Source organism: Tursiops truncatus, chromosome 6 (genome assembly GCF_011762595.2).
Source record: "Tursiops truncatus isolate mTurTru1 chromosome 6, mTurTru1.mat.Y, whole genome shotgun sequence".
NCBI lineage: Eukaryota > Metazoa > Chordata > Mammalia > Artiodactyla > Delphinidae > Tursiops > Tursiops truncatus.
This window is the reverse complement of record NC_047039.1, coordinates 27524483-27657019: the sequence shown is the minus strand read 5'-3', so window position 1 is coordinate 27657019 and position 132537 is coordinate 27524483. Positions and strand designations below refer to the sequence as shown.

At 39.9% G+C, this 132537-nt stretch overlaps 1 long non-coding RNA gene across 1 annotated transcript; it reads left to right on the top strand.

Annotated features, from left to right (window-relative positions):
- Positions 1 to 20491: 20491 nt before the first annotated feature.
- Positions 20492 to 101430, top strand: LOC141278952 (uncharacterized). Its single transcript, XR_012332441.1, has 4 exons — positions 20492 to 20592; positions 54771 to 54830; positions 99713 to 99764; positions 101279 to 101430. It is a non-coding gene; the product is annotated as an uncharacterized lncRNA (long non-coding RNA).
- The last annotated feature ends 31107 nt before the right edge of the window (positions 101431 to 132537 follow it).

Sequence of the window (132537 nt, the reverse complement as noted above, 5' to 3'; positions counted from 1 at the left end):
TTTGGAGTCTGTTGAGTGTCAGGGATATATAGATTTGTTCTTTTATCAAATTTGGGAAGTTTCTGGATATTATTTCTTGAAATTTTCTCTCTCCCCTTTCCGTCTGCAATTCCCATTATGTGTATGTAAGTAAACCTGATGGTGTCACACAGGTTTTTCAAGCTAATCTTTTCTTTCTGTTCCTCACAATGGGTAACCTCAGTTGAAATATTTCCAAGTGTACAGATTTAATTTTACCTGTTTAAATATGCTGTTGAACCCCTTTAATGAATTTTTCCCTTCAGTTATTGTACTTTGCAGCTCCAAGATTCCTATATGGTTCCCTTCTATAATTTCTCTTTATTGATAATCTCTATTGGTTCAAACATTGTTGACATATTTGTTGACCTAGTTCCTTTCGTTCCATGTCCATGGTTTTCTTTAGCTCTTTATGCATATTTAAGATAGTTGATTTAAAGTCTTTGTGCTGGGGCTTCCTCATGGATACTTGGTAGGCAGGCAGTTTAAAATGCCACAGTACTCTCCTGCCACAAACTAAGGAGCTTCTTTCTTCACCAAATCTTCCAGTTTTGACTAGATTCCAAAGTTGTATAAAAGTTAATTCTGACAGTTTCTGGCAGCCCATTAGTTGCTTTTGAGCAGGTACGATCATGGATTTCCCTTACTCTGTCATTTTTCATATCACAAAGTTTTTTTTTAAATTGTATGATTCCATTTATATGAAATATCCACAACAGTTAAAACCACAGAGACACAAGAGGGTTAGTGGTTGTCAGTATCTGGGAAGAGGAGCAAATAGGGAGTGATTGCTTAATGATAAAAATGCTGGAACTAGATAGAGGTGATGGTTGCACAACACTGTGAATGTACTAAATGCCATTGAATTGTACATATTAAAATGGCTAACTGGGCTTCCCTGGTGGTGCAGTGGTTGAGAGTCCACCTGCTGATGCAGGGGACATGGGTTCGTGCCCCGGTCCAGGAAGATCCCACATGCCGTGAAGCGGCTGGGCCCGTGAGCCATGGCCGCTGAGCCTGCACATCCGGAGCCTCTGCTCCGCAACGGGAGAGGCCACAACAGTGAGAGGCCTGCATAACGCAAACAAAAACAAAAACAAACAAAACAAAAAAAACGGCTAACTTTATGTTATGTGAATTTCACATCAACAAAAAATTTTAAAGTCACTTTTGAGGAGATGTGTTTCCAAGGGCACTTTCCACATCCTAGTAGATGGCCCAGACTAATACTTTCAACAAATTGGAAAGAGATTATTCACAGGGCTCTCATGATCTTACATACACTGAATATCATCAGAATCTTCCTCATGTTCCTTACACTTCCTGGTGTCAACACTCTGATGTGGAGTCAGGCTCCATATGGGCTTAGCACATTGAAGTTTCCTACATGTCACTTGTATCTATGGCCTTTCTCCCTCTATCAGTCTTCTTGACATTGAACAAATCCAGAGTTTCACATTCACTGTATTTAAGGGTTCTCTCCACCCCTGTGAATTTTTACTTGTGTACTCTCTGATGCTTGTGAATTTTGACTAAAGGTTTTTCCACACTCATAACATTTGTGGGGTGCTATGGACTAAACTGTGTCCTCTCAAAATTCATGTTGACCCTTTATTCTCAATGTGTCTATATGTGGAGATATGGCATGCAAGGGATAAGGTTAAATGAGGTCAGAAAGGTAGGGCCCTGATAGGGTTGGTACTTTATAAGAAGAGACCAGAGCTTACTCTCTTTCTGATGCTGCTGTGTGAGCACACAGCAAGAAGGCAGCAGTATGAAAGCCAGGAAGAGAGCCCTCACCAGGAACCAAATCAGCCAGTACCCTAATTTTAACTTCCCAGCTTTGAAAACTGTGAGAAATAAATTTCTGTTGTTTAAGTCACCAGTCGATGGTATTTTGTTATGGCAGCCCTAGCAGACTAATACAGATTTTGGTACTGACAGTGGGGTGCTGCCGTAACAAATTCCTAAAACTGTGGACATGGCTTTGAAACTGTATGATGGGTAGAGATTGGAAGAATTTTGTGGTGCATGCTAGAAAAATCTGAGATTGACATGAAGGGACTGTTGGTAGAAATACAGACATTAAAGGTGATTTTTATGAGGGCTCAGAAAGAGAAGAGCTGAAAAGAAAAGTTCCACCTTCTTAGAGAATACATAAATAATCATGAAAAAAATGACGGCAGAAATATAGATGTTAAAGGACATTTGGTGATGTCTCAGATGGAAATGAGGAACAGGTTACTGGAAACTGGAGGAAAGGTGATCCTTGCTATAAAGTGGCAAAGAACTCGAGTGAACTGTGTTCTAGTGTTCTGTGGAAGGTTGAACTTGTGAGTAATGAGACTGGATATTTAACCGAGATTTCAAAGCAGTGTTAAAGGAGTGGCTTGGTTCCTCCTGACTACTTATGGTAAAATGTAGAAGAAGAGAGATGAAGTGAAGAAGGAATTGTTAAGTAAAAATGAACCCATACTGAAGATTGGAAAATTCTTAACTTATCTACATTGTAAAAAAAAGAGAGAGAAAACTTGTTCTGAGGAGAACACTGAGGGCATGTCTGAACAATTTGATAAGGTAATTAGTATGGGTGTGAACCATGAATTTAATCAGCCATCTCAGCAGAAGCCAGGAAGAGATGGACGTATACCCACAAAAACACTGCAGCTGGCACTAAAGTAGGCACAGAAAATGGGATGAAACAGGAAGAGTGTGAATCTGCCTTATCCTTCAAGGAAAGAGAGGCTATTCGTAAGTTGTCAGGGCTGCTAATCCCACCACAGGCCCAGGGGGCAAGGCTGCCACTCCTTGCTTACAGCAGGGCCCTCTCAGAAAGCCACAGAGGCAGGGTCACCCCTCTGGGCCAAAGGGGTACTGCCAATCCAGTGGGCCTGGAGAGTAGAACATCAAACCAGAGGGTTATTCTCCAGCCTTAGGATCTAATACAATTTACCTTGCTAGGTTTGGACTTATTTAGAATCCTTCACCCTATCTTCCTTCTGATTTCTCCCTTTTAGAATGGGAATGTGTATCCTACTCCTGTCCATCATTTTATTTTGCAAGTACATAACTTGCCTGGTTTCACAGGTTCACAACTGGAGAGGAATTTTACCTTAGGGAAATGGTACCTTTACTCATGTCTCACCTGTATCTGATTTAGATATTTAGATGAGACTTTGGGCTTTAAAGTTGATACTGGTATGAGTTAAGATCTGGGGGGCTGTTAAGATGAAATACTGTATGTTCATGTCAGAAGGACATGAATTTTGAAGGGCCGGGTGTGGAATGCCATAGAGTGAATGGTGTCCCACAAAATTGTGTTGAAGCCTTAACCCCAATTTGGTTGTATTTAGAGATGGGGCCTCTAAGGAAGTATTGAGGCTAAGTGAGGTCATAAGGGTGGGGCCCTGATCCAATAGGAATGGTGCCTCATAAAAGGAAGAGATACCAGAACTCTGTCTCTGCCATATGAACACACAGGAAGAAGCCAGCCACCTACAAGCCAGGAATAATCCTCACCAGGAACTGAATTGGCTGCACCTGGATCTTACATTTTCCAGCCCCCAGAACTGTGATAAAATAAAATTTCTGTTGTTTAGGTCACCTAGTGTGTGATACTCTTTTATGGCAGCCCTAGCAGTGTAATACAGAGAGTTTCTCTCCAGTATAAACTTCCTGATGCTGAATAAGATTTGCAATTTGACAAAAGGCTTTCCCACACTTATCACATCCATAGAGTTTCTCACCAGTGGGGATTCTGTGGTGGTAATGATGGTAGAAGCTCTGGCTGAAGCACTCCCTATAGTACTACATTTGTATGGCTTTTTTCCCATGCTGTAACTTCTTTGGTGCTGGCCAAGTTGTGAGTTCAAACAGAAGCCCCTCCCACATTTATCACATCTGTAGGGCTTCTCTCTGAAGTAGATTCTTTGGTGTTGGGTTAGATATAAGCTATAGATAAAGGATTTCCCACACACCTTACACTCATAGGGCTTCTCCCTATGAGTTTGTAAGTTTGCCTATGTGGAACAAGGTATGAGTTCTAACTAAAGGCTATCTATCTCACACTTAACAGATTTTTAAGTTTCTCTCCCAAATGGATGCTCTGGTGCTGAAAGAGATTTGAGATGGATTTAAATCCTTTCTTTTCCTACACTGTTACATCCATAGGGTTTCTCTCCAGTGTGAAATCTCTTAACGCTGAAGATTAGAATTTTGACTGAAGCTTTTCAAATATTCAGTATACTTGTAATGTTTCTCTCCAGTATGAATCCTCTGATAGTAAGTTTTGAGCTTTCAATGAAGCATTTACTTCCATTATCACACACATAGGGTTTCTCAACAAAATGAATTTTCTGATGTTGCCCGAGTTCATAATTGAATCTGAAGCCTCTGCCATAAATGACACAATTGTGGGTTCTTCTTCCTGAAGTATCACTCTCCGTGTAGGAAAGTCTGAGTTTAGACTGACGTTGCTCCTACACTCATCAAATCCCTTGGTTCTTGTTCCTGAAGAATTTGGGGAGGCATGGTCACTTGCTAGAAATACAAGAGAATTCCTCAGGGAGGGTCTTGAAGGAATCTAACCTGAGCCAATGTTACAAGCTTTCCCCAAACCAGGCTCCCAAGGACCATGCCTCAAGACCATCCCCAGTACCAAGAAGGAACCATTATCTGAGATTTCTTCTCTCACAAAATAAGATGGTTTATCTCCATCTTTATTGCAGAATTGCCTGTTTTGATTTAGGTTGTATACATGAATTTTCTCCTATTCAACATTAGTCCACTGAAGGCAGAGCCTATGATGTTTCTGTCCTGAAGTTCTTTCTGATTAGGCAAAGGAGATCTTGCTTTTGGGCGCAATGTGCCTGATACCAAAGTAATTCAGATAAAGTCCAGAGTGGCTCATCAGCCGATTGGCGAGCTAGCACTGTGGCCACATGTAGCTGCCTCTATCCCAGTCTAAGAAAGCAAGCAGGTGATGGCTCTGGGGTGTTCATTCCAGTCACTTTCCAACTGCTAATCCTTGTAACCTCATCAGCAAATCACAGACCATGAGCTTCCCCAACAAGGAACAGAAAGTCAAGTGAGAGAGAGAATATGGGGGCCCAATCAGCAATACTCTGTCTTCCTCTCAGTCCCTCTGGGGACACTGCATGGGTCTCCAAGTTGGATGTCAGGGGTGGGGCTAGCACAGAGACCCTAGCCCCAGAAGTGGTGGAGGGCACTGCTAAAGGGCTGGCAAGGGAGAACTACCCAGGTTAGCCTCCCACAAGCTTTGATATGTTGTATTTCCATCATCACTCTGTTCTAATTTCTCTTACAATTTCTTCTTTGATGTAAGGATTAGTAAACAGTGTGTTGTTTAATTTCCAATATTTTAAATTTATATTATTGTTGACTTCTAATACAATTCTCTTGAATCATAGAATATACTTTGTATTCTTTAAATCTTTTTAAATTTATTAAGACTTCCTTTATAGACCCCTCATGTAGTCTGTCTTGGTGAGCATACCAAATGTACTTGAAAAGAATGTGTATTCTACAGTTGTAGGGTGCAGTGTTCTATAATTATCAACCAGGATAACACAGTTGCTGGTTTTCTTCAGATCATCTATGTCTTTACTAATTTTTTACCTAGTTGTTCTATCAATTACTCAAAAGGGGGCCTTTTTCTCCCTTTAATTCTGACAATTATTTTGAAGCTTTGTTATTTTGAACAGTTATATACACACATAACTCTTATGTCCTCCTGATGAAGTGACTCCTTTATCATTCCGAAATGGTCTTCTTTCCCTCTGTCTTGAAGTTGATTTTATCTGATAGCTGATAGCGAGTGCTATGTTTTCCTTTCCTCATTGGGCATAGTTAATGTAGAGACTTTAAAGTCCTTGTCTGATAATTTCATCCACAGGGTGAATTATGGTATGTAAACTATATATCAAAAAAATTAAAATTTAAAAGATGAGTAAGATTCAGAATAGTTGAGGAAAAAGCAGAGGGCTAAGAATCAAGATGAGGCATGTAGGGAGGAAGGGAACACAGATGCCATGAGCAGGAGAGGGAGAAAGCCTATGATATAGGTAGGGTAAAACATCTGGCAGGAGGGAAAGGTAAGCTAGTGGTAGAACAGAGAGCAGAGGTGTTAGAGCATCTTGTGGATGGTTTTGAAAGCAGACAAAAGAACACAGATACTCTACTATAGAGTTGTAGCTCATATGATTTAAAACACTCATGTCTCTTCACGTGGCCATATTTTGTGGTAAGTCCAAAATTCATTTCATGAACAAAATTTCCTACAGAAATAGGTTCTCAAACATTGAGAACAGGTTAAATTTCCAATGACTGAGAAACAGTGGGATGGAATAGTGAAAATCTGTGAATATTTTTAACCTGTAGAGTCATTGATTTCAATATGAATGTTTGTGGTTTCTTCACTTTAAATGTATGACAGTGGGGTAGTCACTAGTTTTAATACACTACAATTTTATCATTAAAATCAGATGCACACAGACCAAAAATATTAATTAAATTCAAGTGATAGGAATAATTGAAATGTCTATCAATAGATAAATGAATAAACAAAATGTCTCATAGCCATACAATGGAATACTATTCAACCTTAAAGCAGAATGAAATATTACTGATTTGGGCTACAATGTGGATGAATCTTGAAAATATTACGCTAAGTGAAAGAAAACAGACACAAAAGACCACATATTATATGAGTCCAATTATTTGAAACATCCAGAACAACCAAATCTATAAAAATAGATTAGTGGTTGTAAAGAGCTGGGGGAGGGGAGAATGGGGAGTGACTCCTAATGCGTGCAGGGTTTCTTTGGGGTGGGGGTGGGTCTGAAAACATTATGGAATTAGATAGTGGTGAATGTTGCACAACTTTGTGAATATATTAAAATCTACTGAATTGTACTCTTTAAAAGGGCAAATTTTATTGGAAATGAATTATATGTCAATGAAAACTTTTCAAAATATTTAATTCCAGTGATTGGTAAACCCCTAAAAAAGCTGGAAGTCTTATAAGAATGGAGGCTGTGCTACAGGTAACACTGTAAACCATCAAAGGCTCCTGCACACAGCAGACATTCAAAAAAATTTTTTGAGATTAAATAAAAGAGTGCTAATTTCCTACTAGTTAATAGCCTCTAGGTACAACCCCCTTCTATGTCACAACTCTAATGCATATTCCAATTTCTCCTCTCAGGTAAAAGCCCTTAGGAAAAAATGCCTAAATGTCATGATGTATATATAGGTCAGAAATTTCTATATAATTCAGAACTGACACATAACAAAGTACCTGAAAATGCAATTTAAAGAACCCTAAAATATATAATTTCTATGCCTCAAATAACAAACGTAAAAACAAACAAACCCCTTTGTTCTTTTGTACTTTCAAAGTAAGTTAAGATTGGGTCCATTTATGAAACAGCTATGTTATAAGTGTCTTACATTTGCAGGTACGGAAACTTCATCTTAAAAAACAAACCTACTCAGATGCTCATGCCCTGGAATCAATTTTTCATGAATGAATAAAAGAAAAAATGTATACTGAGAAATGTTGATCATAGATAGGATAAGGTTCAGGGTGTGCTAAGGATCCCACAGGAAGTGGCAGAATAGGGACAGGAAAAGTAATGTTCCATTTTGGCCAAGAATGCTTCTCTATTAACATCAGAAATGGTAAAGTGAAACACACAAAAGAAAAGCCCCCCACCCCCACCCCGGGAACATTCTGAATTGCATGCACTACATAAAACATTTTCTCTCAAAGGTATAAAAGATTTGACAACTGAGGGACATACAGCCCTCAACGATATCTGATAACATCAAAACCAATCATTTTTAACTGATACAGTAACAGACAAATATCCACTATATGAGCTCAGTATTAAGATCAAGTTCAGATCTTACAAAAAAATTCTACACTTGTCATATTTTTAGGACAGGCAAAGCAAAACTTAATTAGCCCAACTGACACTATTTTTCGTAATTGATATAATCAGCATAAGCATCCCACCTGGCATCTGTTTAGGTGGTCAGTAAATGTTAACTCCGTTTGATTACGTCATGTTCACAATATGCCTAGTCTCAGGGATTAGAAAATCTTCCCTTCGGGACATACATTCATTCGATTACCATTTATGGCAAATTCCTTCTCAGAATCCTTCAAAACCGAACTTGTTCCAGGTTCAAGTCCACACTCCTCAGCCTGGCTTTCAGGATTCTGGCTGAACTACTTCCATCCAGGCTCAGAGGGGATGAAAGCAAAGCCTTCAGGGGCAAGGCAAGTAATGAATGAATCAGGCACCTCAGCCATGGGGTTAAGGGGCACAAGGGGGTGTGACTACACCATGGAGATGCCATTTGGCTCCAGCTACTTGTCATACACACCAAGAGTGTGGACTCAGGACTTAGGTGTAATCTTCCAGTTTTTAAGCGTGGAAAACCCAAATATAAAGCATGGGGTCAGCAAACTAAATCTACCCACGAATCACCAGCAGACAGCAGATCAGCATCCTCACCTCTAAACAGAGAAAAATGATGTGACGAAAGGCCACTGACTGCTCCAAGCTTCCCATATGATGAGGGACAGTCTGCAGGTCACCTGCTCTCTGAGACGTGCTAGGCTTCCAGCCACATTCCCACAAGAATGCATTCCCTCAGCTCTTCAACTTGCCAAATCTGTCAGGGGCAGCTCAGGCAGCTTCTTCCTTGAAAGCCTTCCTTCACTTTTTTAGGCCTTGGGAGTCACTGGGCACATAAGCATGATTGTGTTTTAACTGTGTTGATAACACTTCACTACTTGATGAATGCATAGGTCATGAATGGAGCAGAGGAGTCTGAGAAAAGGCTCCAGGTAAGATGAACCACACCTCCAAGATCAGGGCTAGGTACCAACAAGGCAGCTCCAAGACAAGAAAAGGCAATGGGTCCATCCTGCAAGAGCTAGGAAGAAATTTCAGGACTCACCTCATCCCTGGTTGTCAGGAGCCCTGGGGCCATATTCTTGGTCTGCTGAGTGCTCTTCCTAGACAAGAGTCAAGTTGCAGAGGCAGAGCTGGGGAAAGAGAAGAGAAGTGAGGGGGTGCTTGGGAGAAGTACCCTTCTATCCAGCCTCCAAGTTCAGCATAGGCAAGAAGGAGGTAAGGAAGGCAGGTTGCAGAGGGCATCAGAGCCATCCATTCTTAACCAGTGTCCTGTAAGTAAGGCTCCCAGAGCTGGGCCAGCAGCAGGTTTAGTCCCAATCTCCAGTTGGGAAATGAAGTCCACAGCCCCAGCAGCTGGATGAGACTCTATTAAGTCACTGTGTGGACTCTATTAAGAGGAAAGGGCCTCATAGTGCCCAGAGATGAGCATTCACATTGAGAAATAAAGTGACCTATCATAGTGAAAATAGAAGCTCCCCATCCACATCAGCCCTGAGGCCAAAGGACAAGGCCTAGGAAATTCAAAACAGAAAGACCACTACAGCTCAGGACAGAATGTAGATTTGGGGGACAGGGAGACTTGAAGCATGGTAGAAGCCATAACCTGGCTGCACCTTCCCCTTCACATATATACCTAAGATTTGAAATGTGACTTGAAATTTAAGAATGGGCAGTCATAAAATACCTTAGGTCTTCAACAAGTCAATTTCATGACAAATTTTTTTTTTTTTTTTTTTTTTTTTTGCGGTATGTGGGCCTCTCACTGTTGTGGCCTCTCCCGTTGTGGAGCACAGGCTCCGGACGTGCAGGCTCAGTGGCCATGGCCCACAGGCCCAGCCGCTCCACGGCATGTGGGATCTTCCCAGACCGGGGCACGAACCCGTGTCCCCTGCATCGGCAGGCGGACTCTCAACCACTGCACCACCAGGGAAGCCCCCATGACAAAATTTTTAAGAGGAGAGATTGTCCTTAATGCAAATCCACTTAAGAGATAAACCATTCTTCAGATGTCATCTATTAGCCTTGACTGACTAGTCTGCACAAATGAACTGAAGAACATTTTGGGGACTATGAAGGCCAATTCAAATGAACTGGGTATTAGATGATGTTAGATAATTATTGTGAATATTGTTAGGTAGGATCATGATATTCTGGATATAGAGAAAAACAAGTCACAATTAGAAATGATGCTGAAGTACTGAGGGTGAACTGACATAATTTGCAATTTTTAAAAAATATGAAGGTTTCAACAAGTTAATAGCATAAAAAGAGGGAGGTCTTATGGAATAAAAGGAAGACTTAAGTGACACAGCAATCAAATACAATGTGTGGACCTTGTTATAGGAACACTGATAAGATATTAGATGACATTAAAAAATCATTATTAATTTTGTTAGGATTAGGCTAAAAATGGGCTGTGCTGATACTCTCTGCAAATAATTGTGGCTATATAATAAAAAGTGCAAAATCTACAACTAACATCGTATTTAATGCTGAGAAACTAGATGCTATCCACTAAGATCAAAAACAAGGCAAGAATGTCACCTTTCACCACTCCTATTCAACACCATGCTGGAATTCCAAGCTAATGTAAGACGATAAGAAAGGGAAATAAAAGGTATACTGATTGGGAAGGAAGAAATAAAACTGTCTTTGTCCGCAGATGACCTGATTGTCTATGCAGAAAATCCCAAAGAATCAACAAGAAATTTCGAGAGCAAGTGATATATCAAAGCTGCAGGATACAAGGTAAAAATCAGCTGCTTTCCTATACCAGCCATGAACAGATGGATTTTGAAATCAACAACATTAGCAACCAGAAAAATGAAATACTTAGGTATAAATCTTTTTAAATTTTTCATATAAGATCTATATGAGGAAAACTACAAAACTCTGCTGAAAAAAAATCAAAGATCTAATAAAATGGATAGTCCATATTATGGATAGGGAGACCTGATATTGTTAAGATGTCAGTTCTTCCCAACTTGATCTATACATTCAATCCATTAAAATCCCAGCAAGTTACTTTGAAGATATCAACAAGCTGGTTCTAAAGTTTATACAGAAAGGCAAGGGCCCAGAAGAGCCAACACAATACTGAAGAACAACAAAGTCAGAAGACTGACGTGACCAGATTTTGCAACTTACTATAAAGCTACAGGAATTAAGAAAGTGTGGTATTGGCAAAAAATAAATTTAAAAAATAGACAAATGGATCAATGGAACAGAATAGAGAGCATAGAAATAGACTCACATAAATAAAGTCAACTGAGCAAGGAAAATTTAATGGAGAAAGGACTATCTTTTCAATAAATGGCAGTACTGGAACAATTGAACATCCACATACACAGACCTTATACCTTCCACAAAAATTAACTCAAAATGGATAGTAGGGACTTCCCTCGTGGAGCAGTGGTTAAGAATCCTCCTGCCAATGCAGGAGACACAGGTTTGAGCCCTGGTCTAGGAAGATCCCACATGCTGCGGAGCAACTAAGCCCGTGCACCACAACTACTGAGTCTGCGCTCCAGAGCCTGCAAGCCACAACTACTGAGCCTGCGTGCCACAACTACTGAAGCCTGTGTGCCTAGAGCCTGTGCTCCAGAACAAGAGAAGCCACTACCATAAGAAGCCTGCATACTGCAACGAAGACCCAACACAGCCATTAATTAATTAATTAATTGATTGATTTTTTAAAAATGGATAGCAGAGCTAAAGGTAAAATATGAAACTATAAAACTCCTAGAAAATAACATGGGAGAAAATTTAGGTGACCAGGGACTTGGCAGTGTCTCTTCAGATATAACACCAAAAATACAACCAATGAAAGAAAAATATTGATAAGGTGGATTCTGTTAGGATTAAAAGACTTCTGTTCCGCAAAAGATACTGGCAAGAAAATAAAAAGTCAAGTCATAGACTGGAAAAAATACATGAAGGAAAAAAATGACAGAGTGGAAAAGAAAACAATCATAATCACAGTTAAAAAAAACTTGATACACCTCTCAGTAAATGAAAAAGCAAACTAACAGTAAAGAAGAAAAACAGAAGGTTTAAAAAATACTATCAGGCAGTATTGATCAAATTGACATTTATAGAATGCTAAACCCTGCAAGTGTAAAAGGGGCACAAAGAATATTAACCAAGGAAAATGAAATTCCAAGGCATATAAAACAAGTCACCAATTTCAAAGGACTGAAACTTAAAAAGAGTATGTTCTTTGCCCAAGATGGAATTAAAGTAGGAATCAGTAAAGCAACGCTGGTCTAAAGGAGATACGGATGAAAGAAAAAATTCCATGGGACATTTAGAAATACTTTTAACTGCATGATTCTAATAAACAGAACATATCGAAACATATGACAACTAACCAAATTTGTGATATAGATCTATTACAGGTGTATTGTGTCCCCTATGAAATTCATATGTGAATTCATAACCTCCAGTGCCTTAGAATGTGATTGTATTTTTAGATAGGTCTTCAAAGAGGTAATTAGGTTAAAATGGCATTATTAGGGTGGGCCCTAATCCAATATAACTGGTGTCCTTATAAGAGGAAATTTGAACACAGACAGGTCCAGAGGGAAGCCCATGTAAACAGGGAGAAGACAGCCAGCTACAAGCCAAAGAAGGGCCTCAGAAGAAACCAACACTGCCAACACCTTGATCTTTAACTTCTAGCCTCCAGAATTGAGAGAAAATCAATCTCTGTCGTTTAAGCCACCCAGTCTGTGGTGCATTATTATGGCAATTCTAGCAATAAACACAGCAGCTAAGGCAGTTCTTAAAGGGAAACTTATAGCTTTAAATGAATACACCAGAAAAGTTTTAATTTAAAGAAACAACTCCAGCTCCCACCTTAAGACGCTAGGAAATGAAAAGGAAAAAAAAAATAGAAAATAATAAAGAGGAAAAAATATCAATGAAATATAAATGAAACTCCAAAGAAAATTAAAAAGCCAAAGGTTGATTATTTGCAAATATTAAAATTGCTAAACCCCAGGCCTGAAACTATAAAACTCCTAGAAGGAAACATAAGGGAGAAGCTTCATGACATTGGAATAGGCAATAATTTCTTGGATATAACACGAAAAGCACAAGCAACAAAAGCAAAAATAAACAAATGAGACTACATTAAACTTAAAAACTTCTGTGCAGCAAGGGGAACAAACAACAAAGTGAAAAGGCAATTTATGGAATGAGAGAAAATCGATGCAAACCATGTATCAGATAAAGGGTTAATATCCCAAATATATAAAGAACTCCAGCTCACTAACAAAAAACATATATCCAGATTAAAAAGTGGACTAAGGACTTAAATAAACAGCATATGGCCAACAGCATATGAAAAGACACTAAGCATTACAAATTATCAGGGAAATACAAATCAATACCACAATGAGATAGCACCTCTACCCATTAAAATGGCCATTATTTAAAAAAACAACACACACACACAGACAAAATAACAAGTTTTGGCAAGGATGTGGAGAAACTGAAACCCTAGTGCACTGTATAGACACTGTGGAAGACACTATGAAGGTTCTTTGACTTGAATGGAATTGAATAAGAAATCAGTAACAATAAATTATCTTAAAAAATCCCAAATAGCTGGAAATTAATTAGAGATTGGGCAGAAAAAAACTGGACTATCAAACATAGAAAACTCTCTTGATGATTTCCATTCTAAAGGAGAACACAGAGATGAAGTAATAACTGAAGGAGGAAATGATAAGCCTTCTCTGCTCAAAACCCTGCAGTGGGTCCCAATGACCACACAAAAAGGTCCACACCTATTATCTTGGCACCCACGGTCTACCCCAATAATAGCCTAACCCTCTTTTCTACTTGAGTTTCCATCAGTCCTCCTACAAACCTTTCCAGGCAGAAAGGACAAACCCTCATATCCTCACAGTTGGGTGCCAATCAGTGACCCATGAGGAGCAGACAAGGTGCCCGTCCCTCAAAGCACCATCTCAAAACCAGTGGGACAAACAGGATATACCATGCAAGCCCTGGAGTCCTCACGTATAAGGTGCTCTGGGGCTAAAGGGAACAATAGGAGTAATTCTGCCAGAGAACATTCAGAAATCTTTGCACTGGAGAAACATCTGAGCTACTTAGATAACAAGAGTGAATTTGTGAAGCATAAAGGCATGAAGGAAGAGATTGGTTCAAGATGGCAGAGTAGAAGGACATGCTCTTGCTCCCTCTTGTGAGAGCACTGGAATCACAACTAACTGCTGAACAATCATTGACAGGAAGACACTGGGACTCACCAAAAAAGATACCCCACATCCAAAGACAAGGAGAAGCCACAATGAGACGGTAGGAGAGGCGCAATCACAAAAAAATCAAATCCCATAACTGCTGGGTGGGTAACTCACAAACTGGAGAACACTTATGCCACAGAAGTCCACCCACTGGAGTGAAGGTTCTGAGCCCCAAGTCAGGTTTCCCAAGCTGGGGGTCCAGCAACGGGAGGAGGAATTCCTAGAGAATCAGACTTTGAAGGCTAGCGGGATTTGATTGCAGGACTTCGACAAGGCTGGGGGAAACAGAAACTCCACTCTTACAGGGCACACACAAAGCAGTGTGCTCATTGGGACCCAGGGGAAGGAGCAGTGACCCCATAGGAGAATGAACCAGACCTACCTGCTAGTGTTAGAGGGCCTCCTGCAGAGGCAGGCAGTGGCTGTGTCTCACCATGAGGACAAGGACACTGGCAGCAGAAGTTCTCGGAAGTACTGCTTGGCATGAGCCCTCCCAGAGTCCGCCCTTAGCCCCACCAAAGAGCCCAGGTAGGCTCCAGTGTTGGGTTGACTCAGGCCAAACAACCAACAGGGAGGGAACCCAGACCCACCCATCAGCAGACAAGTGGATTAAAGTTTTACTGAGCTCTACCCACCAGAGCAACAGCCAGCTCTACCCACCACCAGTCCCTCCCATCAGGAAACCTTCACAAGCCTCTTAGATAGCCTCATCCACCAGAGGGCAGACAGCAGAAGCAAGAAGAACTACAATCCTGCAGCCTGTGGAACAAAAACCATATTCACAGAAAGACAGACAAGATGAAAAGGCAGAGGGCTATGTACCAGATGAAGGAACAAGATAAAACCCCAGAAAAACAACTGAATGAAGTGGAGATAGGCAACCATCCAGAAAAAGAATTCAGAATAATGAGAGTGAAGATTTAATTAATATTTATAGGACATTCCATCCAAAAACTGCAGATTACACTTCTTCTCAAGTGCACACGAAACATTCTCCAGGACAGATCACATCTTGGGTCACAAATCACACCTCAGTAAATTTAAGAAAACTGAAATCATATCAAGTATCTTTTCTGACCACAACACTAAGAGATTAGAAATCAATTACAGGGAAAAAAACGTAAAAAACACAAATACATGGAGGCTAAACAATACGTTACAAAATAACCAAGATATCACTGAAGAAATCAAAGAGGAAATCAAAAAATACCTATAGACAAATGACAATGAAAACACGACGATCCAAAACCTATGGGATGTAGCAAAAGCAGTTCTAAGAGGTAAGTTTTTAGTGATACAAGCCTACCTCAAGAAACAAGAAAAATCTCAACAAACGTTCTAAACTTACACCTAAAGGAACTAGAGAAAGAACAAACAAAATCCAAAGTTAGTAGAAGGAAAGAAATCATAAAGGTCAGAGCAGAAATAAATAGAAACAAAGAAAACAATAGCAAAGATCAATAAAACTAAAAGCTGGTTCTTTGAGAAGAGAAACAAAATTGATAAACCATTGGCCAGACTCTTCAAGAAAAAGAGGGAGAGGACTCAAATCAATAAAATTAGAAAAGAAAAAGGAGAAGTTACAACAGATACCACAGAAATACAAAGCATCCTAAGAGACTACTACAAGCAACTCTCTGCCAGTGAAATAGACAACCCGGAAGAAATGGACAAATTCTTAAAAAAGCACAACCTTCCAAGACTGAACCAGGAAGAATTAGAAAATATGAACAGACCAATCACAAGTAATGAAATTGAAACTGTCATTAAAAATCTTCCAACAAACAAAATGCAGGACCAGATGGCTTCACAGGTGAATTCTATCAAACATTTAGAGAAGAGCTAACACCCATCCTTCTCAAACTCTTCCAAAAAAATTGCAGAGGAAGGAACATTCCCAAACTCATCCTATGAGGCCACCATCACCCTGACACCAAAAAGAGACAAAGACACTACAAAAAAAGAAAATTACAGACCAATATCACTGATGAATATAGATGCAAAAATCCTCAACAAAATACTAGCAAACAGAATCCAACAACACATTAAAAGGATCATACACCATGATCAAGTGGGATTTATCCCAGGGATGCAAGGATTCTTCAATATATGCAAATCAATCAATGTGATACACCATATTAACAAATTGAAGAAGAAAAACCGTATGATTATCTCAATAGATTCAGAAAAAGCTTATGACAAAATTCAACACCCATTTATGATAAAAACTCTCCAGAAAGTGGGCATAGAGGGAACCTACCTCAACATAATAAAGCCCATATATGACAAACCCACAGCAAACCATTTTTCACCATTCTCAATGGTGAAAAACTGAAAGCATTTCTTCTAATATCAGGAACAAGACAAGGATGTCCACTGTCACCACTATTATTCAACATAGTTTTGGAAGTCCTAGCCACGGCAATCAGAGAAGAAAAGGAAATAAAAGGAATACAAATTGGAAAAGAAGGAGTAAAACTGTCACTGTTTGCAGATGACATGATACTATACATAGAGAATCCTCAAGATGCTACCAGAAAACTACTAGAGCTAATCAATGAATTTGGTAAAGTTGCAGGATACAAAATTAATGCACAGAAATCTCTTGCATTCCTATACACTAATGATGAAAAATCTTAAAGAGAAATTAAGGAAACACTCTCATTTGCCACTGCAACAAAAAGAATGAAATACCTAGGAATAAACCTACCTAGGGAGACAAAAGACCTGTATGCAGAAAACTATAAGACACTGATGAAAGAAAATAAAGACGATACAAACACATGGAGAGATATACCATGTTCTTGGATTGGAAGAATCAATATTGTGAAAATGACTCTACTACCCAAAGCAATCTACAGAATCAATGCAATCCCTATCAAATTACCAATGGCATTTTTTACAGAACTGGAACAAAAAATATTAAAATTTGTATGGAGACACAAAAGACCCCGAATAGCCAAAGCAGTCTTGAGGGAAAAAAAACAGAACTGGAGGAATCAGACTCCCTGACTTCAGACTATACTACAAAGCTACAGTCATCAAGACAATATGGTACTGGCACAAAAACAGAAATACAGATCAATGGAACAGGATAGAAAGCCCAGAGATAAACTCATGCACCTATGGCCAACTGATCTATGAAAAAGGAGGCAAGGATATACAATGGAGAAAAGACAGTCTCTTCAATAAGTGGTGCTGGGAAAACTGGACAGCTACATGTAAAAGAATGAAATTAGGACACTCCCTAACACCATACACAAAAATAAACTCAAAATGGATTAAAGACCTAAATGTAAGACCGGACACTATAAAACTCTTAGAGGAAAACATAGGAAGAACACTCTTTGACATAAATCACAGCAAGATATTTTTTGACCCACCTCCTAGAGTAATGGAAATAAAAACAAAAATAAGCAAATGGGACCTAATGAAACTTAAAAGCTTTTTCAAAGCAAAAGAAACTACAAACAAGATGAAAAGACAACCCTCAGAATGGGAAAAAGTACTTGCAAATGAATCAACGGACAAAGGATTAATCTCCAAAACATATAAACAGCTCATGCAGCTCAATATTAAAAAAACAAATAACCCAATCCAAAAATGGGCAGAAGACCTAAATAGACATTTCTCCAAGGAAGACATACAGATGGCCAAGAAGCACATGAAAAGCTGCTCAACATCACTTATTAGAGAAATGCAAATCAAAACTATAGTGAGGTATCACCTCACACCAGTTAGAATGGGCATCATCAGAAAATCTACAAATAGCAAATGCTGGAGAGGGTGTGGAGAAAAGGGAGCCCTCCTGCACTGTTGGCGGGAATGTAAACTGATACAGCCACTATGGAGAACAGTATGGAGGTTCCTTAAAAAACTAAAAATAGAATTACCATATGACCCAGCAATCTCACTACTGGGCATATACCCAGAGAAAACCATAATTCAAAAAGACACACGCACCACAATGTTCATTGCAGCACTATTTACGATAGCCAGGTCATGGAAGCAACCTATGTGCCCATCGACAGACGAATGGATAAAGAATATGCAGTACATATATACAATGGAATATTACTCAGCCATAAAAAGGAATGAAATTGGGTCATTTGTAGAGACGTGGATGGATCTAGAGACTGTCATACAGAGTGAAGTAAGTCAGAAAGAGAAAAACAAATATCGTATAGTAACACATATATGTGGAACCTAGAAAAATGGTACAGATGAACCAGTTAGCAGGGCAGAAATTGAGACACAGATGTAGAGAACAAACGTATGGACACCAAGGGGGGAAAGTGGTGGGGGTGGTGGTGGTAGTGGTATGAATTGGGAGATTGGGATTGACATATATACACTAATATGTTTAAAATTGATAACTACTAAGAACCTGTTATATAAAAAAATAAATAAAATAAAATTCAAAAATAAAGGCATGAAGGAATACAACTGCATGGAATAGAATATATTCCCATATGACTGTAAGACAGAGTCCAATCAGTGTGAAGAGTAAAGGATAATTCTGGAAAGGTGGGTTGGGGGGGCAATTCAGAATTGATAATCATCACCACAACTCACTTTTCCCTGAGCACTCACTGTGCGCCAGGCACCCTAACCACTTCAGAAGCACAGGCGCACTTCCACCTCACAACAACCCTGACATTGCTATCAACCCCATTTTACAGATAAGGAAAAAGGAGGCACATAGAACAGAAGCAATATCCAAGGTCACAGAGTCAATAGGTGGTGGAGGCTAAGAGTCCAGCTTCAGAGCCCAAAGGGCGGGTCCTTTTTTAACAGACAAACTAGAACATGGGGAAAGACAAATTATGCTGAGCTAACACAAAGGTGAGGGGAGAGGAGAAAGGGAAGAATTGACAGGATTTAACAGCTCATCAGATTAGTGAGAAAATCTGTGAAACACAAGGAGGCAAGAAGAACGCTGAGGTCAAGGAGCAAGTGCCCAGAGGTGGACTCCTGCTATTAACAAAGATCAGCAAGGCAAGAGTGGGTATAAAGAAAGGGGAAGGGGGGATTCAGAAGACAGAATTCCAGATATTTCCCTGTTCATGCCTCTTAACTGGGTTAAGAGAGTAGGATTTAAACTGTAGAAAGGCATTTTGAGACAAATGGGGTAAATGAACACAGGCTGAATATTAGATGACATTAAGGAATTATGGTTAATTTTGTTGGGTGTGCCATTTGGTATAAAGGTTATTTTCTATAAAGTCCTTATTCAAAAACGATGCACACTGAAGTATTTACAGGTAAAATACCTGGGATTTGCTGCAAAATACTACAACAGAGAAAACTAAAAGAAAGAGAAGAGCAGAATGTTAACAACTGCTGAAGCTGAGTGAGAGGTACAAAGATGCTCTATCAGTATTCTCACTACTTTTGGCTGCATTTGTAAAATTTTCATAATAAACTTTAAGTGTAATAACTCCATCTCCTTCTATACCCCCAAAAAAGGAAAGGAGAAAAAACTTTATGGGGGTGGGGGTAGGGGTGGGTGGTATGTGGACTTCAAACACTGGTCTGATTCCAGCCTTCTGCTGGTGTCATTAATGTCACCATTACTGTTAGGGGCTGAGACCAATGATCAGGAGAAAATGAACATATATTTTATCTTTATCAGCATTAGATGTATGAGACAAACGTGAAAAATAGAGCAGCTCCTTTTAAATTTTCATTAAAACTTTGAAAGTTTTAATAGCTCCAAAGTAAAAGTTACTTAATCCTCTACTACACCATTTCCCTCTCTAGAAAATGAGAATTCAACTACCTAATGTGCAAGGTGACTGAGAAAATAAAATATGGCAGTGAATAGAAAGCACACTGCCAACACAGGTCTACTGCTAACAAAACAGTACTTTTCACCATCGTTGTTTTGGCAGCACTCTAAGGCCCTGAGAATACAACAGTGTGAATGTATATGGAGAGAAACAATGCAGGACAATGCAGGAGCAACTCCGGAGAAGATAGAAAGCCCTGAATGAGGGCACAGGAATGTGCCCCTTCAAGAACAAGCCTGGCTTCCTGGGAGACCACCTGCAGCTGTGCCACAAAGGGATTATGACTTTGGCATAGGATATCAAGGACACACCCTCCATTATGACCAAAGACAAGAACACAACAAGGAAGTGGTACCCATCTGAGGCAGGGCTGCCAGGCCCCTAGGAGTTCCCTCCTCCCTAACGGGCAGTCCCCTCTGGATGTGAGGGAGCAGAGTGCTCCAGGGCAAACCTGGTACAACAGAAGTGGTTCTGGCCTCAGGATTCTCTCCCAGCACAGAGAGCAGGCTGGAAACCCCCAAGCCTGCAGATGGCTTCACTAAAGTAAGGTATCAGAACCAGGTATGGAAGGGAAGGACAATACGCGGGACAGAATCAGGGTATGGGTTTTAGAATACGCCTTCTCTCATGTCATGCTGATGTCCAGCATGACATTAATCTTCTATGTGCCTATGGAGGTTATTGAACCCTATTGAAATGAACGTCATATTAGCATGTACCAGACACCCGTTTTCCCCTTTCCACACTCCCAACAGCCCCAGGAGGTTCAGTACCTTGCTTAAAGTGACTATGAGAAAGAGGCAGACCTGGATTTGAACTCTCTCTATGGAGGGCGGGGCTCCCACAGCAGGCCTGGGATAGGCCCCGAGGGAAAGGCAATGCCCAAAGAGATGCACACCTGAGGTTGCAGATTTGGAAGAGAAAGATAGGGCTCTCATTCGTAAGTGGTGAATCTGAGCGATGAATTCCCTTGACCTCACGGCTACTTCTGTGTATATTTACAACGTTTTCATAATGCAAAATTTAAAATAAAACTTAAGTCTGGACGTCTTACCACCCACTCCTCTCTTCCATCCCCAGTAATTCAGGGAGTCAGCCACCAGCCCCCTGGGGGTTGAGGAAAGTTCCCTGCCCCGTGGGCTGCACTCCACTTGCTCCACCCCAAGCTCCTGGAACAGCCCCAGCGCCGCAGGAGCCAGACAACTTCTGGAGTCGTAGATCTGGGCACAAGGACGCCCCACACAAACCCGGGGATGTCTGACTCCCACCAGGCCCTTCCAACTCCCCCAGGAGCCTGCGGGCCCCGATGCCGCTGACCCAAGTCGTCCTCCCCACCCCAATCAAGGCAAGTCTGGGTGTTTGCCCAGGCCAGTCCTTCCCCCAAAATCCGGGACATCGAGGCCAAGCGGCGCCTCCATCACCATGGTTGGCACCACCCAGCCGCGCTCCCCAATTAAGACCCAGGAAGGATGCCCGAGCCGCGCGCCCCAGCAGTGGAGACGTCTGCTCCGGGCGAGGGGTACTTATGTCCTCCAAATCACCTGCACCAGTCCAGACCCCTCCGGGACAGGACGCTGGCTCCCCAGCACCGCCGGACAGCACGAGACCCGAGACCCAGCCCACAACCCCTACTAGGCGGACTGCGTCCGACCCCGTCCGGAAAACAATCAAACCTCAAGGAACCCGCGGACAGGGCAGACCAACCCCGCCTGCCCTCGCCAAGGTTTCCCAACCCTCTATCCCCGGGACTCAGCGGCCATGGTCGGGCTTGCTCACCATGAGCTTTAAAAGATGGTCACAATGTCCAGAAATACAACAGCGCGAAGCGGAAGTGCGATACCCACAATACCTCTGGGAGGGACTACAATACCCAAAATGCTCAGAGGGCTCCGAAGCTCAAGATCGTACTCGCCAGATCACCGGTGGCCGCGGGACTACATTACCCACAATGCGCCGGGGGCGCGGGCACATTTCCCCACTGGACCCAGTTGTTGAGCTCCAGTACGCCTCCCTTCTGCTCCGCTGGAACCCGCGCTCAAGAAACGTAATTACAGCCACCTGGGCTCTGGGAGAAATTGTGGAAAATTAGATAAGTAAAGTCTAGTAAAGTGACTTTCAGGTGCATTAGAAGGGTGGTTCAGGTGAGCACTAAAATCTTTCCTTTTTAACTTGTGGGGTCCTCTTAGTTTTTAGTCACCTGGGTGTGTACTTGTCCTCCATACTGCAGATTCACCCTAGTGTTTTTATATTTAAATAACAGCGCGTAATGAATGAACTTCTAAAATATGCCAAAGGTCCTGGCATTTTTCTTTCTCTTTTATTTTGCGGTACGCGGGTCTCTCACTGTTGTGGCCTCTCCCGTTGCGGAGCACAGGCTCCAGACGCACAGGCCCAGCGGCCGTGGCTCACTGGGCCCAGCCGCTCCGCGGCACGTGGGATCTTCCCGGAGCGGGGCACGAACCCGTGTCCCCTGCATCGGCAGGCGGACTCTCAACCACTGCGCCACCAGGGAAACCCTATTTTTCTTTTTCAAAGAGGAAAAATTCTGAAGTTTATTAAAAATAATAACAATCAGAAGAAAAAATGAGGAAAAACTAAGCATGAAGACATTTAAAGCTACAGTAACTAAAATTAAAATTATTTTACTAATACAAAAATCGCTGATTAGATGTAACAGAATAGGAAGCTTAGAAACATTTCAAAGTATTAATAAACAGGGCTTCCCTGGTGGTGCAGTGGTTAAGAATCTGTCTGCCAATGCAGGGGACACAGGTTCAAACCCTGGTCTGGGAAGATCCTACATGCCACAGAGCAACTAAACCTGTGTGCCACAACTACTGAACCTGTGCTCTAGGGCCCGTGTGCCACAACTACTGAGCCCACGTGCCACAGCTACTGAAGCCCGTGTGCCTAGAGCCCATTCTCCACCACAATGAGAAGCCCATGCACAGCAGAGTATCTCCCGCTTGCCACAACTAGAGAAAGCCTGCGTGCAGCAACGAAGACCCAACGCAGCCAAAATAAAAAATAATAATTTATATTAAAAACGTATTAATAAGCAGACATACTCTTTTTCTAGGAATTTGATGAAAGTGTTTTCAAATTACTTCCTATTTACTCAAAATGAAGTAATGAGAACCAGATTTAACCTCTTGCCTAAATCAACTTTAAAAAAACAAAATATATGAAATGACAGGTTTGAAGACATCGGACATAAGACAATGAAGAGCAATGAACCCTGAGAAAGATGTAAGAAACCAGATGAGACTTTGAACATCACTAGATGGAGAGAAATTTCAGGCCACAGGACAGAGAAGGGAAATCCAAGTGGAGGGTCCTCTTCCTCAAGTGTCAGTTGAGTGCCAACCAATGTGCACATGTGCAACCCCCCAAGAAAGAAACTGAAAAAGATTAGAGAGAAATACCGTGAGCTCACATAGGGCCAGGAATAGTGCCTGCTCCTGCCAGACAGTGGAAATCTTCATAATTCACATGGTGTGGAGTAAAGAATTCTCACAAGAATTTTGCCTCAATGACAGGGGCAAAATTAGGCCTAAATGCCTGATTGAGAGAATCTTTATGTTAAATTTAGGGGAGAAGTGTGTCAAATATGTTTCAGAAATCTTAAAAGTCACTTCCATTTTTATATGAATCGTGTATGCAGAAATATACATATTATATAAAAACATTTTGAACAAACTAGGTTCAAGATTTCCCATAAAATGAGCAGTAAATTTAATAAAATTCACTTAAAATAGCATTTGCATATATTTCAACACCACAAAGTAATTCTAATATATATCTGGATGACTATATTGATGATATTATCAAAAAATGGTGATAAATAATAAAACCCAGTTTGCTCTATTATTAGCATTTTAATATAAAACTATAATAATCAGTGTGACAGTAATGCAAGTCAGCTGAAAGGAACTAAAGGGAAAGTCAATACAATGGAAGGGAGAGAGGGAGGAAAATTGAGAAAGATGGAAAACTTCAGTTTGGAAAGTGAGAAAAAATAGTTATTTGGGGAAATTAAGCTAGCTCACAAAACAAATATAAAAAGAGAAATCAGAGATCTAACATGAAATATAAGTGATTTTGAAAACCATCTTGTGGTACGGAAGGTCTCTGCATGCATTACACTGAAGCAGAGACCATCAAGAAAAGAATGCCTCAAGAGAACAGTGTCAGGACAAGTATGCTCATGCTCATTGGTGGATATCTCTCTCATCTGTCTGGGTTGAAATCCAGCTGAAGTGACTGAGTCTGCTATTGAGAGAGAAAAGGGACATTTCTATAAACATTATTGGTGGCTTAAGCTTTGAAACCACAGAAGAAAGCTTGAGGGACTACTATGAGCCATGGGGAAAACTTACAGACGCTAGTAATGAGAGATCCTGCAAGCAAAACTCAAAAGAGTATTTGGTTTTGTAACTTTTCCATCCATAGATAAGGTTGATGCTGCCATGGCTGCAAAATCTCTTTCAATTGATGGAAGAATGATTGAGCCAAAATGTGCCAGAGAGGAATCTGGACAACCTGGCACTCATGTAACTGAAAAGCTGTTTGTTGGTGGAACTAAAGAAGATACCAAAGAACATCAGCTTAGAGATTACTGCAAGGACTATGGAAAAGCTGATGTCATTTGAGATGATTACTGATAGGCAGTGTGGAAAGAAAGGAGGCATTGACAGTCTGGAAAGAAAAGAAGCATTGGGTTTATTACTTTTTTTTTTTTCTGCGCTGTGCAGCACATGGGATCCCTCATCAGGGATTGAACCCACATCCCCCGCTTTGAAAGGGCAAAGCCTTAACCACTTGACCACAAGGGAAGTTCTGGGTTTACTACTTTTGATAACCATGATCATGTGGATTAAACTGTACTGCAGTAATACCATACCATCGGTGGTCAGAAGTAAGAAAGGCTTTATCTAGACAAGAAACACAGGAAGTCCAAAGTTCTAGGAGTGGCAGAGGAGACTTTGAGGGATTCGTGCAGAGGCAGTGAATTTTGGGACCAGGATCATGAGGCAAGTGTAGAGTAGGATCTGATGGATATGGAAGAGGACATGGATTTGGGGATAGCTATAATGGGTATGGAGGAAGATCTGGAGGTGGCAATTTTAGAGGTAGCACAGGTTATGAAGAAGGAAGATGAAGATATACTAGTGGAGAACCTGGATCTGGCAGCCGGAGGCGAGTAGTGGGGAGGCTACAGAGGTGATTATGACAACTATGCAGGAAAAATTTATGGAAGTAGAAATTAGAATGTTTTTAGAAATTATAATTAGCAACCTTATATCTATGGTCCAGTGAAGACTGGAAATTTTGATGGCAGTAGGAACATAAGAGAAACTTACGGTGGAGGAAACTATGGTCCAAGAGGCAGTGGCACAGTAAGGGATATGAGGCAGGAACCAACACTCAACTTCTTCCCATTTGCCCTGGGCTTTACTGTGTAACTTGGAGAGGACAAGAGCCCAGAAGTAACAACAGGTTCAGGTTATCAAAATAAGAATGTTTAGAACACTTATTATCTCACACATGCATAAATATAGAATGATATGGTAGAAGACACTACAGCAGATACGGGGAGCTGTTTGTGGATGGACTGGATTATTTAATAGCATTACCTTACTATAAAGGAAGGACTGTAAAAAAATGCCTTTGAGATAGTTTCTTTTTGTTTCTTTTAAACATTTATGGGAGTATAATTGTTTTACAATGTTGGGTTAGTTTCTGGTGTATAAAAAAGTGAATCAGCTGTATGTGTGTGTGTGTATATATATATATATATATATATATATATCTCCCCATATCCCCTCCCTCTTGCGCCTCCCTCCCACCCTCCCTATCCCACCCCTCTAGGGGATAACAAAGCACTAGGCTGGACTCCCTGTGCTGTGCAACAGCTTCCCACTAGCTAGCTGTTTTACATTTGGTAGTGTATCTATATCAGTGCTACTCTCTCATTTTGTCCCAGCGTACCCTTCCCACCCTGTGTCCTCAAGTCCATTATCTATGTCTGTGTTATTATTCTGGTTCTGGCTGTAAATTCATTCAAGCGATTTTTTTTTTCTGGACTCCATATATATGTGTTAGCATACAATATTTGTTTTTCTCTTTTTGGCATGCTTCACTCTGTATGACAGACTCTACGTCCATCCACCTCTCACAAATAACTCAATTTCCTATCTTTTTTATACCTGAGTAATATTCCATTGTGTATATGTGCCACATCTTCTTTATGCATTCATCTGTCGGTGGACACTTAGGTTGCTTCCATGTCCTGGCTATTCTAAATAGTGCTGCAATGAACATTGTGGTACATGTCTCTTTTTGAATTACAGTTTTCTCAGGGTATGTGCCCGGTAGTGGGATTGCTGGGTCATAAGGTAGTTCTGTTTTTAGCTTTTTTTTTTTTAACATCTTTATTGGGGTATAATTGCTTTACAGTATTGTGTTAGTTTCTGCTTTATAACAAAGTGAATCAGTTATACATATACATATGTTCCCATATCTCTTACCTCTTGCGTCTCCCTCCCTCCACCCTCCCTATCCCACCCCTCTAGGTGGTCACAAAGCACCGAGCTAATCTCCCTGTGCTATGTGGCTGCTTCCCACTAGCTACCTATTTTACGTTTGATAGTGTATATATGTCCAGGCCACTCTCTCGCTTTGTCACAGCTTACCCTTCCCCCTCCCCATATCCTCAAGTCCATTCTCTAGTAAGTCTGTGTCTTTATTCCTGTCTTACCCCTAGGTTCTTCATGACATTTTTTCCCCTAAATTCCATATATATGTGTTAGCATATGGTATTTGTCTTTCTCTTTCTGACATACTTCACTCTGTATGACACACTCTAGGTCCATCACCTCATTACAAATAGCTCAATTTCGTTTCTTTTTATGGCTGAGTAATATTCCATTGTATATATGAGCCACATCTTCTTTATCCATTCATCCGATGATGGATACTTAGGTTGTTTCCATCTCCGGACAATTGTAAATAGACCTGCAATGAACATTTTGGTACATGACTATATTTGAATTATGGTTTTCTCAGGTTATATGCCCAGTAGTGGGATTGCTGGGTCATATGGTAGTTCTATTTGTAGTTTTTTAAGGAACCTCCATACTGTTCTGCATAGTGGCTGTACCAATTCACATTCCCACCAGCAGTGCAAGAGTGTTCCCTTTTCACCACACCCTTTCCAGCATTTATTGTTACTAGATTTTTTTGATGATGGCCATTCTGACTGGTGGGAGATGATGTTGAGCATTCTTTCACGTGTTTGTTGGCAGTCTGTATATCTTCTTTGGAGAAATGTCTATTTAGGTCTTCTGCACAATTAAGGATTGGGTTCTTTATTTTTTTGTTATTGAGCTGCATGAGCTGCTTATAAAATATGGAAATTAATCCTCTGTCAGTAGCTTCATTTGCAAATATTTCTCCCATTCTGAGGGTTGTCTTTTGGTCTTTTTTATGGTTTCCTTTGCTGTGCAAGAGCTTTTAAGTTTCATTAAGTCCCATTTGTTTGTTTTTATTTCCGTTTCTCTAGGAGGTGGGTCAAAAAAGATCTTGCTGTGATTTATATCATAGTGTGTTCTGCCTATGTTTTCCTCTAAGAGTTTGATAGTTTCTGGCCTTACATTTAGGTCTTTAATCCATTTTGAGCTTATTTTTTGGTATGGTGTTAGGGAGTGATCTAATCTTATACTTTCACATGTACCTGTCCAGTTCTCCCAGCACCACTTATTGAAGAGGCTGTCCTTTTTCCACTGTACGTTCCTGCCTCCTTTATCAAAGATAAGATGACCATATGTGCGTGGGTTTATCTCTGTGCTTTCTATACTGTTCCATTGATCTATCTTTCTGTTTCTCTGCGAGTACCATACTGTCTTGATTAGTGTAGCTTTGTAGTATAGTCTGAAGTCAGGGAGCCTGATTCCTCCAGCTACGTTTTTCATTCTCAAGATTGATTTGGTTATTTGGGGTCTTTGTGTTTCCATAAAAATTGTGAAATTTTTTGTTCTAGTTCTGTGAAAAATGCCAGTGGTAGTTTGATAGGGATTGCATTGAATCTGTAGATTGCTTTGGGTAGTAGAGTCGTTTTCACAATGTTGATTCTTCCAATCCAAGAACATGGTATATCTCTCCATCTATTTCTATCATCTTTAATTTCTTTCATCAGTGTCTTATAATTCTCTGCATACAGGTCTTTTGTCTCCTTAGGTAGGTTTATTCCTAGATATTTTATTCATTTTGTTGCAATGGTAAATGGGAATGTTTCCTTGATTTCACTTTCAGATTTTTCATCACTAGTGTATAGGAATGTCAGAGATTTCTGTGCATTAATTTTGTATCCTGCTACTTTACCAAATTCATTGATTAGCTCTAGTAGTTTTCTGGTAGCATCTTTAGGATTCTCTATGTATAGTATCATGTCATCTGCAAACAGTGACAGCTTTACTTCTTCTTTTCCGATTTGGATTCCTTTTATTTCCTTTTCTTCTCTGATTGCTGTGGCTAACAATTCCAAAACTGTGTTGAATAAGAGTGGTCAGAGTGGGCAACCTTGTCTTGTTCCTGATCTTGTTGGAAATGGTTTCAGTTTTTCACCATTGATGCCGATGTTGGCTGTGGGTTTGTCATATATGGCCTTTATTATGTTGAGGAAAATTGCCTCTAGCCCTACTTTCTGCAGGGTTTTTATCATAAATAGGTGTTGAATTTTGTCGAAAGCTTTCTCTGCATCTATTGAGATGATCATATGGTTTTTCTCCTTCAATTATGTTAATATGGTATATCACATTGATTGATTTATGTATATTGAAGAATCCTTGCATTCCTGGAATAAACCCCACTTGATCATGGTGTATGATCCTTTTACTCTGCTGTTGGATTCTGTTTGCTAGTATTTTGTTGAGGATTTTTGCATCTATGTTCATCAGTGATATTGGCCTGTACTTTTCTTTCTTTGTGACATCCTTGTCTGGTTTTGGTATCAAGGTGATGATGGCCTCGTAAAATGAGTTTGGGAGTGTTCCTCCCTCTGCTATATTTTGGAAGAGTTTGAGAAGGATAGGTGTTAGCTCTTCTCTAAATGTTTGATAGAATTCGCCTGTGAAGCCATCTGGTCCTGGGCTTCTGTTTGTTGGATGATTTTTAATCACAGTTTCAATTTCAGTGCTTGTAATTGGTCTGTTCGTATTTTCTATTTCTTCCTGATTCAGTCTTGGCAGTTTGTACATATCTAAGAATTTGTCCATTTCTTCCAGGTTGTCCATTTTACTGGCACAGAGTTGCTTGTAGTAATCTCTCATAATCTTTTGTATTTCTGCAGTGTCAGTTGTTACTTCTCCTTTTTCATTTCTAATTCTATTGATTTGAATCTTCTCCCTTTTTTTCTTGATGAGTCTGGCTAATGGTTTATCAATTTTGTTTATCTTCTCAAAGAACCAGCTTTTATTTTTATTGATTGGTGCTATTGTTTCCTTTATTTCTTTTTTGCTTATTTCTGATCTGATCATTATTATTTCTTTCCTTCTGCCAACTTTGGTTTTTTTTTTTTTCTTTCTCTAATTGCTTTAGGTGCAAGGTTAGGTTGTTTTTTTGAGATGTTTCCTGTTTCTTATGGTAGGATTGTATTGCTATAAACTTCCCTCTTAGAACTGCTTTTGCTGCATCCCATAGGTTTTGGCTCATCGTGTCTCCATTGTCATTTGTTTCTAGGTATTTTTTTATTTCCTCTTTGATTTCTTCACTGATCACTTGGTTATTAAGTAGTGTATTTTTTAGCTTCCATGTGTTTGTATTTTTTACAGATTTTTTCCTGTAATTGATATCTAGTCTCATAGTGTTGTGGTTGGAAAAGATACTTTATACCATTTCAATTTTCTTAAATTTACCAAGGCTTGATTTGTGACCCAAGATATGATCTATCCTGGAGAATGTTCCATGAGCACTTGAGAAAAATGTGTATTCTGTTGTTTTTGCATGGAATGTCCTATACATTTCAATTAAGTCCATCTTGTTTAATGTATCATTTGAAGCTTGTGTTTCCTTATTTACTTTCATTTTGGATGATCTGTCCATTGGTGAAAGTGGCTTGTTAATGTCCCATACTATGATTGTGTTACTCTAGATTTCCCCTTTTATGGTTGTTAGTATTTGCCTTATGTACTGAGTTGCTCATATGTTGGGTGCACAAATATTTACAATTGTTATATCTTCTTCTTGGATAGATCACTTGATCATTCTGTAGTGTCCTTCTTTGTTTTGTAATTGTCTTTATTTTAAAGTCTATTTTGTCTGAAATGAGAATTGCTACTCCTGGTTTCTTTTGATTTCCATTTGCATGGAATATCTTTTTCCATCCCCTCACTTTCAGTCTGTATGTCCCTAGGTCTGAAGTGGGTCTGTTGTAGACAGCATATATACGGGTCTTGTTTTTGTATCCATTCAGCCAATCTGTGTCTTTTTGTGGGAGCCTTTAATGCATTTACATTTAAGGTAGTTATCCATATGTATGTTCCTATTCCCATTTTTTAATTGTTTGGGGTTTATTATTGTAGGTATTTTCCTTCTCTTTTGTTTCTTGCCTAGAGAAGTTCCTTTAGCAGTTTTTGTAAAGCTGGTTTGGTGGTGCTGAACTTTCTCAGGCTTTGCTTGTCTGTGAAGGTTTTAATTTCTCCATCAAATCTGAATGAGATCCTTGCTGGGTAGAGTAATCTTGGTTGTAGGTTTTTCTCCTTCATCACTTTAAATATGTCCTTCCACTCCTTTCTGGCTTGCAGTTTCTGCTGAAGGATCAGATGTTAACCTTATGGGGATTCCTTTGTGTGTTATTTGTTGTTTTTCCTTTGCTGCTTTTAATATGTTTTCTTTGTATTTAATTTTCATTAGTTGACTTATATGTGTGTTGGCATGTTTCTCCTTGGATGTATCCTGTATGGGACTCTCTGTGCTTCCTGCACTTGATTAACTTTCCTTTCCCATATTAGGGAAGTTTTCAACTATAATCTCTTAAAATATTGTCTCAGTCCCTTTTTCTTTTCTCTTCCTCTTCTAGGACCCCTATAATTCGAATGTCAGTCTTTTTAATGTTGTCCCAGAGGTCTCTGAGACTGTCCTCAGTTCTTTTCATTCTTTTTTCTTTATTCTGCTCTGTAGTAGTTATTTCCACTATTTTATCTTCCAGGTCACTTATCTGTTCTTCAGCCTCAGTTATTCTGCTACTGATCCCTTCTAGAGTATTTTTAATTTCATTTATTGTGTTGTTCATCGTTGCTTGTTTCCTCTTTAGTTCTTCTAGGTCCTTGTTAAATGTTTTTTGTATTTTCTCTACTCTGTTTCTAAGATTTTGGATCATCTTTCCTATCATTCTGAATTCTTTTTCAGGTAGACTGCCTATTTCCTCTTCATTTGTTAGGTCTGGTGTGTTTTTACCTTGCTCCGGCATCTGCTGTGTGTTTTTCTGTCTTCTCATTTTGCTTATCTTACTGTGTTTGTGGTCTCCTTTTAACAGGCTGCAGGTTCGTCGTTCCCATTGTTTTTGGTGTCTGTCCCCAGTGGCTAAGGTTGGTTCAGTGGGTTGTGTAGGCTTCATGGTGGAGGGGACTAATGCCTGTGTTCCGGTGGAGGAGGCTGGATCTTGTCTTCTGGTGGGCAAGTCCACGTCTGGTGGTGTGTTTTGGTGTGTCTGTGGACTTACTATGATTTTAGGCAACCTCTCTACTAATGGATGGGGCTGTGTTCCCATCTTGCTAGTTGTTTGGCATAGGGTGTCCAGCACTGTAGCATGCTGGTCATTGAGTGAATCTGGGTGTTGGTGTTGAGATGGAGATCTCTTGCGGATTTTCACCATTTGATATTACGTGGAGATCGGAGGTCTCTTTGGACCAGTGACCTGAAGTTGGCTCTCCCACCTCAGAGGCACAGCACTGACTCCTGGCTGTAGCACCAAGAGCCTTTCATCCACACAGCTCAGAATAAAAGGGAGAAAAAATAGAAAGAGTGAAAGAGGATAAAATGAAATAAAATAAAGTAAGATAAAATAAAGTTTTTAAAATAAAAATAATTTTTAAGAAGAAATTTTTTAAAAAAGTAAAAAAAAAAAAACATGGACTGAATCCTCGGAGAAATGGTGAAAGCAAAGCTATACAGACAAAATCTCACACAGAAGCATACACATACAGACTCACAAAAAGAGGAAAAAATATATTTATCTTGCTCCCAATGTCCACCTCGTCAATTTGGGATGATTCGTTGTCTATTCAGGTATTCTGCAGATGCATGGTACATCAAGTTGATTGTGGAGATTTAATCCCCTGCTTCTGAGGCTGCTGGAAGGGATTTCCCTTTCCCTTCTTTGCACAGCTCCTGGGGTTCACCTTTGGATTTGGCCCCACCTCTGTGTGTAGGTCACCTGAGGGCGTCTGTTCTTCGCTCAGAGAGGACAGGGGTAAAGAAGCAGCTGATTCGGGGGCTCTGGCTCTCTCAGGCCTGGGGGAAGGAGGGGTACGGATGTGGGGCGAGCCTGTGGCGGCAGAGGCCGGTGTGATGTTGCAGCACCCTGAGGCACACCTTGCATTCTCCCAAGGAAGTTGTCCCTGGATTACGGGACCCTGGCAGTGGCGAGCTGCACAGGCTCCCATTAGGGGAGGTGAGGATAGTGACCTGTGCTTGCACACAGGCTTCTTGGTAGTGGCAGCAGCTGGCTTAGCGTCTCATGCCCATCTTTGGGGTCCACGCTGATAGCCGCGGGTCGCGCCCATTTCTGGAGCTACTTTAAGCAGCGCTCTTAGTCCCCTCTCCTCACGCACCAGAAAACAAAGAGGGAAGAAAAATTCTCTTGTCTCTTCGGCAGGTCCAGACTTTTCCCCAGACTCCCTGCCAGCTAGCTGTGGTGCGCTAACCCCTTCAGGCTGTGTTCACACCACCAACCCCAGTCCTCTCCCTGTGCTCCAACCAAAGCCCGAGCCTCAGCTTCCAGCCCCTGCCCACCCCGGTGGGTGAGCAGACAACCTCTCGGGCTGGTGAGTGCAGGTCGGCACCGATCCTCCGTGCAGTAATCTCTTCATTTGCCCTCTACACCCCTGTTGCTGTGCTGTCCTCCGCAGCTCCGAAACATCCCCCCTCTGCCACCCACAGTCTCTGCCCGCGAAAGTGCTTCCTAGTGTGTGGAAACCTTTCCTCCTTCACAGCTCCCACCCACTGGTGCAGGTCCCGTCCCTATTCTTTTGTCTCTGTTTTTTCTTTTTTATTTTGCCCTACCCAGGTACGTGAGGAGTTTCTTGCCTTTTGGGAGGTCTGAGGTCTTCTGCCAGAGTTCAGTGGATGTTCTATAGGAGCAGTTCCACGTGTAGATGTATTTCTGATGTATCTTTGGGAAGGAAGGTGATCTCCGCGTCTCATTCTTCTGCCATCTTCCTCTCTTGTTATAGTCTTTATTTTAAAGTCTATTTTGTCTGTTATGAGTATTGCTACTCCAACTTTCTTTTGATTTCCATTTGCATGGAATATGTTTTTCCATCCTGTCACTTTCAGTCTGTATGTGTCCATAGGTCTGAAGTGGGTCTCTTGTAGACAGCATATATACAAGTCTTGTTTTTGTATCCATTCAGCCAGTCTGTGTCTTTTGATTGGAGCATTTAATCCATTTACATTTAAAGTAATTATCAATATGTATGTTCTATTACCATTTTCTTAATTGTTTTGGCTTTGTTTTTGTACGTCTTTTCCTTCTCTTGTGTTTCTTGCTTAGAGAAGTTCCTTTAGCATTTGTTGTAAAGCTGGTTTGTTGGTGCTGAATTCTCTTAACGTTTGCTTGTCTGTAAATATTTTAACTTCTCCATCAAATCTGAATGAGATCCTTGCTGGGTAGAGTAATTTTGGCTGTAGGTTTTTCCCTTTCATGACTTTGAATACGGCCTGCCACTCCCTCTGGCTTGCAGTTTCTGCTGATAGGTCAGCTGTTAACCTTATGGGGATTCCCTTGTATGTTGTTTGTTGCTTTTCCCTTGCAGCTTGTAATATTTTTTCTTTGTGTTTAAGTTTTGATAGTTTGATTAATATGTGTCTTGGCGTGTTTCTCCTTTTATTTATCCTGTATGGGACTCTCTGTGCTTCCTGGACTTGATTAACTTTCGTTTCCCATATTAGGAAAGTTTTCAACTATAACCTCTTCAAATAATTCCTCAGTCCCTTCCTTTTTCTCTTCTTCTTCCGGGACCCCTATAATTCAAATGTTGGTGCATTTAATATTGTCCCTGACATCTCTGAGGCTGTCCTCAATTCTTTTCATTCTTTTTCCTTTATTCTGCTCTGTGGCAGTTATTTTCACTATTTTACCTTCCAGGTCACTTATCCATTCTTCTGCCTCAGTTATTCTGCTATTGATTCCTTCTAGAGAATTTTTAATTTCATTTATTCTGTTCATCATTGTTTGTTTGCTCTTTAGTTCTTCTACATTCTTATTAAACATTTCTTATAGTTTTCTTCATTCTACTTCCGTGATTTTGGATCATGTTTACTATCATTACTGTGAATTCTTTTTCAGGTAGACTGCTTATTTCTTCTTCATTTGTTTGGTCTGGTGGGTTTTTACCTTTCTCCTTCATCTGCTGCATATTTCTCTGTCTTCTCATTTTGTTTGACTTGCTGTGTTTGGTTCCCCTTTTCACAGGCTGTAAGTTTATAGTTCCCTTTTTTTTTTTTTTGGTGTCTACCCCAGTGAGTGAGGTTTGTTCATTGGCTTGTGTAGGCTTCCTGGTGGAGGGGACTGGTGCCTGTGCTCTGTTGTGTTGGGCTGAATCTTGTCCTTCTGGTGGTTAAGGCTGCGTCTGGTGGTGTGTTTTGGGGTGTCTGTGAACTTAGTATGACTTCCAGCAGCCTCTCTGATAATAGGTGAAGTTGTATTCCTGTGTTGCTAGTTGTTTGGCATGGGCTATACAGCACTAGAGCTTGCTGGCTGTTGAGTGGAGCTGGGTCTTAGTGTTGAGATAGAGATCTCTGTGAGAGCTCTCACTGATTGATATTACATGGGGCTAGGAGATCTCTGGTGGTCCAGTGTTCTGGACTCGGCTCTCCCACCTCAGAGGCTGAGGCCTGACACCTGGCCAGAGGACCAAGACGACCTTGCCAGCCACATGGCTCAGAAAAATGAAGGAAAGAAAGAAAATAACAAACAGGTATAATCCCAAACAAAATGGTAAAAGCAAAACTAAACAGACAAAAATCACACAAAGAAACACACAAACACACTCATAAAAAGAGAAAAAAACAAACAAACAAAGAAAAACCCAGACAGAACCCTAGGACAAATGGTAAAAGCAAACCTAAACAGACAAAGTCACACAAAGAAAGGTACACATACACACTCACAAAAAGAGAAAAAGGGGAAAACATAATAATAATAATTTTAAAATAAATAAATAAGGAAGAGAGCAACCAAACGAATAAACAAACCCACCAGTGATAACAAGCACTAAAAACTAAACTAAAATAAACATAAAACCAAAAACAAATCAGGTGCAGAAAGCAAACCCCAAGTCTACAGTTGCTCCCAAAGTCTACCACCTCAATTTTGGGAACATTCGTTGTCTATTCAAGTATTGCGCAGATGCAGGGTTTATCAAGTTGATTGTGGGGATTTAATCTGCTGCTCCTGAGGCTGCTGGAAGAAATTTCCCTTCCTCTTCTTTGTTTGCACAGCTCCTGGGGTTCAGCTTTGGTTTTAGCCCTGCCTCTGGGTGTAGGCTGCCCTCAGGCATCTTTTCCCCACCCAGACAGGAGGGGGTTAAAGCAGCAGCTGATTAGGGCTCTCTTGCTCACTCAGGCCGGGAAGAGGGAGGGGTATGGTAGTCATAATTGGAATGCAGGGTGAGCCTGCAGCAGCAGAGGCTGGCATGACATTGCAACAGCCTGAGGTGCTCTGTATGTTTTCCCAGGGAAGTTGTCCCTGGATCATGCCCATCTCTGGAGTTCACTTAGGCAGTGCTGTGTCTTCTGTGGGCACACCAAACAGGAATCCCCTCTCCTCACGCACCCCAAAACAATGGTCTCTTGCCTCTCTGGCAGGTCCAGACTTTTTTCTGGACTCCCTCCTGGCTAGCCTCCTTCAGGTTGTTTTCACACAGCCAATCTAGTCCTCTCCTTGGGGTCTGACCTCTTAAGGTGCAAGCCTCAGTTCCCAGCCCCCACCCACCCCAGCGGGTGAGCAGAAAAGTGTCTCAGGTTGGTTAGTGCTGGTCAGCATTGATCCTCTGTGCCAGAATCTCTCCGCTTTGTCCTCTGCACCCCTGTTGCTGCACTCTCCTCCATGGCTCCGAATCATCGCCCCCCCCATCCAACCCCCATCCCTGCCAGTGAAGGGGCTCCATAGTGTGTGGAAACTTTTCCTCCTTCACAGCTCCATCCCAGAGGTGCAGGTCCCATCCCTATTCTTTTGTCTCTGTTTATTCTTTTTTCTTTTTCCCTACTCAGGTACATGGGGATTTTCTTGCCTTTTGGGAAGTCTGAAGTCTTCTTCCAGCGGTCAGTAGGTGTTCCATAGGAGTTGTTCCACATGTAGATGTATTTTTGATGTATTTGTGGGGAGGAATACATCTTATTCCTCCACCTTCCTGAAGGTCTCTCAGCATTCCTAAGATAGTTTCTTACCTTTTTAATTCTTTTTTTTCTGTATCAGGTCTTAGTTGTGGCATGTGGGCTTCTCTCTAGTTGTGGCATGCGGGTTTTCTCTCTCTGGTTGTGATGTGCAGGCTCCAGAGCACGTGGGCTCTGTAGTTGTGGCACACAGTCTCTGTAGATGTGGTGCATGGGCTTAGTTGCAGGATGTGGGATCTTAGTTTTCCAACCAGGGATCAAACCTGCCTCCCCTGCATTGGAAGGTGGATTCTTTACCACTGGACCACTCGGGAAGTCCCTAATTGTTGTTTCTTTCTAGTGGCCTTTGTAAGAGTATAGAAACATTCCTTCGTTGGTAGTGTTAAATGTGTAAATTTTAGGTTTCATGTGAAACCTTTTAAAACAATTTTCTGAAAATATTGAAAAGCTACTAGCCAGGATCACGTTTTCCTTTTTAAAAATTTAAATACAGGGCTTCCCTGGTGGCGCAGTGGTTGAGAGTCCACCTGCCGATGCAGGGGACATGGGTTCGTGCCCCGGTCCGGGAAGATCCCACATGCCGCGGAGTGGCTGGGCCCGTGAGCCATGGCCGCTGAACCTGTGCGTCCGGAGCCTGTGCTCTACAATGGGAGAGGTCACAGCAGTGAGAGGCCCGCGTACCACAAAAAACAAAAAACAACAACAACAAAAATTTAAATACATATGTAGAGTTAGGAAGCTATTGTACATTTATGATTTAATAAAATAAATGAAAAAAATGCCTCTTGAATTCCAGCCAAAATAGAATTAGCCCCCTTCCTCCCAGGTTCTTCCTCTTACCACTAAAAAACTCTGGACATAACACAACAAAAAAGCATAGGCAGAATCTGAATGTGGAAGGAAGAAGGAAGACTGTCAATGGGCCATGGGATTTGAGGATCCATACAGTAGTGGATTCTCTATGTTTCTGCTGCCTCTTGTATATACTGGACAGGGTGCTGAAGAAGCCTCCAACCAGGAACAGCCCAACAGGCATGGATAAAAAAACCCTCCAAGAGCAAGAAAATTTTGTTCTCCCTAGCCAAAGGACCAGGAAAATATTTAGTTACCATCAGATAACCTTTTCCGCAATACCCACCCTACTCTACCCAAACACCAGTGAAAAAAACCTCATCCTGCTCCATAGTTTCATAGAGCCAAGCAGAGAGCTGATCTTCCACCTTATTATCTCCCACTGTGCAAGTAGCCCTCCAAGTCCAAGTGGTGTCAGTAGGCTGATGGAGAGTTGATCTTCCAACCTCCACTAGGTGGAAACACTCAATGCTCCAATTTCCCCCACTTTCTTACACTTACCCCTAGAGTAGTGTCAGTGGAGTCCTACAGAAATTTGAACCTCCTCCCCACCTGGCAGTAACAAAACTTAATGAGAAGATGCAATATGAGGCTAGTCACACTACACTAATACCACCACCAACAACAACCCTCCACCCAATCAGCAAGGCCCACACCCATATCCAGCATCCAGACTGAACAACGCAATGCAATTCTGGCCCAGTGAGCATTCCACTCTACTCCACCCCCACCTGATGTCAGCAGAGCCCAAGAGGGAGCTAAACCTCCACCCCCACCTGCCAGCAATGAGATTGAACAGGCAGAATGAAGCACAGCTAGTAAGCAATTCACTCACCCTAACCTCCCATGAAGAAGACCCCTTGGGAACTGAAGCCATCACCCTAGGTGGCATTATTAAGGCAGAACAAGGTGGTGCTGGGGAGGTGGTCATCACTCTGCTTCACTCCTCTCCTGGTACCAGGGGGCCAAGTGGGAAGGTGAGTTTCCCTTACCCTGGGATTAATGAAGTAAAGTAAGGTGGTAGGTGGTGGGACTAACTAGCACTTTGCTTGCCCCCCTTTCTCCAGGTGTCAGTGGTGCCAGCCAAGAGCTGAGCTAACACTTTCACTCAGAGGCAATAAGTAGATATGAGTTGGTGACCCCCTTTGGCTAGAAAGGTGTCAGCAGCGAAAAGGGGGAGCTGAACTTTTACCTATCCATTGCAATGGCACAATGTAAGTGCTCCATTTTCACCAGGGTAGTGTTTCTGGGGTCCAGTGGGAAGCTGAACAGCTACACTCAGCTGGTCCTCATTCTAAACCCCAGCTTCTAAAAGAAAAAGAAGGTAGTATCCAGAGTCTCTAATCTAATATCAATCACCCAAAATGGCAAGATAACCAAACCCCAGAATGAATCAGATAATGGAATTTATGACAAGAATTTTAAAGCAGAGATTATAAAAATGCTTTAACAAGCAAGTACAAAGTCTTTTGAAAAAAAAGAAAAAATAGAAAATCTAAGTTATGAGATAATTTATTTTTAAAAAGCAAATGAAAATTATATAACTGAAAAATATAATAACCAATACACGCACACACAAGAAAATGTTTGACTGAATGAGCTTGCTAGAGTCTTCATCTGCACCATCAGCTCTCCTGGGTCTTAATCCTGCTGGCTCCCACTGCAGATTTTGGACTTTGCAGCTTCCATAATTGCATGAGCCAATTTCTTATGATAAATCTCAATAGCTCTCCCTCCCTCCCTCCCTCCGCCTCTCCCTTTCCTCCCTCTCTATTTCCCTCTCCCTTTCCCCCTCCCTCAATAGATAGGTAGATACATACATACATACATACATACATAGATTCCTCTCCTATTGATTCTGTTTCTCTGGAGAACCCTGACTAATACAGTATGGTATATGGGTTATAGCCCCATAAAGCTGTTATGAAATAAGTGATAGAACTGGTAGAGGTAAAAGAGGATAGAATCAGTGAAATAGAGGGCAGATCAACAGAATTTACCCAATGTGAGCAATGGGAAGAAAATAGACTAAAGCAAAGAACAGTCTCAGGAAACTGCAAGAAAACAAAAGAACTTTTTCATATTCATGTATTAAAATTCCCAAAGAGAGTCTGACTAGAAAGTATTTAAAGAAATTTACAAGAATCTGACTATGTTCACATTATCTATTTTATGTTATTGATTTAGAGTTTGATTGAGTTGTAGTCAGAAAACTTACTCTGTATTTCAATTATTTTGAATTTGCTAGAATATTATCTACCTTGGTATATTTCTGTGAGTACTTTTTTTAAGTACAGTAAGTCCCCTTCATATAAATGAGTTCCATTCCGAGAGTGCATTCGTAAGTCCAATTTATTCATAAGTCCAACAAAGTTAGCCTAGGTACCCAACTAACACAACTGGCTACATATTACTGTACTGTAATAGGTTTATAATACTTTTCACACAAATAATACATAAAAAACAAACACAAAAAATAAAACATTTAAAATCTTACAGTATAGTAAGATTAAAAGTACAGTAGTAATAACAGCTGGCATAAAGGGGCTGGCATCAAGTGAACAGGCAAGAAGATTTAATGACTGGAGGATGGAAAGGAGGTGGGAGATGGTAGAACAGAAGGATCATCAGCAATAGGAGACGGAGGGCAAGCTGCAATTTCACTCACACCCGACGTTAATGGCATGCATGTTTGTATCTTTGAAAGTTCACAACATGGAGGTTCATATGTAGGGGACTTACCTTATGTATTCTTCGGCTGTTGGATAGAATGTTCTGTAAATGATGATTAGGCCTTGTTGGTTGATGATTTTCTGTATGTCAATTGCTGAGAGATAGGTGTGAAGCATCCAACAATAATTGTGCATTAGTCTACTCCGTTTACCTCCATCAGTTGTTTCACACACACCCCACACCAACATATTCATAACAAATAAGGAAGAAATAACCATGTCAATTATGTTTCTGTAACTGGTCACATGGTTGCAACTGGTATTTATAACTACCTTCTTCCACTACCCACTCCATATTCCCTTTCCTCTCCACAAGCACCTCAGCTGGTCATGGTTCTTTACCTGGTAGAGTGACCCAAAACTTCATTCCTGGAGGGTTTCGCCAGTAGTACTGCTGCCTAGATGATGTTGTTGTAGTTTTCCATTGACATTAATCACAGGGCATGGCAATACTAAGAGACCCTAAGGAATCTCCTATATTCCAGACATACTCACTTACCTCCATTGTGGAGTAGCAGTTCAATTTCTTTTGACAGTCAAGATCAATCACGCCAGCCAGCATAGTAACTCCCTTCTTTGTCTCTTGATTCAGAGGCATGAGGAGTCCAAAATGGCCAAATGGCTGTCTTAATTTCACTGTCTCCTGGTGGAATCATTTATTCCTTTGGAACAAAGACCTCTAAGCCAGCAGAGAATAAGGTTGTGGGAACAGTGGGTCGCTAGGGGTAATAGTGAGTGCTGCCACTCCCGATTCCACCCAATTCCTGGACCTATGAATCCTGACAATGGAAGAAACAGCACCATATATTGGTTACTGATTCAGAGCATATACAGCTTCCTGGAGAACCTTGTCTCACTGCTATAAGGTTTTGCCACTTGAATGGGGATTTGGTGTGAAGCACCACCCCTGCATCTTTCCAGTCCTTCATGGTTGCACTAACCTCTCCAATCCCTCCAGGAATGTAGCACTGTTACCCCAAAACTGGATTCACTTCTTGGTGGATGTTAAGCCAAAAGACACACCAAACTGAAGATCAGGAGAAGGAAGGATTTATTACTTGCAGCAAGTAAGGAGAACACCAGGGATCTTTCCCAAAGTGGTGTGTTCCTGAACAGCAAAACTAGGGAAGTTTTAAGCTGAGGGTATATGTATATTCATGAAGGGGCTTAGGCAGTAGGCAGAGTCCAAGCTTTAGTTGATTGAAGTCATGAGGGTCAGAAAAAATCAACATCATCATCCCTTCGGTTCCATTTGATCTGGTGTTTGAGTGCTTCAGGCTAAGTTTACCATTGAAACACAACTGGGAGTCTTTACAACTGATATATTATCTTTGCTATTGCTATTCTCTTCCTGATAACATAATGTTCCTTCATTCTTTTGTTCCTTTAAGAGTATTAATTACTGAGACCTGTTCAAGGGCAAGCATTGTGGTCTAAGCTTGCTTAGATCACAAAATGTCTTAGGCCAAAAATGGCTTCCCTTATGTCAAGAAAGCCATGCCTGTTCTCTTTCTCTGGGGACCCCTACCCTATTTGCTTACAGTACTACTTTTACTTTACTATTTTTCTAGGTTGAGGCAGCTGTAATTGGCTTCTACTTGGTCTTTCCCATGATGGTAGCCCTTATTCCATAGGTCAGGGAATCAGTGTGAGAATTCTTCCAGTTATTGAGTAAATCTATTCCAATTATGCATTCTAGAACAGGGGAAATAACCAGAGGATGGGTTTTGGTACCCACTGGACCTGAGCTAAATCTTCATTCATCATGTGACCTCCATAAGCCCTTACTCTGGTGGACCACAGTGACATTTTGAGTCTCCTGAGTTAGTTCAGAGACAATGTCCAGTAGTACCCAAAAGGTTTGATTATTCAATTTTCCCCAGTGCACATAAACCTTGGTATAGGCTATATAGGTCCCTTTGGGAAAGGCTGGGAGAATGATTAACATATTAAAGTTTTGGCAATAGACCAGGGTCCTTCCTCAAGCCTCCCCTTCATTCAAGGAGTTCTGGATTGTGAACTGGCTTAAGTCTGGGAATTGATTCAGGGGCTATGACTCTGTTTTATGAATCAAGTTTGACATTTGTTCACTTGACTTAGAACTTTTCTGCTTATAAAGTCAAGTAAAAATTTAGTAGGCTTTCTATCTATTTCTAGGAAACTGGCAATCAACTAGCCAATACCATAGGTCTAGAAGCAAAGAAGAGTGGTGGGGGTGGATTCTGAGGAGAACTGGCATTGTCTTGCAAGGCAACTGCCCCAGGGGAGGCTGTTAACGTTTCCTGAAGGAAGGCAGGGCTAATCTCAGACTGGGGTAGAGAAGCTGCTTCCATTGGCAAAGAAGATTCATCAGAATTTAGGCGTTTCCTCAAAGTCTTTCAATGCATCCCCTTTCCAACTTTCAGGATTCCATTCCTTCCCAATCAATGCCCTTACTTTAACAATAGACATCCTGCAAAGATGGAAATTCAGTTTGCCCTGTAAGTCTTGCAAAATAAGATTCTCAGTTTGATTTTCAGCAATCTTAGCCTGGTGGCTACAGGACATAAGATTCTCTTTCAGGACAGGCATAGAAGTTTTCTGATCACTTATGTGGCACTTGAGCTGGGAATTCAAATCCCTGAGTTCATCCTTTTCTTTCCTTACTTTGTCCATGACATTGGGAGCAACCAGTGAAACCATATCCTTTATCTTACATGTTCAAGGCCCTTAAGATAGAAACAAGATGGAAACAAAATGATACACTGAGAACACCAAGCTTGTTTTGTAGAGTACCAGGGAAATCACAGATACAGAAACAAGTTGCTGATAGCCCCTTCCACTGAGCATCTTGCAGAGTGCATGCAGATGCATTGAGGGATTAGGATGACTGATAGTGAACTTTAGACATCACAGGCTGAAAATCCACTGCATGTTACATATGTGTGCAAATGCAACCCATGAAGAGGCATGAAAGAGGGTCATTGTTGCACCTGCACAGAGGACTCTTGAAATGTACATTGAAACTTACACTTACTTTCCACTAATCATTTCTGAACCACCTCCCTCTTCAGCTTCCTACATCCAAGATAAATATCCTGCCCAAAATCTGACCAGGGAGACAGATCTGAGCATTGCCTCCTGTTTCCTTGCTTGGCCAACCTGCAATAAAGCATTTTTCTTTCTTCAAAATACTGTTGCCTCGGTATTTTGTCTTTCCATTGTGCAGCCAGCAACTTGCCCACTTGTTCAGTTACACCAGCAAATTTCATTATACTCATTAGTTTGATAAAAATGTTTAAAAGTAGTATATACATTGTCACTCAGACCCTAGGTTCTTATAAGTGTTTGATTAGAAATATTCAATGGTGATATTTTATGTATTTCTATTTCCAGAGCACACTAAGGGCTATCAATGCTCTCTTTACTAACAGAAAGAGTCATCAGTGTCTTTAAATCTTATCAGTTTAGAGAGTCAATTCTAGAAACTTCAGAACAAATTCCAAAAATTCATCCTTGAGATTCTATTCCTAGAGGATTCTGGGAGGATGGTGGAGTAGGAAGCACCAAAAATCTGTCTCCCCACCTAGACAAAAATTGCACTGGCAAAATCTAACTAGTGTAACTACTTTAGAACTCTGGAGTCTGTTGAAGGCTTGCAAAGTCCAGTGGAAGGCCTGAATGGTAGATTGCAGTCAACTTCATCAATTTCAGCTCTCAGCACAGTAGCAGCTACCTATCCCCCACCACTGGCCACATGGCATACAGCTGTGCACATGGTCCTGGGGCAGTTTGCACACAGCCTGTGGGAGTAAGCGAGCATGGGCAAATAAAATTCTGACCCCCAAATACTGGGGATCTGTGCTCTGATCACTACAGAGCACAGAGATGCAGACAAAAAGGCAAGCAACCCGTTGTTGATGCACCTCCCCCACATTGTTGGAAGCCCCTCCTCCTTAAGGGTTAAGTGACTTCCAGAAGAGTTAAAGGGCCAGAATCCATTTTTTCCCTTTCATTTTTTGCTTTTCTCCTTTGGGATCCAGACATTAAAGACTAGACTATTCAAAAACAACTGCATATATGAGGAAAATTAGAAAGTGACTGTGCATGCACAATGAAAGGGTCAGAAAACACGTAAGAAGATGCCTTAGGCTGTTGATCAGTAAAGAGAGACTACAACAATTTAAAAAATAATAACAAAAAAGAGCAAACCCTGGAGAAGGGAAAGAATCTGATTTCCAGAGCTACAACATTATTAGATTCAAATGTCCAGTGTTGAACAGAAAATCTTAAGGCATAGAAAGAAACAGAAAAGTATGGCCCATTCAAAGGAAAAAAAAGTAATTAAACCCAGTCTGTCCTGAAAAAGATTTAATGGAATATATAAGACAAATAATTTAAAATAACAGTCTTAAGAATAGTCAAAAAACTAAAGATGTGAATAAAGAAAATGACATATTAACAAACTGAAAATATCACTAAAGAGATATAAAACCTGAAGAGAAACCGCAAAGAATTTCTGAAGCTGGAAACTACAATAACTGAAATGAAAAATACACTAGAAGGACTCAAAGGCATATTTGAGCAGGCAGAAGAAAAATCAGTGAACTTGAAGATATGACAGGGGAAATTATCAAGGCTGAGGAGCAAAAGAAAAAAGATTGAAGAAGAGTACAGAGCCTAAGATACTTATGGACACCATCCACCAAAAGCACCAACATATATATTGTGGGAACCCCAGGAGAAAGAGACAGAGAGAAAGAGACAGAGAGAATATTTGAAGAAATAATGGCTGAAAACTCCCCAAATTTGGCTGAAGACATGAATATAAACATCCAAGAAGCTCAACAAACTCCATGTAAGACGAAGTCAAAGAGACCCACCATGAGGCACATTAAATCAAACTTTCAAAAGCCAAAGAAAAAGAGCAAATCCTGAGAGGATCAAGAGAGAAGTGAATCATCAACATACAAGGGCTATTCAATGATATTATCTGCAAAGTTCTCATCAAAAGTTTTGGAGGTCAGAAGATAGCGAGTCATTATATTCAGAGTGCTTAAAGAAAAAAAACTGTCAACAAAGAATCCTATATCTGCCAAAACTGTCCTTCAAAAGTGAGGGAGAAATCAAGACATTCCCAGATAAACAAAAAGTGAGAGAGTTTGTGACCATTGAACCTGCCCTGCAAGAAATGCTCAAGGAAATCCAGCAAGGTGAAACAAAAGGACACTAGACAGTAACTCAAAGCCATAGGGAGAAAAAAAGATATCAGTAAAGGTAAATACACATACAGTTATAAAAACTAGTATTATTATAACAATGGTTTGTAACTATACTTTTAGTTTTCTGTATGATTTAAGAGACTACTACATTTAAAGGAAAATACTGTTATTAATGTAAAAGATAGTATTACATAACTTTGGTTTGGAACTCCAAATCTAGTTTTTTGCATAGTTTAGGAGACTAACACACTAAAAATAATTATTAGTTTAGGTTTGGGGGCACAAAATATATAAAGATGTAATTCTGTGACAACTGAAAGGGATGGTGATGGTGCTGTGAAGAAGCAGAATTTTGTGTGTTATTGAAGTTAAGCTGCTATAAATTCAAGTTAGAAGACTGTAACTTCAGGATGTTAAGTGTAACCTCTCCTGGTAACCACAAAGAAAATAGCTATGGAACATACACAAAAGGAAATTGAGAAGGAATTTAAACCTCTCACTACAAAAAAATCAAGTAAACACAAAAGAAGACAGCAATGCAGGAAATGAGGGGAAAAAAGCTATAGAACATATAGAAAACAAATAACACAATGACAGAAATAAGTTCCTCAGTACTAGTAATTACTTTAAATTGTAAGTGGATTAAACTCTTCAATCAAAAGCCAGAGATTGGGGGAGAGACCTTCAAGATGGCAGAGGACTAAGACGTGGAGATCACCTCCCTCTCCACAAATACATCAGAAATACATCTACATGTGGAACAACCCCTACAGAACACCTACTGAACACTGGCAGAAGAACTCAGACCTCCCAAAATGCAAGAAACTCCCCACGTACTGGGTAGGGTAAAAGAAAAAAGAAAAAACAGAGACAAAAGAATAGGGACAGGACCTGCACCTTGGAGAGGGAGCTGTGAAGGAGGAAAAGTTTCCACACACAGGAAGCCCCTTCACTTGCAGAGACAGAGGTGGGCAGGGGGGAAGCTTTGGAGCCATGGAGGAGAGTGCAGCAACAGGGCTGCAGAGGGCAAAGCATAGAGATTCCCACACAGATAATCAGTGCCGACCAGCACTCACCAGCCCGAGAGGCTTCTCTCCTCACCTGCCAGGATGGGTGGGGGCTGGGAGCTGAGGCTCAGGCTTCGGAGGTCAGATCCCAGGGAGAGGACTGAGGTTGGCTGCGTGAACACAGCCTGAAGGGGGCTAGTGCACCACAGCTAGCCTGGAGGGAGTCTGGGAAAAAGTCTGGACCCGCCTAAGAGACAAGAGACCATTGTTTCGGGTTGCATGAGGAGAGGAGATTCAGAGCACCACCTAAACGAGCTCCAGAGATGGATATGAGCCACGGCTATCAGCGTGGACACCAGAAACGGGCATGAAATGCTAAGGCTGCTGCTGCAGCCACCAAGAAACATGTGCAAGCACAGATCACTATCCACACCTCCCCTCCCGAGAGCCTGTGCAGCCCACCACTGCCAGGGTCCCATGAACCAGGGACAACTTCCCCAGGAGAACACATGGCAGGCCTCACACTGTTGCAACATCACACCGGCCTCTGCCACTGCAGGTTCGCCCCGCATTCCGAACCCCTCCCGCCCCCTCAGCCTGAGTGAGCCAGAGCCCCCTAATCAGCTGCTCCTTTAACCCTGTCCTGTCTGGGCAAGAAAAGACGCCCTCAGTGACCTACATGCAGAGGGAGGGCCAAATCCAAAGCTGAACCCCAGGAGCTGTGCGAACAAAGAAGACAGAGGGAAATTTCTCCCAGTAGCCTCAGGAGCAGCGGATTAAATCTCCACAATCAACTTGATGTACCCTGTGTCTGTGGAATACCTGAAGAGACAACAAATCATTCCAAAATTGAGGTGGTGTACTTTGGGAGCAACTGTAGACTTGGGGTTTACTGTATGAGACAGACTGGTTTCTGGTTTTATGTTTATCTTAGTTTAGTATTTAGACTTTATTATCATTAGTAGCTTTCTTTATTGATTTGGTTGCTCTCTTCCTTTTCTTTTTATATATAGATATATATATTTTTTCCCTTTTCTCAGTGAGTATGTGTATGCTTCTGTGTGATTTTGTCTGTATAGCTTTGCTTTTACCATTTGTCCTAGGGTTCTGTCTGTCCGTTTTTGGGTTTTCTTTTTTTTTTTTTTTTAGTATACTTTTTAGAGCTTGTTATCATTGGTGGATTTGTTTTTTTTTTTGGATTGGTTGCTCTCTTCTTTTTTCTTTTTATTACTTTTAAATGTTTTTATTTTAATAACTTTACTTCTTTTTATTTCATTTCATTTCTTTCCTTCTTTCTTTTTTCTCCCTTTTGTTCTGAGCTGTGTGGCTGACAGGGTCTTGGTGCTCAAGCCAGGTGTCAGGCTTGTGCCTCTGAGATGCAAGAGCTGAGTTCAGGACATTGGTCGACCAGAGACTTCCCGCTCCACATAATATCAAATGACAAAAGCTCTCCCAGAGATTTCCACTTCAACACTAAGACCCAGCTCCACTTAACAACCAGCAAGCTACAGTGCTGGACAACCTATGCCTAACAACTAGCAACACAGGAACACAACCCCACTCATTAGCAGAGAGGCTGTCTAAAATCAAAATAAGATCACAGACAACGTAACACACACCACCGGACATGGTCCTGCCCACCAGAAAGACAAGATCCAACCTCATCCACCAGAATACAGACACTAGTCCCCTCCACCAGGAAGCTTACACAACCCACTGAACAAACCTTAGCCAATGGGGCAAACACCAAAAACAACAGGAACAACAAACTTGCAGCCTGCGAAAAGGAAACCCCAAACACAGTAAGTTAAGCAAAATGAGAAGACAGAGAAACACACAGCAGATAAAGGAGCAAGGTAAAAACCCACCAGACCAAACAAATGAAGAGGAAATAGGCAGTTTACCTGAAAAATAATTCAGAGTAATGATAGTAAACATGATCCAAAATCTTGGAGATAGAATGAAGAAAACACAAGAAACGTTTAACAAGGACCTAGAAGAACTAAAGAGGAAACAAACAATGATGAACATCACAATAAATGAAATTAAAAATTCTCTAGAAGAATCAATAGCATGATAACTGAGGCAAAGGAATGCATAAGTGGCCTGGAAGATAAAATAGTTGAAAAAATTACTGGAGAGCAGAATAAACAAAAAGGATTCAAAAGAATTGAGGACAGTCTGAGACACCTCTGGGACAACATTAAACGCACCAACATTTGAATTACAGGGGTTCCAGAAGAAGAAGAGAAAGAGAAATGGACTGAGAAAATATTTGAAGAGATTATAGTTGAAAACTTCCCTAATATGGGAAAACAAATAGTCAGTCAAGTCGAGGAAGCTCAGAGAGTCCCACACAGGATAAATCCAAGGAGAAACATGCCAAGACACACATATTAACTCTCAAAAATTAAATACAAAGAAAAAATATTAAAAGTAGCAAGGAGAAACAACAAATAACATATAAGGGAATCCCCATAAGGTTAACACCTGATCTTTCAGCAGGAACTCAGAAAGCCAGATGGGACTGACAAGACATATTTAAAGTGAGGAAAGGTAAAAACCTACAACCAAGGTTACTTTACCCAGCAAGGATCTCATTCAAATATGAAGGAGAAATTAAAAGCTTTACAGATAAGCAAAAGCTAAGAGAATTCAGCACCACCAAACCAGCTTTACAACAAATGCTACAGGAACTTCTCTATGCAGGAAACATAAGAGAAAAAAAAAAGACCTACAATAACAAACCCAAAAGAATTAAGAAATTGGGAATAGGAACATACCTATCAATAATTACCTTAACTGGAAATGGATTAAATGCTCCCACCAAAAGACACAGACTGGCTGAATGGATACAAAAACAACACCCACATATATTCTGTCTACAAGAGACCCACTTCAGACCTAGAGACACATACAGACTGAAAGTAAGGAGATGGAAAAAGATATTCCATGCAAATGGAAACAAAAAGAAAGCTGGAGTAGCAATTCTCATATCAGACAAAATGGACTTTAAAATAAAGACTATGAGAAGAGATAAAGAAGGACACTACATAATGATCAAGGGATCGATCCAAGAAGAAGATATAACAATTGTAAATATTTATGCACCCAACATAGAAGCACCTCAATACAAAAGGCAAATACCAACAGCCATAAAAGGGGAAATCGACAGTAACACATTCATAGTAGGGGACTTTAACATCCCACTTTCACCAATGGACAGATCATCCAAAATGAAAATAAATAAGAAAACACAAGCTTTAAATGATACCTTAAACCAGGTGGACTTAATTGATATTTATAGGACATTCCATCCAAAAACAACAGAATACACATCTTTCTCAAGTGCACATGGAACATTCTCCAGGATGGATCATATCTTGGGTCACAAATCAAGCTTTGGTAAATTTAAGAAAATTGAAAGCATATCAAGTATCTTTTCCGACCACAGTGTTATGAGACTGGATATCAATTACAGGAAAAGATCTGTAAAAAATACAAACACATGGAGGCTAAACAATACACTACTTACTAACGAGGTGATCACTGAAGAAATCAAAGAGGAAATCAAAAAATACCTAGAAACAAATGACAATGGAGACACGATGACCCAAAACCTATGGGATGCAGCAAAAGCAGTTCTAAGAGGGAAGTTTATAGCAATAGAGTCCTACCTTAAGAAACAGGAAACATCTCGAATAAACAATTTAACCTTGCACTTAAGCAATGACAGCAAGAAGAACAAAAAAACCATAAAGTTAGCAGAAGGAAAGAAATCATAAAGATCAGATGAGAAATAAATGAAAAAGAAATGATGACAAACATAAATAAAACTAAAAGCTGGTTCTTTGAGAAGATAAACAAAATTGATAAACCATTAGCCAGACTCATCAAGAAAAAAAGGGAGAAGATACAAATCAACAGAATTAGAAATGAAAAAGGAGAAGTAACAACTGACACTGCAGAAATACAAAAGATCATGAGAGATTACTACAAGCAACTCTATGCCAATAAAATGGACAACCTGGAAGAAATGGACAAATTCTTAGAAATGCACAACTTTCCAAGACTGAATCAGGAAGAAATAGAAAATATGAGCAGACCAATCACAAGCACTGAAATTGAAACTGTGATTAAAAATCTTCCAACAAACAGAAGCCCAGGACCAGATGGCTTCACAGGTAAATTCTATCAAACATTTAGAGAAGAGCTAACACCTATCCTTCTCAAACTCTTCCAATATATAGCAGAGGGAAGAACACTCCCAAACTCATTCTATGAGGCCACCATCACCCTGATACCCAAAACAGACAAGGATGTCACAAAGAAAGAAAACTACAGGCCAATACCACTGATGAACATAGATGCAAAAGTCCTCAACAAAATACTAGCAAACAGGATCCAACAGCACGTTAAAAGGATCATACACCATGATCAAGTGGGGTTTATTCCAGGAATGCAAGGATTCTTCAATATATGGAAATCAATCAATGTGATACACCATATTAACAAACTGAAGGAGAAGAACCATATGATCATCTCAATAGATGCAGTGAAAGCTTTCGACAAAATTCAACACCCATTTATGTAAAAACTCTGCAGAAAGTAGGCATAGAGGGAACTTTCCTTAACATAATAAAGGCCATATAGTACAAACCCACAGCCAGCATCGTCCTTAATGGTGAAAAACTGAAAGCATTTCCACTAAGATCAGGAACACGACAAGGTTGGCCACTCCAACCACTCTTATTCAACATAGTTTTGAAAGTTTTAGCCACAGCAATCAGAGAAGAAAAGGAAATTAAAAGAATCCAAATCAGAAAAGAAGAAGTAAAGCTGTCACTGTTTGCAGATGACATGATACTATACATAGAGAATCCTAAAGATGCTACCAGAAAACTACTAGAGCTCATCAATGAATTTGGTAAAGTAGCAGGATACAAAATTAATGCACAGAAATCTCTGGCATTCCTATACACTAATGATGAAAAATCTGAAAGTGAAATCAAGGAAACACTCCCATTTACCATTGCAACAAAATGAATGAAATATCAAGGAATAAACCTACCTAAGGAGACAAAAGACCTGTATGCAGAAAATTATAAGACACTGATGAAAGAAATTAAAGATGATAGAAATAGATGGAGAGATATACCATGTTCTTGGATTGGAAGAACCAACATTGTGAAAATGACTCTACTACCCAAAGCAATCTACAGATTCAATGCAATCCCTATCAAACTACCACTGGCATTTTTCACAGAACTAGAACAGAAACTTTCACAATTTGTATGGAAATACAAAAGACATCAAATAGCTGAAGCAATATTGAGAATGAAAAACGGAGCTGGACGAATCAGGCTCCCTGACTTCAGACTATACTACAAAGCTACAGTAATCAACAGTATGGTACTGGCACAAAAACAGAAAGATAGATCATTGGAACAGGATAGAAATCCCAGAGATAAACGCACACTCATAAGGTCACCTTATCTTTGATAAGGAGGCAGGAATGTACAGTGGAGAAAGGACAGCCTCTTCAGTTAGTGGTGCTGGGAAAACTGGACAGGTACATGTAAAAGTATGAGATTAGATCACTCCCTAACACCATACACAAAAATAAGCTCCAAATGGATTAAAGACCTAATTGTAAGGCCAGAAACTATCAAATTCTTAGAGGAAAACATAGGCAGAACACTCTATGACATAAATCACAGCAAGATCCTTTCTGACCCACCTCCTAGAGAAATGGAAATAAAAATAAACAAATGGGACCTAATGAAACTTAAAAGCTTTTACAGAGCAAGGAAACCATAAAGAAGACCAAAAGACAATTCTCAGAATGGGAGAAAATATTTGCAAATGAAGCAACTGACAAAGGATTAATCTGCAAACTTTACAAGCGGCTAATGCAGCTCAATAACAAAAAAACAAACAACCCGATCCAAAAATGGGCAGAAGATCTAAATAGACATTTCTCCAAAGAAGATATACAGATTGCCAACAAACACATGCAAGAATGCTCAACATCATTAATCATTAGAGAAATGCAAATGAAAACTACAATGAGATATCATCTCACACCAGTCAGAATGGCCATCATCAAAAAATGTAGAAACAATAGATGCTGGAGAGGGTGTGGAGAAAAGGGAACACTCTTGCACTGCTGGTGCGAATGTGAATTGGTAGAGCCGCTATGGAGAACAGTATGGAGGTTCCTTAAAAAACTACAAATAGAACTACCATATGACCCAGCAATCCCACTACTGGGCATATACCCTGAGAAAACCAAAATTCAAAAAGAGTCATGTACCAAAATGTTCATTGCAGCTCTATTTACAATAGCCTGGAGATGGAAACAACCTACGTGCCCATCATCGGATGAATGGATAAAGAAGATGTGGCACATATATACAAAGGAATATTACTCAGCCATAAAAAAAACGAAATTGAGTTATTTGTAATGAAGTGGATGGACCTAGAGTTTGTCTTATAGAGTATGTCAGAAAGAGAAAGAGAAATACCGTATGCTAACACATATATATGGAATTTAAGGGAAAAAAATGTCATGAAGAACCTAAGGGTAAGACAGGAATAAAGACACAGACCTACTGGAGAACGGACTTGAAGACATGGGGGGGGGGGAAGGGTGAGCTATGACAGGGCGAGAGAGAGACATGGACATATATACATTAAAAAACGTAAGGTAGATAGCTAGTGGGAAGCAGCCGCATAGCACAGGGAGATCAGCTCGGTGCTTTGTGACCGCCTGGAGGGGTGGGATAGGGAGGGTGGGAGGGAAGGAGACACAAGAGGGAAGAGATATGGGAACATAGGTATATATATAACTGATTCATTTTGTTGTAAAGCAGAAACTAACACACCATTGTAAAGCAATTATACTCCAATAAAGATGTTAAAAAAAAAGAATTGGCACATATATACAATGGAATATTATTCAGCCATAAAATGAAATGAAATTGAGTTATTTGTAGTGAGGTGGATGGACCTAGAGTCTGTCATACAGAGTGAAGTAAATCAGAAAGAAAAAAAATATACCATATGCTAACACATATATGTGGAATCTATGAAAAAAAATGGTAATGAAGAACCTAGGGGCAGGACGGGAATAATGACACAGACCTACTAGAGAATGGACTTGAGGACACGGGGAGGGGAAAAGTAAGCTGTGACAAAGTGACAGTGGCATCAACATATATACACTACCAAGTGTTAAACCAATAGCTAGTGGGAAACAGCCACAAAGCTCAGGGAGATTAGCTCTGGTCTTTGTGACAACCTAGAATGGTGAGATAGGGAGTGTGGGAGGGAGGGAGACACAAGAGGGAAGAGATATGGGGATATATGTATATGTATAGCTGATTCACTATGTTATAAAGCAGAAACTAACACACCATTGTAAAGCAATTATACTCCATAAAGATGTTTAAAAAATAATAAATAAAAATAAAGTAATTATCGATATATATGTATTTATGCCATTTTGTTAATTATTTTCGAGTTGTTTTGTAGGTCTTTTTTGTACTTTTCTTCTCTTCCCTTGTGATTTGATGACTATCTTTAGTGCTATGTTTGGATTCCTTTTTCTTTTTTGTGTGTATCTATTATATATTTTTGGTTTGTGTTTACAGTGAAATTTATATATAGCAAAATTTTATATATATAATATATATAATACATATATGATTATTTTAAGTTGATAATCTCTTAATTTCAAATGCATTTTAACAACCCTGCATTTTTACTCTCCTCACTTCATGATTACTGATTTTGACATCATATTGTACATATAATTTTCTTGTGTATCCCTTAACTGCTTATTGTGGATGTAGATGATTTTACTACTTTTGTCTTTTAACCCTTCTACTAGCTTTGTACATGGTTGATTTATTACCTCTACTATATATTTGCCTTTACCAATAAGCATTTTCCTTTCATGATTTTCATTTCTAGTTGTGGCCTTTCCTTTTTCACTTAGAGTAGTCCCTTTAACATTTCTTGCAAAGCTGGTTGGTGGTGCTGAGCTCTTTTAGGTTTTGTTTGTCTGTACAACTTTTGATTTCTCCATCAAATCTGAATGAGAACTTGGCCATGTTGAGTATTCTTGATTGCAGATTTTCCCTTTCATCACTTTAAATGTATCATGCCACTCCCTTTTGGCATGCAGAGTTTCTGCTGAAAAGTCAGCTGATAGCCTTATGAGAGTTCCCTTGTGCATAACTTGTTTTTCCCTTGCTGCTTTTAATATTTCCTCTTTATCTTTAATTTTTGCCACTTAATTACAATGTTTTTGGTGTGGTCCTCTTTAGGTTGATCCTGTTTGGGACTCTCTGTGATCCCTGGACTTGAATATCTGTTTCGTTTCCCAGGTAGGGAAGTTTTCAGCTGTTATGTCTTCAAATATGTACCCTGCACCTTTCTCTCTCTCTTCTCCTTCTGAGACCCCTAAAATGTGAATGTTAGTATGTTTAATGCTGTCAGAGTTCTGAAACTGTACTCATTTCTTTTTTTTTCTTTTTTCTGTTCATCCTCAGTGATTTCCACAACTCTGTCTTCCAACTCATTGATCCATTCTTCTGTATCATTTAGTTTACTGTTGATTCCTTCTAATGTATTTTTCATTACAGTTATTGTAGTCTTCATTTCTGTTTGGCTGTTCTTTATATTTTCTAACTCTGTAAAAACTTCTAACTTCTCACTGTGTTCATCCATTCTTCTCCTGAATTCTATGATCATCTTTACAACTATTACATTGAACTCTTTCTTGGGTAGGTTGGCTATCTCCACTTCATTTAGTTTTTCTTCTGGGGTTTTATCTTGTTCCTTCATTTGGAACATGTTCCTCCTTTGCCTCATTTTGCTTAATTTGTTGATTTTATTTCTAAGTATCTGGTAGGTTGTTATGTTTCCTGACCTTGGAGAAATGCCCTTTCATAGGAGACATCCTATGAGTCCCAGCAGCACACTCGCCTCTGGTCACTAGAGGCGCTAGGGATTCCCCCTATGTGGGATGCTTGTTTCCTTCTGTTGTGGTGAGCTGACTACTCTCAGCAGTCTCTTAAGCTTGGCTGGCCCATGGTCTGATTGGTTGCCAGGCCCTGCCTTGTGCAGAGGTTGCTGGCTGCTTCTCAGTGGGGCCAGGTCATGAGGAGGCTAGCTGCAGAATCCTGGGGTGCCCTAGGTCTAGTGCTGATTCACTGGTGGTTTGAGTCAGGGTCCAGGAGATCCTGGTGCTGGTGCTCACCAACCAGTGTGTTAAGGCAGGTGCTGGGGCAAGTGCTGGCCCACTGACAGGCAGAGTCATGTCCTGAGGTCCAAGAGCTGTTGTTGGACCACTGGTGGGTGGGGCCACTTCCTGACACAGCTGGCTGCAGTGTCCAAGGTCCACTCTTAAAGGGAGTCTTTATTTCCCACAGCTCTCTTGTGCTCCCAAATGTAAGCTCCACTGGACTTCAAAGACAAACATTCTAGGGGCTCATCTCAGTGCAGAACCCTCAGGTTGGGGAGCCCAATGTAGGACTGAGACCTCTCACTCCTTGGGGAGAACCTCTGCAATTGTAATTATTCTACCATTTGTGAGTTGCCCACCCAAGTGTAGGGGTCTTGACTATATTGCAGCTCTGCCTCTCCTACCACCTCATTGTGTTTCAATCTTTATATCTTTAGTTGTAGATCTTTTCTGGTAAGTTATAGTCTTTTTCATTGATAGGTGTTCTGTAAATAGTTGTCATTTTGATGTTCCTGTGAGAGGAGGTGAGCTCAGCGTCTTTCTACTCTGCCATCTTGGCTGATCTCCCCAGAAATTAAACACACTTTTAAGCAATCAATGGATCAAAGAAGAAATCACAAAGGAAATTGCAAAATACTTACAGAAGAATGAAAATGAAAACACAATATAGCAAAACTTATGGGACGCAGCAAAAGCAGTGTTAAGTAGGAAATGTATAGCTATAAATACTTACATTAAAAAATAATAAAGATCTCAAATCAACAACCTAACTTTACAACTTAAGGAACTAAAAAAAGAAAAACTAAAAGTCCAAAGCTAGCAGAAGGAAGGAAATAATAAAGATTAGAGCATAGATAAATAAAATAGAGACTAGAACAAGAGATAATCAATGAGACCAAAAGCTGATTTTTTGAAAAGATCAACAAAATTGACAAAACTTTATAGCTCTATGGATTAAGAAAAAAAAGAGAGAAGACTCAGAGTACTAAAATCAGAAATAAAAGTAGGGACATTACTATCAATTTTACACAAATAAAAAGGATTAGAGAGTACTGTGAAAAATTGTATGCCAAAAAAATTGGATAATTTGGATGAAATTCCTAGAAACACAAAACCTCCCAAGACTAAATCATGAAAAAAATAGATAATCTGAATAGACTTATAACTAATAAGGAGATTGAATGAATAATATATATCTCCTAACAAATTAAAGCTCTGTATCTGATCGCTTCACTGGTGAATTCTATCAAACATTTAAAGAATTACTACCAATTCTTCTCAAGCTTTTCCAAAAAATTGAAGAAGAAGGAACACTTCCAAATTCATATTACAAGGCCATCATAACCCTGATACCAAACCCAGGCAAAGACACTACAAGAAAAGAAAACTACAGATCAATATTTCGTATGAACATTGATGTGCAAATTGTCAACAAAATACTAACAAACAGAATTCAGCATCATATTTTTAAAAAATTACATACCATAACAAAGTAGGATTTATTTCTGATATGCAAGTTTGGCTCAACATATGAAAATCAATTAATGTACCATCCATATCAACAACATGAAGTGAAAAGAAAAAAAACATGATTATCTCAATTGATGCAGAACAGGCATTTTACAAAATTCAACACCCTTTCATGATGAAAACACTAAACAAAATAGGAATAGAAGGAAACCACTTCCACATAATAGAAGCCATATATGAAAAACCCACAGCAAACATAATACCAAATGATAAAAGACTGAGAACTTTTCCTCTAAGATCACAAACAAGGCAAGGATGACCACTTTTACCACTTCTATTTAACATAGTACTGGAAATTTAAGCCAGAGCAATTAGGCAAGAAAAAGATACAAAAGTCATACAAATTGGAAAGAAAGGGACTTCCCTCGTGGTCCAGTGGTAAAGAATCTGCCTTACGATACAGGGGACACAGGTTCAATCCCTGGTCAGGGAACTAAGATTCCACATGCCGTGGGACAACTAAGCCCATGCACCACAACTACTGAGCTCACATGTCTCAATGAGAGAGCCTGTGTGCTGCAAACTACAGAGCCCATGTGCTCTGGAGCCCACATGCCACAACCGCAGAGCACACGTGCCCTGGAGCCTGAGCACCACAACTAGAGAAGAGAAAACCCACACACCACAACTAGAGAGAAGCCCAAGCACCACAACAAAAGATCCTGCATGCTTCAACAAAGATCTCATGTGCTGCAAGACCCAATGCAGCCAAAAATAAATAAATTAAATAGATAAATAATAAATAACTCTTTTTAAAATAATTGGAAAGGAAGACGTAAAATTGTTTCTGTTTGCAAATATCTCATATGTAAAAAATTCTAAAGACTCCACAAAAGAGCTGTTAGAACTAATAACTGAATTCAGCAAAGTAGCAGAATACAAAGTCAACACACAAAAATCCATTGCATTTTTGTACACAAACAATGAACAATCTGAAAAGGAAACTACAAAAACAATCCATTTACAATAGCACCAAAAAGAATAAAATATGTAGGAATTAACTAAAACAAGGTAGTGAAAATCTTGAACAACGAAAACTACAAAATATTGCTGAAAGAAATGACATAAGTAAATAGAAATCATACCATGTTTATAGATTGGAAGACTTAATATTTTTTAAATGTCAGTATTACCCAAACTGATCTACAGATTCAATGCAGTTCATATCAAAATCCCAAAGACATTTTTTGCAGAACTAGAAAACTCATCCTAAAATTCAAATGGAATCTTGAGGGACCTGGAATAACCAAAATAATCTTCAAAAATTAGAAAAAACTGGAGATTCACACTTCATAATTTCCAAGCCTACTACAAAGCTACAGTAATCAAAATAGTGTGGTATTGGCATAAAGACAGACATATAGACCAGTAGAACAGAATAGAGAGCCCAAGAATAAACTGTTGCATATACAGTCAAGTGATTTATGACAAGGTTGCCATTCAGTGGGAAAAGGACAGTCTTTCAACAAATGGTGCTGAGAAAACTGGATACCCACATGCAAAAGAATGAAGTTGAAGCCTTACCTAACACCATATACAAAAACTAACTCAAAATGCATCAAGGACTTCAATATAAGACCTAAAACAATAAAAACTCTTAGAAGAAAACATAGGACAAAAGCTTCATGACATTGGATTTAATAATTTCTTGGATATAACACCAAAAGCATAGACAATGAAAGAAAAAACAAATTGGGCTTCATGAAAAATTGAACAATTTGTACATTGAGAGACATAGAGGAAAAAGACAACCCAGAGTATAGGAGAAAGTATTTGCAAATAATATATTTGATTAGAGATTAATATCCAGGATATATAGAGAACCCCTGAAATGCAACAACAAAAAACCTGATTCAAAAATGGAAAAAGGGGCTTCCCTGGTGGCGCAGTGGTTTAGAGTCCACCTGCCGATGCAGGGGACACGGGTTCATGCCCTGGTCCGGGAAGATCCCACATGCCGCGGAGCAGCTGGGCCCGTGAGCCATGGCCGCTGAGTCTGCGCGTCTGGAGCCTGTGCTCTGCAACGGGAGAGGCCACAACAGTGAGAGGCCCACGTACCACAAAAAAAAAAAAAAAAAAAAAAAGGAAAAAGGACTTGAATAGACATTTCTCCAAAGAAGATATGTGAATAGCTGATAAGCCCATGAAAAGATGCTCAACATCACTAATCATTAGGGAAATGCTTATCAAAGCTACAATGAGACACCACCTCATATCCATTAGGATGGCTACTATCAAAAAACCAGGAAACAAGTGCTGGCAAGGATTTGGAGAAATTGGAACTTTTGTGCACCATTGATAGGAATGTAAATGGTACAGGCACTGTGGAAAACATTATGGAAGTTGCAAAAAATTAAATACAGAATTACCATATGACCCAGCAATTCCAATTCTGAGTATATATCCAAAAGAAATGAAAGCAGTGTCTTGAGCAGGTATTTGTTCACCAATGTTCATAGCATTATTCACAATAGGTAAACCATAGAAGCAATACAATTATCCATCAGCTGATGAATATATAAACAAAAGGTGGTAAATACGTACAATGAAATATTACCTAGCCTTAAAGAGGAAGGAAAATTGCAATGCAGTACAACATGAATGAACCTTGAGGACATTATGCTAAGAATTAAGCCAGTCACAAATAGAAAAATACTATATGATTCCACTTATGTGAAGTACTTAGGGGTAGTCAAAATCAGAAAGACAGAAAGTAAAAAATGGTGGTTTCAAGGGACTTGAGGGAGGGGAGAAAGGAGAGTTATTGTTTAATAGGTATGGAGTTTCAAATTTACAAGAGTTATGGGATGAATGGTGGTGATGGCTGCACAATATATTTAATACACTGAACTATATACTAAAAATAGTAAAATGGTAAACTTTTATGTATATTTTAATTCAATAAAAAAGAAAACGGTTCTTTTCCTCCAGAACCACTTTCATCACCAAAATCTGTATTACTCAGGGTTCTCAAGAGAACAACAATAAGGTGGCACATTGATCTATTTGCCTACTTTATGCCAGTACAACATTGTCTTTATACAGTAGCTTTCTGGTCAGTTTTGAAACAGGGAAGTGTGAATCTTGCAATCCTCTTCTTTTTAAGATTACTTTGTAACTCTATGCTCGTAGAATTTTTATATGCATTTTAGATCAGTTTGTCAATCTCTGCAAAGGAGCCAGCTGGGATTTTAATAGGAATTGATTTGAATCTGTAGATGTATTAGGGGAATATTGCCATCTCAACAACATTAAGTCTTCCAATTCATGAATATGGGATGTTTTTCCATCTGTTTAAATTTTATTTCTTTCAACAATTTTTTATAGTTTACAGAGTATAAGATTTATATTTTTTCTGTTAAATTTGTTCCTGAGAAAGTTATTCTTGTGAATGAAATTGTTTTCTTTGTTTCATTTTTGAATTGCTAATTGAAACTTTATGGAAATAAAATTGATTTTTGTTTCTTGATCTCATATCCTGAAAACTACTGAATTCACCTATGAGTTCTGTTAACATTTTCGTGGGTACTTTAAGAATTTATATATTCAAGATTATGTCATTACAATAGAGAAAGCATTAATTCTTCCTTTGTGATCTGGATGCCTTTTATTTTATTTTCTTGCCTAATTCTCCCCACTAAAATCCCCAAGAAAATGTTGAATAAAAGTGGCAAGAGAATATTTTTATCCTGTTCTTGGTCTTAGAAGAAAGGAAATGTTCAGTCTTTGAACATTTATTATAATGCTAGATTTTTTTATATATGTCCTTTACCAGGTTGATGCATTTACCTTCTCCTCCTAATTTGTTGAATGTTTTTATCTTGAAGATGTGTTAAATGTTGTCAAATACTTTCTCTGAGTCTATTGAAATAATCATGTGGGTTCTGTCCTTTGTTCTATTGATATGGGTACATTACATTAATTGATTTTGGCATGTTAAATCAACCTTGCATTTCTGGGATAATACAACTTAGATGAGGTACATATCCTTTTAATCTGTTGCTGGATTCAGTAGGCTAGTATTTTATAGAGGAATTTGCATCTATATTCATAAGAGGTATTAGTTCAGAGTTTTCTTATGATGTCTTTGTCTGATTTTGGTATTAGGGTAATATTGGTCTCATAGAATGAATTGAGAACATTCTCTATTCTTCTATTTTTGGGAAAACTTTGTGAAAAACTGCTATGCATTTATCCTTAAATGTTTGGTAGAATTCACCATCAAAGGCATCTGAGCCTCAACTTTTCTTTGTGGGTAATGTTTTGATACTAATTTAATCTATTTTTAAAAATTATAGGCCTATTTACATTTTCTATTTCACCCTGAATCACATTCAGTAGTTTGTATTAGTCTAAGAATTTGTTGATTTCCTCTAATTTGTTGGCAAACGGTTGTTCATAGCGTTCCCTTATAATCATTTTCATTTCCATAAGGTCAGTAGAAATAACCGCTCTGTTATTCTTGATTCATCACTTGAGTATTCTCTTTTTTTCTTGATCAATCTAGTCAAATGTTTGCCAATTTTGTTGATCTTTTCAAGAACCAACTTTTGGTTTCATTTGTTGTTGGTTTGTATTATTACTATTTGCTATTTCTTTGATTTCCACTCCACTCTTTTTTTTTAACATCTTTATTGGGGTATAATTGCTTTACAATGGTATGTTAGTTTCTGCTTCATAACAAAGTGAATCAGTTATACATATACATATGTTCCCATATCTCTTACCTCTTGCGTCTCCCTCCCTCCCACCCTCCCTATCACACCCCTCTAGGTGGTCACAAAGCACCGAGATGATTTCCCTGAGCTATGCGGCTGCTTCCCACTAGCTATCTATTTTACGTTTGGTAGTGTATATAAGTCCATGTCAGTCTCTCGCTTTGTCACAGCTTACCCTTCCCCCTCCCCATATCTTCAAGTCCATTCTCTAGTAGGTTTGTGTCTTTATTCCCGTCTTACCACTAGGTTCTTCATGACATTTTTTTCTTTCTTTCTTAGATTCCATATATATGTGTTAGCATACTGTATTTGTTTTTCTCTTTCTGACTTACTTCACTCTGTATGACACACTCTAGGTCCATCCACCTCACTACAAATAACTCAATTCTGTTTCTTTTTATGGCTGGGTAATATTCCATTGTATATATGTGCCATATCTTCTTTATCCATTCATCTGTTGATGGACACTTAGATTGCTTCCATGTCCTGGCTATGGTAAATAGTGCTGCAATGAACATTTTGGTACATGACTCTTTTTGAATTATGGTTTTCTCAGGGTATATGCCCAGTAGTGGAATTGCTGTGTCATATGGTAGATAATGTATTTATTTCCCCTTGATTTGAAAGGTAGTTTAGCTGACTATAGAATTCTGGTTTCACAGGGTTTTCTTCTTTCAACACTTTGAATATGTTAATTTGTTCTAGCCTCCAATGACAGAACTTTGAATACATCAATATGTTCTGGCCTCAAATATATGACTTTCTAATAAGAAGTCACCTAGTTAAACTTATTGAGGTTCCCTTATACATAATGAGCTGTGGGGTTTTTATTGTTGTTTTTTTCTACATTCAAATTTTTCTTTTTGTCTTTGTCTTTCAACATTTTTACTATGACGTTATTGAGTGTGGATCTCCTACTAGTAGTTAATTGAGCCTCTTGATATGTACATAAATGTTTTCATCAGGTTTCAAAAGTTGTCAGCCATTATTTCTTCTAATTTCTTTTTCTGCTCCTTTCTCTCTCTCCTCTCCTCTGGTATTTCCATTATGCCTATGGCGCACTTAATGCTGTTCAACATTTCTCTGAGGCTCTGTTCATTTCTCTTCATTCTTTTTTTCTCTCTGTTACTCAGATTACATAATCTCTATAAATCTATTTCCAGGTTTTCTGATTCTTCTGCCAGTTCAAATCTACTATTGAGTTCCAGTGAATTTTTTATTATGCCTATTGTACTTTTAAACTCCAGAATTTCTATATGGTTCTTTTCAACATTTCTTTCTCTTTATTGATATTTTTAATTTGATGACATTGTTATCATAGTTTTCTTTAAGCTTGGTTTCCTTTAGTTCTTTGAACATATATATAATGGCTTCTTTGAAGTCTTTGCTAAATATGCCATCTAGTCTCTTTCACAGGCAGTTCTTTTGCCTGCTATTTTTTCTGTGTATGGATCACAGTTGCATGCTTCTTTGCAATCTTATAACTTTTGCTGTAAACAACATTTTTGTTAATATATTGTAGTAACTGGATACTGATTACCCTACACCCTCTCCATGGCTTTTTTTGTTGTTGTTTGCTGGTTTATTTGTTTAGTGATTTGGCTAAATGATTTTAGTTAGCTCTATTTCACCTGTAGTTTGAAGCCTCTGATGTCACTTCTCAGAGGATACAGCCCTGACATTCACAATTACCCTGGGATGACAAAGGCTTTTAGCAAAGCTCTCTATGTCTTTTTCCCTGATCCCTGTTAAACTGTCACCCTTGATTGATATTACACCCAGTTTTTAGGCTCCATTAATTGCTTGCTTATCACTCTATTGTTTTAAATTCCTGGGGGCATAAACTGCTCTACAGTCATATCTAATTAAACTCAGCCAGGTTTATTTTTTGAGGTCAGTCTTTGAGGTTTGTTCTAAACCCTGGACCCTGGAGGGTTCTTCTTCCTTCCTTCCTTCCTTCCTTCCTTCCTTCCTTCCTTCCTTCCTTCCTTTCTTTTTCTTTCTTTCTTTCTTTTTCTTTCTCTTTCTTTTAATTAAAAAAATTTTTATTTATTATTATTATTTGGTTGTGCTGCATGGCTTGTAGGATCTCAGTTCCCTGACAAGGGTTTGAACCCAAGCCACAGCAGTGAAAGCCCAGAATCCTAATCACTAGGCCACCAGGGAACTCCCTGTAGGGTTCTTCTTAGCTTTCTTTTTCCCCAGTTCCCTCTGTTTAACTAGCTGACCTACAACTAGCTTGTTCCTCTCATACAGCTATTGGTCTCCTCTTAATTGCTTACCACCAAAATCTCCATTGCTTTTGAGATTGCACTTAGACTTGAACTTCCCAATGCTTTGTTTTAAATAAAGTTGGTTTTTTGGGGGAGAGCTTTGGAGCTCTCTGTTCTTAAGGACTGCTACTCTCCCTGTGTAAAATCTCTGACTCTGACTCTGACTCACACTGCTTTTGACACTCTGTCAGGTTGGTGGCCTCTGGCTTTCTTAGCTTGGCTCTTCTGGCATGAAACATCCATCCTATGAAGGAGCTAAGGTGAATATGATCAGGGACCCAGTTTTCTTGTCCTGCCTGCTTTTATGGCCCTAGGAGTGAGAGCTGGGTGGAAGAAGGGAGCCCCAAACCTCTCAGCCTCTCTTACCAGGAATTTAGCCTCTTCAATTTGGAGTTGGATGAGATGAGGAATGCTGAAAGCCACACCTCCTGTGATATTTTATTTTCTATAATTAGTAGCTGGGTGAGAGGGATCCCTGTCTTCATGGACGCAATGACCTAGAGTAGAGCTTCCAAAAAGCTGAGCTGGGAGTAGGGAGGAAGTGTGCCATGGCTCAGGTGCCAAAGACCCTCACTTTACTTACCAAGATTTGGTAGGCTTTCTTGAATAAAAGTTTCTTCATTTTCTGTACACCCTTAGGATGATTTCCAAAAGCATGCCCTTAGGATCATTTCCAAAATAGTTGGTTTTTAAAAAAATAATTATGGGTAAATAATCTGATGTAGAGATTGAGATATAGAAATAAATTCAGGGGACGAAGGGAAGATGGTGGAAGAGTAGGATGTGGAGATCACCTTCCTCCCCACAGATACACCAGAAATACATCTACACGTGGAACAACTCCTATATAACACCTACTGAAGGCTGGCAGAAGACCTCAGACCTCTCAAAAGGCAAGAAACTCCCCATGTACCTGGTTAGGGTGAAAGAAAAAAGAATAAACAGAGACAAAATGATAGGGACAAGACCTGCACCAGTGGGAGGGAGCTGTGAAGGAAGAAAGGTTTCCACACACTAGAAGCCCCTTTGCGGGCGGAGACTGAAGGTGGCGGAGGGGGAAGCTACGGAGCCGCGGAGGACAGCACAGCAACAGTGGTGTGGAGGGCAAAGCGGACAGGTTCCCGCACAGAGGATTGGTGCCAACCAGCACTCACCAGCCCGAGAGGCTTGTCTGCTCACCCGCCGAGGCGGGCGGGGCTGGGAGCTGAGGCTCCGGCTTTGGTCGGAGCGCAGGGAGAGGACTGGGGTTGGCAGAGTGAACACAGCCTGCAGGGGGTTAGTGCACTACGGCTAGCCAGGAGGGAGTCCGGGGAAAAGTCTGAACCTGCCAAAGAGGCAAGAGACCTTTTCTTCCCTCTTTCTTTCCTGGTGCGCGAGGAGAGGGGATTAAGAGCACTGCTTAAAGGAGCTCCAGAGACGGGCGCGAGCCGCGGCTAAAACACGGACCCCAGAGACGGGCATGAGATGCTAAGGCTGCTGCTGCCGCCGCCAAGAAGCCTGTGTGCAAGCACAGGTCACAATTCACACCCCACTTCTGGGGAGCCTGTGCAGCCCGCCACTGCCAGGGTCCCGGGATCCAGGGACAACTTCCCCAGGAGAACGCACGGCAAGCCTCAGGCTGGTGCAACATCATGCCGGCCTCTGCCGCCGCAGGCCTGCCCCGAACTCCATGCCCCTCCCTCCCCACGGCCTGAGTGAGCCACAGTCCCTGAAGCAGCTGCTCCTTTAACCCCATCCTGTCTGAGCGAAGAACAGACACCCTCCGGCGACCTACACGCAGAGGCGGGGCCAAATCCTGGGAGCTGAGCCCCTGGGAGCTGTGAGAACAAAGAAGAGAAAGGGAAATCTCTCCCAGCAGCCTCAGAAGCAGAGGATTAAAGCTTCACAATCAACTTGATGTACCCTGCATCTGTGGAATACGTGAATAGACAACGAATCATCCCAAATTGAGGAGGTGGACTTTGAGAGCAAGATGTATGATTTTTTCCCCTTTTCCTCTTTTTGTGGGTGTGTATGTGTATGCTTCTCTGTGAGATTGTGTCTGTATAGCTTTGCTTCCACCATTTGTCCTAGGGATCTATCCATCCATTTTTTTTTCTAATTTTTTTCTTAACAATTATTTTTTATTTTAATAACTTTATTTTATTTTACTTTATCTTCTTCCTTTCCTTCCTTCCTTCCTTCCTTCCTTCCTTCCTTCCTTCCTTCCTTCCCTCCTTTAGACAACGAATCATCCCAAATTGAGGAGGTGGACTTTGAGAGCAATATTTATGATTTTTTCCCCTTTTCCTCTCTTTGTGAGTGTGTATGCTTCTGTGTGAGATTTTGTCTGTATAGCTTTGCTTCCACCATTTGTCCTAGGGTTCAATCCATGCATTTTTTTTTCTTAATAATTATTTTTTATTTTAAAAACTTTATTATATTTTATCTTACTTTAGTTTATTTTATCTTCTTTCTGTTTCTTCCTTCCTCCCTCCCTCCTTTCTTTCTACTTCTACTAATTCTTTATTTCTAATTTTTTCCCCTTTTGTTCTGAGCCATGAGGATGAAAGGCTCTTGGTGCTGCAGCCAGGAGTCAGTGCTGTGCCTCTGAGGTGGGAGATCCAACTTCAGGATACTGGTCCACAAGAGACCTCCCAGCTACACATAATATCAAATGGCAATAATCTCCTAGAGATCTCATCTCAACACCAGCACCCAGCTTCACTCACCGACCAGCAAGCTACAGTGCTGGACAGCCTATGCCAAACAACTAGCAACACAGGAACACAACCCCACCCATTAGCAGAGAGGCTGCCTAAAATCATAATAAGTCCACAGACACCCCAAAACACACCACCAGACGTGGACCTGCCCACCAGAAAGACAAGATCCAGCCTCATTCGCCAGAACACAGGCACTAGTCCCCTCCACCAGGAAGCCTACACAACCCACTGAACCAACCTTAGCCACTGGGGACAGACCAAAAACAACAGGAACTACGAACCTGCAGCCTGCAAAAAGGAGATCCTAAACACAGTATGATAAGCAAAATGAGAAGACAGAAAAACACACAGCAGATGAAGGAGCAAGATAAAACCCCACCAGACCTAACAAATGAAGAGGAAATAGGCAGTCTACCTGAAAAAGAATTCAGAATAATGATAGTAAAGGTGATCCAAAATCTTGGAAATAGAATAGACAAAATGCAGGAAACATTTACAGGACGTAGAAGAACTAAAGAGGAAACAAACAATGATGAAGAACACAATAAATGAAATTAAAAATACTCTAGATGGGATCAATAGCAGAATAACTGAAGCAGATGAATGGATAAGTGACCTGGAAGATAAAATAGTGGAAATAACTACTGCAGAGCAGAATTTTAAAGAAGTTTGAAAAGAACTGAGAACAGTCCCAGAGACCTCTGGGACAACACTAAATGCACCAACATTCGAATTATACAGGTTCCAGAAGAAGAAGAGAAAAAGAAAGGGACTGAGAAAATATTTGAAGATATTATAGTTGAAACTTCCCTAATATGGGAAAGGAAATAGTTAAACAAGTCCAGGAAGCACAGAGAGTCCTATACAGGATAAATCCAAGGAGAAATACACCAAGACACATATTAATCAAACTGTCAAAAATTAAATACAAAGAAAACATAATAAAAGCAGCAAGGGAAAAACAACAAATAACACACAAGGGAATCCCCATAAGGTTAACAGTGGATCTTTCAGCAGAAACTCTGCAAGCCAGAAGGGACAGGCAGGACATATTTAAAGTGATGAAGGAGAAAAACCTGCAACCAAGATTCCTCTATCCAGCAAGGATCTCATTCAGATTTGATGGAGAAATTAAAACCTTTACAGACAAGCAAAATCTGAGAGAGTTCAGCACCACCAAACCAGCTTTACAACAAATGCTAAAGGAACTTATCCAGGCAAGAAACAGAAGAGAAGGAAAACACCTACAGTAACGAACCCAAAACAATTTAGAAAATGGGAATAGGAACACACCTATCAATAATTACCTTAAATGTAAATGGAATAAATGCTCCCACCAAAAGACACAGATTGGCTGAATGGATACAAAAACAACACCCATATATATGCTGTCTACAAGAGAGCCACCTCAGACCTAGAGACACATACAGACTGAAAGTAAGGGGATGGAAAAAGGTATTACATGCAAATGGAAACCAAAAGAAAGCTGGAGTAGGAATTCTCATATCAGACAAAATAGATTTTAAAATAAAAACTATTAGAAGAGACAAAGAAGGACACTACCTAATGATCAAGGGATCAATCCAAGAAGAAGATATAACAATTGTAAATATTTACGCACCCAACATATGAGCAACTCAATACATAAGACAAATTCTAACAGCCATAAAAGGGGAAATTGACAGCAACACATTCATAGTAGGGGACCTTAACACCCACTTTCACCAATGGACAGATCATCCAAAATGAAAATAAATCAGGAAACACAAGCTTTAAATAATACATTAAACAAGATGGACTTAATTGATATGTATAGGACATTCCATCCAAAAACAACAGAATACACATTTTTCTCAAGTGCTCATGGAACATTCTCCAGGATGGATCATATCTTGGGTCACAAATCAAGCCTTGGTAAATTTAAGGAAATTGAAATTGTATCAAATATCTTTTCCGACCACAACGCTATGATACTAGATATCAATTACAGGAAAAGATATGTAAAAAATGCAATCACATGGAGGCTAAACAATACACTGCTTAATAACGAAGTGATCATTGAAAAAATCAAAGAGGAAATAACAAAATACCTAGACACAAATGACAATGGGGACACGACGACCCAAAATCTATGGGATGCAGCAAAAGCAGTTCTAAGAGGAAAGTTTATAGCAATACAATCCTACCTTAAGTAACAGGAAACATCTCGAATAAACAACCTAAACTTGCACCTAAAGCAATTAGAGAAATAAGAAGAAAAAATCCCCAAATTTAGCAGAAGGAAAGAAATCATAAAAATCACATCAGAAATAAATGAAAAAGAAAGGAAGGAAATGATGACAAACATAAATAAAACTAAAAGCTGGTTCTTTGAGAAGATAAACAAAATTGATAAACCATTAGCCAGACTCATCAAGAAAAAAAGGGAGAAGATTCAAATCAATAGAATTAGAAATGAAAAAGGAGAAGTAACAACGGACACTGCAGAAATACAAAAGCTCATGAGAGATTACTACAAGCAACTCTATGCCAATAAAGTGGACTGCCTGGAAGAAATGGAGAAATTCTTAGAAATGCACTACCTGCCAGACTGAATCAGGAAGAAATAGAAAATATGAACAGACCAATCACAAGCACTGAAATTGAAACTGTGATTAAAAATCTTCCAACAAACAAAAGCCCAGGACCAGATGGCTTCCCAGGCGAATTCTATCAAACATTTAGAGAAGAGCTAACACCTATCCTTCTCAAACTCTTCCAAAATATAGCAGAGGGAGGAACACTCCCAAATTCATTCTACGAGGCCACCATCACCTTGATACCAAAACCAGACAAGGATGTCACAAAGAAAGCAAACTACAGGCCAATATCACTAATGAACATAGATGCAAAAATCCTCAACAAAATACTAGCAAACAGAATCCAACAGCAGAGTAAAAGGATCATACACCATGATCAAGTGGGGTTTATTCCAGGAATGCAAGGATTCTTCAATATACGCAAATCAATCAATATGATAAACCATATTAACACATTGAAGGAGAAAAACCATATGATCATCTCAATAGATGCAGAGAAAGCTTTTGACAAAATTCAACACCCATTTATGATTAAAAAAAAAAAACCCCTGCAGAAAGTAGACATAGAGGGAACTTTCCTCAACATAGTAAAGGCCATATATGACAAACCCACAGCCAACATCGTCCTCAATGGTGAAAAACTGAAAGCATTTCCACTAAGATCAGGAACAAGACAAGGTTGCCCACTCTCACCACTCTTACTCAACATAGTTTTGAAAGTTTTAGCCACAGCAATCAGAGAAGAAAAGGAAATAAAAGGAATCCAAATCGGAAAAGAAGAAGTAAAGCTGTCACTGTTTGCAGATGACATGATACTATACATAGAGAATCCTAAAGATGCTACCAGAAAACTACTAGAGCTCATCAATGAATTTGGTAAAGTAGCAGGATACAAAATTAATGCACAGAAATCTCTGGCATTCCTATACACTAATGATGAAAAATCTGAAAGTGAAATCAAGGAAACACTCCCATTTACCATTGCAACAAAAAGAATGAAATATCAAGGAATAAACCTACCTAAGGAGACAAAAGACCTGTATGCAGAAAATTATAAGACACTGATGAAAGAAATTAAAGATGATAGAAATAGATGGAGAGATATACCATGTTCTTGGATTGGAAGAATCAACATTGTGAAAACGACTCTACTACCCAAAGTAATCTACAGATTAAATGCAATCCCTATCAAACTACCACTGGCATTTTTCACAGAACTAGAACAAAAAAGTTCACCATTTGTATGGAAACACAAAAGACCCCGAATAGCCAAAGCAATCTTGAGAACGAAAAACGGAGCTGGAAGAATCAGGCTCCCTGACTTCAGACTACATTACAAAGCTACGGTAATCAAGACAGTATGGTACTGGTAGAAAAACAGAAAGATAGATCATTGGAACAGGATAGAAAGCCCAGAGATAAACCCACGCACATATGGTCACCTTATCTTTGATAAAGGAGTCAGGAAGGTACAGTGGAAAAAGGACAGCCTCTTCAATAAGTGGTGCTGGGAGAACTGGACAGGTACTTGTGAAAGTATGAGATTAGATCACTCCCTAACACCATACACAAAAATAAGCTTATAATGGAGTAAAGAACTAAATGTAAGGCAAGAAACTATCAAACTCTTAGAGGAAAACATAGGCAGAACACTCTGTGACATAAATCACAGCAAGATCCTTTCTGACCCACCTCCTAGAGAAATGGAAATAAAAACAAAAATAAACAAATGTGACCTAATGAAACTTCCAAGCTTTTGCATAGCAAAGGAATCCATAAACAAGACCAAAAGACAACCCTCAGAATGGGAGAAAATACTTGCAAATAAAGCAACTGACAAAGGATTAATCTCCAAAATTTACAAGCAGCTCATGCAGCTCAATAACAAAAAAACAAACAACCCAATCCAAAAATGGGCAGAAGACCTAAATAGACATTTCTCCAAAGAAGATATACAGATTGCCAACAAACACATGAAAGAATGCTCAACATCATTAATCATTAGAGAAATGCAAATCAAAACTACAGTGAGATATCATCTCACAGCAGTCAGAATGGCCATCATCAAAAAATCTAGAAACAATAAATGCTGGAGAGGGTGTGGAGAAAAGGGCACACTCTTGCACTCCTGGTGGAAATGTGAATTGGTAGAGCCGCTATGGAGAACAGTATGGAGGTTCCATAAAAAACTACAAATAGAACTACCATATGACCCAGCAATCCCACTACTGGGCATATACCCTGAGAAAACCAAAATTCAATAAGAGTCGTGTACCAAAATGTTCATTGCAGCTCTATTTACAATAGCCAGGAGATGGAAGCAACCTCAGTGTCCATCATCAGATGAATGGATAAAGAAGATGTGGCACATATATACAATGGAATATTACTCAGCCATAAAAAGAAATGAAATTGAGCTCTTTGTAATGAGGTGGATAGACCTAGAGTCTGTCATACAGAGTGAAGTAAGTCAGAAAGAGAAAGACAAATACCGTATGCTAACACATATATATGGAATTTAAGAAAAAAATATGTCATGAAGAACCTAGGGGTAAGACAGGAATAAAGACACAGACCTACTAGAGAGTGGACTTGAGGATATGGGGAGGGGGAAGTGTAAGCTGTGACAAAGTGAGAGAGTGGCATGGACATATATACACTACCAAACGTAAAATAGATAGCTAGTGGGAAGCAGCCACATAGCACAGGGAGATCAGTTCGGTGCTTTGTGACTGCCTGGAGGGGTGGGATAGGGAGGGTGGGAGGGAGGGAGATGCAAGAGGGAAGAGATATGGGAACATATGTGTATGTATAACTGATTCACTTTGTTATGAAGCAGAAAGTAACACACCATTGCAAAGCAATTATACCCCAATAAAGATGTTTAAAAAAAAAAAGAGTGAAAAGGCTGTCCACAGAATAAGGAAAATATTTGTAAATCATAACATCTGATAAGGGATTATTATCCATTATATATAAAGAACTCCTACAACTCAACTCATTGACAAAAAAAAATAACCCAGTTAAAAAATTGCCAAAGCCTTGAATAGACATTTTTCCAAAGAAGATATACCAAGGGCCAATGAGCACATGAAAAGATGCTCAATATCATTAGCCATTAGAGAAATGTGAATTTAAACCATAAAAGATAAGATATGATGCTTATAATTTTAAAAAATAGAAAATAATAAGTGTTGGCAAGTATGTGAAAAAGTTGGAACACTGAGCATTGCTGATAGGAATATAACATAGTGCTACTGCTGTGGAAAACAGTTTGTTCCTCAAAAAGTTAAACAGAATTATCATATGATCCAGCAATTCTACTCTTAGGTATATAATCCAAAAGAATTGAAAGCACGAACTTGAATAGATATCTATACACCAGTGTTCATAGAAGCAATATCTACTCACATATTCACAACACCCAAAAGGTGGGAAAAAAACCCAAGCGTCCATCAACAGTTGAGTGGATAAAAAAATGTGGTGGAATCTTATTCAATTATAAAAAGTAATAGCTTTTTCTTTAATATGCCACAACATAGGTGAAACTTGAAAACATGGTGAATGTATTTAATGTCACAGAATTGTACACTTACAAATGGTTAAAATGATAAATATTATATTATGTATATTTTACCACAATAAAAAAGTTTTTAAAAAATCAGTATATTCTTGGCCAAAGAGTGAAGAGATCTCTAATTTTACTTGGTTCTACAAAACTACCTCAGGAGTATGTACTGTTGTTAGTTTCATTTGTTTCTTTCCAGAATTGTTTAACAATTACAAACCATGTTACAATGAATATTCTTGAACATGCCTCATTTTACACATTAGCAATTGTTCTTTAAAGAACATTTCAAGAAATGAAATATTGAGTCATATGGTATTTACATATAATTTTAAAATATTTTGAAAGCCAGTTCTCCAAAGTGGCTATACCAGTTTACATTACCATACAGTTTACAATTTACATTCCCAAAATATGCTAGCCAACACAGATATTCGACTTCTTTAAGCCTTTGCCAATGTTATAGACAAAAATTCTTCTTATTGATCCCTAAATTTTCATTTCCCTAATTACATTTTTTCACTGGTGGTGTTAAGCATCTCTTCATGTTTATCCTTCTGTGAAGGATATACATGTTTATAGGATATACTGATTATAAATTTTCCTATTTTTTTAAAGTTGTATGTTGGTTGGGTTCACCGGGAAGCAGATGCTGAGATAGAGTTAAGAGTGAAAAAAGTTTATTAGGAAGTAATTTTCCTGTGAAAGGAAAAGGGAGGAAGCAGGATTGGGTGAGGAAGCTATCAGTATTCAACACAGATGGCCAGTCACAGAGTCCCACGTCAGGCAGATATGCCAGTGTTGCTCAGCCATTGACAAGGGGCACCCCAAGAACAGTGTGACCTCGGCATCAAAGTTTAGGTGAACCTGAAGGAGTCTGCTGCTGAAGGCCATTAGCTAACTACACTCCACAAGTTGTCATTTTCTGACTGGATTGTAGATTTTCCTTATATATAACAATTATTAATCTTTTGTTAAATATTTTGTATGTTCTAGCTTTTGTATCTTTCCTAGACATAGCTTCCTCATGTTGTCATTATAAAAATATTCTCCCATATTTTCTTCTAATACATTTAGGCACTTTATTTACTACCAATTTTATATGGTGTGAATCATAAATAACGGTGGTAGAGGTGTAAATGTATTATTTTCTAAATAGATATCCACTAGCCCAACAGCTTTTACTGAGCTCTTAGTCTTTCCCACTTATCAGGCAAGCTATCTTAATCTTATATTACTGAAGCCTGCACTTCAGTAATCCAAAATCCACAGGATTGACATAATAGATAAAAATAAAAGAGAAACCACAACTTGCAAAATGTAACCTGACTCACAAAACAGATAAACTCTACCAAACCAAAACTATGACATGCATCACAAAGTCTCAAAATTAAAACTCTTTTAACACCAGTTTGTTCTGACCCATATGTTCTAAGACCACAGAAAAACTAGCCTAAGAGTAACATAAACAGACTCATACATTCTAAAAATAAGACCACCATTTGTAACACTAAGTCCTTAGTTTATAAGTTCTTAATAATCCCTGCCAATACCATCCTATGACTAATGCCAATACCATCCTATGACTAACTCCAACCCCCAGAGCTACCCTAACAACCCCTGTCCCATTCTGAGGTCCTTATGGCGTATGTTCTCCCTTACTGCAGAGTAATAAATCTGTCTTTGACTACAGGGCAATGGCTTTATCAATTTTATTAATTATAAATTTAAACCTGAAAAAAAATACTGTTGTCTCAATAAACTGAAAAAGGTGACAATTCCTTGAAACAGGGGAAGAGGACAGTTAATGGAAGACATGGCCACAGACAATAAATAGCACACAACCCTGACCCAAGGCAAGAGAATTCTGCCTCAGTCAGTGGGAACCAGAAGAAAGGTTTTCTTGCCCTGTGGTGATGAAGCCAAGAAAAGGAGTAGCCCAGGGACAACAAATAGGGAAACTGGAGAACTTCATCAAAATTAAAAACATTTGTTCATTGAAAGACACTAATAAGACAATGAATAGGCCACAGACAGAAATTACTTACAAAACATATATCCGACAAAAGACCTGTATATATAAAGATACCTTATAACTTGATAATAAGAAAACTAGCAACTCAATTTAAAAATGGGCAAAAGAATTGAACAGGCACTTCAGCAGAGAATGTATAAAAACAGCAAATAAGCCCGTAGACAACATGTAGCATCAGTCAAATGTAAATTTAAACTGCAATGAGACACCACTACACACCTACTAGAATAGCTAAAATGAAAAAGATAACCTGTACCAAGTATTAGTGAGGGTGTAGAGCAACTGGAACTCTCATTGCTGGTGGCAATACAAAATGGTACAGTTACTTTGGAAAACAGTATGGCAGTTTCTTATAAAGTTAACTATCACTTAACATATGACCCAGAAATTCCAATCCTAGGTATGTACCTAGGAGAACGGAAAGCTTAAAGACTTGTACTTGAATGTTCATAAAAAGCTTTATAGCCGCAAACTGGAAACCACCCAAATGTCCATCTACTGGTGAATGGTTAAATTATAATGTATCCATAGAATAGAATAGTACTTAATAAAAAGTACTACCTTGATATATGAAGCATAAGAATATGGATGAATCACATAATCCATACGCTAAATGAAAGAATCCAGACAGAAAAGATGATATTCTCTATTGTTCCATTCATATGCTATTTTGGAAAAGGCCATCTTATAAGGCAGAAAACAGATCAGTAGTTGTCAGAAGCTGGGGTGGGGGTGAGGGGATTAACTGCAAAAGGCCAAAAGGGAACTTTATGGGGTGGTAGAAATGTTCTATTTCATGATATGGTTGTGGTTACATAACCATATACATTTTTCAAAACTCATCATATTGTACAGTTAAAATAGTGAACTTATTATATGTAGATTATTATCTAAATAAAGCTAATTTTTTAAAGAAGGCTATTACTTATCTATCAAAATTTTAGATGCACATATATTTGGGCCCAATAATTTCAAGAAACTTATTCTACGGATATACTTGCACATGTAGAATAATTGTGTACAGGGTTATCATGGCATTGCTTGTATGCTTCACTAAATGGGAACGGGGTAGTTAGGGGGCAGGGATGGGAGGGAGACTGTTTGCTTTTGTACTTACCGGATTTTGAATTATTGGATGTATTCATTACTTAGGGAAAAAAAAAAAAAAGGAAAAAAAAGTACTTTTTAAAGTGGCTTCCATGGTCCATGTGAGAGATTCTGGAGGCCTGGCGAAGAGTCTCCTTACCTCAGGGCAACTGTTTATCATGTGGCCCCATGCAGGTCATTCTCTCCATCTGTGAAATGCCTCCTTGTTCCTAGAACCTTCTCACTTCTCTGCTATCATCCTTGGTGTTTCCAAATCCCAGAGCATTGTAAGAGCCTTCTCTTCTGGGACTTTTCACCCTCTGAAGGTTGGTTCTTTCTGACCACCTTTTCTCTCACTGGGATTAAGGCACTCCGGAGGAAGGAAGCATGTAATTTCTGTGTCTGGTGTCAGCACAGGGCCTGTGGGTGCTCAGGGTGCTATTTGATGACATAACCACCAGATGGCAGCATGGCTCTGTTTCCCGAAGGTCGAGTCCCGCTAGATCTGTCCTGTATGGCTATTGAGCACTTGGAATGTGGCTAGTCATAATTAAGATTGTTTTTCATGTAAAACACACATGGGAGTTTGAAGACTTAGTATGAAAAAAGAATAATTTATCTCATTAATAAATATTTTTATATTGGTTACATGTTGAAACAATATTTTAGATATACTGGGTTAAATAAATATATTAGCATTTTCATATCTTTTCATTCTTTTTAATGCGACTACTACAAAATTTAAACTTATGCATGTGGTTCACATTATATTTCTACTGGACAGTGCAGTGCTACACCCTCTGTAAAATCTCCCAACAGAATTGGCACAGAGTCAAGACGGAGAGCCACATGGCACGTAGATGTCACAGAATTGTTTCACCATCACAGCAGGGTTGGTCCCAGAGGTCCAGGCCACAGTGAGGCCTCGAGAGCAACAAGTAGCTTCTCTGACCATCCTGACTGCTCTCTCCTCCACTGGGTCTCATAGGGAATCCGTGTGGGAGAAGGCAGACCCCACCTAGCTCTGGCAACGCCAGACGATATGCAGCACTTGACCTGTATTCTCTCACTGATACCTCACATCAAAACAATTTCAGGGAAGAAACAGGATCAGAGAAGTGGAGGGACATGCCCAAGTTCCTCAGCCATTGACTCCTAGAGCTGTCATTAGACATCACTTGATGCAAACTGTGTCTTCCTCTGCATCACATTGCTGCCCTCGTGAGCACTGTCCTTCCACGTGCTCACTACTGTGTTGGAAACCTGGACTGCCAGTCATCTCTATTCTGTTCTGTTCATGGATCGCCTGTGTGTTCTTGAAGGCAAACACTGAGTGCCCTACCCTGCAGGTTATGCCCACACACAAGGACAGCTTTCTTGTGTCCTCAGACACACTGTGAATGGAAAGTGCTAGAGGGAAGACTGTCCCAAGGGAAGGCCAGGGCAGAAGAATTTAATGGGGGCTGGCTTCATGCCAGACCCTGTGCTATACACTTTTCTTACATTCTCTCATTTACACCACATAATACCCCTCCAAAGTAGGTGCTCTTACTCCCAATTCACAGTTGAGGAAACTAAGGCACAGAGGGATGTCAATGAGGACAAGCAGATGTTGAGATCTTGTGGTCATATTCTATGTTTTTTCTCAGAACTTCAAGCTGTGGTGTCTCAGCAGTATGGGGCTATAAAGAGTACCCTTCTGATGGTGGGTGAGGCTGGGCCTTTCAGAGGCTGCCAGGAGAACAAAATGGGAGAAGAGCCCTGAGAGTCTACTCCAGACGGTCTGACCTCTGAAATAGTTGGAGTGAAACCAGGAGCAAGAAGCCCTGCAGGGAGTGCAGATTGCCATGTCTTTACCTCTCAAACCAATTTTATGGATTCCCCATCACCTACTGAACAAAAATTAGGCAGCTTATACCTGTGCTCATGGTCCAAACAGTCCATCTGTGGATGTTACTCCAGCCTCACCTTCCATGGTGCACATCTTTCATGCACCCAATAGCCTGCTCTCTGCTTCCCATACATGCCACCTTCCTTACCTGTCCCTTGGTCTTCACCCCCATCATTTAACCCCTGGAAATGCCCTCTCCCATACAACCTACAATAGCCCTCTACATCTTTGCCTGTCCTCAGCTTACCTATTGTTCAAGACACAGCCAGAGCGCTTGTGAGCTAAAACATAGCAATAAGGCATGCTTAACAGATAAGTTTTATCCACAACAGTCAAGAACCTTGAATGCTGGGAAAATTCATCTGGAGATGTGAAGAGAGTTCCTGGCATTGAGTGGCAAATAAAAGTTTTAGGGCAAGGGAAAGACCTTAAGAGTATGTTTATTTGGAATATGTAACAAAGGTGAGGTGGAGAGCCCAGAAAACTATTCGGAGACCACATAACTCCATGATTGAAATGATGCCTTTGGCATCACCAACTTGGGCTTCAGCCTAGCCCAGATGCAAACTGACTACATGGCCTTGGGGAAGTTACTTCCAGTATGCCAGGCACACGTCACAAACATGGCATTTAATTCTTACAACAACTCTATGAGATTATATGCTATTTTTATCCCCAGTTTACTAACAAAGAAACTGAGGCTTTGGGATATTACACTATTTCTCTAACTTCACACAGCTGGTAAGAGCTGGAGTCAGGAATCCATAGAACATATCTGTAATAAGGATAGCACAGTTGCCTAAAGTGCTCAGGCAGGGTAGCTATCACATGGTAAGCTCCTGCTGAGAAATGATGGACCCAAGCCAGAAAGTGGAAGTACCAATGGAGAGAAGACCTGGGTTCCATAGATAATGAGGTAGTGGAAAATACAAAACTTTAGGTACTTCCCTGGTAGTACAGTGGGTAAGACTCCATACTCCCAATGCAAGGGGCCTGGGTTCGATCCCTGGTCGGGGAACTAGATCCCACATGCATGCCACAACTAAGAGTTTGCATGCCACAACTAAGGAGCTGGCCAGCTGAAACTAAGGAGCCCACGAGCCACAACTAAGGAGCCCACCTGCCGTATCTAAGACCCAGCACAACCAAATTAGTAATAACATGCATATTGATTGTACATGCTACAGAGCTCATTCACATCCATTATTCCAGAAGACTCTCCCAAGAGACTCATGAGTAGATAGAGCAGGGAATTTTAGCCCCATTTTGCAAGTAAAGAAATGGAGGCATTTCTAGTAGAGGGCAGTTTCTGCATAACGTCTTCCCAGTGTTTTCCCACTGCAGTGTTAGGACACTGGGCATTAAAATGAGGTGAACCAGACTCTACTCAGCTTAAGCAACAATGGAAATTCAAGGATGATGGGGCAGGAGTGCCACTGGACCTCAGAGACAACTGGAAATGGAACTTAAAAGACATTAGGAACTTCCACTCCTGCTTAGGACATAGAAAGTCACAGGAAAATGTCTCTCCTACCCAAAAAACCAATCAGCAAAAACAAAGGCAGATGACCTATAAAATCATAGTATCAAAAAAATGATTGCTTAACCCATCAGAAATCTGAGGTCACCAAGAAAACTGCTATGCAAAAATACAAAAAGTGGGCTTCCCCAGTGGCGCAGTGGTTGAGAGTCCGCCTGCCGATGCAGGGGACACGGGTTCATGTCCCGGCCTGGGAAGATCCCACATGCCGCGGAGCGACTAGGCCCGTGAGCCATGGCCGCTGAGCCTGCGCGTCCGGAGCCTGTGCTCTTCAACGGGAGAGGCCACGACAGTGAGAGGCCCGCATACCACAAAAAAAAAAAAAAAAAAAAAAAAAAAATCTTTTTCCATCCCCTCACTTTCAGTCTGTGTGTCTCTCTAGATCTAAAGTGAGTCTCTTGTAGGCGGCATATATACGGGTCTTGTTTTTGTATGCATTCAGCCACTCTAAATCTTTTGGTTCATTTACATTTAAAGTAATTATTGATAAGTTATGTACTTATTGCCATTTTGTTAATTGTTTTTGGTTTGTTTTTGTAATTTTTTTTTTTTTGCGGTACATGGGCCTCTCACTGTTGTGGCCTCTCCCGTTGCGGAGCACAGGCTCCGGACGCACAGGCTCAGCGGCCATGGCTCACGGGCCCAGCCACTTCGCGGCACGTGGGATCCTCCCGGACCGGGGCACGAACCCATGTCCCCTGCATTGGCAGGAGGACTCTCAACCACTGCGGCACCAGGGAAGCCCCTGTAGTTCTTTTTTGTTCCTCCCTTCTTTTACTACCTTCCTTTATGATTTGATGACTATCTTTAGTGTTATGTTTGGATTTCTTGCTCTTTTTTGTGTGTATATCTATTATAGATTTTGGTTTGTAATTACCAGGTTTATATATAGCAATCTATATATTTATGTGATTATTTTAAGTTGGTGATCTCTTAAGTCAAACTCATTTTAACAACCTTGTGTTTTTAACTCACCCTCCATGTTTACTGTTTTTGACATTATATTTTACATCTTTTTGTTTTGTGTTTCCCTTGTTACTGTGAAAATAGATGATTTTACTAATTTTGTCTTTTAACCTTCCTGCTTGCATTATAACTGGTTAGTCTACTACCATTGCTATATATTTACCTTTACCAGTGAGATTTTTTTCTCTCATAATTTTCATATTTCTAGTTGTGGCCTTTTCTTTTATGCTTAGAGAAGTCCCTTTAACATTTCTTGTAAAGCTGGTTTTGTCATGCTGAACTCTTTTAGCTTTGCCTGTCTGTAAACTATTTTATCTCTCCTTCAAATCTGACTGATAGACATTAGATAGAGTATTCTTGAGTGTAGTTTTTTCTCTTTTATCACTTTAAATATATCATGCCATTCCCTCTGCCCTGCAGAGTTTCTGCTGAAAAATTAGCTAATAGCCTTATGGGAGTTCCCTTTTACATAACTTGTTACTCTTCCTTGCTGCTTTTAATATCGTCTTTGCCTTTACTTTTTGCCATTTTTATTACAATGTGCTTTGGTGTGGTCCCTTTTGGGTTGATCCTGTTTGGGACTCTCTTTGATTCCTGGACCTCGATGTCTATTTTCTTTCCCAGATTAGGGAAGTTTTCAGCTATTATATCTTCAAATATGTCCTCTTCTCCTTCTGGGACCCCTATAATGCAAATGTTAGTATACTTTATGTCACCCCAGATGCCCTCATTTTTTAAAATTCTTTTTTCTGTTCAGCTTCAGTAATTTCCACTACTCTGTCTTCCAGTTTGCTGATCCATTCCTCTGTATCACCTAATATACTGTTGATTCCTTCTATTGGGACCCCAGGGGTCCTAGGGCTAGTGCAGGCCCACTGGTATGCAGGGTCGGGTCCTGGGACAGCTGGGGGCTCAGGGGATTCTAAGGCAGCTGGCCTGCTGGTGAGTGGGGCTGTGTCCCCATCCAGTTAGCTGCTTGACCTGGGGTGTCCCTGGAATGGAGCCCACTGGCTGGTGGGTGGGATCAGATCTTGTCACTAATAAGCCAGAGGAAGGATTCCAAAATGGAGCTCACCAGCACCAGAGTACTCATGGTAGGATGAGCTCCCCTAATGGATTCTTCCAGCATCTGTGTCCCCATGGTGAGTCCCAATTGCCTCCTGGCTCTCCAAAATCAGCAGGTGTGTCTGACACAGGCTCCTTTTAAATTACTGCTTCTGCCCTGAGTCCCAGAGCATGTGAGATTTTTTGTGCCCTTTAGTGGAGTCTCTATTTACCTCAGACCTCTGGGTCTTCCAAAATTAAGCTTGCCTTTAAAGCTAAATGTTCTGGGAGCTCATCTTGGTGCATGACCCCTAGGTTGGAGAGCCCAGTGTAGGGCTCAGATGCCTCACTCCTTGGGGAGAACCTCTGCAACTGTAATTATCCTCCCATTTGTGGGTCACCCACCCATGGTATGGGTCTTGACTATACCCCTCCTACCTATCTCATTGTGGTTCCTTCTTTATATCTTTAGTTGTACAAGATCTTTTCTTTTTCTTTTTTTACATCTTTATTGGAGTATAATTGCTTTACAATGGTGTGTTACTTTCTGCTTTATAACAAAGTGAATCAGTTATACATATATATATATGTTCCCATATCTCTTCACTCTTGAATCTCCCTCCCTCCCACCCTCCCTATCCCACTCCAGCAGGAGGTCACAAAGCACTGAGCTGATCTCCCCGCGCTGTGCGGCTGCTTCCAACTAGCTATCTACCTTACGTTTGTTAGTGTATATATGTCCATGCCTCTCTCTCACTTTGTCAGAACTTACACTTCCCCCTCCCCATATCCACAAGTCCATTCACTAGTAGGTCTGTGTCTTTAATTCTGTCTTATCCCTAGGTTCTTCATGAAATTTTTTTTCTTAAATTCCATATATATGTGTTAGCATACAGTATTGGTCTTTCTCTTTCTGACTTACTTCACCCTGTATGACAGACTCTAGGTCTATCCACCTCATTACAAATAGCTCAATTTCATTTCTTTTTATGGCTGAGTAATATTCCATTGTATATATGTGCCACATCTTCTTTATCCATTCATCCGATGATGGACACTGAGGTTGTTTCCATCTCTGGGCTATTGTAAACAGAGCTGCAATGAACATTTTGGTACACGACTCTTTTTGAATTATGGTTTTCTCAGGGTATATGCCCAGTAGTGGGATTGCTGGGTCCTATGGTAGTTCTATTTGTAGTTTTTTAAGGAACCTCCATACTGTTCTCCATAGTGGCTGTACCAATTCATATTCCCACCAGCAGTACAAGAGTGTTCCTTTTCTCCACACCCTCTCCAGCATTTATTGTTTCTACATTTTTTGATGATGGCCATTCTTACCGGTGTGAGATGGTATCTCACTGTAGTTTTGATTTGCATTTCTCTAATGATTAATGATGTTGAGCATTCTTTCATGTGTTTGTTGGCAATCTGTATATCTTCTTTGGAGAAATGTCTATTTAGGTCTTCTGCCCATTTTTGGATTGGGTTGTTTGTTTTTTGTTATTGAGCTGCATGAGCTGCTTATAAAATTTGGAGATTAATCCTTTGTCAGTTGCTTCACTTGCAAATATTTTCTCACATTCTGAGGGTTGTCTTTTGGTCTTCTTTATGGTTTCCTTTGCTGTACAAAAGCTTTGAAGTTTCATTAGGTCCCATTTGTTTATTTTTATTTCCATTTCTCTAGGAGCTGGGTGAAAAAGGATCTTGCTGTGATTTATGTCATAGAGTGTTCTGCCTATGTTGTCCTCTAAGAGTTTGATAGTTTCTGGCCTTACATTTAGGTCTTTAATCCATTTTGAGCTTATTTTGTGCATGGTGTTAGGGAGTGATCTAATCTCATACTTTCACATGTACCTGTCCAGTTCTCCCAGCACCACTTATTGAAGAGGCTGTCCTTTCTCCACTGTACATTCCTGCCCCCCTTATCAAAGATAAGGTGACCATATGTGCGTGGGTTTATCTCTGGGTTTTCTATCCTGTTCCATTGATCTATCTTTCTGTTTTTGTGCCACTACCATACTGTCTTGATTACTGAAGCTTTGTAGTATAGTCTGAAGTCAGGGAGCCTGATTCGTCCAGCTCCGTTTTTCATTCTCAATATTGCTTCGGCTATTTGATGTCTTTTGTATTTCCATACAAATTGTGAAAGTTTCTGTTCTAGTTCTGTGAAAAATGCCAGTGGTAGTTTGATAGGGATTGCATTGAATCTGTAGATTGCTTTGGGTAGTAGAGTCGTTTTCACAATGTTGATTCTTCCAATCCAAGAACATGGTATATCTCTCCATCTATTTGTATCATCTTTAATTTCTTTCATCAGTGTCTTCTAATTTTCTGCATACAGGTCTTTTGTCTCCTTAGGTAGGTTTATTCCTAGATATTTCATTCTTTTTGTTGCAGTGGTAAATGGGAGTGTTTCCTTGATTTCACTTTCAGATTTTCCATCGTAAGTGTGTAGGAATGCCAGAGATTTCTGTGCATTAATTTTGTATCCTGCTACTTTACCAAATTCATTGATTAGCTCTAGTAGTTTTCTGGTAGCATCTTTAGGATTCTCTGTGTATAGTATCATGTCATCTGCAAACAGTGACAACTTTACTTCTTTTCCGATTTGGATTCCTTTTATTTCCTTTTCTTCTCTGATTGCTGTGGCTAAAACTTCCAAAACTATGTTGAATAAGAGTGGTGAGAGTGGGCAACCTTGTCTTGTTCCTGATCTTAGTGGAAATGCTTTCAGTTTTTCACCATTGAGGATGATGTTGGCTGTGGGTTTGTCATATATGGCCTTTATTATGTTGAGGAAAGTTCCCTCTATGGCTACTTTCTGCAGGGTTATTATCAAAAATGGGTGTTGAATTTTGTCGAAAGTGTTCTCTGCATCTATTGAGATGATCATATGGTTTTTCTCCTTCAATTTGTTAATATGGTGTATCACATTGACTGCTTTGCGTATATTGAAGAATCCTTGCATCCCTGGAATAAACCCCACTTGATCATGGTGTATGATCCTTTTAATGTGCTGTTGGATTCTGTTTGCTAGTATTTTGTTGAGGATTTTTGCATCTATGTTCATCAGTGATATTGGCCTGTACTTTTCTTTCTTTGTGACATCCTTGTCTGGTTTTGGTATCAAGGTGATGATGGCCTCGTAGAATGAGTTTGGGAGTGTTCCTCCCTCTGCTTTATTTTGGAAGAGTTTGAGAAAGATAGGTGTTAGTTCTTCTCTAAATGTTTGATAGAATTCGCCTGGGTAGTCATTTGGTCCTGGGCTTTTGTTTGTTGGAAGATTTTTAATCACAGTTTCAATTTCAGTGCTTGTGATTGGTCTGTTCATATTTTCTATTTCTTCCTGATTCAGTCTTGGCAGTTTGTGCATTTCTAAGAATTTGTCCATTTCTTCCAGGCAGTCCACTTTATTGGCATAGAGTTGCTTGTAGTAATCTCTCATGATCTCTTTTATTTCTGCAGTGTCAGTTGTTACCTCTCCTTTTTCATTTCTAATTCTATTGATTTGAGTCTTCTCCCTTTTTTTCTTGATGAGTCTGGCTAGTGGTTTATCTATTTTGTTTATCTTCTCAAAGAACCAGCTTTTAGTTTTATTGATCTTTGCTATTGTTTCCTTCATTTCTTTTTCATTTATTTCTGATCTGATTTTTATGATTTCTTTCCTTCTGCTAGCTTTGGTGTTTTTTTGTTCTTCTTTCTCTAATTGCTTGAGGTGCAAGGTTAGGTTGTTTATTCGAGATGTTTCCTGCTTCTTAAGGTGGGCTTGTATTGCTATAAACTTCCCCCTTAGAACTGCTTTTGCTGCATCCCACAGATTTTGGGTCGCTGTGTCTCCATTGTCATTTGTTTCTAGGTATTTTGTTATTTCCTCTTTGATTTTTTCAATGATCACTTCGTTATTAAGCAGTGTATTGTTTAGCCTCCATGTGATTGCATTTTTTACATATCTTTTCCTGTAATTGATATCTAGTATCATAGCGTTGTGGTCGGAAAAGATATTTGATACAATTTCAATTTCCTTAAATTTACCAAGGCTTGATTTGTGACCCAAGATATGATCCATCCTGGAGAATATTCCATGAGCACTTGAGAAAAATGTGTATTCTGTTGTTTTTGGATGGAATTTCCTATAAATATCAATTATGTCCATCTTGTTTAATTTATTATTTAAAGCTTGTGTTTCCTTATTTATTTTCATTTTGGATGATCTGTCCATTGGTGAAAGGTGGGTGTTAAAGTCCTCTACTATGAATGTCTTACTGTCGATTTCTCCTTTTATGGCTGTTAGTATTTGCCTTATATATTGAGGTGCTTTGTTGGGTGCATAAATATTTACAATTGTTATATCTTCTTCTTGGATAGATCCCTTGATCATTATGTCATGTCCTTCTTTGTCTCTTCTAATAGTCTTTATTTTAAAGTCTATTTTGTCTGATATGAGAATTCCTACTGCAGCTTTCTTTTTGTTTCCATTTGCATGGAATATCTTTTTCCATCCCCTTACTTTCAGTCTGTATGTGTCTCTAGGTCTGAAGTGGGTCTCTTGTATACAGCATATATATGGGTCTTGTTTTTGTATCCATTCAGCCAATCTGTGTCTTTTGGTGGGAGCATTTATTCCATTTACATTTAAGGTAATTATAGATATGTATGTTTCTATTCCCATTTTCTTAAATGTTTTGGGTTTGTTATTGTAGATCTTTTCCTTCTCCCGTGTTTGTAGCCTAGAGAAGTTCCTTTAGCATTTGTTGTAAAGTTGGTTTGGTGGTGCTGAACTCTCTCAGCTTTTGCTTGTCTGTAAAGGTTTTAATTTCTCCATCAAATCTGAATGAGATTCTTGCTGGATAGAGTAATCTTGGTTGCAGGTTTTTCTCCTTCATCACTTTAAATATGTCCTGCCAGTCCCTTCTGGGTTGCAGAGTTTCTGCTGAGAGGTCAGCTGTTAACCTTATGGGGATTCCCTTGTGTGTTATTTGTTTTTTTTCCTTTGCTGCTTTTAATATGTTTTCTTTGTATTTAATTTTTGACAGTTTGATTAATATGTGTCTTGGCATGTTTCTCCTTGGATTTACCCTGTATTGGACTCTCTGTGCTGCCTGGACTTGATTAACTATTTTTTTCCCATATTAGGGAAGTTTACAACTATAATCTCTTCAAATATTTTCTCAGTCCCTTTCTTTTGCTCTTCTTCTTCTGGAACCCCTATAATTCGAATGTTGGTGCATTTAATGTTATCCCAGAGGTCTCTGAGACTCTCCTCAGTTCTTTTCATTCTTTTTTCTTTATTCTGCTCTGCAGTAGTTATTTCCACTATTTTATCTTCCAGGTCACTTATCCGTTCTTCTGCCTCAGTTATTCTGCTATTGATCCCATCTAGCGTTTTGTTTGTTTGTTTTTTTGTTTTTTTGCGGTACACGGGCCTCTCACTTCTGTGGCCTCTCCCATTGTGGAGCACAGGTTCCGGATACACAGGCTCAGTGGCCATGACTCATGGGCCCAGCCACTCCGCAGCATGTGGGGTCTTCCCAGACCGGGGCATGAACCTGTGTCCCCTGCATCGGCAGGCGGCCTCTCAACCACTGCGCCACCAGGGAAGCCCTAGAGTATTTTTAATTTCTTTATTGTGTTCTTCATCATCGTTTGTTTCATCTTTATTTCTTCTAGGTCCTTGTTAAATGTTTCTTGCATTTTGTCTATTCTATTTCCAAGATTTTGGATCATCTTTACTATCAATATTCTGAATTCTTTTTCAAGTAGACTGCCTATTTCCTCTTCATTTGTTAGGTATGGTGGGTTTTTATCTTACTCCTTTATCTGCTCTGTGTTTTTGTCTTCTCATTTTGCTTATCTTACTGTGTTTGGGGTCTCCTTTTTGCAGGCTTCAGGTTCGTAGTTCCCGTTGTTTTTGGTGTCTGTCCCCAGTGGCTAAGGTTGGTTCAGTGGGTTGTGTAGGCTTCCTGGTGGAGGGGATTAGTGCCTGTGTTCTGGTGGATGAGGCTGGTTCTTGTCTTTCTGGTGGGCAGGTCCACGTCTGGTGGTGTGTTTTGGGGTGTCTGTGGACTTATTATGATTTTAGGCAGCCTCTCTGCTAATGGGTTGTGTTGTATTCCTGTCTTGCTCGTTGTTTGGCATAGAGTGCCCAGCACTGTAGCTTGCTGGTCGTTGATTGAAGCTGCGTGCTGGTGTTGAGATGGAGATCTCTGGGAGATTTTCGCTGTTTGATATTATGTGGAGCTGGGAGGTCTCTTGTTGACCAGTGTCCTGAAGTTGGCTCTCCCACCTTAGAGGCACAACACTGACTCCTGGCTGCAGCACCAAGAGCCTTTCATCCACATGGTCCCATGGCTGTAGTTAAGAGGCCTCAGTTCCTTGCCAAATGGATCTCTCCTTAGGGCTGCTTGAGTGTCCTCATGACATGGCAGCTGGCTTATCCCAGGATGAGTGATCCGGCCTGCTGTCCCCATGACTGTTGCGGCTTCAGCCGCCAGGGCCCCTCCAGAGCCGGCAGCCTCAGTGAGGCCGCCCTCCCCTTGGGCTCTGGGGCAGTTCCTTGACGACGGAGGGAAGAGGCCCCGAGCTGGGCGTTCCAGCTCTGCAGAACAAGATCTTTTCTGCTAGTCTTCAGGCCATCTTATGAATAGTTGCTCTATAAATAGTTGTAATTCTGGTGTTCCCATGGGAGAACATAAACTGTGGGTCTTTCTATTCTGCCATCTTGGCCATTCCACAAATTTTAAATTTTACATCAAATTTTAATATACACTTTATCAAATTTTAAATGTGTCACTTATTGTATGTCAATTATTCTTCAATAAAACTATTTTTAAAAAACTGGAACAGAGCTCAGAAGTATGTGAGACAATATCAAACAGTCTAACTTATGTGTTATTGGAGTATAAGAAGGAATAATTAGATGATATATTTGAAGATACGATGGCCATGATTTTTCAAAATTAGTGAAATATATCTACCCACAATTCCAAGATGCTCTGTGTACCCGAAGCAGGATAAATTCAAAGAAATCCACATATAGTCATATTCTGGTCAAAATTCTGAAAACCAAGATAATAACAAAATCCTGAAAGCAGAACAAAAGACAATCCATGTAGGAAACAGTGAAAAGAAAAAATGGCTGACATGTAATCAGAAGAAATGACATCCACAAGACAATGGAACTACATCTGTAAAGTGATGAAAGACAAAAATTAATAGGTTACAATTCTGTATCTAGGGAAAATAGTCTTCAAAAATGAAGGCAAGGGCTTCCCTGGTGGCGCAGTGGTTGAGAGTCCACCTGCCGACACAGGGGACACGGGTTCGTGCCCCGGTCCGGGAAGATCCCACATGCCACGGAGCGGCTGGGCCCGTGAGCCATGGCCACTGAGCCTGCGCGTCCGGAGCCTGTGCTCCGCAATTGGAGAGGCCACAACAGTGAGAGGCCCGTGTACCTCAAAAAACAAAATAAAACAAAACAAGAAACTATTTTTCAAAACAACAGAAATGGGGAAAAGAGTGGCATTGTTTTACATTTTTTGCAAATCTCTTTAATGTCTGACTTATTAGAAGACAAGTAGATTTTCCTATGTGCATCCTCATTCAGTCCGTGGTGATGCACTTTTTTGGTTGAGGTGTATGAAGAAAATCCAGGCTCATGTCAACACATCATTGGAATAGGGGTGCTGCGTTTTAATAGTTCTTTTAGATAATTATGGATATGCTGCTTTGATACTGCACCAAAATTCAACAACTGGTCTTCTTAAAGGTTAGTTGCAATGTGGAATCTAAATACCTATCAATAAATTCTCATACCATTACATTAAAATCCCTTAGCCTATTTTCTGCATAATGAATAAATCTTTTACTCATAGATTATGCATGTTACACTATGCATTGGTCACTTGGAAAATACTGGTTCACTGAGATATGCAGGTCTTTCAAATGTTAATACATTCTATTACATAATATCAAAAATATTATTAATATCACCAATGATCTCATCAGAAACATTTTTAAATATTGAGAAGCTGACAAACTCTCACTGGCATTTACAATTATAAATTACAAATTCACTTGAAAGCTTAAATTTTATCATTGGTAACAAATACTGTCATAAGTGGTTGGCTCATTTTATTTGTTTTTGAGAAAATGTCTATTGATACCCAGGTCTGAATATTTATATTTTATCTGTCAGTAGCTCTTTCAAGGAAAAGTGGTTTCCCATGAAAAAAAGCATCAACTTCAGGTCACAAATTCAAACAATTGCTCAAATGCTTTTGTATATTCCTATTTTGTCACACAGAATATTAAAGTCATTACTAAAGGGTGAAGATTTCCATAAAATTAATAAATTTTACTTCAAGAAAGAGAATCTTAAGTGAAACTGACTTTAAAAAAAAACTTTGAGTGTGTCAGTAAAGAAAAGAATGACTACTAGTACACTGGTACCACTGCCCTGATTCATGCTAAATGGGCCAATAGTTTTACTCATTGCTTTTGCACCATCTTTTGCAAAGATTAACACATTTAAAAAGGCAAATAGCATCTGAAATATTATAAAAATAATTTTGATATTTTGGACCCCTTGAAAGGATCCTAGGGCCCTCCTAGGGCCCCCAAGAAGTTCACGAACCACAGTTTGAGAACTGCTACTTGTCAAGTGATCAGGCAATGAGCCACTTTTTTAGTTGTGGTTCTCCCAAGTGTCAGTATTTGAAGATCTTTTCTCTGAGATAGTTGTTTCTACAATCTTCTGCCTTTAGGGGATAGGAAGGAGATGAAAACTAGCCCAGCAACAGAAGTTCTGTGAAAATGAAGAGGCTAATGGTTTCACATTCAATATTTAGACTTTACCTAAGTTGACTGTTTTCTTTCCAGCATATCATTCCCAGCTGGTGCCTGTAAGTCACATCCCCTCTTCTTCAACTTCTCCAGAGAATTTCACCTGTCTGCATGGGTGGAATAAAGGAAATCTGGGTTGGGCCATGCTGTGTTCATATTTAAACAATCTGTCCTCATTTCTCCCTCATATTTCATGGTGCCTGGTACTCCAGTTTGTCAACTTTTCTAGCCAAAGAACATTAAACAACTCATATAATGAAATGTCAGGGTACACATGAATTTTCTGGGGTCAAGATCAGAGCTGATACTCTACTCCATTTCTGACACCCTGTTAGCCACCTTTCGAGCCACTGGATGGCCATTATGTATATGTGGCCTGTATCTACACATAATCTCCCTCTGCTTTTCATGACTTCAGGTCTGAGGTGGATGCTGTGACACATCACCTAGATCCCTCTTCAGGAATGAAGAATCATTATCCCAGCTACTGGGAGTGTTGCTGGTAGGGAGCACCCAGCTGTCAGACTCATTTGGGGATTGCCTCAGCTGTAGATCGCCAGTTCACACAAGGTACATTGCTTTCACAGAGTGATTGCAACCAAGCAAATGCTCAATCAAGAAAAATAAAAAATAAAAAATAAAAAAAACCCACTTTCAAATGGTAGGAAATTTTATGGCCTTTTTACCCACCCTCACTCCACTTTCTCCCAGGTGTGGCATGGTTGAGATGAAGTAACCCAATTCCCAGTTCCCTTCCTCAGGTCAGAAGGACTAGTCTGTGGGATACCCGAGGAACTGATTTCTGTTGCACTTGACTCCAGAGTTCTGACAGGGAACAACAGCATAGCTCAGATCTCAGATTGGCAGAAGTCACTGAAGGAAGTGGAAAGCACAACAGCACATGAAAACTGCAAGGGGATCACTGACCCATGGATGCCTGGGTCATGCAAGGCCCTGAGAAGCAGTCGTAAGATTCTCTGAGAAGATAACACACTTAACAGCAGCCATGTATTCCAGGGAAATTGGAGGGAGGGGAATGCACACATGTGGCGCAAGCAAGAGTCATGCCCAGGAAAAAAAACTGAGAAGATGTTAGCTTCATCCCAAGTGGATCCCAAGGCTGAGGATATACCCTGCCAATTACTGAAGGTATTGCTTGGTAATCTGCAAAGACAAGGGGAGGTGGCTGTTTTCTCACATGCCAAATTTTCAACAAAAGATCATAAGGCATACACAGAAACAAGAAAAAGGGCCTATTCAAAGGAACAAAATAAATCTCCAAAAACTATCCCTGAATAAACACAGGCAACAGACTCACTAGACAACATCTTTAAAACAACTTACTTAAACATGCAAAAAAGCTAAAGGAAAACCTGGACAAACAACTAAAGGAAATCAGGCAAATAATATATGAACAAAATAAGAATATCAACAAAGAGAGATAGTGTTGAAAGGAGCCAAAAAAAAAAATTCTGGAGGTGACAATACAATAACTGAATTGAAAAATTCACTGGAGATGGAGGGGTTCAACAGCAAACTCAAATAGACAGAAGGAAGAATCAGTAAACTTGAAGACAGGTCATTTGAAATTGTTGAGTCTGAGGATCAAGAAGAAAAAAAGAATGACAAAAAGTGAATAGAACCTGAGGGATTTACAGGACACCATCAAAAGGACCAATATATACAATTATAGGAGTCCCAGAAGATGAGAGAGATTATTTGAAGAAATGATGGCTGAATACTTACGAAATTTGAGGAAAGACAAAGCTCTACAAATTCCAGAAGCTCATCGGTGCTTTGTGACCACCTAGAGGGGTGGGATACGGAGGGTGGGAGGGAGATGCAAAAGGGAGGGGATATGGAGATATATGTATACATATAGCTGATTCACTTTGTTATACAGCAGCAATGTTAACACAACATTGTCAAGCAATTATATGCCAATAAAGATGTTAAAAAAATTTAAAGCAAAAAACACAAACAACAACAAAAAAATTCCAGAAGCAGCAAATTCCACGTAGGATAAATCTAAAGAGACCCATGCCAAGACATATAATGAAAAAACCAAATGCAAAAAGAGAATCTTGAAAGCAGCAAGAGAAAAGCTACTCATCATGTGTAAGGGATCCCAGGAGGCAATGGAATGACACATTTAAAGTGCTGAAGAAAAGAAACTTGTCAACTTAGAACTTTATATCTGGCAAAACTGTCCTTCAAAAATAAGGGAGAAATTAAGGAATTCCCAGACAAAAAGCTGAGGGAGTTCACTACTACTAGATCTGCCCTGCAAATAATGTTCAAATAAGTCCTTCAAGTTGAAATGGAAGCACAGTAGACTTGAAACTGTAAAATTCCTAGAATTAAACACAGAGGAAAAGATCTTTGACATCGATCTTGGCCACTTTTTTCTTTTTTCTTTGGATATGACACCAAACTCACAAGCAGCTAAAGCAAAAATCAATAAGTGGGACTACATACATCAAACTTAAAATCTTCTGCAAAAGAAACAGTCAACAAAATGAAAAGGCAAGCTACAGGATGGGAGAAAATGTCTGCAAACCATCTATCTCATAAGGGATTAATATTCATAAGGGGTACATACATACAGAACTCAATAGCAGAAAGCAAATAATTTGATTATAAAATGGACAGAGGACTTCAATAAACTTTCTTCCAAAGAAGACATACAAATGGCCAACAAGTACACAAAAAGGTGCTCAACATCACTAATCATCAGGAAAAGGCAAATTAAAACCACAATGAGATACCACCTCACATCTGTTAGAATGGCTATCAAAAAAAAAGAGAGAGATAACAAATGCTGATGAGAATGTGGAGAAAAGGGAACCCTTGTGCACTGCTGGTGGAAATGTAAATTGGTGCAGCCACTGTGGAAACAGTATAAATATTCCTCAAAATTTTTTAAAAAAGAACTACCATGTAATTCAAAACTCTCATTTCTGGGTATATATCCAAAAGAGATGAAATCAGTATCTCAAAGAGATATCTGCACTCATGTTCATTGCAGCATTATTCACAATAGCCAAGACATGGAAAAAATCTAAGTGTCTATCAACAGATGAACAAATAAAGAAAATAAAGAGACACACACACAGAGGAATATTATTCAGTCATTGAAAAGAAGGAAACCCTGCCATTTGCCACAACATGGATGGACCTTGAGGGCATTATGCTGAGTGAGATAAGCCAAAGGCACATACTGTATGACCTCACTTATATGTAGAATCTAAACACCTGAACTCACAGAAGCAGAATGGTAGTTACCAGGGGTTGCAGGGGTGAGAGAAATGAGGACATGTCAGTCAAAGGTGCAAATTTTCAGTGATAAGAGGCATAAGTTCTGGGTATCTAATGTACAGCATGGTGACTATAGTTAGTAATACTGTATTGTATGCTTTAAAGTTGCATAGATTTTAAATATTCTCACAATAACAACAACAAAATGGTAATTATGTGAGGTGAAGGATGTGTTAACTAACTTTACTGTGGTAAACATTTTTAAATATACACATGTATCAAATGGTACACTTTAAACATAAACAATGTTGCATGTCAATTATATCTCAATAAAGCTGGGGATGGGGGAACTACAATGAGATATCACCTCACTCCTATTAGGATACTGATTATCAAAAAGCCAAGAGACAACAAGTGTTTGAGAGGATGTGGAGAAAAGGAAACCCTTGTATACTCTTGGTGGGAATGTAAATTTGTGCAGCCACTACGGAAAACAGTATGGACATTCCTCAAAAAATTAAAAATAAAATTATGATGTGATACAGCAATCCCACTTCTAAGTATATACCCAAAGGAAATGAAACCAGGACTTGAAGAGATACCTGCACTCTCATTTTCACTGTAGCCTTATTCACAATATCCAAGATACAGAAATAATCTATGTCCATTGACAGAAAGGTGGATTAAAAAGAATGTGATATATACATGCAATGAACTATTATTCAGCTGTGAGAGGAAAGAAAACACTGCCATTTGCAATAACATGGATGAATTTGGAGGACATTAAGTGAAATAAGCTAGATACAGGAAGACAAGCTGGAAAAATAAAGGAATAGAAAGAAGTAAAGCCTCATATGTATGATGAATTGATTTTCAATTAATGTGCCAGGCCAATTCAACTGGAAAAGGATAGTCTTTTCAACAAAGGGTGCTGAAACAATTGGATAACCAAAAAGATAAATTTACACTTTTACCTCATACCATTCACAAAATTAAACTTAAAATGGATCACAAACATGAATGTTACAGTGACAATAAAACTTCTAGAAGCAAGCTCAGGAGAAAATCTTCATGACCTTGGGTTAAGGCAAAGACATGATCCATCAAAAAAAAAAAAGGATTAATGAGACGATCAAAATTTAAAACTTTTGCACTTCAAAAGACACCATTAGGGGACTTCCCTGGTGGCCTAGCGGTTAAGACTCCACACTTAATAAAAAGGAATAAACTATTCGTATATGTTACACGATGAATGAACTTTAAAAATAGGCTAAGTGAAAATAAAACCTTAAATTCCACTCCTACTCCATGCTCTCCCTCTTCTGTAAATAAGCAGTAGGCCTTATGTAATACATTGTTCTCTGTTGCCCTTATTTTATATTCACTTTCTTTTTCTTATGGCATTGAGAAGTCTTTAATTCTTTATGATCTCTCACAACAGATTCAAATTTCTCCTCTTAAATTTGGAGATCAGGTTTTACAACTTTTAATATGTGTTAGGTTGAAAATTTAGCTACTACTTATTGTGTTTTGTGTACCCATGATATTTTAGAAAGTATGCTCTGTAATTATTTTGTTCATTTATCAAATGATCTCTATGAGGTAGATATTATGATTCCTCTTTATCAAAGAAACAGGATAGAGAGATTACATGGCATGCCAAGGATTGGCTTCAGTGACTAAGCTTTTGAAGCCAGAATTTTTTATGGAAGATCATGTTGACTCTACTTGATGTGCCCTAAAGGTATATATGCATTTAATTTAGGTGTGAGTTTGTGTCCTTTTATTGGAGCTATGGACAACTTATTCAGGATAGCTTGGGATGTTATATACATATAATTCTGGTTTGTTGAGTCCATCATATACTATAGATGAAATTTAATAGCACTCCTTCATCCTACCTTGGGAGACTAAAAACATCAAGGGGTTTATCCAGGAATTTTTAAGATCATAGCTTTGAAATGATAACTATGGTAAAGGCTATATTCTAGATGCATGCCTATATTTTAGTTCTTAGGTCTTTATTCATTGTCTTTTGGATTCTTATTGTTTAATTCAAGTAAATTCATGTTTTATAGCAACTTTGGTTGTCTGGTAACAAAGCTCTGTACATACTGAAGGCCAAAAACTTGCACGGAGGCCCAAGTTGGGAGTTTGCTAGAAAACGGAACATCTCTGTAGGAAGCAGAAGGACAGTAAAAGAAATGTTATTTGGGAATAGAGTGAGGAGGCTGAAAACCTGAGACAGACACACATTTGTACACAATACAAAAATAGTTGTGTAGGATCATGATTCTGAATTTTCAAGAAAAGGTTTAATTATGGTTATTGCTCTCCATTCAAAAAAAATAAAGAAAATTTAAAATCTGTAAAAAAAATATGCTAAGTGAAAGAAACCATAATCAAAGGACTACATATTGCATGATTCTCTTGGGGACTAGGTCACCATCCTCTCAATCACAACTATATATAAATCAGATACTATTTTTTTAATGGAGTTCTCCAGTAACTGGAATATATTTTCTCACTATTCAGACATCCTCTGCTTTGCCATTCACCATACCCTGTTTCCCTAGTCTCTATATTGGGGTATCCAAGATATTAAAATAACCATTATAAGATTACTTAGGGAGCCTTATTTACAACCTTAAAAGTTATTAGACCAATATATTTGAACCTCCTTGTGCATCTCTTCAGATTTTCTCAGCCACCTCCTTTCTCATTTTGGCCAGTGCCCCACTTCTGCTGGGTCACTTCTCCATTTTCAGACTTGGTTGAAACATCACACCTCAGGATTTAGTGTTTAGCTTCCTAACCAGCTGCCAATGGGCTGGATGATGCAACCTGGAAGTTTAGAGGAGTTAGCTTTTATGAGAATCTATGACTAATTGGTCCTAGACTAATGGGATAGGAAGCATGACATGGAAGGGAGCTGGGCATATTTTAAGAAGAAAAGGGTACAAATATATTCAGGCAGTTCTCACTTTGCACGGTACCACGTTAATGCAAACATGTTCATACTGGAGCCTTGTTCATTCTCACTTTTCGTGGTTCTCTATCAAGCAAAGCAAAAGAAGAACACAATTCTTATGTGCATGAATTTCTGTTAACAAGGTACCTTGCAAAGCAAGGACTACACACACACATACTGCATTTACTGAGAACCTGTCATATGAAACATGCTCATATTAAGTACTCTGGCTAATATACCTAGGAATATAAAATGAGATATTAGAAACTTAGTCTACATTACCTGTGAGAAATAGATAAGCTATATAGTTCGCTTTTTTTAACTTTTTAAAAATAAATTTATTTTATTTATTTTTGGCTGCATTGGTTCTTCATTGCTGCGTGCGGGCTTCCTCTAGTTGCGACAAGCAGGGGCTACTCTTCATTGTGGTGCGCTTGCTTCTCACTGCGGTGGTTTCTCTTGTTGCAGAGCACAGGCTCTAGGCACGCGGGCTTCAGTAGTTGTGGCTTGCAGGCTCTAGAGCCCAGGCTCAGTAGTTGTGGCACACGGATTTAGTTGCTCCGCGGCATGTGCGATTCTACTGGACCAGGGATAGAACCCGTGTCCCCTGCATCAGGAGGCGGATTCACAACCACTGTGCCACTGGGGAAGTCCCTGTATAGTTTGCTTTTTAAATGTTTCTACATCACTATTTCATTGTAAATCCTCAAAGCAGCTCTCTACTTACAAACAGTGGGTTCTGCATTAGTATAACTGTAGAGGTTCAAAATTTGCAGTTACCATTCAAGAGCATAAAAATGTAACTTAATTTTTTTATTTTTTAATTTTTTTTAAATGTTGAGCCTTCTTTTAATTTATTTATTTTTATTTTTGGCTGTGTTGGGTCTTTGTGCAAGGGCTTTCTCTAGTTGTGGCAAGCGGGGGCCACTCTTCATCGCAGTGCGCAGGCCTCTCACTGTCGTGGCCTCTCTTGTTGCGGAGCACAGGCTCCAGACGCGCAGGCTCAGTAGTTGTGGCACACAGGCTTAGTTGCTCCATGGCATCTGGGATCTTCCCAGACCAGGGCTCGAACCCGTGTCCCCTGCATTAGCAGGCAGATTCTCAACCACTGCGCCACCAGGGAAGCCCTATTTTTTAATTTTTAATAATAGTTTGCATCTGCTAATCCCAAACTCCCAATCCTTCCCTCCCCTTCCTCTTCTCCCCCTTGGCAACTACAAGTCTGTTTTCTATATTTGTGAGTCTGTTTTTGTTTCATAGATATGTTCATTGGTGTCACATTTTAGATTCCACATATTAAGTGATATCATATGATATTTGTCTTTCTCTTTCTGACTTACTTCACTTAGTATGATAATATCTAGGTCCATCCACACTGCTGTAAATGGCATTATTTCATTCTTTTAAATGGATGAGCAATATTCAATTTTATATATATATATATATATATATATACACACACACACACACACACACACACACACACACACACACCACACCTTTATCCATTCATCTGTCAATGGACATTTCGATTGTTTCCATGTCTTGGCTATTGTAAATAGTGTTGCCATGAACATAGGGGTGTATGTACCTTTTCAAATTGTAGTTTTGTCTGGGTATATGCCCAATGTGTCCCCTGCATTGGCAGGCAAATTCTTTACCACTGAGCCACCAGGGAAGTCCCTGGAAACTTTTTAATGATGGCCATTCTAACCAGTGTGAGGTGGTACCTCATTGTAGTTTTGATTTGCATTTCTCTAATAATTAGCAATGGTGAGCATATTTTCATGTTTATTAGCCATCTGTATGTCTTCTTTGGTGAAATGTCTATTTAGGTCTTCTGCCCATTTTTTGATTGGGTTGTCTGATCTTTTGCTATTGAATTGTAGGAGCTATTTGTATATTTTGGAAATTAAGCCCTTGTCTGCTGCTGCATTTGCAAATATTTTCTCCCAGTCTATAGGTTGTCTATTCTTTCTGTTTGCTTGCTGTGCAAAAGGTTTTAAGTTCAATTAGGTCCCATTTGTTTATTTTTGCTTTTATTTCTATTGCCTTGGAAGACTGATCTAAGAAAACATTGTTATGACTTATGGTCACAGAATGTTTTGCCTATGTTCTAGGAGTTTCATGCTGTCTTGTTTTATATTTAAGGCTTTAAGCCATTCTGAGTTTCTGGTGTGTGTGTATGGTGCGAGGGTGTGTTCTAGCTTCATTGATTTACATGTGGCTGTCCAACTTTCCTAACACCACTTGCTGAAGAGACTGTTTTTCTCCATTGTATATTCTTGCCTTTCTCGAAAATTAATTGTCCATGGGTGTGTGGGTTTATTTCTGGGCTCTCTATTCTGTTCCATTGATCCATATGTCTGTTTTTGTGCCAATACCACACTGTTTTGATTACTGTAGCTTTGTAGTATTGTCTGAAGTTTGGAAATGTTATGCCTCCTGCTTTGTTCTTTTTCCTCAGGATTGCTTTGGCAGTTCTGGGTCTTTTATGGTTCCATATAAATTTTAGTATTATTTGTCCTGGCTCTGTGAAAAATGTCATGGGTATTTTGATAGGTATTGCATTAAATCTGTAGATTGCTTTGGGTAGTATGGCCATTTTAACAATATTAATTTTTTCAATCCAAGAGCATGGGATATCTCTCCATTTCTTTGAATCATCTTCAGTTTCCTTCATTAATGCCTTGTAGTTCTCAGCATATACGTCTTTCATCTCCTTGGTGAGACTTATTCCTAAGTATTTTTTTTTGATGCGATTTTAAAAGGCATTATTTTTTTACATTTCTTTTCATATTTCATTGTTACTGTAAAGAAATGCAACCAATTTCTGTAGGTCAATCTTGTATCCTGCTACCTTGCTGAATTCGTTTATCAGTTCTAGTAGTTTTTGTGTGGAGACTGTAGTGTTTTCTAGATATATCATGTCATCTGCGTATAATGACAATTTTACCTCTTCCCTACTAATTTGAATACATTTTCTTTCTTTTTCTTGTCTGACTGCTGTGGCTAAGACTTCCAATACATGTTGAAGAGAAGTAGTGTTACCATTCAAGAGCACAAAATGTAAGTTAAAATTTTATTTTTGAATGTCTTAAAATGCTCCCATTTCTGCTAATGACAGAAAACTGAAATTATTTTGATTTAAAGCAGTTTTAATAGTCTATCAAACTCAGGGTTCTTCCCTGACCCATTTTCCTCCTTGAAGGTGATTTGTTTCTCAGGGGCTGACATCTCAGCACCAGGAAGGAGTGTCTGGTCCACATGTTGTCTGAACTTGGTCCTTGCTGGCTGCCACTTCTAAGATCTAGGTTTCTGAAACATGGTCTTTGGCATTAGCCTCTCCTCATAGTATGTTCAGGACCCTGCTCCTGTTCAGGGTCCTACCATGGCCTCCAGATACCAGAGATCCAGTCTCTATCATCCTTATCCCACAACCCTCCTTCCTAGTTGATGGTCTTCACACCTTCACTCCTCTCTCATACTTAAACACACTTCGGGGCTTTCCTTAGACTGCCCTGAGATATCTGGGATCCTGTGAAGGGAGCTTTCTCCTGTAAGTAATAGCATACCCACTCACTGTGGGGTAGTTCAATTTTCTCACATAACTAGAAGTATGGAGGTGGGCAAGTGCTGACATTGGCTCAACAGCTCAATGATGTCAGAATTCCAGGTTGGCATTGACCTCCCTCCCTCTCTGTGGTCTCAAGGTGTCTGCAGTAACTCTGGTCATCACACAACCACATTCAAAGGTAAGGATGCAGCACAAGGCAGTTTCTCCTCCAGAAAATTCCTTATGAAACCCTCTCCCCTTCCACCACCACTCCTTACACCTCATTGGTCGGATCTGTTCACAGTCTACCTCTAGACCAAGAGCTAGGGCACATTTCCTGAGACAAGGATCCATACTTCAATAAAATTTGAGGTTCTCCTGGAAGGAAGTCATTTGGATAGGTCTTCCACAGCACTCTTCCAACCTTACTGCTGAGGTGCCATGCTGTAGTCTTCCCTACAGGTCTCCCAGGTTATGGTGTAGGAAAAGGCGGCAAGTTTGCCACCCCCTGCTCTTGGATTCCCCCCAATCCATTGATGGAATTCCACCATACCCATCCCAGAGCGCTAAGCTCAGGGACCTCTCCTCCAGCGCTCATTAAAGTCTAACTGCAGTCCCATTCTCTCCTTACTTGCTGGTAACTCTTCTGGGGTGGAAAGTTCATTACACATTTTCTTGTATTCTGTTGCCATAATGCAACTCATTGTCCTTGTTCTCTTGACAAGTTTATGAAATATTTCAAAGTCATTTTAAGTACCTGCTTCTGCCATTAATTTTCCAGAGACCATTTTGTCACTCAAAGCCAATAATTTGCCCCTTGGTCACTGCTGAGTTATATACTCTTACTTCCATGGGGCAATAAGCTAAGCCTTTTTTGGCCTAATTCTAATGGCGGAAGAACTTCAAAAGAAAGGGAAAGACAAAAAATACTTTATTAAAATAAAATGTACCACTGGGACTTCCCTGGTGGCGCAGTGGTTAAGAATCCACCTGCCAATGGAGCACACGGGTTCGAGCCCTGTTCCAGATAGATCCCACAAGCCACGGAGCAACTAATCCCGTGTGCCACAACTACTGAGCCTGCACTCTAGAGACCGCAAGCCACAACTACTGAAGCCCATGCGCCTAGAGCCCGTGCTCCACAACAAGGGAAGCCACCGCAATGAGAAGTCCGTGCACCGTAACAGAGTAGCCCCCTCTTGCTGCAACTAAAGAAAGCCCACGCGCAGCAGTGTAGATCCAACGCAGCCAAAACTAAAAATTTTTAAAAAGTACATTTAAAAATAAATAAAAATTTAAAAAAAGGCAGCACTGTGGTCAGGATGTCAATAGTGGGGAAGTTTTGGGCGGGGGCAGGGATGTAGGGCATATGTGAACTCTATTTCCTGCTCAATTTTGCTGTGAACCTAAAACTGCTCTAAATAATAGTTTATTAATTTAAGTAAAACAACAACAAAAAACGTATTAGTTCCAGTTTCATACCTGACTCTGTGCTAGGGGTGATCTGTTAGGATCCTTGTAGGTCCCTCCTTAACCAGCTCTCTCAGCTGAGATGGAAAGTCCCACAGAGCCCTTCTGACTGAACCTTTGCATCTCAACTGAAACTTCTCATCAAGCCCACAAGGGTTGAAGGGGCCCCGACCAAGGCCACTCAAGTATGGCAGGAGTGGAACAGAGGCCATTTGTCTTTATGCCAATTTTTTTCCTAATGCCCTCTGCTGTGTAGTTACCTGTGCAGTTCCTTCTCTCTCGTCTCCTTACTAGTGGAACCAATTCTGCTCAGCCTGGAAACTGGCCTGCTAAGCCTCTTCCCAGCCTTCCCCATTTCTCAGCCTTCCTTGCAGCTACTGTAGTGTGCCATAGCACCAACCGATGACTCACAAGTGAATCACTACGTGATGTTGCTGGGAAAACTCTTCAAACAGGTTTGGCAGCTGAAATGTTCCTGCCTTTCCCCTTACATCTTCCTGCCTGGAAAAGGGGTGATGGCCAGTTAATAGCAGTCATAGTGTGACAAAGAGGTGACCTTAAGAATGTAAACCATGCTAGAGTCCGCAGAAAAGCTAGAATCTAGACAGCAATCATGAAGCTTCCATACTAGCACTAGGCAACATTCATACTTCTTTGAAATGTAAATTTATTTAACCCATTAATGTTAACAGCAGTTCAATGCAATTACTCCACAGGTAGGCTCTCTTATTTAAGATAAAAATAGCCTAAGTCAATCTAAAATTTTAAGTTACAGCTTTTAAGCAAATAGGATTTCAGAATCCCAAGGAGTTAATACAGCAGATGTTTCCTTCAGGTGGGCCAACAGCCAAACTTTTTTTCTTTGAAATAGTTGATTTACAATATTGTCAGTTTCAGGTGTATAGCAAAGTGATTCAGTTAAATATTTTTTCAGTTACTTTCCATTATAGATTATAAGACATTGACTATAGTTCCCTGTATGATACAGTAAATCCTATTTTACGTAGTTTGTTAATACCATACTCCTAATTTATCCCTCCCCTCCACCCCCACTTCCCCTCTGATAACCACGTTTTGAGTCTGCTTCTGTGTTGCATGTAGACTCCTTTGTATTATCATTCAGATTCCACATATAAGTGATATGTCTTTCTCTGATTTCACTTAGCTCTCCAGGTCCACCCATGTTGCTACAAATGGCAATACCTCATTCCTTTTATGGCTGAATAATATTCCACTGTGTGTATGTACACACACACCTTAAATCAATTGTCTGTTGATGGTCACATGGCTTGTTACCATGTCTTGGCTATTGTAAACAGTGCTATGAACATTAGGGTACTTGCATTTTTTTTTTTCCACCAGATGTATGCCCTGGAGTGGGATTGCCGGATCACATGGTAGCTGTTTTTAGTTTTTAAGGAACCCCCATACTGTTCTCCACAGTGGATGTACCAATTAACATTCCCACCAACAGTGTAGGAGGGTCCACTTTTCTCCACACCTCCTCCTGCATCTATTATCTGTAGACTTTTTGCAGTCATTTTGACTGATTTGACACCTGTGGTTTTGAGTTGCATTTCTCTAATGATGTTGAACATCTTTTCACATGCTTGTTCAACCATCAAATATTTCTGAAGCCACTGATGTCCAATCCCCAAGGAGCCCCTCAGCTCCCCTCCCACCAAGATCCCAACCATGGGAGGCCAAATAGAAAACGCAAAATAGAACAATCTGGAAAATTAGTTCAATGGAATGGGGGAAAAATGAGGGCTGGCTGGGGTGTACCAAATATTTTAACAAGGAAGATGGTTAAAGATCATTTAGAATACCTTTATAAGCAAAACTAGAGAAATTTTGAATTACTGATTAAAAAATCATCCCTAACCCTGGTATAGCCAGTATCATTTTCACTTCTTTTCCTATACATTTTCACTCACACAGGTATACATGAAATTGATGCAGTTTTGCCACTCATCAACTGAAATCTTAAAAACCTTTGATTTTAAAGGACTGAACATAAAAAATGCCACAACCAACTACCTCAATTTATAGAGAAAATTTAAAGCCCCAATCAGTCAGAGGCATGGAACATGCTGAGAACCCACCTCATGACCTTCATTCCACTGTAACGGTCTCTAAGGAGTGGGAAACAGGATGGGAAACTTCACTGACCCTGTAATATTTTAAATATATTACTGTTCAAATTATTTGAAAAAATTTTAAGCTACTTCTTAGCTATGCTAACTGTACACAAATCCTAGACTCAGCACCACTCCTAGTATATGGTAAATGTTTGAACTAGACTGGGAATTGAAGAGGGATAATGAGCCAGGTAGTGTCTGCTTTAGTAAACTCAAAAGAATGAGAATTATTTCAAGAAAGTAGGATGTCCTAAGCTGGTGTAACTGTGTATACAAAGACACATAAGCATTTACAAAATTGGAAGTGTAGGATATGGCTCGAGTTAGCTTCATTAACATACATCTGTGAATAATAGTAGAATCAGCAAATTACTGCAAATAAAAAATTAAGTTAAGTACTTCAACAAACCTTAAAACAAATCTAAATACTCACAAATTAAAAAATGCATCTAATTCGGCAAGGATGATGATGAAGGTTAAGAATGATTTAAAAGCACAAGTTTTAAGGTAAAAGTAATCTTTTTATTGGAAAGATGTTTAACAAAATATAATGACTCTTATCTTATAACCCTTCATTTTTGTTGACCTTCCAGTCCTTGTACACATTAAAGATTCAATCACAGGATTACATACCATAATGAGTGCTCAATACAATGATGGATTCCCACAACATAATACCACCCCTAAGAAGTGCTCCAAATTTTAAGTCCCAAAGACAAAGAAACATAGAAACTTAGCAAGATAAATATTTATAAATACAGGGGAGGAAAAAGCAAAATATTTCAGTAGTTTCATTAAATGCCTTCTTTCAGGTGTAACAAAGGCTACAGAGGGGGATAGAGCTGGCATCTCTTGATCAGAAAAGGGATCTTAACCAAAAACAAAAACAAACTGTGCTTTCCCAAACTTTCCAGCAACCCCAAAGTGAGATTACATGAGCAACTCTATACTTCAGAAGTCTTAAATCCTCAGTAGTTGATTGATGTTGGTACCATGCTGCTGTTTTTAAATCACTAATGCAAGCATGGCTCCCCTTGGTAGTCCTGTAATGTTTTCATTTGTGAGAAAACCTCCAGAAAGAACTCTGTTTACACCAAAGCAAGGTAGCAAAGAAACTGGTTACCGTGGAATAATAAGGCCCTAAGAAAGGCAGCAGGTCGTATAGTTACCTCCTTGTGGGCAAAATCCCTGCCCTAAAACTATGCAACCTACTACCTCTTCCTAGGAACCCATTTTTTTCTTGCCAGTCTTCTACTTAGCAGATGGACTTCAAATTAACCTGTTAAATTAGGCCATATTTTTTTGGTTTTATTTCAAATTCAAACCAATTAGAATTCGGTCACTGATGCTTTTAAAGTTACTGGCCGGAATCCCATGGCGGTCCACTGGTTAGGACTCTGTGGTTTCACTGCTGAGGGCCTGGGTTCAATACCTGGTCAGGGAACTAAGATCCCACAAGCCACAAGCCACGAAGCCAAAAAAAAAAAAAAAAGTTACTGGCCATACGCCTTTGGTAAAAACCACAAATGTGTTTGCTTAAAATCAAACCTCTTGTTATGAAGGGATAAAAAGTAATTCAATTACACCAAGAGGATGCAAACCAGAAGCCTAATACCCAGCCCATCATGTACTGTTGGAGCCACAGACTTTTTGAAACATTTAATATAGTACTAAAATTTAAACATATTTCATAAACTCTCCACCTCTCTTGATAAACTAGAGAATTAGGTGACAGTATGTATAAATCCTTCTTACCACCGTCAACTGAAGCAAATTAACTTATGGCCTGTCCCCTTTAGATGCTGTTTCCTAGTTATAAACCAGCCACTTCTAGGCCCAGGTTATTTGGATTTTTGACCCTTGACTTCGAGTAAACAGAAGCAAATTCTGATCGTGGTTTTTGTTACCATCAAAAACAAGCTTTTAGAGACTCTCTCACTATACCATAAGGTACTTTTAAAGGTTTTCACAAAACGTAGTTCTCCACAACTTTAATCAATTACTGGGCTTGGCCAATAAGGTTATGAAATATGTCCTTGTACAATCAATAAATGATACAAATTCATTTTTCACTAGACCTAAGGTATTAGTTCAGTTTCCAAATGCAGAATGGTGAAGATATCCACACTGGAGGCACCTGTATTGGAAACCCACAAAACAACTGCACTTGCCAAACAATTTCTCAACTATTCCCACTTTTCTTTGGCACACCAAAACGCAATGACTACAAGAGGCCCCTGCCCAGCATGTGTATATGTCTAGTCTATAACAAAGACCAATTCTGGACCATGCAGGTTTCCATCTATATGCCAGGGATGAAATAAAACACACAAATCTGACCCAGGATAAATTACCTGGTTTGGACTATCCAAGAGAGAATTTGATGTTTTCTCTCATGCAAAGTTCCTGCTGCCAATGGCACTGCACAGGGATTATCTTAGATATTAAGATTCAGGACAGATGGAAATATTTGGGAAGAGGTGACCTCTCCCTCACCTCCACTTTGCCTCTTTTTCTTCTCCCAAAATAAAAATGGCAAGTACTTAAAACAGGGAGCTTTAGCCTTGCTTGATGGTTTGGCCATTGGAAGAAAACTGAAACATGAACCTCCATGAGTGTTAAAAACTCAAGTAGCCCTTTCTAGCATTATCCTCACATTTTCTTAAAAACAACAAACTATGGATTTCCTTATCTGACAACTTCAGGAGACCTCCCTTTGTGAATGAAGGCCCACTTCAGGTTTTGGGGGGTAGGGCAAAGCTAAGATCCTAAGGACATAACCAGGGAACAAGGGCTGAATGCAAGAGCCCATTTCTCCTTTTCCAGGCTGGAGAGCGAAGTTGTCCAAATCAACAAGCCAGTGAAACAGAGATTACAACGATGCCCAAGGCACCCAAAAATCCAAACCAGGGAATGAGTCATAATCAACCTGACTCCATTTTAGCTCAGACAGTGCTTTTCCAGTTTGTATTTACCTTTACCACCTAGGATCTCACCCTGGATATCTGTACCAAGAGCAGTTAATCTATTCACAATTCCAAAGAGTCCCCTATTAAGATTTCCTGAAGGTTATTTACTTTCTCCACTCCGAGATTTTTGCTTAATTTCAAATTTCTGAAATATACCACATGTGAAAAATTTAAATGTTAGATTACTGTGTCTATTGTAGGTACACCATATTTGACAGAGAATGTTATTAGCAAAGGACATAAGCAAACTGTAAGTTCAAAGCAATGTCAAAATTCATTCTTCTGAGTTTTTATATGATCTAGATAGAAACAAAATGCAGCAAGTCTACTCCTCAGGGAAGGCAATAGATTGTATAGTTATCTCCTGAACAGGGTAAAATCACTACCCCACAACTATACAATCTACTACCTCACTCTGACAGAGCAATATTTTCTTCTGGAATGAAGAGTACAATCTCTTTATGTTGCATTATCAGCGTCAATCAAAATAAAACATACACTTATTCTGACACACAGAAATGAGAGGCAAAAAGTATCCCCACCCCCGATCAGTCTACTTGGTAACGTTTTTAGTCTCTAAAATAAGCAGCAACTTGTACACTATAAAGAAATGCTGCGCTACAGCATTTTTACACAAGTTAATCTCAAATGTTGTACAATTAGTTATTGATTTTATATGAGGCTGCCTGGATGCAGACTTTTCTATCACGTTAGGAAAGACAGTAGATTGTATAGTTATCTCCCAGTGGTGGGTGTGACCCTAAAACTATACAACCTACTACCTCATCCCACAGTGACGAGAATGCCCAGGGTGAATGCTGAAAAGAGACCACAGCTGAGCACCACAGGAAGGCTTTCTCCTAGGTAATCCTGGTTCTCCTGTGTGATTAAAGGAGAAGAAAAAAGTATTAGACCACTTTCATTCACTTAACTTGAACTAAGTTTAACTGAACAAATGCTCCAAAAATCATCAATTTAAACTGTAGCTATATTCCTGAACTATACAGTGCTTTTATTTCTTATTTTTGATTAGTATTATTCTAAATTCTTGATTATATGAAACCATATGCTTACAAGATTCAGAAATCACGGTTTTATCACATCTCTTACTTGACTTATACACTTTTGATTTTCTTAGTTTCCTTCCTTGAGAAACCTCCCAAAAAATCCATTACAAAGGAGGAATACAAGACCCTCTAACAAAGTCTCAAAAACTCAAAAGTCCTGTAAAACGCATAACCCATGATTAAACGCAATAATGTACAAAGGAATTATCTATAAATATACAAAAAGAACATAATTTTTAAACTAACCTACTCATATATTCCATGTCAGCAAACACTAAGTGATCTTATTAACAGAAAATCAAAGATAATCTACTGGATCTGAGTCAGGATCAGGATCCTTCCTTTAGCTAGAAAGGTACTGTGAAGATCAAAGTCAGAAACCAAGCTATTTAACACTTTGGTACAATACTCTCTGAACTAAGCAATATGATCAGTTTTGTTTTATAATCAAACCCTTAAGCTAAACCATATTAAATATCAGTCTTCAATTTACAGACTTCATACTTGAGATAGCTACTATAAAGATTTGTTAAGGAATGCCCTAAATTTAATGCCAAAAAAAATTACTAAGTAGTGACTTAGTAGTAATAAACAAAACCTATAATCAAAACCACTCTTACGACATATAGCTCAACGTATTAGAATTCAAGGTTCAAAAGTAAACCCCATACACACTGGGTCAACTGATTTTCAACAAGAGTGCCACGACAAGTCAATGGGGAAAGAATAGTTTTTTCAACGAAGAGTGCTGGGACAACTGGATATCTACATGCAAGAACATAAATCAGAGTTCCTACCTCACACCACATCTAAAAGTAACTTAAGACAAATAACTTATTTTAAAGAAGGGTAAAGAATACCCATTTCTCCAAAGATATGACCAATAAGCACAAATGGCCAATAAGTCCATAAAAAGACAATCAACATCATTTATTAGTCTTTAGGGAAACCCGAACCAAAATCATAATGGGATAGCACTTTCAGACCCACTAGGATGGCCATAATCAAAAAGAGAGATCAAAAAGAAAGGAAGTGTTGTTGAGGATATAGAGAAATTAGATTACATTCCCACTACTGGTTGGAATGTAAAATGGTCAGGTGCTCTGAAAAAGTTTAGAAGTTTATCAACGTTAAATAGTTACCAAATGACCCAGCAATTCCATTCACAGGTATATTCCTAAGAAAATTAAACACAAAACTTGCACATCAACGTTCACAGCAACATTACTCATTTGGAGTCAACAAAAACCGAGGTTCGTATCCTGGCCCTACTCACTCACTGCCACTGAACCCTTGTCCAAGTAACTTAGCCTTTCTCGAGCCTCTGTAACATCAATTCATTGGACTAAATGATCCGTAATAATAAAGGAAAAGATTTACCACACCCTCAATACACGTAAGGCCCCACATTAAGCCCCGTCATCTGTGCCACCTTATTTAATAGTCTCATCATCTCTATTTTACAAAGGCAAAAACTGGTGCCAAGAAGTTTAATAACCTGCTCCAAATTACAAGAGATTAACATTGGATCTCCAAACTTACCATACCTGAACTTATTTCAATTCTAAAAGGCCAGATGATTCAAGGTATGAACGTGTAGGCAACTATCTCTAAAAAGTCAAGCACTTATAAACCAATTATCTTTCTCCAGAACCACCAACAGTCCTTACTTTTAAGATGACAGCCAACAGTAGAACCAGCTGGTACCTCTATCCCAATCCTCAAGTCCAGCTGAACTTTCTCGTTTAAAACATGTTTGAATCCTCATCAAACACAGGAATCTAAAATAAACGTAGACTCTAAAATGTATTCTTTTTTCAATCTTGGCAAGTGTGGCATGCTTACTTCATACTATTTTTCTTGATCCAGAAATTCTACCCTTTCTACCCATATTAGTAGAAAGCGATATGACAACTTATATACCAAGGGCTGTTAAAATGCTCCCCAATTTGGGGGGAAATATATACAAACATAATCCAAAAGTTGGGTGTTTTATCGGTGAGGGGCACAGGGAACAAATATCTACTATGTAGCATCACTATTCATTAGTGTGGTGGTTTCCACCTTTCCATGATCCACACAAGAAAAATGTATTTCTAAATAGTACTCATCATATGTCTATACATACACAATACGAAACACAAATACAGTAAGATACTAATATTTAATACTGTTCACAAATCAACACTAACCCCTACTGTTTTACTTTATACTTTACTATACATATTATATTGATTTTATGATCCACTGATGGTTTTCAGCCTGCAGTTTTTCAGATAACACTGATTAGAGCAAATTTTGGAAACTAAAATCTTACAGCGAAGAGGAGGTAATGTTTAGTTAAGTAAGCTTTCAGAACACAGAACAGAATCCATATACTAGAATTTATGGATTATAAGGACCCACGGAAATGTTCATTAAGAAATAAGGTTAAGTAAAAATCCTAACATGTACACTGATCACAAGTATACAATGTTTGGCTAGAGAAAGAGAAAGGAGTTGGGTAACTAGCTAGGTGTTATTTTCAGTCCTTGAGATTTTCCCCTTTACAAGTATACTTCAGAATCAGAGACCGGGTTTGAATCCTGGTACCCCATTTACCATGTCTTTAGACACATCAAGTAATCTCTGGGCCTCTGTTATTTCAACTCATAAAAATCAGACAAATCTTAACAAACAAATGTTAAGAGGGATTAGAAATAAAATACAAAAAGCACGAAGTACAATACTAAGCGCAAAGTGGATGCCCAATAACTTGTAGCTGAAACCATCAGTATTAGATTTTTAACGAAAACATTCTTAGACAAGAATATTAGCTAAAACTATCTGAATCTGACCTTTCACGTAATTCCTTTTTCTAAAAGGAACATAACTTTACATGCATTTTCTATCCTTACTCACTTACTACCTCAATCTGCAGCTTGAACTCCTCCCCTCCCCATTAAAAATCCTAGTGATTGAAAGTCACAATTGAACTTGGACAAAATGTTTCTGTGTAACATAGCAGTACGGGAAAGAAGTGTAGAGCGACGGCTTTGGGGTCAAGCAGCTACCTAGCTGCTGTGTTCTTGGGTAAGTTAAATAACCTCCTTGAGGTTAAGTTCTCCTCTCCAGCTGGGGAACTAACATCCACACCTTATACAGTTTTTCTGAGTTTTAGAACACACGCAAAGCACCTTAATGACCCAGAAGTACTCAACAAATGGTAACCATTTTTCTTAATAAATTAAATCAATTTGAGAAACTAGGAGAGTAATTTTACCTTCCTGGATATACTTGTGACAGTCAAAAATATTGTACTTATCTTCAATTAAATCATGCTGTGTCAATTTAAAACATGCTGTGAAGAGGCAAATCTACTTCATGATTAGAAATAAGCTTGTTTATCTATTTACATCAAGGTTTCATAACACTCATACTTTAAAATCCACTTACATCTTAGTAAAGGACAATGTTATGACATCATATGTTTAACATACTTGTATAGTCAACAACTAAAAGTCAGGGTTCTTAACCTGCATCCATAACCGGCTTCAGTAACCACCAGAAATTGTATGTACAATTTTTCTGCAAGAGTCCATAGCTTTTACCACATTTGCAAAGAAGTCTATAACCAAAAGGTTAGGTGTTATGGTCCTAAAAACATATCTGTATGTACATTCTGAAGGCTACATACTAATTAAAATTATAAATACCACCTTCACATTTGTCAATTTTCCTAAGATAGTATTTTAAACAAATGGCTTTCTAAATTCTTAAAAGTATGCTAAACAAACATAGTCCAAACACAGGCACACTCTACCTTCTGTATACTTAATACCTATTAAGAGTTTGAACTTCTGAGCTAAAATGTTGTTCTTCCAGCAGTCTAATTTCCCATCTTCTATATTAATTTACATATTCCTATAAACAAAGTAGCTCAGAAAGCTTTATTTTTAAAAACCTTTATTCACATGCCATCTTATGGTTGTATAAACTGAATATTGGCTACTTAAAACAGACTTCCTTCAAATATTTGGTTGAATATGAAATTATCTGATGATTCTTGGCTGAATATTAAAACATTATGCAAAATATAAAAGCATTTTAAATAGGAATATATGCAAACTCTCCAATAATATTTTGATTCCTTTGACAGAACATATGCATTATTTTTACCCAGGGATCACTCCACCAGTGTTCAGTTGACATGTGAAATTGACAAGATTACATTTTTAGATATAACTAAGTTTTTGCTAATGAAAATCAACCTACTTCTAATCTAAGATCTTACTTTCTTGGGTTTTTTTGGGGGGGGGGTGGAGGAATTTTTTTTAAAACGGAGGTATAACTGACATACAGCATTGTATAGTTCCAGGTGTACAACATAATGACTCGCCATTTGTATACACTGTAAAATGATCACCACAGTAAGTCTAAATTTGTTATCCTACCAAATACTGCACTAAGCCTGAGACTCACATTAAATTTTAAATAGCTAAGTACTAGGTATGTTTTCCAAAAGGACCATTTCCTTTCATTCACTCTTAGACATACAGCAGGTACATAAGATGTTCTGGATTAGATGAAATTATCTAAATTCTGAAATTTTTTAAGAAGTTACCTAATGTCAAGTCAACTCCCAGTATTCCTTTGTAGATTTCCCAATGCAAAATATTAATTTGGGGCCAACTTCCCTACAAGTGCATTCTATCCTACTTCCCTGTATTCGTAAGAGAAGTAAATTCTGCTACAATCCCTATAATGCACACAAATACTTACGGTGAGGCAGGGTATTCCACTTGGGTGGCTTGTTCTGCTTAATGGTCCTTGTATAAACACCATTACTTCTCAGTCCTCCCATCCTATTCTGCCTTCTGATCCTTCATTATACTGATATGTTCCCAGGTTGAAAAGCCACTGTATAATCTACACATCCCCCAAAGCCAAGAAAAGGTGGGTTCCTGTCATTAAATCCATATTCCCCAGTTTACAATAATTGCCCATATCCTTAGTTTACAATGTACAAGAAAAATGTTCCCTTCTATGAATTAAGCAATCATATAACTGACCAAATAAAAACTGGGGGGAAGGGAAGAAACTACCAAGTGAACAAATAGCATAACTTCATGATAATGAATACTAACACAAAGCAAAAAAGGATGACTACTTAACAGAAAAACTCCTAAATCATATGCATCATTAATACCAGTTATTTTAAAACAGATCATCTCAAATCTCTTAACACATTCCTAGAGAAGCAAAAGTAAAGTGTAGTTGTCAGCTGCCTCAGCATACTTAAGTTTTAGACCTAAAAGGAGCCTAAGAAATCACCTGATGCAATTTCCTCACATTTGAGATGAGGCTATAGAAAAAGGGGAAATTTTTGGCTGATAATCTGAAACAGCAAATACTTAGCTAGACAAAGCTAATTTTTGAAAAGCAGCTAAGCAATCCATAATGACTACTATCCATTTGGTAGTCATTAGCCACATGTCACTACTGAGTACTGGAAATGGGAGTAGCCCCAAATGAGATGTGCTGTAACTGTAAAATACACTCCAGATTTCAAAGACTTAGCATAAGAAAAAAAGTAGTGGCTCTCATTTTATCTTAAGTGATTGTGCAATGCTTAGAATATCCATACAGTCAAAGAGCATGCAGTGACCAGGCCTCCTTTCCTCCAGTCCTGAGGTCACATGAGGGCAATGCTGACAACTCATTACTGGGGATCCAGATTCTTCTATTCTCATCTAGACATGGAAAAATCATTGGAAGTTAATATTCTGGGATGGAGAAGAGCCTTTACTGTCTAAATAAAAGCTTCTCAGACTATTAAAAATATTAAGTGATTAAACTGCATGGTCACTGACAGCAAATTTACTTCCCCCAACTCCTGAAAACAAAAGTGAGGGAACATGTTCCACCAAATATAAATAAGCTGGGCTACTTTTAATACTCCTTGGAGAAAACCAGTGCTATAAATGAGAAAAATATCGATTAAAAGGATTGTTCTTCAAACTTTTTTGACACCCTCAGAAAAGGTATTTTTGAAGGAATAAACATGGATATAACTGAATCAATAGTCTCATGTAACAAACTAATATTTTCTATTTTTTAAAAAATTCTGATCACCACCCACTAAAGTGATTTCATGACCCAATAAGCCAGGACCTACAATTTGAAACACTGGTCTAGAACTCTTAATAACGAGCAATTCCCACTATTAACAAAGCTACCATTACATTAGCTATGGAAAGAAAAGGTACACAAATACCTAGTGTGCTGTATTCTAAACCAAGAAATTCTAGTTAATGCTAACTATTCTCAAAAAGTTCACAAGTTTCAAAACAATACTTTAACAGCTGTACATTAAATCAAACACCCCCCAAAAACCCAAAGTAACTTACAAAACTTTACTGCCTTTACTACATATACTCCCTTAATATACTGTAAACGAATCAGACTGCCATACAGCAGAAAAACTTGGATAAAAACAATTATTCTACTTTCCGAATTACGTTTAAATTTAGAATTTAACATTAAATTTTCTTAAACTATTGCATGATTTTCAGGCCAACAGATATAAACGAGGACTGCTAAATGAGGTTTTAACTAGCAACTAAGTGCCAAGAAGGCAATAATTATCAGCAAAGTTAAAAAAAAAAACAAACTCATCCCGTCTTCTGATTTACTTCAAGAATTTAACACTCATTATCTCCAATGCCTTTTTCCCATCTGCCAAGCCTCTCAAATGTGAGAAGTCTATTTTAAAAAGCCGGAGAGTTAAAAACTGTGCAAAACACACACCCTCATCTCTGATACAGAAGGCAGGGGGCCAGGCCCTACTGTAAAAGTTGGAAAGACCGAAGGCTACTGCCAGCCAAGGACATAAAGGTTACGCGTTCCTCACACCGGAGTCCTCCGGGAACGTGTATTAGCCAGCCTGGTTCCAGGGTGGGCAGCCCCGAGTAAGGGCTGGGGCCGCTGGCTGTGGCCCAGGTCGCCATGCACGTGCCCGTCCCCCGGGATACCACTTCCTCCTGTCCGCCCCCTCCCCCGCCAAGGACGGCCGCCGGGGTGGACCCGGCTGCACAACTGCTGCGGGACCCGAGGCTGCGCTCGGCCGGCGGATTAGGGGAAGGGATCCAGCCCAAGGCCTGCCTGCCCGCGAGGCCCGGCCCTCCCCCGCACTTCCTACCTTCCCAGCCCCCAAGGCCAAGGTCTCGCAGGCCCACAAACCTGATAGCGGAAGTGACGTCAGGGGGACCTGGCGGCGTCCACAACCAGTCACGCCACCGCGGGAGGCAACGCCGGCCAATGGGCATAGCGCGAGGGCGGGATTTCCCCCGCCCAAGTTTGATTGAAGTGGGGGGAAGGGCGGGGTGAAGAATGTGAAGAATGACCCCTCCCCCCAGTCCGTGAGGCGCTGGGCGGGAAGCGGAGGGGGTTGGGGCCGGCCGCGCCACGCGGCGCCCATCCCCCGCCCGCGCTGCCGCCTCTCGCGACCTCTGCTCGGAACCCACCCGCCCGGCTCACTCCAGCCCCCAGGCTTCCACCAACCTGCCGGCAGCGCTCCCCTTCTCCCACCGCCTCAGGGGGTCCGAGAGAAGGAAAATGGCGGCGGGCCCGCGCTCGCCGTCCCGTCTCTGTACCCACCTCACGACCGTGGAGGAGGCCGCCGCCCGCCGCCGCCGCCGCCCTCCGCGGAGATGGCCCGGCCCTCGCACCCACCGCCACCCGAGACCCGCACACGAGGACCCGGATGGAGGCGCGGGCTGGCGGGCCGCGGCGGCTTGAGGGAAGGCAGCGCGGGCGTCGGGAGGCGGACGCAGGGGCGGGCTCGAGAGCAGCGCGTGAACTCATTGGCGGGGCCGTTTGACTGACGTTTGCATCTCCCTTTTGCCTCGGCCGAGCAGTGCTGGCCGGGACCCCACTGGAGGGCGGCAGCTGGGCCCGCCCCGCGCTGGGCGGCCTTCGGAGGAGGGGCGGGTGGTGCCCGCCCACCTTGTCTGCTCCCTGTCTCTTATTGGACGACTGGGAGAGTGGCGGTGCGGAGTCCTGCCCTCTGCTTGTGATGGACCGGCGCCGTCACGTGGCCTCCGAAATCGCGCCTGGTTGCTGTGCGCTGTGCTCTGGTTTTGGGAGTGTGTACCTTTTGCCCCATGAAGCACGGGCCCCCCAGCCGTCCCCTGAGGTCTTAGTCCCGCCCGGTTTGCCTCAATTTACCCAGCTGTGTGTGAGGGAGTAGTGTCAGCCGGCTGCGCCAGGTTTAGAAGATACTTGTCTTTTCAAAGCAATCCGTAATTTTCCTACTTTAATATTAACCTAAAACATCGTTCCTCCATGCTTATTATGACTTTCCCAAACTAGGACCCGGGAAAGCACTGGTTGGGTACCCTTTCAGGTCTCCTTATGTATGGGAGCCCCACCACCTGGGCCTCACTGTTTTTCATAACTCGCTGTTACTTTGTGCACAAGATTTTAAAAACAAACAGAAACAAAAAGACAAAACAAAAAATGCTTTCTCATGGATAACAGAACTGTTTTTAACAGCACGTACAGTTTACCTGGTGCGTTTACATTTATGATCTCAGGTGGCACTATACTACACTCGTATTAGTACATGCAATCAATGCCAAAGAAGTTAATTGGAGAGTTTATTTTGTGGGCTGAAGTGAACAAGAAACTAGAGGAAGGAAAAGTTAAGCTTGGGCCTGAAAGATTAGCATGATTTAGGACTTCTGGAAGGAAGATGTAGTTAGAAAGGAGAGCGCAGGCGCACTGGGCTGGCTGGAGTTGTGCTGTGAAGGAATGGGATCCTCAACCATCTCTGTCCACAGTACCTCGCACAGTAGAAGGGTGGTAGCCTGGGAATGTAAAAAATTCTGTTAAATGGAACCAGTACAGTGATGTAGGCCGAGGTGAGAGGAAAGTGCAGCAAGGAGACCAGTTAGAATGTTGTTCGGTATTTGAGTTGAGAGGTGCTATGGGCTTCTACTACACAACAGAGCCCCCATAGCACTATGAACTTTTCTGACATTTTCTTCACATATTCACCTGAAAGTTCTTAGTAAGTTTGAAAAAGTATATATGAAATATATTACCCTCTACTTTCCAATTTGTGCTTCATATTCTACCCTTGAAGGCCAACCAAACGACCCTGAAGTCTATAAAGGAAAAGATTAATAGATTTGACTGAATAAGTGAAAACCTAATTTAAAAAAAAAACTTTAAAGTTAAAAGACAAATGACAAATTGGAAAAACAACTTTGTAAAATACACAACAAACAAAACATTAGCTGGAATGTCTAGTGGTCAAGAGCAAGGACCTGAAACCAGGCTGCTCAGTTTGAACCCCAGTTCTACCTCTTCCCAACTACACAGCTACACATCCCACAAATCACTTATTCTGTCTGTGCCTCAGGTTCTCATCTGTAAAATGGGGATGATAACAGCATGTACCTTATAGGATTGTTGTAAGGATTAAATGAGTAAATATTGCAAGTTCTTAGAACAGTGCTTGGTAATAAAAGCACTTATATAAGTGTTTGCTAATATGTTATCCTTAATATATAAAGTGGATTTTTTTTTCAAATCAATAGTTAAAAAGTGAATGGCCCCTTTAAAAAGAAAAAAAGTGAATGGCCCATTAAAATATAAACGAAAGATATAAACTGTCAGTTCACAAAAGAAATAAAAATAGCCAATAGATGCGAAAAGGTGTTCACCTTCATTAGCAATCAAATAAATAAAAATCACAGCAATCTCCCAGGTCATCACTTAAACATGCCATGAAAAACTATGATGGTGATATAGACCTAAATTTATCAATATAGGAAGATTATCAGGGTTATACTGTTAAGAGAGAAATAAAGTTACAAAATAACGTGTATGACATAACCCCATAAATCTTAAACAATGGTTAGCTCTGGAATTACTCATGACCTTTATTGTCTTTACACACTTCTTACTAACTGTGTATTGCTTTCATAATCAGGAAAAGAAATAAGTGTAAAAGTTATCCAGAGAGGTTAGCTGTTCCCTAGTATCCATTGTCTCCTTTTTCTGTAGTAAACAGAAACCAGGTTTCTAGGTGACAGCAGAAGTTGAGTGCCCTAGGATGTAACCATGTGACTAAGTGCTGGCTGTTGAGATGTGAGCAGGAGCATGTGCGCGGTTTCTGGGTTCTGCCCTCCAAGGGAGGGGCTTGCTCTTTCTCTCCCCCTTTATGATTTCCAGCTGCCTGGGTGGAATGGAGTGTAGTGGAAAACCACATGGAGAGAATCCTGGTCCCCTGCTGGCAACATAGGGTGCTCTCCACTGAAGCCTGAACTTGAAAGAGATGTGACTTATTTAAGCCCCTAAAATTTGGGGAAACTTCCATAGGAAGCTAGCTTGACCAAGTGGGCATGCTCATGCAGTGTGCTCTCATTCTGCGTGTGGATTCTTAGGAGATGGAGGGCACATATTGTGGAAGGAACATACCGCTTTTGGAATAGGGCAAACATGGGTGAAAGTCCCAGCTCCTGTGTCCCAGAGGTACACCCTTGGACAGAGACAACGTGTTCAATTAAATCATAGTAGGGTGTGGTTTGGAACTGCTGAGTAATAAACAGAACCCGGTTGTCTTTACAATCATTATTTGAAAAGGTGGCAAGAGCTGCATTTGAATCCTCACTCGGGACCAAGAGGACGACCTTGCTGGCAATGCAGACCAGCCCACAGTAATCCTTAGGTTCAAGTTCGAGCTTGTCCCCATACTTCACCCCACCCCCAGCCTGGCTTCAACCTCCCTTTCCACTCCCCATGCTTGTGGGAGTTCAGGGCCCACCGCTGTTCAGGCCACCTGGAATGCTCATCCCCATCTTCGCTTGGCCAGTTCTGGTCATTCAGATGGCACTTAAACCTGACCTGCTCAGACAGACCACCCAGTCTAACTCCCCACCATCACTATTTCACCACTCTATTTTTATAGCACCTTCAGCATTTTAGCACTCTCTGAACCCACCTTGCTTGTTTTCTTGTTCTCCCTCCAAGAGAGCAAGAACCTGTCTGAATAGTCACAGCTGTGTCCCCATCTCTAGAACAGGGCCCTGTGCACATAGTAGGTGCTCTAATATCTCTTGAAGTGTAGAATTAAAAGCAAAGACAATAGGGCAGTTCACAGTGGAGGCTGAGCTCAGAGGATAAGAACTCCTGCAGCAGGAGTCCAGGTAGTGAGGGCCTCGACCAGCAGACAGCGTGGAAAGCAGAGGGAGCACAGCCAGCTGGGCCAGGAAGAGGAGGCGGTTCAGGGACCTAAGAAGACCCACAGACTTCCTTGGCTGGGTTTCCCGAAGTAGCCAAGCCCCAAAGGACCAGAGGCCCAGGGTCCCTGAGGCCCCAGGACAGAACCCTCCCATCACCTTTGTTTACCTGCAACAAAAACTACCCAAGCAAAGCAAACACACTCCTTCAACTCCCTCTGACCCCGCCCTCCATCACTCCCTCCCCAGGTGAGACTGGGGCTCTTGGTGCAGCTGCTCCCACTGGCCCCTCGCTCAGCACGCTGGGTCCAGATAATCAATTTGCCTTTTGGTCTCCCTGCTTTACACAGCAGACACCCTTATCTTTAATCTTCCCCTTAATCCTGGGGCCCTGCCTCAGTGCGCCCAGGTTTTAGCTCGGAGCACGAGGAGCGCATTGATCTTGGAAGTTGATGTCTGGCCAGTGCCTCCCCAGATCTCACCCACTCTGACTGCCCGTGAGTCCAGGGGCCTCCTGCTTTCCTGTGTAAGTGCCAGGAAGTGCTGCTGCCTAAGGAGTCACAGCAGAATGAGGGAGGCCCCAGGTTTGGCAAACACCCCAGCACCCCTGGGGTGAAGTGGGCTGTTATTACACTGTCCACCTCTGCCAGAGCTTGCAAACTGGTGATGGCCTGGGGGTCACATCTGGTTCACAGAAGTGCTTTGTGATGCCCATGCAATGTTTTAAATCTATTTTTAATTAACTGAGAGCATTCAAAAGAATCAAGATATTTAACGTTAAAAAGTCTGGATTTCTTGCTTTTCTTAAAAAATCTGGAACACTCAGCTTACATTCCAAAAGGACAATGTTTTCTTTATGCCCAGCATGGGCTCTGCTATTTGTCACAGCCCCCACCTTCCTCCCACCTCTCGCCTTCTTCAATTTTATTACAAGCCTGGCTCCCGTGGTCATCTGTGTTTGTGTCCTCACTGCCTCTGCTCAGGGGTACTGTTCCTGCCCCACTTGGACCATGGGATTTTGGTCTAGGCCAAGCAGAGTCCTTTCCTTGAGGATGTCTTAAACAGGCACTGGGAGAAGAGAACCCCTTAGTCCAGCCCCCAAGCTGTGATGACAGGAGAGAAGGGGGTCATTCTACAGGAAAGAAGCAAAGCAAGCATTGAGAAGCAGAGACAAAGGTGGGGGGGCGGGCGGTGGGCAGCAGGATCCTGACAGCAACTGAGTCTAGGTCCTATCATCCCTGAGGCTACTCCACCCTTTCCCCAGTGCACAGTCACGACTAACAGTGAGTTAGAAGGAAGGAGAATGGGCTTGAGAATGATACATTTCTGGCCGCTGCAATTTTGGACAAATCGCTGATACCTTTCTCAGTTTCTTCATCTGTATAACGGGGACTCTACAGCTTACTTTAAGGTGGAGTGGGTTCCAACAATGTCATTTATGTGAAGCATTAAACGCAATGTTTGTGTATAACAGGTGCTACTAAGGATTCCATAAACAGTGAATTTTATGGTAGATGTTTACCAAAAACTGGTCAGCTAGAATTGAGTGAGCTCCTTCCTGAAGAATGGTAGCAGTGTTCTTTAAGGAGATATATCTAGATCAGTACCGCCTTCAGAGACTCTGGGGTAGGTTGGAAGAAGCTAGGCCTTCACCAGGAGGAGTCTGATTTTGCATTACGATCCACCCTCTCAATGACTGTGTCATCTTGGGCTCTTTACTTAAATTCTCTGACCCTGAGGTTCCTCCTGTAAAGTGGAGGTGATAACTCTCATCTCTTTCAGTTATTCTGAGAATGGAATTAGCTCATTAACATAACAATGCCTAGTAGTGTTTGTATCCTAAGCACTCAACAAATTGTAGTTATTGTGATGGGAAAGGAACAAAAGCCACAGTCCAGAGCTAGCCATAGGGTTCACTTCTGGGGAATCATTGCTATTGCGCTTTCTACTATCTAAGGCTCAACTGAGCTAAAAGTGCACTGTAAGTCATCAGAGCACAAAGCTGTCTGTTCAGTTGTGCCAAGAGCTCACCTCCTGCACCACCCACCCTGACAGCCAAGCCAGCGGCCCCCAGGATTCAAAGCCTCCTACGTGAGCTTCAAGCAACTAGCTTTTAAAGCAGGTTTCCATTAAAAAAAATAAAGAAAAGAAAAAGCTTTGGCTGATCAATTAGCAACAGAAGACCCCAAATTAAGAGAAACCACCATGTAGAATCTTGTTTTTTTTTCAAGAAGCAAAATCTAGCAACCTTCGCGTTACAGCCAAAATGATAAAAGTTGCTGACATTTTGAGACCCAAATACTACGTATACGGTTGATTCCCTAGACCCAACCTCACTTCCCTGTGCCAAGGACATGCTAGTGGAAGAAGGAGAGGAAGAATGAGATGGGTTCCCAGGAAGCTTTGCCTCCTCATTTGGTTTTGGCACTGAGCCCGACGCTGCCTTGCACAAAATATCCTCAAGCACTTGTTGGGACAGACGGCCCTGCGTGGCACAGCCTGCCTGCCAGGCCTCTCGGAGCCCAGCTGTGCTGGCCAGCACTTGGTCAGTCTCAGCGGGGACAAAGGCAGTGATGTCTATTCCTCTAATGAGTTCTTGAAAATAGCGCCTGATGGAAATAGTGTCCTTGATGGGGATCTGGGGAGACATGCTGCCCTCCATGAGTCTCACCATCTCCCTCTTGAGCCTTTTATGCTCGTGGAGAAATTGTACTGCATTAGCATGATGCTGCAGGAGCATCTTCATCTGCTGGTAAATCTGTTGGGGGGCTTCAAGTTCCCGGGCAACCAGCTGTAACTTCTCCAACTTGGAGGAGTGCTCGCTCTCCAGCTGCCTTTTCAAGGTGGCAATCTGGCATTTGATGCCCCTGAGCAGGCTGTCTCCAATGGTGGCGATCATGGCCAATGTGTCCGCAGCACTGGTGGAGAGTTCCCGGATGAACTTCTTCGTGTCCTGTGGAGGCAGCGTGAACATTTCTTAGGAAAGACCCCCAGAGTCCAGGCCTGGGCACCTGGTTCGTGGCGTTGCCTCCTCTCCTCCCTGAACCAGGAACTCCTTAGGGGTGGTGGACACTTCTGGCTGCCTGCCCAGTACCAACTTTTCAACTCTTTCCTACCAAAGAACGCTGATTCTTCCAGCCAGCATGTGTGGGCAGCTAAAAATACTTACTCATTTCCTGCTTCCCTTGTAGTTAGGGGTGACCAAGTGTGCAACAGAAGCAGAAGTCTGAGTTGTTGGGTGCAGCTTCTGGGAAAGCTGCCTGAAAGTGGGCAGATGCCTCTGAGACAAGACTTGACCCTTCCCCTTTCTCGTGATGGGACCCGGGGTCAACGCCCACATGGAGCAAGCTCCTCACGACCTTGCGCTGACAACAGCACACACTGCAGGGCTGAGAGAAGAGGGCGGAGCATCATGGGGTCACCAAGCTGGTGGCCTTGACTCCCTACCTGTGGGCATTTCATTAAGTAAAAATAAAACAGAACCCCTTATTTTTTAAAGAGCCATTGCTTATGAGTTTCTATTACAATCAAATGTAGACCCTTACTAAAAGAATACCCAAATGGAAGGAGTTACCTGAATAACTTTTAGGGGAATGAAATCACAAACCCACCCATTGTGATATTGTTAGAAAAAGTCAAGATGTCTCACTCTGGACTCTCCATGACCTACAGTGCCCTTTCCCTGTCTGGCAGGCCTGTCCTCCCAGCTCATCCTGTCAACCTCAGCTCTGCATCACCTTTGTGATCAGGTCTTCCCTCAGGGGAGGCACAAAGTGTAGGGGAAAGCACTCAGATGGTGAGGTCAGGCCAGCCCTAGGTGTAATTTTGGCTCTTACAGCTGAATAGTTCTGTACCTTAGATCTCATATCTTGTGAAAAGGGGATCATGGGTGCTGAAGAGAACTAAATGAGATGATGGATATATAGTGCCTAGCACCGGAGCAGCACACAGTAGGCACTTAACAAATTGATCTTCCATAGAATGGAGAGGTTCTTCCATTCTATATGCTTCTACAGGTCTCATATACATCACCATGGTTCGCAATAGCACAATACAAAAACATTCTAACATTATGAGCGAACTTGGAAATAATGTGACTCTCCACCAGCTGAAGATTCATCATGAATCACCGTTCCCAAAACCATGTTTTTAAATTGCCAGTTTAGCTGGTAAATAGATTTGCCTGCCATCCTTCATCATCATGAGTTGCCTGCCTAGTATGTGTTTAGGTGTGTTGTTTGACCCCTTAGACTAGTCTCAAGGGCAACAAAAACAGACATAATCAATATACAATGGAATCTCATGGTACTGACAAGTGCTCTGAGGAAAGATAAGGAAGATAGAGCAGGATCAGGGGTAGGGCAGAGGGCTGAGGGAGGAGGTGGCTCTCGATTTTGGGTGGTTGGGAAGACATCTTGGAGCTATCTGAACTCTGGATGATGGTCAAACCATGGTCATATCTGAGGGAAAGATTTTTCCAGGCAGAAGGGCCATGAGGACAAAGCTTGAGATGGAAACAAGGATGTCTGAGGAGCAGTCAGGAGCCTGACTCAGAGTGGGATCAAGCAGGGCGGAGAGGCAGGTGGGGCCAGGCAATGGATTTGTTCACAATATAATGCACCCCTCACCAGCTGGGGATTTTGAACAAAAGAATGCCTGATCTAAAATGTTGAAGGATGATTCTGGCTACTAGTGGGGACAGAGTGGGCACGAGGAGCCCATGTGAGAACCACTAGAGAGTCCAGGCCAATGGTGATGAGAGTGGGCAAGAGAGATGGGAGAGGTAGGCAAATTGGGGAGGTGGAATGGATTGTAAGTGTGGGCCTGGAGCTCAGGACAGACGTCTGGGCTGGAGAAGAATCTCTGAGAGAGGTGGAAAAACATTGAGCAGGAGTTAGTGGCAGAACTGGGGACAGCCAGGAAAGGCTGGGGTCCCAGAGGTCAAGTGGCCATTTCAATTTACTCCAATCAAGAAAGTGTTACTGGCTATGGAAACAAATGTTTTCTGAGATGTTGGCTCAGGCAAGAGAGAAAGAAATGAATAAAGAGCAGGCCAATGATCTCATTTGTATCCTTCACCCACTTGGGTCTTTTAAAATTTTAAATATTTCTTTGTATTTCCTTTGAGTTTTGAACATTAGTTTGGTTGTTCTTTAGCTTCCAAGAAACTTTATACTTCCGTAACATACAGGGAATATTAAAATGCTACAAACTGTGGATTGTTTTACACTTGTAAAGTGATCTATTTTCTGATAGATAAATGGAAAATTATGTATTTTCTGATAAGTATTTTAGGCTTTATTTAGAGAACAGAGCCACAAATACTAAACAAATAAATCAATAACAGATTTCAACACCTTATTCATTAGGTTGAATGAGTCATTTGAATTTTTGTCTTGATAAAAAGGAATAGGTGATGCAGTAAAATTATTTTTTGTAAAGGGATAGCAAGTCCCACAAAGTTCACAAAAGAACAAGTTTGCTTAACTCTGAATATCATTTAAAATACACTTGGATTCTCCAATCCATGGTGAGGTGTCTTTGTCAAGTGAACATAGGAGTGAGATCAGGAGGGTGTCCTGTAGCAGAGCCTTCCCACTCAGCATCTACCATGGGGGTATCTCACAAAACTATTTGTGTTCGTTCTTCACCACCATTGAACTTCAGCGTAACTCAATCCTTTTCCTTTGACAGAACCTAGATACTAACGACTGACAAATCTACTGGTCAAACCAAAGCATCTGTGAGCAGCAGGGGCATAAATTCATTGCACAGAGCCTCTGTCCTGCTCACCGTTTGACACCTGGTGTCTAGCACCCAAATGGCACCCGAAAGAATGAAAGAATGAGAAAAGTGTATGCTTTCTTTATTGATACTGCCATATGCTTACTAGCTTTCAATAAACCCAATTTTTCAAAACATCTTTTAAGTTCTTAAAACAGCTTTATTGAACATTATTGACATGGGTAAAAGTATACAATTTGATAACTTTCAAGATAGTGAACTTATCCATCACCCCCAAAAGTTTCCTTGTGTCCCTTTGTAATTTCCTCCCTCGCGACCATCCTTGACCTCCCCTACCCACGCAATCACTGACGTTCTTTCTGTAAATGTCTATTAGTTTGCATTTTTCTAGAATCTTATATAAATGGAATCCTACTCTTTTTGGGGGAGAGGGTTTGGCCTCTTTAACACAGCAATTTTCAGATTCATTCATGGATTATTTTGTGTATCAATGTGTTCATCCTTTGATCTGGACATTTGGGTCGTTTCCAGTTGTTGTCTATTACAACTGTAGCTGCTATGAACATTTGTGTACAAGTTTTTGTATGCATATACATTTTCTTTTCTCTTGGGATTTGAAACCTAGGTGGAGTGAATGGATCATTTATTTAACTTTTTGAAAAATTACTAAACTGTTCTCCAAACTGTTTGTACCATTTACCTTCTCAGCAGCAGTGTATGAGAGTTCCGGTTCCTCCACATCCTCACCAACACTTGATATGGTCTAACATTTCTAATAGGTGTGTAGTGGTATCTCATTGTGGTTTTCATTTGCATTTCCCTAATGACTAGTGGTGCTGAGAATCTTTTCATGTGCTGTTTGCCATCTGTATAGCTCATCTGTGAAGAGTTTGTGCAGATACTTTGCCTATTTTTATTGAGTTGTTTTCTTATTGTTGAGTTTTGAGAATTCTTTATTCTTTATCTTTTATCAGATATGTATTTACAAAGATTCTTTTTCTCCTATGTTTTCTTCTACAGATTGTATAGTTTTAGGTGTTATATATAGGTCTACTATCTATGTAGGGTTAATTTTTGCACGTTGTGAGGGATGGATGCAGTTTTTTTTCTTTCTCTTTTCCTTCCTTCCTTTCTGCCTTTTGTTGTTGTTGTTGCCACATATGGATTTTCAATTGTTCCAGCACCATTTGTTGAAGAGGCTATTCTTTCTCCACTGCATTGCCTTTGCAGCTTTGTCAAAAGTCAGGTATCTATGTGTATGGGTTTATTTCTGTTCCACTGTTTTATGTGTCTATCTTTAGGCCACTGCCATGCTCCTTTGATTAACAAAGATTTAGAACAATTCTTGAATTCAGGTAGTGTTAACTTTGTTTTCAAACCCTAACCCTAACCCTTCCCTTTCCACATGAGCTTTAGGATCACCTAGTCAATTAAAAAACAAAAAAAAAAAAGCCTGCTGGGATGTTAATTGTGATTGCAATAAATCTATAGAAATACTTGGGGAGAACTGACATCTCAACCACGATGAGTCTTCCCATGCATGAATAGTATATATTCCTCCATTTATTTAGATCCTCTTAATTTCTCTCAGCAATATTTAATAGTTGTCCAGGTACAGATATCACACATCTCTGGTAAGATTTAGATATCCACAAAGCATTTTAAATCTCTGTTGCAATTGTAAGTGATATTTAAATTTTAAAAATTATCAGTGGTTTGTTGCTAATATTTAGGAAAAACAATTGATTTTTGTATATTGATCTCATATCTTGCAACATTGCTAAACTCATTTATTAGTTCTGGTAGCTTGTAAAGCTCATCAGAATTTTTATAGAGACAGTGATGTCATCTATGAATAAACACAGTTTTGTTCTTCCTTTCCTATCTGGATGCTTTTATATTAGTTTCTCTTGCCTAACTGCACTGGTTAGAACCTCCATAATCTGCTCTTTTAAATAGCAGTGATGAGAAAGACATTTCTCGGTGTTCCTGATCTTGGAGGGAAAACATTCAGTGTTTCAGGATTAAGCATGATGTTGGTTGTAGGTTTTCATAGATGCCTTTTATTATGTTCTATTCTGTGGTATAATGGGAAATATATGGTCTTTGTCCCTGGTTCCTGGTACAGAGCTCCTAAAACTCTTGGAATTTCCTGAGTGATAGGAGCAGTTCTTATAATTCACAATAAACACCTTTCAAACATATCTGAGATTATGCTAGTTAGGTGACTCTTGGTGGGTCCCCAGATAGTTTCAGGATGGGGCCTAGTTGCCAGAAAGACTAAACCTTGATTAGACGTTTGGAAATTTCAGCCCCATCCTCAGCCTCTGGGGAGAGGAGAGGGACTGGAGATTGAGTTCAATCGCCAATGGCCAATGATTTGATCAATCATGCCCTAAATAATGGAACCTCAATTTAAAAAAAACAACAACTAACTAACCAAACAAAAAACCTTTAAAAAAGGTTCGGGGGACTTCCAGGTTGGTAAACACATTGATATTCTGGGAAGATGGGGCACCCAGAGATATCATGGAAGCTACCCCTCTAACCACCCCCCAGCCCTTACCTTGTCCTGTGCATCTTTTCCATTTGGCTATTCCTGAGTTGTATCCTTATAATAAAGAGGTGGACATAGTAAAGTGTTTTCCTGAGGTCTTTGGGTCATTCTAGTGAATTATCAAACCTGAGGAGGGGGTTTTAGGAGCCCCCCAGTTTATAACCAGTGAGTCAGAAGTACATGTGGCAACTTCAGACTTGTGACTGGTGTCTGAAGTGGGACAGCCCTTAACCTGCAGGGTCTGCACTAACTAGAGATAGTGTCAGAATTGAATTAAGTTTTTGGACACCCAGTGAGTGTCTGAAAACCAGAGGATCTGAGATATTACTAGATTGGTGAGTTTTATAAAATTGATGTTAAATTTTTTTCTCTGTCTATTGAGATCATATGATTTTTCATTTTTCTTCTGTTATTATAGTAAATTATATTGATTGCTTTTTGAATGTTAAACCAACTGTGTATTCTGGGAATAAGCCCCTTTTTGTTATGATGTATTAGTCTTTTCATATATTTTTGGATTTGATTTGCAAAATTTTAAAAAGATTCTTGTATCAATGTTCATAAGGGATATTGTAATTTTCTTTGCCTGGTTTTGGTTTCAGGGTAATCCTGGTCCTATAGAATGAGTTGGGACAAATTCCCATTTCTTCAATTTTCTGGAAGTTTGTGTATATTTGGTATTGGTTCCTTAAATGTTTGGTAAAATTCATCAATGAACCTATTCAGGCTTAGCGTTTTTACTGTAGGAAAGTTTTTAACGAGAAATTTAACTTCTTTAATAGAAAATGGCTATTCTTGTAACTTATTTCTTCTGGAAGAACTTTGATAGTTTGTGTCTTTCACAATTTAATCTAAGTGTCAAATTTAATGACATACACTTTTTCACAATAGTCCCTTATTATCTGTTGGAGCCACTCCTCAGAAACAGAAAGACTGATGACACCACACAAACCAAGAGATGATGAAAAGGGGCTATTACTCACATAATGAGGCTTTCTGGAGGAGAACAGGGCAGCTTCCAACCAGGTCTGAAAATGGCTTGAGAGAGCAAGGAACGCAGATTAGATTGGTTTGGAGTTTTTATGGTGGTTATGAGGTGTTGAAGGTTCCCACAGCCAGGCTGGGCTTACGTGGTTTAAACTCCCGCAGGTGCCAAAGAAGGGAGCACCTAGGCTTGCTTTTCAGCTTTTCTGGATGTGGAACAGAAGGCAAGGAGGGAAAATGGAGACTTAAAAGCTGTGAGCAGTCAAACATCAAACATGGAGTCTGACTCTTTATTATATTATCTTTTAAATATCTATAGCATTTGTAGTGATGTTACCTCTCTCATTCCTGGTTTTGGTAAATTGTGTTCTCTCTCTCTCTCTCCTCTCCCCACTCCCCTTTCTCCCTTTTTCCCTCTCTCCCTCTCTCTCTCTTTCCTTGAGAAGTCTGGTGAGAAGTTTAATTCAAATGATCTTCTCAAAGAACTAGTTTTTAGTTTTATTGATTTTTCTGTATTGTTTTTTGTTTTCTATCTCATTATTTTCTGCTTTTGTCTTTATTATTTCCTTTATTCTGCTTACTTGGGTTACTTTGCTCTTATTTTTTGCACTTTTTAAAGGTGGAAGGTGAGGTCAGTAATTTCAAATCTTTATTCTTTTCTAATTAAAATTTCCCACTGAGTGCTGCTTTAGTGGCACCCCATAATTCTGATATGTTTTGTTTTCATTTCATCCAGTGCAAAATACCTTCTAATTTCCCTTTTAGTTTCTTCTTTGATCTATGAGTTATTTAGAATATGCTTTTTAGTTTCCAAATAATTGGAGAGTTTCCCAAAATCTTTATGTTATTGATTTCTAATTTAATCCACTGTGGTCAGAACCCATACTTTGTATGATTTGAATCCTTTTTTTTTTTAACTTATTTATTTTTCTGGTCACGCTGCATGGCTTGAGGGATCTTAGTTCCTCAATCAGGGCTTGAACCCATGCCGCCTGCAATGGAAGCACGGAGTCCAAACCACTGGACAGCCAGGGAAGTCCCTGAATCCTTTTAAATTTATTAAGACTTGTTTTGTGGTCTAGCTTGGTGAGCTGTGTGCACTTGAGAATGTGTTCTGCTGTCGTTGGGTAGAATGTTCCATAAATGTCAGTCAGGTCTGATTAATAATGTTCAAGACTACTATTTATTGCTGAATTCCTGCCTACTTGTTCTATCAATTATTGAGAGAATGGTATTGAAAATTACAGATTTGTCTATTTCTCCTGGTAGTTCTATCAGTTTTTGCTTTATATGTTTTGAAGCCTCCTTATTAAATGCATAAACATTTCAGACTGTTATTATTCTCTTGATTAACTGATCCCTTTATCAAAATGAAATGAACTTCTTTCCCCTTGGTAATACTGTTGGAGTGAAATCTCCTTTGCCTGAGGTTAACAGAGCCACTCTAGCTTCTTTGGATTTATGTTAGCATGACATGTCTCTTTCCATTCTTTTACTTTTAACCTATTTGTGTCTTTATACTTAAAGTGCATTTATCATAGGCAGCATAGAGTTGGGTCTTGATTTAGTTTCATTCTGACAAAAGCCTTCTTAATTGGAGTGTTTAGACCATTTTCATTTAATGTGATTATTGCTACGGCTAGATTTGAGTTTTATCATCTTGCTATTTATATTTGCCCAATCTGCTTTTTGTTCCCTTCCTCCTCTTTTTCTACCTTCTTTAAGATTGTGTATCTTTTATAATCACATTTTATCTCTGTTGCTAGCTTAGTAACTATAGTTATTATTTTAGTGGTTGTTTGAGGGCTTTATAGCACACATCTTTAACTCATCACAGTCTAACTTCAAGTAATGTTATGCCACTTCACATATAGTATAAAACCCTTATAATAGGGGCTTCCCTGGTGGCACAGTGGTTAAGAATCTGCCTGCCAGTGCAGGGGACACGGGTTCGAGCCCTGTTTCAGATAGATCCCACATGCTGCAGATCAACTAATCCCGTGCGCCACACCTACTGAGCCTGTGCTCTAGAGCCCACAAGCCACAACTACTGATGTCTGTGAGCCTAGAGCCCGTGCTCTGCAACACGAGAAGCCACCGCAATGAGTAAGCCTGCGCACCGCAATGAAGAGTGGCCCCCGCTCGCTGCAACTAGAGAAAGCCTGCACACAGCAATAAAGACCCAATGCAGCCAAAAAAAAAAAAAAAAAAAAAACCCTTATAATAGTGTACTTCCATTTTGCCTCTCATAGACTTCATGGTATTCTTGTCATGTATTTTACTTTTATATGTTGTAAACCTCACAATATATTATTATTTTAAAAACAGTGAGTTATCTTTTGAAAGATTTAAATAACACGAAAACAATCTTACATAGTTACGTTTTTCATTACCACTTCTGGTGTTCTTTATTCTTTTGTGTAGATCCAGATTTTCCTTCTGCCTGAAGGACTCCCTTTAACATTGCTTATAGTGCGAGTCTGCTGGTTATGAATTCTTTCAGCTTTGTATGTCTGAAACAGCTTTTATTTTGCCTTCATTTTTGAAGATATTTTCACTAGATACAGAATTCTAGGTTGACTGCTTTTAAATTCATATTTTTAAAAAATAAATTTATTTATTTATTTTTGGCTGTGTTGGGTCTTCATTTCTGTGTGAGGGCTTTCCCTAGTTGCGGCGAGCAGGGGCCACTCTTCATCGCGGTGCGCGGGCCTCTCACTATCGCAGCCTCTCTTGTTGCAGAGCACAGGCTCCAGACGTGCAGGCTCAGTAGTTGTGGCTCACGGGCCCAGTTGCTCCGCGGCATGTGGGATCTTCCCAGACCAGGGCTCAAACCCGTGTCCCCTGCATTGGCAGGCAGATTCTCAACCACTGTGCCACCAGGGAAGTCCCTAAATTCATATTTTAAAGATTTTTCTCCACTGTCTCCCTGCATGTATTGTTTCCAGCAAGAAATCAGATGTCATCTTTATTTTTGTTCTTCTGTATGTAACATGCCTTTTTTTCCACTCGGGCTGCTTAATATTATTCTCTTTATCACTGGTTTCAGCAATTTGACTATGATGTGCTTTGGTATAGTTTTAGTCATATTTATTGTGCTTGGTGTTTGTCAAATTTCTTAGATGTGGGTTTATAATATTCATCAAGTTTGGATAATTTTTGGCCATTATTTTTTAAAATACTTTTCCTGCCCCTTCCTCACTCTGTCATTTCCTTCAGAGACTCCAATTACCCATATATTGGGACACTTGAAGTTGTTCCATAGTTAACTAATTCTTTTTTTTTTTTTTTTTTTTTTTGGCCACGCCACGTGGCTTACATGATCTTAGTTCCCTGACCAGGGATTGAACCTGGCCTTGGCAGTGAAAACACTGAGTCCTAACCACTGGACTGCCAGGGAATTCCCCACAGCTAACTAATTCTGTTTTTTAAAAATTCTCATTCCTCTCTGTGTTTCATTTTGAGTAGTTTCTTTTCCTTTTTTTAAAATAAATTTATTTCTTTTAGGCTACACTGGGTCTTCGTTGCTGCGCATGGGCTTTCTCTAGTTGCGGCGAACAGGGGCTACTCTTCGTTGTGGTGCGCAGGCTTCTCACTGTGGTGGCTTCTCTTGTTGCGGAGCACAGGCTCTAGGCACGCGGGCTTCGGTAGTTGTGATGCGTGGGCTCAGTAGTTGTGCCTCATAGGCTCTAGAGCTCAATAGTTGTGGTGCACGGGCTTAGTTGCTCTGCAGCATGTGGGATCTTCCCTGACCAGGGCTCGAACCTGTGTCCCCTGCATTGGCAGGTGGATTCTCAACCACTACACCACCAGGGAAACCCTTGAGTAGTTTCTATTGCTATGTCTTCAAGTTCACAAAGCTTTTCTTCTCAGTGTCTAACCTGCTGTTAATCGCTCCAGTATATTTTTTATGACATTGTAGTTTTCATCTCTAGAAATTCAATTTGAATCTTTTTTTATATCTTCCATGTCTCTAACTTTTTGAAATATGGAACACAATTGTGCTAATTTTAATAAATATTTGTCTGCTAATTCTAACATCTGTCTCAGTTCTGGTTTGATTTTGATTGATTTATTATTGTTTTCATTATGGGTCATATTTTCCTGTGTCTTTGCCTGCCTGGT